We start from the raw sequence: 139,217 nt of genomic DNA, 5'->3' as shown, positions 1-139,217 counted from the left end.
ATGAGGCAGCCCCACACCACACCCCTTCAACAGCTAATGCAGGACCGGTCCCCTCTGAGCTCACAGAGGAACTGTGATTTAGAAATCTACTTACACTTGGCAAAAGGACAGTCCCCTCTGCCCAGGCACTGGCATTTGAAGCAGGATTAACTAATGAACAATACAATTCTAGCACATCTTAATGTTCCTCTATGAGTCAATAGTATGTGCTCTGAAAACATGAAAGGAAGCTTTCAATAAATACCAAAGCTGCATTAAAGTAACTTCTCTTATAAGTGCTCAGTGTTACCACGACTTTCTTAGCTTGAGGGCCCCTAAATACTGCTACTGCTGCTGCTCTGCCATTTCAGCTGCTCTCAACCAGCAGAAAATTAAAGCAACGTTTTTTTTCCTTAATGTGGGTTTTATAAAATAAAAACAGTTCTTCAGCCTGAAACCAAAGGAGAATTTTACACCCCCATCACTCCTGTTTCAGATCAGCACAGGACTCCTTTGGACTCCTTCAGGACTCCTTTGTGCAGCAGAGCTCAAAGCACAACCCAACAGCAAATGTTTGCCCTGCAGGAAGATGTTGGGAGCCCAAATGCCGACAGACCAAATGTACTTTGGACTCCCTAAAACACAGCAAGTCCTGCTGCTTTCAGCTCCCAGATCTGTGGCTGCATTGCACTGCACATGCTGATCCTGCAAGTGCTCAGAGAGAACCCAAATTGATTCCTCTGGGAATTTGTGATGAAGATAATTTTCAAAACCAGACGCAGTTTACTGAAATTCAAGATAAAACCTGTAATGACTTCAGCCAGTACATTGTGGTGCTGCAACTGAGCTTTTTAATGTGCCATTCACACTGCTACCAGCAACCAAAAGTTCCCCAGTTGTTTCAGGGTGCAGCAGAGTTCAGTTTATTCTGGGTTTGAATCACTATATCCAGTGCCCTGCATCCATGTCTGTGGTCCCTGCTCACACACATCTGTTATCAAACTAATATCCCAGTTAAATCTACCCAACAGTTGCTTTAAAGGTCAACTGCAAAGGACAAATTTTATTTGGCTTGGATCCTGACACTGTACTCTCAGGAAGCAGCCTCCCCTTTTATCCAAAAGAAAGAGATTTTGATTATCATGTCAGAGGATTATCTGCTTCTGACTTTATTGATTTGATAAAAGGTCTTTTGGACAAATCATTGGAAGCTTTCTCAAAAGGACGGGAACAGTAAATCTTTCAGAGATTTTTTTTCCCTCCTTGGTATGAATTTAATTCTAAGACATTTTTATTAAAAAGAACAAAAAAACACAACCAAAACCCAACACTACTACCAAACCACAACAACTCAACACAAAAAACGACCAGGTTTTAAAACATCAGCACTAATTGCTCTGTCCCTTGTCAAACTGCTGTGGTTCCCATCTCCCACATCACTGCAAATCCCACCAGGCTCCTACCACTCCTCCAGCATGAAGAACAAAGTCAAGATAGGATTTATCCAATGTTAAGAGGCACTTAGGGAAAATGCACTTTCTAAAAGTTTCTGAAGATCCTCTCTGCATCATGAGCAGCAGTACCTTTTTCCTGCTTTGTAGATTCCCTGCATCCTTGCAAGCACAACTCTACAGCACATTTCTCCAGAAATAAATGCCCTGCAATTAAGCACCAGGATCCAAATTGTAACCACTTCCCAAGCGCAGAGAGAAATATTATTTATGCCCAAGGCATCGAGGCAAAAACCAACTACTCAGCACACAGAACACTCTGGCTTTTTCACACACCACCTAATTACAGGAGACATCTCAAGAGCTGCAGAGACACATCTCCAGCTGCACAGCTACCTCTGCCAGAAATCAGGTCAGGCTGTGGGCAGTTTTGTTCTTAGGGAATCAGGCAGGGAGATGCAGCAGGAGTGGGCATGCACAGTGCAGTTTGGAATTCTCTGCACTGTAAAAGTGAATCAGCAGGAAAGTCACAGGAGAGGGGGAGGGAGATCAGAGAACGGGAATCTGCTGTCAGAATAATGCTTCAGGCCTGAGGACTGAGAAATCAAGGGGTAAATAAACAGAGGGAGGGAGGGAATCCTGTTAAGGGCAATAAGCTGTGGATACCAGAGGGTTAACAGGAGTCCTTCCCCTCCCTGATAAAGGGTCTTGGGTCTAACTTCCAGCTTAGTCAGCTGTGGCACACGCACAGCAAACAGAAGAGCACTGCCTAGGAGAGGGAAGAAATAAAGATGTCTCCCAGTAAGCACTCCAGAGGAAGAGTGCTCTGGCATTCCTGCATCCCGGGAGAGCAGAACAGGGAACAGGTAACTCACCTCCTCCACAGTCCATTTGGCAACTTGTTTGGCTGTCAGGCCCGAGACCTCCGGCAAGAGCCTGCAGTGCTGCTCCCAGAAGAGATGGAGGCGGTGGGTCGGGTTAGAGGCCAGGGAAGGCATGAAGATAGACTGGTGGAGGGCCTGCTGGAGATCCAAATCAGTGCCTGAAAAAGGAAACAAGACAAGTCAGAGCCAGGCTTCAAGTAGGAGCAACTACAACAACGCAGGAAGAAGGGTCACAGCCTGGAGGGGAAAGCAAGGCAGGGTGAGCAGAGCCAGGCACGGCTACTGTGTGGCACACGGAGCTCTCAGGACGTTCTCCCCCTCCCAAGCAGGAGAAAGGGGGAAAAAAGGACAAGATTGCCAGGCTGGAGGCTTTATCGTTAGCTTCTTCCCTGGAAAATGATGTCATGCTGCTAACAGAGAAGATGTTTGCAGCGTTTTATTGACAAGGTGGAGGAATTCTGGTAACAGCATCCTCAGCTGGGAACTGATGGCACCGTTCCAGCCCCAGCTGTAGCCAGAGCTCTGTGCTGCCAGCATGGCCTGCGCTCACTCCCCAGGAAACTCCCAGGCCAGGAGTGCTCAAGGTACCTCCAGACATCAACTCCCTCCTCATGTGTCAAGTGAAGCTCTGAAAACCAAGGCAAAAAAAGGAGGAAGGAATCACCCCTCCCTAATGAGATCACTGGAGCAGTGCAGAGTCACGGTCCTGCAGGGATGTGCTGGTTATACAACAGGAAGGCAGGCAGAGGATGGGAGCAGGCTGGGAAGCACTCCTCTGATTTACAGCAGCACGGGGGGCTACCCCCGACCCCCGCCACCGCAGGCTGCCCAGCGCCATCCCGTGGGATCCCCGAGCATTCCCACTGTATCCCAGCCCTCGGGAAGGCTCCGTGTGCCTGGAGCAGCCGCTGCTCTGCCCCTGCTGCTCTGCTGCCTCTGCTGCCTCTGCTGCCCCTGCTGCTCTGCTGCCCCTGCTGCCTCTGACCCTCCTCATGTGTCAAGTGAAGCTCTGAAAACCAAGGCAAAAAAAGGAGGAAGGAATCACCCCTCCCTAATGAGATCACTGGAGCAGTGCAGAGTCACGGTCCTGCAGGGATGTGCTGGTTATACAACAGGAAGGCAGGCAGAGGATGGGAGCAGGCTGGGAAGCACTCCTCTGATTTACAGCAGCACGGGGGGCTACCCCCGACCCCCCCCACCGCAGGCTGCCCAGCGCCATCCCGTGGGATCCCCGAGCATTCCCACTGTATCCCAGCCCTCGGGAAGGCTCCGTGTGCCTGGAGCAGCCGCTGCTCTGCCCCTGCTGCACTGCTGCCTCTGCTGCTCTGCTGCCCCTGCTGCTCCTACTGCATTGCTGCCCCTGCTGCACTGTTGCCCCTACTGCATTGCTGCCCCGGCTGCACTGCTGCTCTGCTGCCCCTGCTGCTCTGCTGAGTGGCTCTCACTGGGCTTGGGTGTAAGATGCAGGGGGTAAGCAGTCACTATGTGGAATGCACAAAGGAAAATGGCAGAAATACAAAGAAAAAGCAGATTCCCAGGGTTTGCCAGCTGCCCCCCGAGCTGAAGGGGAAGCAGCTCTGGAGGTAAAGCCTCTCCTAGTGAACAGTCACTCCCCTGGCCCCAGGGCCCGCTCAGCTCATCTCCACATCCCCAATGGTCATAAGACAGCACCAAATAACATTAAATTTCTAATAATGAAACCAAGGGAGGTTAAATAAAGCCTGAGTAAGAACTGCTCAGTTCAGGAGCTCTTGGTGGAGAGAGGGCACAGGACCTGCTCCTGAGAGGGCTGTCACCCCCTCCTTCCCTGCTGCACTGCTGCAGTGGTGGGGACAGACAGCACCTGGTCTTGTCCCCACCTCCTGCTCCAGGAGGTCCCACTCGTGCCTAAGGTCTCCCCCACTGCCACATTCCTGCTGGGTGGGCATTGCTTCCATCTCAGACCAATTCCTTTTCTCCACTAAGCACAAATCCTTGGACTAAGCACCCAAACCATGACCTAGACAAGTGACTTTCCCTCTGACGAAGAAGCAGTGATCTCATAGTTTAAACACAGCTGGGAGGAAAGCTCTGGGTAATTGTGAAATTACAGGTCATTGGATGATTGCATTTCCCTCCCCTGATTTCCACCACTCCCTGGAAGGTGAATGTCAAGTGAAAGTGGGCAGCTTTCCCTGCCAGCTGCAACTGCAGCTTGGAGCTAGCAGACCCCTCAGTTCTGACTGCAGAACTAGGTAAAAATGAGTATTATAAAAAAACCAAACCAAAAAAACCCCCAATATCCAGGCACCTGTCCCAGTTTGTGCCTGCTTAGCTATTTTTGATTGGAGACTTATTACCATCTTAAATCCTCCTAAAAGCCTGGTCAGCTCTGTTCTCCGAAATGGCTTTTTATAGTAAATCTGAAAGTTAAGCATATGGTTTTCTAAAGTGATAGCAGAAAGCTGCTCTGAAAACTTAACCTGTCATGTACCAGGAAAAAAAACATTCTGTTTTTCCATTTAGCTTTTCGTTTTCCTTTTAATCCTTCAGAGAACCTTTAAAAAGTCCTCCAATGATTCAGAATATGTTTCTGAATAACTATGAGGGTCTAAAAAAGGGGGTTGATGGAACCTAAACTATCTGCCAGGTTTTGAGCAAGTCTCCCTTGAGCCCTGTGCTGACTCTGTCACAGCCTGACACAGGTCACAGACTGTTTAGGAACCCCTTGTCACTACAGAGGAGTTTGCAGTGGCACAAAAACCAGTGCACACTTGTCTTCTCAGTTAATAAATACAAAGCTCCACTCTATAAAGTATTGAACCTTTCACTTTTAAGTAATTTTATCCTTTCTCCTCATTTTAAAGGAATTGCCAACATCTCCAGCATGTGCTTTCTCTTGACTGTGGAATCAAAGACAAAAAAATCTGTGATTTCTCAATGATCCTCGTGACTGTGGGGATATTGCAGAGATAGGCACACACACAGAAAGAAGGAATAAAACTTAACCAACCTTTCCCATTGCTTTCCTGTTTCACTAGCTGAAACTTGATATAGGCATGTGAGCACCCGAGCCTGAAAGCAACAATTACAAAACATTTCAGAAGATACAGAAATGAATGTAATTTCTTCTCCATACAAAGATACATGAGATTTATAGAAACTAAAAACTTTTTCCTCTTAAAACAAGCAATAGCTCCATCCCTGACATCTCTCAGAGCTAAGGGCTGTTCTATTAAATTCATGGCCAGAACTCAGATCTGAGTTTACTGCAGAAAAGAGCAAAACAACAGGAGGAAGGGAAGAGATTTACCATGTCATTCTAAAGTTCTCTGCTGCCAAACTTCAATCAAATTGGGCTGTTTGTTATTTACATCTTCATTTCAGATACAGCAGCAGCATCAAGAAACACAACTGTTAATGCATGAAACAAAAGTCTTGTTTACGTTTTTGGTGTGGTTTTGATGTCTGCAGAGGAATCCTCCTCTCCCCAGCCTCTCTCCCGACTGTCTTCCGATTGCTCTGATGGAGTGTGGATGCTGCTTTGACACCACTTTTCACTGTCTGGTGCAGATTTTCTGGAAAGACAGATAAATGACAGTAGCTGAGCTGACATCCTCTGTTCCCTTTTCCCACAGGAGAGCAAAGCTGGCTGCTCCTGGCAAGTGAGAGCAACAACCACCACCTTGTGGCAGAACTCTCCTCTTCCCTCCATGAATACAAAGTGCCTTGTTCCTCTTCTGCAAGGATTGAGAGAGTTTAAGTGAAATAAATCAGCCTCTGTAGACTCAGGCTCTGATCCCAGCAGCTACAGGAAACCACTATGTTATGGTGAAAGCAAGAGATTTAAGATTTCTGAAACTTGATACCTCTGGATAACATTTAAGAGTTTCCATTACTAAGTTTGATGCATAAACTGAGCTACAGAGTTGGCCAAGGGAGGGCAAGCAGCAGGATGATACCAGACTTACAGGCTGAATTCGGACCTCCCACTACCAGGAAATGAAATACTTGGAAGAAAAGAAATATATTACAATTCTAAAATGCCACTTATTCTGTGAGAATTCAAAATCTCCCAAGAGCTTTATGGTAAAAGTGCCATTGAAATGCAATCAATTTTGGTGTGGAAATTAGGGAATGAAGATGCCTGCACAGTTGTAGCATGGGAGGAAGCAATTTGGCCGTGAAGGCTAGGGAGGAGAAAGAAGCATTCATTCCTTTTTTCTGGACAAATAGATCTTGAAAACGTTATAAATCTAAACAAACAGATGAACTTTAAAATATAGAGAAGCCTTCACATACAACAAAAAATCAGAGTATTGCCGGAGTTTGCCCTAGTGAGACTGGATTTGTGAAGACTAAAAATGATCTTAAAAATCCTTCACATCCCGGTCTGTCCCATGACAGGTTTAACTGACTCCTGCACTCCAAGAACCAAGGCACAGTTTCCACCAATGCTGCTCATTTGCAAGATTTTCTTGTGAGAAAACAAAGTATCTGAGAGTGCTCAGCTTGTTTGCTGCTAAGTGATACACACCCAGTGCTCAGCCGACCCAGGATGGATGACAGGTACTGTTTAATAGTGCAAAATAGCCTTGGCTTGACAGTTTTAGGACAGGAAACAAAGGACAAGAACATATTTCAAACTGAAACAGCAAAGAAAAACTTATGGAAACAGAATGCAATTTCTTTTGTTGGAATATGACCAGAGCACCAGGATTAAAGAATCAAGAAACTTATTAAGGCATATGAGGGTATAGAAGTGCACTGCTCTGTGTTTAGAGTGACTGGGGCACACGTCAATATTACAGACAGATTAACTCAGTGCTCCGCTGTGTTGCTGCCAATTCCAGTGTTTTTCATCCTTGTAAATGGTTTTGCTCCCTAGTACCTGGCCAAGAGTAAAATCCAGCTCACCTGGATTGTGAAGAGTCACCCTGAGAAGACTCCCCTGCTCCCAGCAATGGGCCAGGGGTCTCCAGCCTCCTGGCTTTCTGCATGATGTTCCCAGGGGAAGGTCTCTCCCCACTCAGCCGGTCCTGTAAGAGGTTTTCTCTGCTGAGGTTCACATCAGAGTATGGACAGCCAACCAAGCTGTGATGGAGAAACAAAAAGAGAAAAGACAATGAAAGCTTTACAGTCATACAGTCTTCCCTACCTCAGGAAGAGAAACCCATCACAAACCCAGAAAAAATGAGGCCACAAACACTCAGGAGGTGCCATTATCCAGCTCTAAGTGTGAGAAAGCAGGGGACTATATGGCAGAATTAAAACCCAAAGTCATGTTGTTGAAGAGTCATCGCAGAGGACAAGAAGAGCTCATCCTCTCTAACTTGCTTATCAGAACAACATTTCATGAATCAACAGAGTTCTGCAACTTTCAGTCTGAAAAATTCAAAGCCCTTTGCTGCATTATAAGCTACCAGGTCTTCTGACCTCCCACCTGAGATTGTTTTCTTGCTCTTAAAATAATTTACTTGAGAAAAAGCTTCCTCTTTCAGGAGCACACAAGAAATCAAAAGGCAGAGCACAAAACATGAGCAACCTCTCCTCACTTACACTTTAACATCCTACCCATGCCCTCTCCTCTTTAACTGTCTCCTTGTATGTTGTTCTTGGGTATATCATTTCACAAATATAACTCCTTCAGTACTGCTGGAATGTAGAAACTGGAGTGAATGAATCTGTTTGCATTGCAGCTATCATGACTATAGTGGTATAAACAAAATTTATGATCAAACAGCCTGCTTAGACACAAGAGGGAGCTGTGATTGCAGTTATAGCTATCTCCAGAGTAACTACCCTGAGATCATTTCAGTGCGCTGCAGTTGCTTGGTGCTGTATCATTATTATAATTGTTGTTGTTGTTGCAGCTGTTGTTATTGCCATTAACAGCACTCATCCACATACGTGTAATGTGTTCCGTATCGGGGGCCCCGCACGTGCCCGATCCCCTGGCAGCCCGGAGTAGGACACGTCTGTCCCACTGCTCCCTCTGGATCTTCAGCACCTGAGAGTAGTGAAAAACGGAAGATGGACAGATTTGCACATGAGGAGCAGGTTGCACTTAGGAAATTATCCAGCATAACAACAGCATGTGCTCTATTTACCTAGAGGGACCTGCAGAGCGTGTCCAGTTTTGTCACACCAGCCTACAGGATGGATGTCAGGGCTGTCTGCATCCACCCAGAAATCGTAGTGATGGTCCCAGCCATCAAAATGTATCTGAAAGAAGCAGAAGTGTCAGAGAAAGACACAGTTCAGGGCATGACTCAGTTCTTATGTTAACTTCCCCTTTTGTTTCACTTTGCTCAGCTTGGGGCTGATTAATTCTATCAGATCAATTTTTCAGTCAGGCAAAATCACCTCTGTGCTCAGTTAACTCTTTGTTTTCCTGCATCTGTGTTTCACAGAATAACCAGGTTCTGGTGACACAGTCTGTCACCGCACAGCCCGTGGGATGCTCTAACATGTGAAGTCCAAAGCTATGCACACACAATGCTTATTTGTTTTGTTTTCTGTGGATCCCAAAGCCCATAAAAGCCAACAATTCTGGTGAGTTTTGCAGTGAACAAGCTGCAATTTTCTGCTGGCTGAAGAGACTGGCAGTAGCTCAGATCCAGGTCAGGTTAACAGAGACTGAGGATCACTGGAGTTTAAAGACTACTGGGTTGTTCATGCAGGAAAGTTTCAATGTATGAACTGAGCAACATGCCATTATGGACTGGCAAAGCTTGGCTTTTGTTCACAGCAATGAGACTCAGAATTAACCAGCTAAGGGGGAGTGAACTCCACTCCTGCCCATGTAATCACCCTTTGGGAAGGAGATCCGTGGCCATGGAGTCTCCATCAGTGCAGCCTCCACTTTAGCTGGCTCATACTTAGCTTCTCAGAAGCCAAAGCACAACAGATTGTTTGGGCAATATATTTGCATGAAAAGACTAGGTTAAAATGCATTTATGTGACAAATTTGCACTGGAGAATGGTGCTGCTTCCCACATGTACCAGGGTTTAAATTGCATTGGGTTTTCTTTTCCTGGTAGGAAAAAAACACAGTCAGGCAGCTTCTCCAGCAGAACGCTCCTGCTGCCATCAGTCACAGAGATCACAGGGAATATGCCAAGACATGGGACATCACACTGTCAGGTGTTATGTTTTTGTTAGTTCAAAACAGTTACTTTAGAACAGTAACTTACACCACACCAATTCCATCAGATTTCAGCAAAACAAAGCAACAGGAACCATTTCCAGCTGGGCAGGCCTGGATGCCACAGCAGCTGCCAGGCTGTTGTTTGCTGTTCCTTGTTCCCAAGCGTTGTTTTCCCAGCACTGCCCATCCCAAGGCTCTCAGCACAGGCTCTGCACTTGGCAGCAAGGTCATACCTTAATGCGATGGTTGTCTTTGTCAATGATTGTTGCCACTCTTATCAAGATGGGATTTCGTCTGTCCACAGCCTCTAACTTCATATTAACCTGGAATCCGTGAGGAGGACGCTGGAAGAGAGGATTGTAGGCAGAATGCTAAAAAGCCTTGGAGTTCAGAGCTGGCACCTGCTCTGAATGAAATGTGCTTCAGTTTCCATCCATCCCTAGCTGCCTTTGGAGCTCTGGGTTATCTCACATGGCAGACTGTTCAGAGGCTAAAATCAGAGTTTCCAAGAGGTTAAAATCACTGTTTCCAAGAGGACTTAGTTGAGTGTTTGTCAGCAGCCCCAAACTGCTGGAGAGGCAGCCTAAGGTGGCTCAGCACAAAGAAGCTGTTCCAGCCAGAACAAAGACCCTTCCCTCACAGACCAAAGGCCAGGGACCATCACAAGTGGCTCCACAGCCTGAAAGAACACCTCCCACATGGCAGGGACAAGGTCTTCTCTAGAAAAGGAGACTGAGAGGGGAGAGATCCCAACAGTCCATATGAATATCTCCAGGGCAAGTGTCAGAGGATGATGCCAAACTCTCCAGGAGGGCCCAGTGACAGGAAAAGGAGCAATGGCCCTGGAATAAAACACTAAAACCTCAACACGAGGAAGAACTTTCCATGGAGGGTAGCAGAGCACTGGAACAGCTGGCCAGGGAGGGCGTGGAGTCTCCGTCTCTGGTGACATTCCAAACCCACCTGGATGCAGAATTCCAAACCCACCTGTGTCACCTGTTCCAGGTGACTCTGCCGTGGCAGGGGGTTGGAATGATCTCCAGCCTCTCTTCCAACTTGACTATTGTGTGATGTCACACCAGCAAGGACAGTGGCCAGTTCCCCACTTTTCACATCTGAACACGCCATTGGGTGAAGCCTCTCTTCACTACCCTACATCCTCCCTGGCATCAGCTACAGCTCCTGGCTATCAGAGTTACCCTCATTACACAGATTACTCCTTATGACAACACCTGTGCTGCTCATGAGCAACTGCTGCGAGCTGCTGTGCTGGGGCTCACAGCAGCTCTGGCCCCAGAGCCTCCCCTGCAGAGGGTTCACTCACCCTTTTCCTCAAACCCTGAAGATTTTGGGGAAACTCCAGAATGTCCTTTGACCTGATGTGTGCCCTTTGCAGTACACTATGTAACCTCTAAGCAACAGTTTTTACCAATTTTTCCATTTATCTGACTGCAAATTCCTCCTCTGACCTCCTCAGCAGGGGGTTATGATGGTCATTCAAAACATGTCCCTCTTCACTTCTGCACACAGAGGTGAGGGTTTTAGCAAGAAATTATAAATTGTCTATTTGAACATGACTAGGTTAATGAAATTATTAAAATCACTCTTCCCTCCCAGTCTTCCTTACCCTTGTTATTGCCAGTGGCTGGGGGCAGGAAGGAGATGCACTCTTGAGCTAAGGGGTTTAACTCCACACCTGAAGTTCCTCTTTGGCCATTTCACCTGGACACAGACATCTATCAATGGGCTGTCAGACACTGGACACACCACAAAACAGACAATCTAAACTGCTTTTATTTTCAAGAACATCTTATTAAACCAGCCAACCTTGTCTGTCCTCCCTGAGGAAGGAGCTGAGTGCTCAAGGTCCAAATCCTGCCCAGAAGAGGAGCCAGACTCTTTGCTTAAGCCTTGCTGAAGGGTTACTGCCCTTTTGGCAATAGCTTATGAATGTTTTGGAATTGCCAGCCCAAGAGGATGGGTGAAATAACAATGCTTACATTGGAGCTGTCTCCTGAGTTTTTGGGTGGAGAGGGCAGAAATCCAGACCCAGGACCTGCTATTTGTGCTGATGACCCATGTCTCCAGACTACATAAGACAGCTCTTTAAAATTGTTAAAAGCTAGTTCAGTGAGAAATGCCTGTTCTGGCTCTCAACCCACATTTTTATATACCGATTTCCTGTAATTGCTAGCTGAAATAATAATAATTATTTTTAAAAAATCAATACCTTTGCCATTTATTTGCACTTCAGTCCAACCAAGCCGAAAAAAAACCTGAGGTTTGATCTTGAAAGAGTCCTATTAACTGCTGATATATCAAATACCTTTTCTTTTCTGTCTCATTTTTGAAACACAATTTTAGATGCTAATTTGCACTCTGGAGTTTCATGAGGGCCAGAATTGGTCTTTCTACTCTTCTCTCAAAGCCTTATACCTGAAGGAGCAGAACAATGGCTGCAGAAATGTCTGGAAAACAGGAAAGAAGACAGACAAGGCAGCTGCATCCCCCTTGGGAAGACACTTCACTTTGGAAGACTACAAAGAAGGGAGTTCTCAGTACTGAACAGGCTCCCTGTACTGAGCAAAGCCCTCTTATGTTCAGATGACATCTCTCACCACACTTTATACCCTGAAAATCTGAGGGAAGAAGCCACAACGGCAAATCTTATAGAGGACTTGGGCTGGGAGTTTTAAGTTCACATTTTCCAGCTCTATTGGGATTTCAAAAGAGCTTAGTCCACCCTTGGGGCAACAGCTGTGTCCCACTGACAGGCTCCACTCCTCATCCTGCCTGCCCCTGGCTCCAAGGTGCTTCCCAGCTATGGGAAACCTCAGTCTCAGGGATGTTTTGGATGTGCTGCAGAAAACTCCAGTTAAAGCCCTACAGTTCTCTGAAGAGGCAAAAACCTCTTCCACCTCCCTGACACCACTTTGCAGCCTGCACCAACCTCATGTGGACACCTGCTGAAATCTGGCAATTATCAAATCTGTCTGGCCAGATTTCTGCCTGTCTTATCTGAGGCCTCCCTGATTGCTTTTCCTCCTCAGTCCCAAAGACCTTTCCACAAAAATACACAGGAGGGCAGCAGGTATTAACCTGCAACTCCCACTTCAGAAAAAGGAACCAAGGCAAGTGTCATGATGGCAAAGGAGAGTTTTTAAACATAATGCGAAGTTTAGCAAGGTGAGCCAGCAGCGTGGAATGGAAAAAATCAAATTAAAAGTACAGTCATTTTAGAGGCTTTTGGTTTGTTTCTGCTCACAGTGAGATTCCAGATAAACACACTGAACTGCAATGAAAGAAACAAAAGCTCACTATCTCAAGGTTGAGAGAAGCACCTTCACACTGAGTCTGCAGGATGGGCTTAGGGGCTTGGTAGAGATGCTCTTTCATCTGTTAATACATTTATTCCTGTGGAGGGCACAGCTGGCTCCTCCCCAGAAGGACTACGATCTGTATCAGCACACGTAAATCCTTGATATGAACTTCTCTACCTTAATTCCAGCCTCACCAGCCAGGGAAGTACGGATTTGCACAACTGCAAGGTGAATTTTAGAAAGGTTTTTAAAACTTCATGTAGAGGGGACACCAGATAACTGCACTCTTTCTCCTCTCTGTGCTCTCTGCCAGGCACTTCCCACATACCTTTGGAAGCTTCTGGACTGAAGGCTCTGCCCTTAAATCTGCTAATAGAGCCACTGAAGATACTTAGTCAAAAACCCTTTCCAAGCCAGCCTTCTACAGTATTAAAAACCAAAAAAATCTTGTATTTTGCTGTGTGTTTTTGTTTTAGCAGCACTGAGATGATCTTAAACTCCAAGTAAACTACAGTTTCACCTTCCTCGCACAGACAAGGTGAACCATGCTCAAATAAAGCCTCCAGCAAAAAAGGGTGGATAACAGCACCTGAGCAAGAGCAATCAAAGACATTCACATACCAGTTTAAAGGCTCTTGCTGGGGCTGCTTGGGAATTAGTTTCTTCCAAGTATTTCTCCCATGAGAAGGCTTTGGAATCCCTGTATCCTGAAAAAACAGCGAATAAACACTTTTGTAAGAAAAACCCCACATTTACTGTTACAGACAGCAAAAAGGCAGCTCTGTGACACTGTAATGAGCACTTCCAATGGATGGTGCTGGAAAGTGGCCTGTTTGCTCCTACCCACCACCTCCAAAACCCAGAGCAGCTCTGCCAGTTACCCAGTTTTACACTGGGCTTGAATCCTGGTGAGTTCACTTCTGCACAGCTTAATCAATTATTATTCTCTAAAGAAAACTCCAATTGTGAGCTAGTCAGAGGATTCTGTGATGTGTAATGGCATCACTACATTAATTTCCTGTTTTATTAACTGCTCTATGTGTGAGCACCTGTAAGACTGTAGAACTTTCTCCTCTCCTGCTGCCTGCTCACCCAGGCTGAGTAAACCCAGCAGCCTGGAGAGAAAAGAAAAGGCTCCACGGGTGTGCTGCTCTAACAACAGTGAGATGTCTCCCTGGCAATTGCATTTAAGAAACTGCTCTACGTTTTTCCTATTTCAGTAATGTTTACCCCCAGGACAGGTTCCTTTTGGCAGGAGGGTGCAGTGACTAAATGCAGAGCACAGTCTGCAAAATGCTGCATTTAAATCCTTCAGGAGAGAGACCAGAACTGGCTGCAGGTGTTGTGGGAGCACAAGAAATCCTGATATGAGCAGAGAACTGCAGAGTCCAGCCCTGCTGAACCTTCCAGGAGCAGGGACAGATGTGGTGCTGCTGTGAGGGAATGTTCATGACCCCTTCTACATCTACAGTGAAGACACCGAGGCCAATTCCCCCCATGCAGAGGGACTGGGCAGTGATTCCTGCTCCACTGAACCTGGAACAGAGCAACTACAGGAATTCTTGCTCCAGGGCTGTCAATCTGACAAATGTCAGGCTTAATTTTTTCAGGTTTGCTATTTTTAAGGTGAATGTGCACTTCCAAGGCCTGAAAACAACACTGGTTTCCCTGTACATTCTGTCCTCTCTTATTTGCCAACATTCTCTTCATTTACCAAATTCCAGTACAGCAGAAAGAGATGTGGATTCAGTTACTCTTTGATTTCCAGAAATTCCATCTAGGAAATCATTAGAGCATGGTGCTAACAGTGCCAAGGCTGTAGTTCAATCCCTGTATAGCCCATTCATTTAAGGGTTGGACATAATGATTCTTGTGGGTCCTTCCAACCCAGAGTATTCTGTGATTTCCAGAAATTCCATCTAGGAAATCATAGTACAGATCCCTTTTTCTCCCAGCTCACCTTGAAGGAAATGCTGGAAATCCTTCTCCCTTTCTCCCTTCTAAATTCAAATTCAATTATAAATTACCAAACCCTGTTCCCTATCCTAGCTTTCAAGATGTGTCTGGGGTGTGTGCTCTGTCCCCACCTGTCAGAGCTGGGCAGTTCTCTGTTGTTCTCTGGGCAGGTTTCTTTATCTCTCCCACAGCCAATCCTCCCTCCAGCAGATCTCTGCTGTTCATGGCCACTGAGTGTCCCTGCATGGCTGAGCAAATTCCAGCATCCCACTGGGAGATGCTCCGCCCAGGGCAGGAGCCAAGCATTCCTACCTGAATACAATCTGAGCCTGGAACAGCACAGCAGCCTTTGCCCACTGCATTCCCAGAGGAGCAGCTTTCTCCTGCCCTGCATTCCCAGAGGAAGAGCAGGCCCATCCACAGCAGCCCTGGAGCTTCAGAGGAAAACTCCAGCCTTGTGCAGGATCCCTGCTCCAGCAGAAGCACAGCTGGCACTGCAGGAGAGCTGAGCCCCCATGGGATGGGACTGTGCCACCGCCCTGACCCACAGGGCTCAGCGCCTGCTCTGACTCTGGCAGGGTTGGTTTGTATTACTGCATTTTCAGTTTTATATTTTCTTTTAATTTTTATTTTTTGTCTAATAAAGAAAATTCCCAAATCTTTGCCTGAGAGTCCCTTAATTTCAAAATTATAATAATTTGGAGGGGGGTGGTTTACATTTTCCATTTCAAGAGAGGCTCCTGCCCTCCTTAACAGACACCTGTCTTTTCAAACTGAGACAGATTTCTTCAATGAACTATGAAACAACATAAATTGCAGTGGCAAAAAGCAGGAACAACAATATTGTTCAGGCAGTAAAGAGTTCAGAAGCGAACATGGAACCTGCAAGTATGTAATTATGTGGAAGATATAGTTTGCAGGTTTTTTGGCTAAGGCAGGAAGTAAGTCTCACTTGCAACCTACCAGGTGGTGTTGTCAGTGGGGTTCCAGTTTCTTGGCAGTAGCCGACAGGATGGATATATGGGCTGCTCGTTTCACACCTGAATCAAAGAGGGAAAGTTGGCACCAGTCAGATGGAAAGCAGAAAGAAAAGCAGGATTTCAAATGCTGTCTGATAGGCCTTTGCTGGGTGAGCAGATGCTTTCAGTGGGTGTGATCACGGTGTAGAAGACAAGCACTGCCTTGTTAGAATGTGTAACACTGGATTTTCAAGGCATTCAAGCTGTCCCAAAAGAAAGGGAAATACAAAGTAAATCTTGCAATGGTTTGGGTTGGAAGGGACCTTAAAGCCCATCCCATTCCACCCCTGCCATGGCAGGGACACCTCCCACTGTCCCCAGGGGCTCCAAGCTCTGTCCACCCTGGCCTTGGGCACTGCCAGGGATCCAGGGGCAGCCACAGCTGCTCTGGGCACCCTGTGCCAGAGCCTGCCCACCCTCCCAGGGAACAATTCCTTCCCAATATCCCATCTAACCCTGCCCTCTGGCAGTGGGAAGCCATTCCCCTTGTCCTGTCCCTCCGTCTATTGTCCAAAGACCATCTCCAGCCCTCCTGGAGCCCCTTCAGGCACCACAAGTTTTCTTGCTTCCAATGCTTCCCAGACAGCTCAGGCAACCCCCAGTGGCTCTGCACTGACCTGCCCAGCACCCAAACAGGAAGGGAACTACCGGGCAACTTTGTGAAAACCCCAAGTAATTATTCAGATGCCTGAAAACTGATACAAGATCCCAACTTTAGGGCCTGCATTTAACAGAAAGCCAGTCTACCTTCAGACATGTATCAGAAATAGAGTCTTTTACCAGTAGTCGTAGCTCTCATCCCAGTTATCAAAATGGATCAGCAGCCGGTTCTCCACCATGTCTGTGATGGTGGCGACACAAACCAGTGACGGGTTCTTCTTGTCCACTGCCTCCAGTTTCATTCCCAGACGAAACCCAGAAGGTGTGACAGGCTGAGGAACAGGACACCAGGAAAGAGAAATCAGCCACATTCTTGATCAAGCCATTGAAATCCCCCTTATAAACTCCTTTGACCCCAAAACCCACAGACCAAAACACACTACAGTGACTATCAAGAGGTTTGCAGACATGATTTTCCGTGAGTCCTGGCCGTGACTATTACTGAAAATAACTAATGTGGCTCAAAAAACCAGCATTTCCAGGTACATTGACCATTGCAGCCTCCCAGGCTGAGACACCCTGCAGTGATTTGCTGAGGATAATGGGCATTGCACATCCTCATTTACTGGTGGAAAAGTTAGGAGAGTCTTCAAGAAGATGAAGTGACTGAGTGGAAAGTAGGGCAGAGCTGGGCCCTGATCCTACTGGAGTCAGTGACTGTTCATGTGCAGCCTCCAATCCACCAGCCCGTGGGCTTCATGTCATCCCAGTAACATGAATGGGAATGGGATGGAGGATTTCACAGGAACTGAGGTTAACAGCCACTGAGAGAGCACCAGTGGGGAAGGATGACAAATGCTCAAGATCCACAGCTCCATAATGAATCCCACGGCACACATGAGCATGCTGCTGGAATCCACAAATTATTTTGGAAATGATTAAACTAGATGAAAGTGACACAAATATCTTGACTGTAGGGGCACAGTAAAACAGACAGCTGTAATATATTTAATAAATGGTTCAGTAAATCTCTTCCTCCAGCATTAAGGAGGAAGGGAAATACAAATTCTTTCTCTGGAAAGTCAGTGACTGGGGAAAGAAAGAAAAATTGTACGAGTTTTCCTTCTTAAAAATAAAACACAGCAGGAAGTAGTTTGCATCTGATTGTACTATGGTTGTACCTCTGACATAAGCATATTAAAACCACATACTTATTCTGGTCAAAACTCACTTAGCACCAGACCTATTGAAACCCCTTCTATTCCATATCACCACTTACACTGCTGAGGGTCTTAAAAAGGCTTTTTGGAGCTGCTTGAGCTTTGCAGTTCTTCAGATAAGTAGTCCAATTAAATTCTCCCTCCTTGAAACCTAGGAAGAGAAAAAAAAGATTGTTTTACATGGCCCTGGTACATTCTGGTGGGTTTTTCAGAAATGGAAATTACCTGTAAAGGATATGAACTCTGCATGATAACTGCCCTGCTATGATCTCCAGGGGCTGGGCATTTCAACTAAACCAGCTCTCTCTTTTTCACCATAATGTCCAATCATTAATCTCAACCTTCAAATGTTTCTAGGAAATTGAATGCAGGAAATAACTGAACACAGAAAAGAAGCAAGTTCTGAAGCACAGAGAGACATTCAATCCAGAGTTTCTACTGTAACTAATAATGTCAGTCTTTGGGAATATCACAGAGAAGATATTTTGCTCTTTTGTGAGTCACTGTGTTAGTTAAACCTCTACCCTTTAGCCTCTCAGATCGAGTTCCACGATGAAATCACACTAAAAATGAAATATGCAGAGACAGGATATCTTAGTAGAATTTATGGTTTCTTGTAAACTGCTCTATTTTTTGTCATACCTTTAGGAGGGAGCAGCTTATGGCTTGTTTTTTCACACCAGCCCACAGGGTGGATGTCTGAGGAATCAGCATTAGCCCAGAAGTCGTAGCACTCTGGGTAACCATCAAAGTGCAGCCGCATCCTGTACCCCTGCACCTACGGTGAGAGAAGCTCAGATTATCACCAAGGGTCACAAAGGAGAAAAATAATCACTAATAAAACACTCCCTCATATTTGCACTTACAGAGAAAGTAACTTAGGATCGCATTTATTTCTCAGAAACTCTAATTGTATTTTAACTAATTTGCTCTCCCAGTTTCCATGCTCCCTCTTTCCCCACTTCAAAGAGCTGGAAATAGAACTGGTCAGTGGAACCTCCCTGAGCCCCTGCCCTATCCACGAACACATTTCTGGAGTACAAAAGCAGCCACAGAACTTAAATGTCTATACCAGATCAACCCAGATTTCACATAACTGAAGCTGCATAAAAGCATTCTGACTTGTTTCTATTTACTAAGCCATAGGGCCTCATGGCATTGTTCTTTTTCATATCTGTTCACTACAGGCAATTAACAGGTTTGCTATTCTTAGTTACAAATGCAAAAATATGCCAGTAGGATTTCAGGCAAAGATCCTTAATTACATAACACCTTTCTTTCAGTGTCACCTTGAACTCCTACCATTAATTAACTAACTGAAGTACTATTACTCTCATGTTTCTAGTTTTTATTGAAAAAAAATTATAGATGTACATGGGACTTTTGGAATCAAAAACAAGAAAAGCAACTACCTCAGCAACTGTGAGAACACAGAAGCGAGAGGGGTGTTCAGGATCCACCCCTTCCAATTTCATTCCAACTTTAAATCCATTTCGGCCTTGTGGGAATGACTGATACTGTGAGGGGGGAAGAAACATTTGTTTTTAATTCCTAAAGACAAAATCTATTGCAGAGCAGTCATAACATACTTAAGGCTTCAATTTTTATATTTCAGGCTTCAAACGCTCAACTCAGAGAAGAAAATCCCACCCCAAGTGACTGTGGCTCCAACAGACAGGTACAGGCTCAGGGATCAGTAATGGCACCATCACCATAATTCACATTTACTCGTTATTCTAATTTATCTCTCAAAACCACTGCACTGTTGCAATTAGCTACAAACACACCTTTGAGCAGATGCAGAAATGAGCTCTTCTCAAACACGAAAGAATCCCCTTCCCAGCTCAATGCAGAATCTAAGAGCTGGGAAAGCTACAATCAATCACTTTGTATCAGTCCAGACTCTCACCAAAAGGTAACTGGTCATCTTCAAATGGTGAAAGGGACATGGCAGGCTTGATCTGCAGCCTAGTTTTACAGTTATTCTAGAAAACATTTGTGTCTTTCATTTATCTGCAGTCTTAATCCAAGTGAAACAGTTGAAATACAGTAGAAGTTTAAAAGCACCCTGAACTGGGATTGCAAATGATCCAGTGCAGGACTGGACCTTCCTTTTAAGCTCCTTCTAGCAGGACCAACAGCTCTGGGCTCTGGAGAGCCCACTGGGAGCTGCACATTTAGCTGAGGTGCAGAGGCAGCTTCACCAAGCTGAACTCAGCCTCTGGCACTGCCATGTGACTGGCACAAGCCCACCCTCCCTCCTGGCACTCCCCACCGTGCCCACACCATTCCCTGAGCCAGCAGACTCATGGCTTCCCACAGGGACAGGCTGGGAGGGCTGTACAGTCCCACAGGATATGTGACAGACAGCAGGCTGTCCCTCCCCAGCCATCCTTGGAAGCTGCCTAACTGGTCCAGAGCAGAGCAGATCAGATCCAAACAGCTGCTGCTTATTTGTGAGATTCAACCAGCATTTTTTACACTCTGGTTTGGGATGAGACACCCAGGGTAAATGCCTGTTTCCCTGGCCTACTTGTACCAAAGCAACTCAGAAAGACAAGTGCTAGCTTAAGGGTGGTCTTCAGTCCCACCTCCACCGAGCTGGTAATCCTGTGACTGCCAGTAATCCTGTGATGTTGCCCAAGAAAAACAGCAAGAGTGTGAAAAAACCTGCCAACCTCTCTGAACAGCTTTTGGGGAGCAGCTGGCATCTGTTCCTCTTCCAAGTAGGAAGACCAGTTCCATACCTTCTTCTTTCCAGGAAGCACTAATTAATCAAAAACAACAAGAAAATTAACGCCTCTCTCTGATGCCTCCTGCTCTGCTTCTGCTCCTCTTTTTTCCTTCTCCTCCCATGTTTGCTGTGGCACCCCAGAAGAGGCAGTGTTACTCAACTTCTGAGGAAAGGTTTTGCTTCCCCTCTTTGCTTTTGCTTGCTTTTGGAAATTTCAGCAATAGGAAAACCGTGCTCATTCCTCAGGAAATGAAAATTTATTGTATCACAGGTCAAATGAACTGTGGCATCTGGACTGCTGGCAAGCTGCCCAGGGAAAAGTGCCAAGGGAAAGTCCGGACAAGACAGAAAAACTTAAAATTATGGGAATTAATTCCTCCTCCTGACATTTCACAGAGGAATAAGGGGTTAAATATAAACTAACAGGCAGCAAAGAGAGGCATATAATTGCAGCTAAAATAAGCCTAAAATAAAATAAGTGATTTTTTTGCTAAATTCACAATATTTTTTATATACACACATATATTTATAACCTCCTAATAACACAATGAATCTACTAGAGAGGCAGCTCCCAGATGATGACAACAACTTGGATTCATTCTAGTAGAACCACAGTCATACACACAGAAAATTACATTCTAAATGTATATTAAAACTCTCCCGCCCAGTTACATATATTAAGGTATTTAATACATTTAACTCATAATCTACAATCAATCATGTTGTTTACAATTTATTTTCTACTTAGCACTGTAGGCTGTGGCTGAAGCTCTCCAAAGTTAATGAAAAAAAGATTCTTATTGTCTTCAGAGAGCTCTGGATGAAGCTGGCTCCTTCCAGATCCTTACCCTGTATCCATCATGCAGGCAAATCCAGGATACTCCTGCTAATACACCTCCGAAGCTGACAGTGGTAAAAGGGTTATGTACCTAATAAGCTGTTCTGAATGTGAAATGAGCTCTCCTGTCCTTTATTCTTCTGTTTATTATTATTCACTTTATAATAGCTACTAAAAAAATCTATAAACATTAAAGAAAAGAGACTATGAGCTTAGCTCACCTTGTTTTATTGGTTTAGTGTTTCTGCGGCTTTTCATATTATTTGATTTATTCTTCTCCTAGACACAGATATGTTAAAAAGAAGTTTAGCGAGATTGTTTTTCCCTCCCTCTGATCATCTCATAATGCAGGTACAACACGGATGTAACAGGTATCTAAAAGGACTACTAGCCAGCATTGCTGTCTCTTGAACAACCCTGAAAGACCATCAGGAGGGAATGTTACACAGATAATGCTGATCTTGGTATCCCAAAGTGCTTTACAAGTTATTTAATATATGCTACTGAAGTTCATTTAAATGTGGCTGTTAAAGAGCAGCACAGGACCAAAATCTCCATTACAATACAGAGGATCTGCTCTCTGCAATGCAGAATTTGCTGCTCACATCAGCAGCCTTACTGGAACACTCCTTTTTCCTTCCCCTTTCTTACATCCATCTATGCAAGGGAATGGATACGGGGGAAAAAAGGAAGTGATGAAGCCCTGAAGGAAGCAGAAGCTTCAAGTAACTCCTGTCACAGATGAGCACCCCAGACAATGTGGTCTCTCTGTGTCACACTCCATGCCCCACCATCATTCCCATTTCTTCTGTGTGTTTGCAAACTCGGGCTTGCTTCCTCCCAGGCTGTCATTTCTCAGAAAAAACCAAAACCAGGCAAAATGTGCCATACAAAGCTGCCTGCCAAACACTCCCCAGAAGGGACAGGGGCACAGTTTCTAATGAGAACGAGGAGAAGGGGGAAGAGACAGACTGCAAGGACTTCTGAAAACATCCATCCCTTAAAACATCTCACCCACATCCCAGAGAAAAGCTGAGCAAGACAATGAGTTAAACTGCCCATAACAGCAAAGGCTGCAGCTTTATTGCCCCTGTTCTGCCATAGAGAACCCTGCATTATGTGAATAAACATAAAATGGCTCAGAGAGGCACTGATGGGCAGGAGCAGAGCACGGGGCCCCAGGAGGGAGTTAGGGGCTGCAGGAAACTGAAGGAAAGATCAGATCAGGACTGAGGTACTGCTGTTTATACACCACTAATACAGGTTTCTGGTGGTGCAGTGAGAGTACATGTAAGTATGCAATAAAACCCAAACAAACCCTGTGGTCTGACACTGATCTACACACACCAGTATTCGAGTGTGGCTATTCTGGAGACACGTGGTGTTATTACTGTGAACTCCTGACTTTCACTTCACCTGAGCTATTTTCACCCCTGTGACTCCTCAGAACAGATATCCCCATCACTGATGTAAATCAGGATCAGACTCAGACCATTCCCTGGGTACAGAACAAGCTCCCTCAGCCCAGTTGTCACTGCACAAGGAACTCTGAGACAACTGCCCCTGCTTTTCACAGCTCTCCTTAAAGGAAGTACATGCAGCCTCATTTACCTCATCCTCATATGCATTTTCCTCCTCATCCTCCGAATCCAGAGGCAATCTTCTCTTCCTCCGGAGACGTCTGACAGGTCTGCCAGCCTCAGCCACTTGACAGCCACTGCTGGTAGTAAGATTTCCATTATTTCCCATTTCTGCAATCATCTGGAATGTCTTTGATATCATTAAACATCCAAAATTAAAAACAATATAAAATTAAAACATTATTCCTGCACTGTTTCCAGTGTCTCTGAACATCTTGGAATGAGGAGGCCTGGGCTAAGGACCTGAAGAAATGAAAGGTGTCTGCAGGATTTCCTGGATATAGAACTGTAACACTTGGTCTGACAGGTTCATTCTACTCACAGCAACACCTTTAAGTGTTTTCAAACAAAAAATGGGAAAAATCTGGGATTTCTGTACCTCTCCCTGTGCTGCTGGGAGCATGTTTGATTGCAAATCTTTCCATTCTCAAAGCAATCCATTTGCTCACAGGTTTGGGAATCAGAGCAGGGCACGGCTTGTCTTGGCACTGCAGAAGTAAAGAAAAAGACAACTATCAAATTAAAATGTTAAAACACCTTTCAGGCAATGAGTTCTGTCAAAGTCCTTTATAAACTTTCATTAACTGACACTCAAATCCCATTGTGAGGGAAGTAACCATCACCAGTGTGCTGCCACACCAGCTAGGCAGAGAAAACCCCCTTTTATTTGTAATGTTTTTGTTTTGGAGCACTGGTCTCCAATAGTACTCTCAGGCACATTTTGGTTGACTTGATGATCTTAAAGGTCTTTTCCAACGTTCATGACTCCTTGATACTATTGTGAGGGAGCTCTGCTGAAACAGTGAGTAATTTCATCAAAGGAAACTGGTGATTTACAAAGTAAGTGATGCTGAACAGCCTGAAGAGCTGACCCCGGGAAAGAATGACCCACGTTGCAGCAGTTTGTGGAGAACTGTTGCCCATGGGATGGACTCACTTTGAGAAGTTCATGAAAAACTGTCTCCCACAAGAGGAACTCCCTGCTGGAGCAGGGAAGGACTCTGACTCCTCTCCCTGAGCAGCAACAGAAACAACCTCGTGATGAACTGACCACAACCCCCATTACTATCTCCCTGTGCCGCTAAGGGGAGGACAGAGCTGGGAAGGAGGGAGGGGTCTGACACTCACCCCTGCTCCAGCACAGCCCTGCACACACTCAGCCTGTCCTGCCAAGGACATCACAGAAATTCTAGATGCAGAACCAGAAAACCCATCCAGACACACATAGGGCAGCTTTGGAAAAGGCATGATACGTGGCAGACTTCAGAGATTCATCCTTGGAGCTTAAAACACAGGCCATGCAGGAACACTTTACTGGTCCAGATAAAATTATTAAAGTGTGTTAAATAGTGTCACTATGCATCTTTTATTACTCCTGACCTGTAAATGCAACCAAGCATAAAAAAATTAAACTAAAAAAACCACCTTTCTGATGAGCCAATAGCTGCAAAGATTACCCATTCCTTGATCTTCCTTATTGTGTGCATTATGGAGCTACTGAACTCCAGAATGAAAGAGGCAAGTCAAAGGTGGTTGCATTTGCAAGCTCTGCTCCAAAGCTTTTATTCCAAGCACTTCATTAGTCTGAGACCTTTTCTCAGCCATCTGCACTTCACTGAAAGTTCAGTCTGAAAGCATTTGCTTGACTCTGAAACAGGGCTCCTTTGTTGAATGGAGAAGCCCCACCTTCTACTCCTGTGTGCTTCCTGGCCTCAGGATCCTGCCTCCAGCACCCTATCAAAGCTTCATCCCAAATGTTCTTCCCTCTCTTTATCTAAAGCTTGTATTTCTTAAAGCTTCAAAGATGCTGGACTTGCTTCTGGAAGGCTCACATTCTTCTTTGCAGACCAAGGAGACAGAACATCATTTCATTTCAACACAAAGAGAAATGTCCCATTCTGAAGAAATGATAATTCTAAGTGGACTCAGCTTCCTGCAGGATTCCATCCTGTTCATCTCCCTCAAACACTTCAGGAGCAGTAGCATCCTGGTGCAGATTCCAGGGGCAGAGGCTGATGGGACAGCTCAGTGCCATGGCAGAAGGACAGTGGAAGGAGATGCCCAAGCTCCACATGCTGTTCCAGACAGAGTTCCTGTGCCCAGGAGCTGGGAAGGTGCCCATGGTACTGCAGGAGCAGAGGTCTCCAGGGCAGTGATGCCCCTGCACAAACCGGTGCAGACGGAGCCTGGGGCTCCCTCCTGCCAAAATCTCACAGTGCACCTGTGGCCAGGTGAGCTGGGGAAGCCCAACCCAAATCCCAGAACACAAAAATTTGTATTAGAAAAACAATGAGCATCTTTACTAACAGTCTCTGATCAGAGGGTGAGGCCTGGCCGATCACGGGGAAAACCTCCAGTTTCATCACACAGCTCTATTCTTCATTCCTAAGTTCTGGAAATGCAGACTTTACTATCAGGGCTGAATCTTCCTTTACACAACAGAGCTCAGTGGAGAAGGTTTGCTAATATGAAATCCACACAAACCCTCCAGAAATAATCTGTCCTTCCAGAGATGTTCCTGAATGGTATTAAGGAAAAATGCATTTTGCGCATGCAAGAACTGGAATATAGCAGGGAGAGGAGGAAAAAGGATTAAACAGGAAAAAAAATTATATCTGGCACCTTAAGGATAAAGCAGCTCTCTGGGCAGCCAGTTATTGTGTTCCAGCTGAACATTCCAACCAGATCCACTAACCAAGGTACTGAGGGTTCTTACACTTGATCATCTAATATAAAACAACACATTATTATTTGGTGTCTTTCAGTCTAATAAATAACGTGGTGCTTTGTTGATTCTCTGCTATTAGGAGGAATCAATAAAAGTGAAGCTGTTTCTGCAATGGAATGTTACTGCTGGGTAAGAAGCAGAAGTGTAATGACTTGGATTGAACACAGGGAAAAAGTCACACCACTGCAAAATAACCCAAAGGAGTCAATGGACCAATTCCATGTTTTATGGGAGTGTAGACCACTGATCTCAGAACACTCCAAACATGAAAGTTTATTCACATCTGCTGGCAGAATTGTTTCCTCATAGCTTAAGGTCCTTCATAGCCCTTCCCCACTGCTCAAAGGGAGGAGGAGGAAGAAAAGGAAGATTATGAACACAGGTTGAACGATGGGGGCCCGATTCTGAATGCCTGATGCGGTAAAAACAACCTGATTTTTCAGAGCTCTCAAGTTCCTTCAGCTCAAATTTATCTCACTGGAAATTGATATTTTCCTTCCCAAGACTCAGAACTTGCAGCCTTGAAGGCAATTGTGTGTATTTGTTTTCAGCACAAAGGAACAGAACAGCAGAATACCTTCATTTGCAAATGAAGGTCAACAGCCACTCCCCCTCCTGTAACACAGAACCCCAGGTTTGTCACCATCAGACCTTGGTTCTGATTCATGACAGCCCTGTTTGCCCCTGAACTCCATTCTTGACCTGAAGCCTTCCAGGTGCTCAACTTCCTACCTACAGGCTCAGTGTGAGCATAATTCAGCCAAAGGCAGACCCACAGACCTGATGCAGGCCAACACAGGACACTTCAGCATTCCTGCAGCTCCAATGCCAGCACCACCACAGCTCTTTATGATTATTTTAGTTGGGCCAAAAGCAGGACAGATGTTTGAAAATGGCAGTAGCAAATATCTCTGGGACAACCTCTGCAGGAGTTCCCCAGCTTCCACTGGTTTATTGGAACTGCAGGTGTGGAACATCTGCGGCCGGTGTCCGTGTTCAGGGTCACAGAACACATCCACATCCCCCCGGCTGCAGGGAGAGGCAGGAACTGGACTCAATGAGCTTGTGTTGGGTGGTGTTTAATATATTAATATTTGATGTAGCCTTGTACATCTATGAACATTTGTCTGTAGCAAATGTTTGGTTGCCAGTTTCAACAAAGGCAAGCCCATCCCTTTTTAGATTTTATTCTTTGCATTCAGGCTTTAAAAATAAAGAAGCTCAAGCGTCAAGATTATTTACAAAGCTCCCTCTGGGAGAAGGAGTTTGAAAGTTACTTGGACAGAAGTAATTAACTTGGAGAATTTACTTCAAACTGGGCCAGGAAAACTGTCAAAAATCACAATGCAGAAAATAATCTTGAACTTAACCAGAGAAGTCCTGATAAAATAATTGGTCTTTCTCATCTCTGCATTTTATAAATCCAGTAAAACCAACACAAAAATATAATAAAGAAATTGCTTTTCTTATAACGCTCCCTTATCAGTAAAATCTGCAATAAAATCAAGACAATCCAATAAAAGGCAGCAAATGGGGCAATTAAAAGGAGAGCAGAAACTAACATGAAACATTTTGAAGAACCATAGTCAGGCCCAAACATTCCTTGTTTGTCCCAGTTTGTGATTTCTATTCATCTTTAGCATTTTAAGTCTCAGAAACATTAAGGCAAAAGAAGATACTGCAAAACTGAGATGAGTCATTCAGTTCCAAGTTGCAGATTCAGATTTATGAAATTATAAATGATTGCCAGGCTGGCAGAGAGAATGAAGCCTAATTAATATGCTTCCACCCAGACCTCTATGCTTTATCTTTAGACAGGGAATCCATAGGAAGAGGTCAGAAATACTCAGGGTTTGATCTCATTTCTGCCCCTGAACCAGTGCAGGCTTAGGAAACCACCTCATTGTTACTGTAGAAAACCAGCTTTGGCTTTTAACATACATCTTACCTTTGTCAGGAGATGAAAAATTAAAAAAAAAAAAAAAATACAAGAAGCAAAAAGGGTAAAAGTTCACTTTTAAAAACATCTTACCTTTGCCAGGGGATAAAAAATTTAAAAAAAAAAAAAAAAAAAACCAAAAAAACAAACAAGAAGCACTCACTCAAAGTGAGTGTGAAGGCTAAATGGGTGGATGGGGGTTCACTCTACTTCTATAAACACCATCAGACTTGATGGGAAGAGAAACATTTCAACAGAAATCCCATTTCAGGTGCTGCCAGGATAATTTCCAATGACATGAGGATTTCAGTGTCTCTCTCTGGTGAGGAATGAAATGGTGCAATAAACCCAAAGACTGTAAATCAAGTATTAACATGAAGTTTACAGTATTTCTGGCTAAGTTTCCATGGACCAGGAGGTAAAATCCTATTCAACAAGCACCTGGCATCAAGGGAACCATCTAATACTGTGCTGTTCTGGGAATAACTGATTTACAAATCACCTTTCTGCCCTGAAACAGGGCAGGAGCTGAGCAGAGCTGCTCCTCTCATTCAGTGCAAACTGGCTCTGAGACCTCCCATCTCCTGGGAGCTCTGCAGCGGTGTCTGACACCTGACATGTGACATCTGCCAGGCTCTCCTGTGCCATCAGTGAGGAACAGAGCTGCACTTTAAACACAAACACACAAAACCCATCATGACTCCTTGCAGCACAACTAAAGTCAGAACTGCTCAGAACACTCAGGAGCTCAGACACAGCCACCTCGCCTGTACTTGATTGTGATGATGACAGATGATGCTTTACTCACCCATCAAAACCTGTTACTCACCTCAGGCAAGCAATATTTTGCAAGGCTGAACTAACAGCATTACCAACTAAAACCCCAGCCTCATCAGTTAGGGACTGAAATGAACCTTCAGAGCCTGCAATGGAACTGTACCAATGCCTCAAAAGAAAGTGCCAGTAGCCACCAGCAAGCATTTAATGCCGTGAAGAGACTGTCTATGTCAGTGAAGGGAAAAAAAGACAAAATTCAGAACTGAAAAATTCCGAGCTGCCCATTACACTTCTTACTAATTTTTGTTTCCCATTAAGAGGGAAAAATTTTAACAACAAATCAAGGAAAAGATTGCTCTGAAAGATTAGAGTGGGAAAAGGATCTAGGAAAGGAGAGGGATGCTTTGGCTGATACAGAGGAAAAGCAAACACTTTTTGTCTAGGTTCTGCCACAGGACCACAAGATGAAGTACTTGGGTTTTCAGGAGTTTGTCCTGCTCATTTGTACAACAGAGCCCTTCCAAGTTTCCCCTAAGCACATGATAACATATGGATTATGGTATGGTATTGCACTGGGAGACAAATAAACAGCACCATGGCAATGTGACCTCAATCAGCTCATAGGATCAGACAGCAAAATTGTGAATTTACTCTAAACCAGCAGCTCATCCTAGAATGAAGCCCAAAGCACTGCAGGAGTCTTTGAGCTGCTCATCTTGGTCTGCTGACACGGCTGTGTCAAAAACACACTCACGTATCTATGTCAGCCGTCAGAAGAAAAGCACTGGCACAGGCTGTGGCTGCTGAATGTGTGCCCGTTCCACTCCCAGCGCCTCCCTGCCGATGCCAGCCGGCATTCCAGCGTTCCCACGGAGCACACGGATCACACACCTGACAGTGCTGCCTCGTCGAGTCTGACAGTCCCCCTTTGCCACCACACCCACCTTGCTGCCTGTCTCTGTAGGTTTGGGTGACACCGTGACAGCCATGTGGCAGCAGCTCCTCTCTCCTGTACTTACAGGCACTCGGTGCCATGCTGGACATCCTGACCTGTTCCAAACAGACTGGGAGGGATGCAAAAGAAGGCACAAAACCTTTATGGAAAGAGAGGAGCAGAAACAGAGTGTACTTCCAGTTTTATGGCTTTCACTAGGAGTCTTTGGAGCTGAGCTGCTTTCCCAACTCTCATCTCCTCCTGCTTGGGAAGGGCAGTGGCTCTGGGGAGGGCTGCATGAGCCATGCACAAACGTCCATGGGGTTCAGCTGGGAGCCCCAGGAATGTCTCCTCCAGGCCTGAAACCAGAGAGCTGCTAATCCCAGTCCCTGGGAATCACTCGTAATCACTACAACGCTTAAACACACTTCTGAACATCACCTGAAGCCACACAGGAATTACACACCTTAAAAACCTTCATGCTCTGCAGGAGTGACCCAAAGTAGAATCACAGAATCCTAGAATGGATTGGGATTGGAAGAGACCTTAAATTCCATCCAGTCTCACCCCCTGCCATGGGCCGGGACACCTTCCACTATCCCAGGTGGCTCCAAGCCCTTTCCAGCCTGACCTTGGACACTTCCAGGGATCCAGAAGCAACCACAGCTACCCTGGGTAAGCTGTGCCAGGGCCTCCCCACCCTCACACAGAAGAATTCCTTCCCAATATCTGACCTAAACCTGCCTCTGTCAGTGTGAAACCATTCTTGTTTCCCCTGTTGTTCCAGGCCCTTGTCAATAGTCTCTCTCCAGCATTCTTGTAGGTTCCTTTTAGGCACTGGAAAGCTGCAATTAGGTCACCTTGAAGCCTTCTCTTCTCCAGGCTGAACAAACCCAATTCTCTCAGCCGAGTTAAAAAGCTACAGCATAAATAGTGTTGTCAAAACAAATCCCGTGTGATTCATGAATACAACCTCTACCTGTTTGCTTAGCTCTACCATGCATTTATCCCATCACTTTGCTGGATTCAATCAGAAATTTAAAAAACAAACCAAAACAAACAGGAGGTGAGCCAAAAGACGCTAAACCTAGCAATAAAACATCCTTTCCTTGGGGGTAAAGTATTTTACCAGTAAATTAAACCATTCTCTGGAAAATAATCTGCCAAATTCAGCAAAGCACGTCTGCCCTCACACCTCACCTGTGGAGAACAGTGAGTGATGCTAATTAGGAGAAAGAGGGTTTGGTCAGATCTCTGTTGGCTTTGGTTGGTAATTGATTCCACGTGCAGGAGTGTGCAGCTGCCAGACTTCCTTAACAAGGACTCACTTGGTCATTTTTCCCCCAAGTCTCCAATCTGATTCTTCATCCTACTGTGTCTCCTTCTTCCTGCTCTTGTGCCCATGCAGCACTATTGGAGGGCTTGAGGAAAGGCTGAAATAGATTAAAAATTACAGAAAATATGGGACAGAGAGAACAGCGTGTGGGGAAGAAGAACTGACAATGCAACTCATTAATCACCTTGTTATTTCACAGAGAGACTGTAAATGCCCAGAGTAATCACTGCTGTGGGTCAATCTGGTTTTGATCCAGTTTATCTACATTTCCTTGATATTCAAACTGTGCAATTCTGAGAATGGGATTTAGGCCTCCAGAACACTTTCCTGCCCAGAGGTGAGGCATGGACTGGCACACGGACACCCCACACCTTATAGTCTGATAACACTCACAGAGGGATTGTTGGGGTGTCCTGTGCCAGGACTTGGACTCAATGATCCCTGTGGGTCCCTTCCAACTCAGGGTATTCCATGATTTTATGATCTCCACTGTCATCCCGAGAGAATCTGATTCCATGTCCTAGTGTCAGGCTTGCAGCACGTCATCTCTCAAAAACTACCAGCACTCATGGAAAAGGACAAGGGGGTTACACTGAAGCTTCACCCTCAACACCAATGGAATATATTGTCATACCCAGAGGTATCTGCACTAAACACTTTGCATGAAGATGGAAGTGAGATAAGGGCTAGCCAGTCCTTCTGCAGATAAACCAACACAATTTTAAGCGCATTTAAAGCAAGACTGCAGACACTGCTTTAAATAAATTCACAATGCTACTTTTAAAAATCAGTGTGAAGCCTTAAAATTTCAGTAAATAAAAAACTGGTGATAAAATTGCTGCCAAAGCATGGCTGATGCAATAAAACACACCCTGGGTCCTGAGGAGCCAGTGGGGCTGCAGTGGTCTGTAGAGTACATCTGGCTGTGTACCCACTCACCTCCTGCAATTTGCTCATCACGGCAATGAAATCCTGAAGACAGAATAAATCACCTCTGGCCAAGACAAACGGAGCTGGCCCTGTACAACCTGCCCAGCAGTTGTACCCAGCTGTCCTCAGCAGCTCAAACTGGGCTCTGATTCCACCCCAGCACTCACCAGGAATTACAATTCATTTCACACACGTTCAGCTTTAATGGGATTACTTGCAGTATAAGGTGCAATCAATTTTAGGGCAAAACCAGTGCACAGAGGCCAAAAACATCCTCTGTTTTAATTGCATCTGTAATTACTTTGTAAGACTGCAATCCAGCAGACTACCCTGGGGACTCCTATTAATCATTATTACATATCTCCCATGGCCAAGCAGGAATACTCACTCAGGAAAAGACTGTTCCCATCCTCAAAAAGGTATAATCTGAGTAGATTATAGATCATAAACTGAGGAAGCAAAACGCTGATTAGACCACGCCAGACTGCTCTTAATTGCTGTGTAGGGAAGGAAAGCTTGAAGCACCAAGTCCCTGTTCTCCCTCTTTTTTACTTTTGTTTTACTATATAATAAAACACAGACCAGAAAGGTCTGTTACAACTTGGCACAAAATATCAGAGCTCTTTATCCCTTAATCCCAGTTACAGGCTATTTTTTAAAATTTATCTGGGCAGTAATTGAATAAATTAAATGTTTTCATAGTATAAATCTAATCCAATTTCTTGCAGCACCAGGAGCCCACAAAACTGTTCTAATCCCTTTCTCCTGACACCAAACATCGCTCAGACTGTCCCACACCGACCCCCACCCGCACCGATCGATACTTTTGAATGATTATATTTATCCCTCTATTTATTCAGCGCGGTCTTCCCCTCCCAAAATCCCCGTTCCATTAGTTCTGCACTTTGAATTTGCTGCCAGAAAGTTTGATGGTTTTTTGCTTTTTCCGTCATGTAGAATCTGTTTTCAAACTTCAATCTTTCTGGTTTTCGGGAGGTCTCCAAGAACGGCTTCCACTGCACTGGATTTATACTGGATTTGTTAGTATTTTTGAGTTGTCACAGTCCCGAGGAGTTTCACCGGAGCGGCGCCCAGGCGGGATAACCTCGATTTTCTCCTCAACTTCTTGGGTCAAAATCGGGCAACCACCACCTCAGAAAGTGTAAATACTTCATGACCGTGCAAAGAACTTAAGCCCGCGTTCTACCGGCGCCCATGGGCGGGTTCGCGGTGGGTTTGCCCCTTTGGGGGTTTAAACGCACTTTCCGCCCCGCGGGGCCCCGGCAGCCCCGGCCCCGCGGCGCCATTTGCGCTCCGGGTCCCCCACCCCCCAAGATGGCGGCGCCCCCGCCCGGCCCCGACCCCCGCCCTCCCTCACTCACNCGCCGCCGCTCCGGGGCCTCGCGATGGAGCCCAGGCAGCGCTGCGAGCCCCGCGGGCCCCCGAGCGCATGCGCGGCCCCGGCCCGGGGGAGGCGGCGCTGGCTGGGGATGGGGACCGGGCGCGGGGCGGTACTGGATGTGGAGTACTGGGATATGGAAAACTGCGCGTGTGGTACTGGGACAGGGGGCTCTGGGTATGGGGTACTGGGTTTGGGGTACGGGGACGACCTGGGACAGAGCTGGCAGTGGCGTGGAGATGCACTGGAGTAGGGATGGCACTGGAATGGGGTGGTACCGGGACATGGAAGCGTGGGGTGGGAATGAACTGGGATAGGGCTGGCACTGGGACAGGACTGCCACTGGGATAGGCGTGAACTGGGGCAGAGCTGGCGCTGGGACGGGGCAGACGGGGGGCACTGGGAGGGGGCGCGTGGGTGTGAGGGGCACAGCCCCGCTCCCGGGCCGGCCGGGGAAAGCCTGGGCACGGCCCTGGGCCTTGGGGCACGGTCACGGCTGAGACGGGGTTTGGGAAGGGGAGGTTTGGGACGGGGGCTGTACATCGCCATTGCCGCCGGCATCCAGCAAATCGTGACCACGGCGTCCCGCTGGAGTAACAGAGGATATTGCCCCGTCTTCTCTGCATTTGTTAAACTTGTTTGTCTTCTCATCTGGGACTATTATTTTCCTTTGTATTTTGGAACAATAAAAGAGGTGGGGGTAGGATATTTTAATGATGCGTCGGGGGTTTCCACCAAGAGCACAAGCGGGCCCCAAGCTGTGACAGCTTAAATGGAATGGGATTTCGGGAAAATAATAGATGAGATTTGCAATGGCTCATTTGAAATACACATCACAATATTCTTCATCCCTCGAGTGAGGCACATAAAATACCCTTTAGAATCTTTAAATTTAGTCAGAAAACAAATACATTTCTTACCTCATCTGTGGCAGCAAGTTCCAGTTAAAACGCTTACAGCCAGTGTTGAAGCATTCAGTGGGTCCAGGTTTACAGGGCTGTTGGAGCTAAAAAATTTTACAAGTAGTTGAGCCATCCATATTTATTTAGACTCTTAATTTGATTTTAATTGTTGTAAGCTTTGTTGAGAGATCCCTGGTTTGGGGCTTCTTGCCCTTTTGTCTTGCTGCTCTACTGATTGTTTTGTCAGAGCCTGCCCGGTGCCACCACATGCATTCCTGCCTTCCCTCCTCAGAGCTCACCTCCAAGGTGCCCCATAAGACAATTACCTCAACCCTAAATCAGATTTGGGGCTGTTTTTCAGTGCGTGTAGGTACTTCCAGCCTAAAGCTGAGTTCTCACTTTGTATATATTATTCACACAGAAATGTTACTTGGGAATATTGTGGAATTATTGCAATAGACATTCCACTAATCTTCCTCTCTGGCTATGCAATATAATTATTATTGTTAATATTTTATATTACCATTGCCCTGGTTTCACACCTGCTGCCAGGCAGATCTCTGCAGTTTCAGGAGATCAAGACTGTAGCAAGTCCAGCCTGGGAAAGGCAAAGTGCCCACACCAGGGAGCCATATGAGCTGGAGGTTTTGATGCAAATCCCACACTTTAATGCAAAATTAATGGGTGAGACTCACTCAGTGAAGTTTGTGAGACAGAAGTGAACACTGAATGATGCAGCAGCGCTCAGCTGAGGCATGTGCCTGGCACTGCCCATGGAATCACTGTTCTGGGGACACTCCCAATGCTTCACACTAATTATCAGCAGTTAAGATGTCTCAAAATGTCCATTCCCTGGAAATTCCTGCTCCAATACTCCAACCCACACATGTGTGGCTGGGGAGGATGAGCCCATCCCAAGGTCTGTCCCTGCTCTGGGCAGTACAGCACAGGTGCTCCTGCAATGGGTGGTGTGTCCAAACCCTGCACTGCACACCCAGGAACCACCATCACTCCAGGCGCTCACACATGAAGGATTTTTGGCTTTCTGCACAACTTCCACCTCAGACAAGTTTCCCACATATCTCCCTTAGGTATGTGGGAGGTCTGTCCTCGGGTATTTAAGGAATAGATGCTTCTCCCAAAGGGCTCACTAAAATCTGGCTTGGTCATTTGGAACACAGTTGCCAGGCAGCAGAAACTGGAGTCACTTTTTAGTCTTTACCTAGACTATAATTTGCAGATTTTCTTATTTTTGTTAATTATCCCTTACTAGAAAACATCTTGCCTTGTCTGGTTTGCTTCTGTATTAAGCACCAAAAAGGATTTAAAAGGTAATTTTGAGAGTATAAGATGTTAAAGCACTAAATATCTATATAACTGGAAAAGGCTTTTCCTTCTGAAGGTATCTCTTCCACAGAGATGTCTCATGCTGCCATGGCAATATGACATTTGATAAAGTCTGAGCCACTTGCCAAGCCCTGACCCCTCTCAAAGTGTGGGGAGATATTTTGTGTTGCAAGCAACTCTGATGATCTATTACCTCTTAATCTTTTTAATATAGCAGGACAAGTTCCAAATGATCAAATTACATGCAATTACTGCACCTATGAAGTGACTCTCGCTGGAGAGCCGCTGCCATCAAGTTGTGAGCAGTTTGGAATTGGCTAAAGGACAATACTAGAGGAAGCTGTAACTAACCTTTTTATTGTAGACCAAGAACTCACAAAATACATTTTGTGTTCTATTTTTCAGAATGTTTCTTGCAGGCAGAACAGGTGCTGGGAATGCCACTTCTTCATTCAAAGCTGATTGTGCAGGAGAAGAGATTGTGGGAAGTTCAGTCTGAGAAATTTGCAAATGGCCCAAGTCTAAATTTGGGATATTATTCAGAAACACCTACACACCTACAAAACTCTTGCTAGAAGCTGCCCTCCCATCTCCCCAGGTCCCCGGGGATGCTGGGGCCATACCACAGAACAGCCCCACCACCCTCTGTGCTTCCAAGCCCAGAAGCACATCCTGAGCTTTTTCTTTTATGAAGGCTCTTCTCAAGCACAGGTGTTTTAGTAGGAGGAGAAACTCCTGAAAAATATGCTGGAGAAATAAGTTCTTTATCTGGACTGTACTCAAGTGTTGTGCCTACAGTGAATGTGAAGCGACTTTCTGAATTAGGAACCTTTTTTCTGTGACTCTCTACAAATTCAGGCTTACCTTGATCAATAGAAAATGCTGACAATCACAACACAGCACCACGTAACCAAATATCATCAAGCAAAAATAGTCTTTATTCAAATTTCATGGAAACGGGGATCACTGTACTTTGCAAGACAGGGAAAAATAAAATAAAAAAATTTAATATAAAACAAGGATATTGTCACAATACCAGAATATGGAACTATAGTTATTTTCCCTATAGATTACTGCAAGTACCTCTATTTTTTTTCCTTTTGACTGTGCTATTCACAACTTTGTAAGTCCAAAAAATATGGAACAAAAGTAGTATGAAACTTAAGACTTAGCACTTCCACTAAATGGCAGACATCAAAGGGCATCAATCGAGGGCAAAGTCTGTTGAATCCGTCATACCTACCTATCAGTCATCATTGTAATCCCATAAACCCACCAGGGCACAGTGCTCATTCCCTGGGCTCATTCCCTGCAAGGTTCTCCTTGGAAAACAGGGTAATCTGGGGGCTCGAGGAAGAGCTGCGTGTGAAGAGAACCTTTCTATTGGATAGAAAGTGAGTGGAGCAGCCTCACACCAGAGAGCGCTGCAGGGAGAGAGCGCTGCAGTTAATGACAGACAGACCATCAGCTTGTTAAAAATACACAGCATCGACAGGGTTTCTACTTCAATCACTTGTTACAGCTACTAAACATGTACAAAAGACTTCTCCAACCATTCCAAGTGGTGTGGAAGCAAGGTTAGGATCTGGAGCGGGACCTTGACCGCGACCGGGAGTGTGACCGAGAGGCAGACCTAGACCTGGACTTGGACCGGGATCTTGGCTTTGAATCAGATTTAGACCTGGAACGAGAATCTGATTTGATATTTGGTTTGAACTTGGAAATGGACCTAGACCTGGAGCGGGACACCGCATCCTCGCCCTCGCCTTTGGCCTCTTTCTTGTCCGACTCGGATTTGAGCTGCTCCTTTTCTTTGGAGCCTGACCTGGACCGCTCGTGGCTGTCCTTTCTTCTCTTCTTGCTGCTGCCTTTGCTGTCTCGCTTGCTGCGCCTCTTGCTCTTCTCACTCTTGCTGTGGCTCCGGCTTCTACTTCTGCTGTCATCCCTGCTCCTTTTCCTACTTTTCCTTTTATCCTTGCTGTGGCTCCTGCTCCTGCTCTCATCCCTGCTTTTGCTCCTGCTTCTACCCTTGCTAATGCTCTTCTCCCTGTCTTTGCTTCTACTCTTCTCCTTGCTTCTGCTCCTCACGCTCTCCTTCGCCTCTCTCCTCTCCTTACTCCCACTCCTGCTCCTGCTCTTTTCCTTGCTGTGGCTCCTGCTCTTGGCTTTCTCATCGCTGTTATGGAGAATGCCCTCAGATTTATCCTTGCTTTTGTTTCGTGATTTCTCTGCACTCCTGCTGCGGCTCCTACTTTTATCCTCTTTACTTGGAGTCCTGCTTTTATCTTTCTGGCCTCTGCTACGGCTCTTGCTTCGACTACGGCTCTTGCTTCTGGAACGGGACACAGACCTGAAAGTGCAAAAGCAACAGAAAGCTCTGCTTTAGAGCGGCAAGAGCTTGAGCAGAGCTTGCAGAGAATGGGAGGGAAAAGAAAAACAAAGTGTTCCTGCTGCAAATTTAACATGATGCTTCTCCCAAGACAAAGACATACCTGGATCTAGATCTGCTCTTGGAGCGGCTGCTACTCGCACTGCGGCTCCTGCTCTTATGGGAGTGTCTGCTTCGAGAGCGAGACCTGCAAGACAAGGAACCACCTTCACATTAGCACGTGTCCATGGGGAGCTTGTGACCCCCGTGGGGAGAACCCCATGGGGCTAAAGCACCTTTCAGCAGTCAAATGTTCAGGGTTACACAACACAGTACAAACTCAGAGCGCCCTCTCCCCACCTCTCATCCCTGCTGCCACGTCTGGCTGCAAGCAGGGTGCTAATCTGGGAGAAAAGATGCCAGTTTATTTAAGGGATAATCACTTTCCCAATCAAATCACGGTTTGAATATGGTGAGACACTGGCATTAAGCTTTGATTTCAGATTTTTGTTTCATAAGCAAGTTCTTCTAGGAACAGTAAAGATTTACCTGAGTTTTCTTGCAACAAGTTCTACCCCAGAATGGAAAGGGGAGAACACTTGGTGCTGCTGAAGCAGCTCTTGGTCAGTCAAGGAAAGCAAAAAATCTCTGAGAAACAGGGAACAGGTGGAGGTTTCCAAGCTGAGAAAGAACTGTTAGTCCTGGTGCTTGGAGCAGAACACAGTGTTCACAGCTGAAGTGTTAGAAGCACCTTCTGTTTCATTCCATGAGCATGGCTCCACCGGCCACACAGCTGCTCCCACAAAGAGCAAGGGCTGAGTTATCAGGGAAGAACAGTGACAAGTGTTCAGGGAGCAGGTCCACACATCCACCAAGGGAGACACCTCAGAACACAGCCCTCATTTGCTCTGGATATTAATACGTGCTCAAAAAACTAGACCTGTTGAGAACTCCAAACATTTTGAGTGTTTTGGAACCCAAAAGTCTCAATCCGCTCTATGTTCCTTAAGTGCAGCCTGAGATACGTTACAGACATACCTTGAATGGCTTCGGCTTCTGGAGTAAGAGCGGCGCCGTCGCGATCCAGGTCTGTCTTCCATTAATCTAATCTTTCTGCCATTTACTTCTGTCCCGTCCAGCTTTTCAAGGGCTCTTTTCATGTCAGAATAGGATTTGAACTCAATCACACCTTCATTTTTCCTTCCTTTGTGTGCATCTGCATATGTCACTTCCCCTGCCTGACGCATATAATCCTAGGGGAAGAGGACAGAATCACCATCGCCTTGAATCCAGAGCCAGGCTTCCAGCTGATCCTGCTCACTTCTGACACAATGCTCCCTGAGCATCTTTTATTCACAGGGATGTCAGCAAGCGTTTGACCTAAGCAGCATCTGTAGTGCCAAATAACACACTGTGACTTCACACAGTTGGTGTGATTAGAACCGGTTGATAGTTTTGAGCCAAATTATAACTTAAGGTCTCCCACTTCAAGTCTTAGATCAAATATGCTCTGGGCTCTTAAAAGTTTCAAATTACAGAAGTGAAAAGAAGTAAAATGCTTGCTCTCCAAATCATGTTTCCAAAAATAATTAGGAAAGGTGATAAAGATTGAATATGAAGAGGCGAGAAGCCCACAGAGAAGCAGACCTCCCTTCATCCTCCACCTTGTCAACATAGCTCGTTCTGCAGAAAAAACCCCACAGAACTCCAAGCTCAATTATTTTTCCCACTTCATGCTTCCTGGCTTCTCCATTTCAATTCCTAAACCCCTCTGTTTATCAGGGGTCTGTTCTGCCCTGCTTTGAGCAAGGCAGAACAGGGCCTTTGCCAGGCCAGGGCATCTTTCAGCCCCTGTGGAAATTGGCTGCAGCGGAAACAGGGCACAGAGCTCTGATTTGGTTTGTTTTCAACCCAGCTACTCCCACTTAAAGTACACTGAAATGAAAGGTATTCCCAAAAAAGCAGTAATGCATCCACTGGAGGATTAATCATGCCATGCTCTACTTAGGATTTTAATACCAGAAGCAAAGACAAGCTATTGATAGTGTGAAGCATTAACAACAAAGACACTAGAAGCATCTCTGTACGTACCTGAACTAGTGTAAAATTCACTTACAGACCAGTTTCTACTACGTCAAAGTTTGTCTAGAACAAATTTTACCCTTAAAAGAGAACCATAAGAGAAAGTGTTCCAGTAAGAACAAGTGGGTTTACCGTTGCTGCTCAGTTTGATAAGGAAGCACTAATCTTTTTGCATCCACTATTGAAATCCTGCCCCCTGAATCCATGATGTGGATAATCACGAGCCAACACGTCACCTCTAGAGTACTCAGAGGTACCGTGGGCTCCACAGTGTCACTCAACACCTCCACTACTGAGAATCACCTGCCACTCCTTTGGACTTCAAAAATAAGTTTTTGGCAGAGATTTTTCATGTTTATTCATTCTGGAAGCATCCTTTCCCTGAAATTCTCCTTAAACCAGCTTCAGATGATGTGGAAATTCCTAATAGAGACTTTGCAGGAACAATGCTTTGTTTCAAACAGCTGTAGCACCTTACAAGTTGATGGGTTAAATCCAAACTGACAAGGGCAAACTCCTTCATCTCTAGTGCATCCTACCCCTGGCATGATTTGAGTCTCTTTTGACAGGGTTTAAGAGAAGATAAAACACACCTGTACATGATGTTAGCTGGTGCTAAGGATAAAATTATTCTCCCACTGTCCAGTGCCACCAGTTCTGCAGGTGCAACTCCCAACCTCTCATAAATGATTTCATATATGCATGCTCCTGTATTAAGGTGTTTGTAACTTCCAAAAACTACTCCCCATGGAGTTGCTCAGTTGGAGCAAAGCAGAGCTGCTCATCACTTTGCCTTGCTGAAGATGTCTTTTACCCTTTGTGCTCTGTAACAGAGAGAGGGTAAGGAAAGGGGCCCCATACCTTCAGATCCTGCCAACTGCAGCGGCTTGACAAATTTTCCACAATCAATCTGTATTCTGTACGGGTTGGGGGACCGTACTTATCTCTTCCGCTTCTTCTATAACCATATCCACCTTTAGGAGGTGACAAGCAGACAGCAGAGCTTCAGCCAGGGAAATGGAGCCTCGCTCTCGGCCCCGATGGAACTGCTCTGCCCCGGGTGTTCCCAAAGACATCACAGAGCTCCCCTCAGGGCTAAATCCAACCCCCTTTATGTAACACCTTACAAAGACCCAAAGCATTAAAACAGTTTTACTACAAGCTCGTAATTAAACAAGGCACAGAACTATAATTATGCTAGAATTAACATGCAATTATATTTAATATTATTTTTTAAACAGTTTGAAAGAAGAAACTGAATAAAGCCAGTTGACTAATATTACTTACATTGCTCAAAAGCTTTCTGAATATCTGACATGAATACAGCTTTTCAGGCACCTATTTCAGATTAATCTCATCTGTCTCTAACCCTTGGGATCCTCACCACCCAGGTCTAATGGGAAAAGCTTGAGGTCGTCACATGGCTTCTTTTTTTTTTTGGACAGCCAAGGGCCACAAAGGTCAAAGAGCCACTCATGGAAAGGTACCCCAAGGTCAGCAAATGGAACAGGCAGTCATCTTAGCCTCAAAGGACGCTTTCAATTAAAACATTGAGGTCTTTGTTAAATCTATGTTAAACATCACATCATAAATAAACGATTCACATAGTTAAATGAAATGATAATAATAAAAATGGTACAAGAAACTGTGTTTATTAATGTATCAATTAAAAGAGTTTAATACAACAAACAAATTAATAAATATTCAGATTAACAATTACATTTACAGTTACAGAACACTAGTCACAACTTTGTATTGCTTTCCTTTTCTATTACTTTCATCAAAGAGTAAACCAATGTTTTATTTAAAGTAAGCCATGGATACAAATGCACAGGTGCTTACTGCGTCCAGAACCGTAACTGCTGTCCCGGCGTGGGCCCCGGGCGTGCTCCACGATCACTCTCTCCCCACACAGATCCTTCCCGTTCAGCTCATAAACAGCATCGTCAGCGTCTCGCAGGTCATCGAACTCCACAAAGCCGTACCTAGGGACAGGGAGGGAACAGGGATCACTGGGAAGGAACTGAACTGGAGAAATCTGTGTTCAAAAGCAACTCATGGGTTCCTGCAGAGGCTTGTGTGTGCTGTCCTGCAGATGAGCCTCCCGAGCATACTTGAGGGTTCAAGGTTTGGAGCCTTGAAAAAAACCTAAAAAAATGAAAACCCTTCCAAAAACAGGGACAGAAATAGGAAGGCACGAAAACACATTTGCTGATTCACTGAATTGAACCTAAAGTAATTCTTCATCAACAAAATGATAAATCATGTGAGTGTAATGGCTGAATTAATTTGTTAGCAAGAGATTACTATCATGGCATACCCTCTGATGAAACCAAGGGTGTTATCTGTCTTTTTAAAGGTAGAAGTTAACCCCCACCCACTAAAAGTAAGTACTATCCCACACACCAAATAAACATAGAATCACAGAACTGTTCAGATTGGAAAAGCCCTCCAAGATCAGGGAGTCTGACCATGACCTTAGAGATGGCCTTCACCATCCGTGGAAGTGCCCAAGGCCAGCCTGGATGGGGCTTGGAGCAACCTGGGACAGTGGAAGAGGTCCCTGCCCATGGCAGAGGGTGGAGTGGGATGGGCTTTAAGGTCCCCTCCCACCCAAACCACTTCTCTTTGGAAAGCAACACTGGTTTTGAATGGAGGTAGATGGAAGAATGGAAGTTTGAAGCTTTGACCTGTGTTCCTCAATCCACTGTAGAAGTTACATCCCTCTGTCCTGCAGGTGTTATATTAGGATGAAGCCTTGAATTCTTCAGAGCTGCCCAGAGTAATGCAGGCAGGTAAGCAGAGGAGTAGAACTAGTTTGGTTTTTTTCTTAGAGGCATCACAAGCAGATTTTAGTGTGTTCACAGAAAATAAAAAGCAGGCTGAAATGTTCCATTTTCTGGTCACTTCATACATTCACTACACACACAGAGCTGTGACTGTCAGTGCAGCTCTGAGCACAAAGGAATGTGAAAACTAAGATCACACAATTAAAAATTACAATTTGAAATGGAGAATCCTATATGACCCACATTTTCATTTCCCCGTCCTTCCCTCAGGTAATAATCGCTTTAAGCCATTGAATTTCAAGCTCAAAGTACAAGTAGTGAGCCCCAGCTAAGCTTTTAGAGCTCTGTGGTATCACTTTGCATTCCATTGCCTTGCAGTTTAGCTGCTGAAACACCCAATGGAGGATCCACCAAGGAGAACCCCCCCATTTCCAGAAACAACTCCAAGAATCTCTCCAGTCAAACACCATGCAGGAGGTTTGAATTGTTTCCTAAGCAATACCAGAAATAAGCCATGCAGGAAGGCTCAGGAGAGCACAGCTCAGCCCAGGGGCTTCCCAAGCACAGACACAAACCTGACTGGCTCAAGTTGCATTTTTGACAAAGAATTTAACTTCAAATCTGTCAAAAGACTTCAGAATACAAAACTTAAAAAACCAATTAAATTGACTTAAAAGCAGAAAGACAAGTCCCTTTACCACATCAGCCACATAACAGCAGTTCCACATCTGTAAAGAAAGTTTAGTTGGCTTCCCTTCCCCCTCACCTCCAACATGTGTGAAGCAGAAATACTGCATTTGGGTCTTACTCAGCAACAGGACTCCTTCCCATCCCCTTCCCTCACCCCCCCCCCCCCCCCCCCAACATTTCTAAGGATACACAGCGGGACTGGAAAACAGCAGCCTCAGGTATTTCAGCTAATCTTCAACAACACCTGAGGCTGTGTGGGTTAAGATACTGACACATGAACACTTGTTTCCTTTAATAATGGAATTTATTCATCTTATAAATCTGTTCAACGTCCACCTGCCAGCACAAGCAGCATTAAAACTTAATGAACCTCTTTCACTTTAATGCTCAAGGAGCAACTTGTACAAGAAATTCCTCTTCTCCACTATAATTAATACCTGCCTCTCCTGGCTATATAATGATAAATCCATATTCCATTCAGTCTTTCTAAGGAAGGCTTCAAGCTGAGTTTCTTGGAAACAGCAAAGGCACTCATAAGGCTTTGGGTGTTTGGAAATCCCCACCAAAAATGGCAATTGGCTTTTTCTTCAAAAATTCATACTTGAAGGTCTTGACCTGGTGGAGCAGGATCCAACCCCTGGAGCTGCAGTGAGGGCTCAGTTGCTGGAACAGCACAGGTAAGAACACAGAGGTATGGTGGGTTTGGGCGGGGCAGAACACACCCCCGGACAGCCTGCGGGCTCTGGGAGCAGCTCTGCCCCCATACCCAACACAATGGGGTTCCTTTTGGGGAGGTATTGTCCTGGGGTGCAGAGGGGCCTGGGGGGGCCCGCAGGGTGCCCTCCCTGCAGAAGGCAGGGCAGCACACAGATGAGCTGGCCCTAAGAACTGAAGTGGGACTGAGCTGTCCTACCCCCCAGTTGTCACAGCAACCCAGGTGTCCTGCCCTCCAAAAAGGAGAAGCCCACCCACCCGAGCCGTCCCCAGAAGGTGAACCCAGGTGTCCTGCATCCACTCGAAAAAAAGGGGAACCCAACCGTCCAGCCTCCCTCACCCCTGCCCAAAGGAGAGTCCAGGCATCTGCATCCCCCCCAAGAGAGCCGCAGCCATCCTGCGCCCCAAAAAAGGCCCAGACAGCATGGCCCCCCTTGGCAAGAAGGGGAACCCAGGCATCCTGCTCCCCACCCCAAAAGGGAACCCGAGCATCCTGCTTCCCCAAGGGGAGAGCCCAGGTGTGTTGCTACTCCCTCGCAAGGAGGTCCCAGGCAACCTGTCACCCTCCCCAGAATGGCAAACCCTGGCGCCCTGCCCCCCCCCAGAAAAGGGGGAACCAACGCATCCTGGCCCCCTCCAGTAGGGGCCCAGCCACCCTGGCCCCTCCCCCACAAAAAAAAGGAGAAACCCAAACGTTCCGTCCCCCCCAAAAAAGGAACCAAGCAGACTGCCCTCCCACAAAACCAGCCCGGCCATCCTCTCCCCCGCAGAAAGGGCGGACCCAGCCGCCCTGTCCCTCCGCCACTGGAAGTTCAAGCATTCTGCCCACCCCCTAAAACAGAGAACCCAACACGCCGCCCCAGTAAAGAGCCAGGCTTCGCGTCCCCCACCAAGGGGGAGCCCAAGCTTCCTGCTCGTCACCGCACCCAAAGGAGGCGACCCAGCCGCCTTGCCCCCACTATTGCCCAGAGCGCCCCGGCGGCCTCTTCCCCCGCGGCCCCTCCAACAGCCTCAGGCGCCCGGGCCCTCCCCTCGCGGCAGCCGGGCCGAGCCCGCGCTCACCCGTTCTTGAGATCCACCTCGAGGATCTTGCCGTAGCCCTTGAAGAAGCGCTCCACGTCGCGCTCCCGGGCCTGGTAGCTGAGGCGGCCGATGTAGACCCGCGGCATCGCGGGGCCGGGGCTGGGCCCGCGGGGCGTGAGGGGCCCGGGGGCCGCGCGGCCGCCTGACGTCACGGCGGCGCGCGGGCAGCGACGCGGGGCAACGTCACGGCGGGCCACGCCCCTCGCGCGGGTTGGCTCTTAAAGCGGCCATGCCTCCGTGTGGGCCCCACGGCACCGAGATGGGGGTCCCGTTTCCCATGGGAGAGCATGGCTCGACCCCCCCTTTCCTGCGCGCGGGCCCCAGATGGGCGTTCCACGTGTCTGATGTGCAGGGCAAGGTGGGGCCACCCTTCCCATGGGTCACGGGGCTTGTGGGGTCCCCTCTCCCCATACACCGCGTGTGTCGGGGTCTGCCTTCCCATGGGAGTCCCGTTCCCCATGGAGGGGATGGATCGCTCCCCCCTTCCCACGTGCAGGGCGCTAATGAGGGTGCCGAGGTGCTTATGGGGTCCTCTCCTTGCCCCATTCCCCAAATGCTGGATCCTGATGGGACCCCAAAGGCAGGCAGGGATGGGGGTCCCCCATCCCCACACTCGGGCTGCCCAGGCATCCTCCCATGGCATTCCCCACCCGTGACCAGACTTGGCTTTTCCTCATTCTCTCTAGTGAGCAACAACATCCCGCTTGCTGAACTCTAAATATCAGACTTGGGGAATTATTTTTATCCTTTCAATTGAGACGTCAGATGCCTAAATCACACCAAATCGTAGCAGAGGCTCTTGGAACATTCCAACATTAGCAGCCACCCCCCTAAAAAACCCCACAATCACCTCCAAAATGATTAATATTGTGTAGGTGCAACACCAGCAGCTGGATTTCCAGCCATGATATTTCTCATTTGACAAGGAGAATTAAATTTATTTATTTCTTCCTTTGTGCCCTGGTGCAGGAGTGAGAGGTCAGAACATTTTGTGAAAGAGTTCTCTAAAGCATGTTGGGTTTTATCACTGAGCCCAATAAACAATGAGGGATAAAAGCTATGCATTAATTTTTTTGGTTTATGCCATGCTTAATAGTGCTCGTAACGATCTCTTGGTTCTTTTTTTGCCTTTTTTTTTCCCAATTTATCCATCGATGAGGAAGCACTGAGGCACAGGATGGGGCTCTGCCTCCAGTGCTGGCAGGGGGAAGGAAAATGCAAAATATTGGGGGATTTATTAGGCATGGAGGAGCAGAAGGAAGACGCTGGTGCAGAGTCTATCCTGGGGCACATCTGCTCTCTGCTTAGAGAGGTCTCAGTGTGAGGGGTTTTAGGGGGTGAAATGGCTTTGACACATCCATTTAGTTGCCAGCATGACAGTGGGGTTTAATTTCAGAGAGTTCTGCTCTTCCAAGCACACATGCAGTTGTCCAGTGCTCCCTCCAGTCCTGAGCAACATTCCTGCCCTGCTCTTCTCCTCACCCCACGGGACCCAGAAAATCCCCCAAATGAAGGTACACCTTCCTGGGCTGTCCCCCACACCCTCTCTGTGCATGGGAATGACACTGCCAGCTCCCAGTGAGGAGCCACCTCCCTGGGCCCCCCAGGCCTTTGGTAGATCCAGAGAGGCCCTGCCATAACCCCACCAACTCATCCAGGACTCCAGGATGAATCCTGGAAGAGCCTTCAGTTGACACAACCAGTCCCTCACAATTCCTCTGTCCATGCACAATTCCACACAATTCCGCAGTCCTCCCACTCGGAGCATGTTGGGAACTGGGCACAAGGTGGGAGAATGCCAGTGAGGTCCCTGGGCTGGGTTCTGAAGGTTCTGAGACAAAGAAAGTTCGAGGAACCCAACCCAAGGGTGGTTATTTCCATTGCAAGATGTGTTTGAGGAACATTTCCTCTATAGTTCATCCTATGGAGCAGCATGGAGAGCCTGCTGGGATCCAAGAACATCACCCAGGAACAGGGACAGTCAGAGCAGAAGCAGCCCTGTGGACACCACACACCTGGGTCATTCCAGAGCAATTCCATAGAGGCATTTCTGCATGGGGCAGAAGGTGCCAAGTGAAAAATCTGAGGTCTGGGGCATTTGGATGCCCAATGCTGTCCCCTTCCCCATCCCTCCCTGGGCACTGCTCCCAGGAGCACTGGGACACAGCACTGCCCTGGCAGGACATTCCACATGGAAATACAGCTGGAATCAGCTCTGGGCTCAAACAGATCTCTGGAAAATCAGAGTTTTGAGGTTATTTCTGTATCTCCCACCTCCTGCTGCGACAGGTGTCGCGTTGTGATGTCGCTGGGATGGAACACAGGCTGGAAAACTTCCCAGGCAGCTGGAGCCATAGGATTCCATACTGCTGACTATCAGGACCAAGAAGCTTGTTGGAGGCAGCCAAGCTGTGGAAAAATAAGTCTAAATGGAGCTGTCGTCACAGGAGACATCCTGTGCTTCTGTCCTAGAGGATCCTGCTTGGTGTGTGGCTTCAGCAGCTCCTGACCATCCTAGAGATGATATAGGACCATATTGAGATGCTGCTGTGGGACCCCCTGCAGACAAAAATGCCCTTGAAGGTTGCCCTGATGAATCCTGGGACCACAACATGAAATTTTTCTCCTTAGAGAGCTCTGCTAGCACCAAATCTTTGGCTGACTCTTTCCTCAGGAAGCTATGGGAGATCCTGAGCAGCCAGAGTTTTGAGTCAGTCTGGTGGGGCAACAATGGGAACTGCCTTGTGATTGGAGAAAAGCTCTTCAGGAAGGAAGTGCTGGGCAGGAGAGGGCCCCAGAAGATCTTTGAAACTGAGTCCATGAGAAGCTTCCTTCTCCAGCTAATGTTCCATGGATTCCGCAGAATGGAAGGGGATTCTCCCCTGCTGACCTCCATGGAGGAGCTCAGAGCAGTAGCAGCAGCTGGGTCTGCACTGGGAAAAGTACATCAGCTCCTCCCAACAGAGGTTCCTTGGGACACTCACAGGGAGGTTCAAGTTCAGCTAAAATAAGCCTTGACAAGGCTGGAGACTGGATGGGAACAAACACAGCTTTATTTTGTCCTGGAGTGAGTTACTCTGGACATGCTGAGGGGCCTGGAAACTAGCGGGCTTTGGTTTTCCTCAGCAGTTTTCTGGCTTTTGAAAACCCTACACTTCTCTGCTCCCAAATGCTCAAAACATGAGGGTGGATGTGACTTTACAAAGCTCTGTCCTAACTTTAGTCAACCAAAGCCTTAGGTGTGAAATGCCAGAGTCCTTTAACACCCTTTTGTCCTTGCTTGTGCCAACTCCCGGCTCTCCCTTGATTTTCTCCCTCCTCCTTGCATCAAACAACTCCTTCCCTTTGCCTTTTGCAGCTGCTGTTCTGCTCCAACCCCTTTCTCACCAGGGATGACCTGCCCTGTGTCCGGAGGGGTCTGCAGGTGCTGGGGAAAGCACAAACCCCCTGGCTGTGCCCCCCACCGGGCACTGAGATCCTGGCAAAGCACCCAAGGAAAAGGTGGGATGCTCAGCCGGCGGCAGGAGGAGGAGCAGGAGCAGGAGGAGGATGAGGACGCGCAGACACCTACGAGCAGCAGCTGCACGGTGCCCGAGGCACGGGCAGACACAACGGCCCGGGCGGGCAGCGCCGGGCCCGCCTCACGCAAACGGCCCCGCAGACACGGCCCCGCAGGCCGCGCCCCGCAGGCCGCTCCTGCCCCAGCCGCGGCCGCTCGGCCCCACGCCGCCCCTCCTACCCCACACGGGCCCCGCACACTCGCACTGCCCACACTCTGCTCCCCTCCGTGGTTCGGGATGGCCACGCTGGGGCCAGGGCCAGCGCCGGCCACACTGCGGCCCGCGGCCACTGCCCCCCCTGCAGCTGCACAGCCAACGCGGCCGGACCTCGGCAGAGCTGGACTGGCAAGAGCAGGGGCCATAGGGAGCTTTGGGGTCATAGAGTAGAAGAGCAGCACAGGAGGAAGCAAGAACACATTGTTGGTTGTTGTCAATAATAAATCTTTTCACATTGCTCTGCAGTGTCACAGGCACTGTTCCACACCCGGCCAGGAGGGCCTTCAGGGACACTGAGGGTCTGGCCCCAGCCCTTGCAGTGCCCTTGGCCAAACCCAGCCAGGGGTGACCCAGGGCTCCTCCAGGAGCGGCAGCAGCACCTAGGGCCACTGCAACCACAGCATCCCTCATCCTTTGGGGCAGTCCATGTCCCTTCCTCCTCCTACTTGGAGGCAGCAGGGCTGCAGGGAGATGACTTGGGCTTCCCTGCCCATCCCACATTCCAGATGGGATAACTACAGCCCTGCCAGACCCAAAAAGCACATCTGAGGGGGAACTGCTGCTCTTTTCACACTCTGAGCTGAGCGAGCCATCATTTGGGATCCCAAACTCACCCCAGCCACAGTGAGGTGCAGCCTCCCTCCCGCGGCACTTCCACACAAAGCTGCGGAGGCTTTTAAAGCTTTCAGTGGGCACCCACAATGTGATAAACAAAGGAAAAAAAGAAATTCAATGGATGTGGAGGGTCTTTTCACCACTCAAGTCTGTAGACAAGCATGTGGAACAGGACAGGGCTCCAGGAGCTGCAGGTCAGAGGAGGAGGATCTGCTTGGAGGACACAAAGGGCTTCATGGAGGCCTCCAGCGCTGCCCTGTAGTCCTGAAGCGGGACCTCGGTGCAGGCTGGTGCTGTGAGCTGGCCCCTGCGGATGAGCTGGCACAGGGCATCCATCATCGCAGCCACGCTCTCCTGGTCTGCACAGGAAGGAGGGAGTTCTCACTGTGCCATCCACCACCCCTGGGAACACCCGCCCGCGGCCATACGGGGTCCCTGGGTGTGACATCCCTCAGCTCAGGCATGTGGGATGAGCAAAGAGCTCATGGTCCCTGCCTGAGGCCAGCACCACTCTCTCAGCACCCTGGTGACGCCTTAAGTTTTAGCTTTCATATTTTCCAGATTCTGTCCTGCATTAGTGTGTAATTCTGAACTTCATATGAAGTGTCAGCAAGTTCTCCTCACAGTTCAGTCAGACAGAACAATCCTTTTCCAGCCCCAGAACCAAGGACACCGCTGCAGCTTCAGGCCCAAAAAGTGCAAACAACAGTGAACTGAGGAGAGCAAACTGGGAGGATGGGACTGTAACTGGACAATTAACCCCAATATGGAAATGGACCAAAACTTACAGAAGTGTGAAAACTCGACCCACTGTCCATCTTGGGTGTACCCTCGGCTGGGCTTTGTACTGCCCAAGGTGTGTTAAGTTTTAGCTTTCATATTTTCCAGATTCTGTCCTGCATTAGTGTGTAATTCTGAACTTCATATGAAGTGTCAGCAAGTTCTCCTCACAGTTCAGTCAGACAGAACAATCCTTTTCCCGCCCCAGAACCAAGGACACCGCTGCAGCTTCAGGCCCAAAAAGTGCAAACAACAGTGAACTGAGGAGAGCAAACTGGGAGGGTGGGACTGTAACTGGACAATTAACCCCAATATGGAAATGGACCAAAACTTATAGAAGTGTGAAAACTCGACCCACTGTCCATCTTGGGTGTACCCTCGGCTGGGCTTTGTACTGCCCAAGGTGTGTCCTTTGAAAGAAGCCTTTTAATAAATCCCTACTTTATTCCTTTAACACTGTCCAGCCTCTGTTCTAGGCAGCTTCTCAAGGCATCACTGGGACAAGAGAGATGGCTCCATGAGTGGGAGTGAGGGTGTGCTGGGTGGGGTTTGTCCCCGCTCCCATGCCCAGCAGGGGAACAGACCCTCAGCTCCCCCAGCTCAGGTCCCTCACCCCCCCAGCTCAGGGCCCTCACCCCCCCAGCTCAGGTCCCTCAGCCCTCCTGGCTCACCCTGTGCGTGGTCCTTCCGCCACTGCGTCATCCAGAACCCACGGAACCGCATGTCACGGAAGATGAAGGCGCTCTGTGGAATGTATGACACCTATGTGTCCTCCTGGTACCCAGCAACACTCCTATGTCCCCTTGTGCAAATGACACTGGCATCCCCTTGTGCATCCAGTGACTCCCATGTCCCCTCACACAGGCAGTGACACGTGTGTGTCCCCTCTCAGCGTGACAGTGGTGGAAAGTAGCAGTAAGGCCCCTTGTTAGAGCTCCCATTTGTGAGCCAGGGATGTGGAGAGGTGACTCCAGGGATGTGGAGAGGTGTGGAGTCAGGGCAGGTGTGATGCTCAGCACCTGCGGGATCATTTACCCCCTGGAATTTTTCGGCAGCCCAAATTCTCCATATAAAAGCCAAGAGCCCAGCAGTGGATGCAGCTTGTCCTGTGACAGACCCCATCAGGCAAAAAAAAGGCTGGAGGGTCTCAATCTGCACCTGGGGAGAGCCAGGGGCTCACAGTACTGAGGGGATGGGGACATGCAGTGGAGCACAGGAGACTAAGGAGGGACATCCCCAGTACTCACCACAGGCACCATCACAGGCTGCTTTGCCATCCCCCCGTAGGTGACCATGGTCCCCTTGGGCCTGGAGTAGGAAAGGGGTATTGGGTTAGGTGGTCCCAAAAGTGCAACTCTGAGTTGCCACCTCCTCCTCTGCTGTCCCCAACCCCACTGGGGCTGTCCTTGCACCCAGGGCTCCCCAGTTACCCCTCAGATCCCACTTTCCAGGCTCTCTTCTTGCTGAATTTGCAGCTCAGCACCCCAGTTACACTTGGCCAGGACTTGGGGGACCTTCACAACTGGACCCCAACTACCCCCAGCAGCATGAGACTTCAAATCACTGTTGTTACCCAAAACCACTTTTCCATTCATCTTTCCTCTCCAAAAAGTTCAACAGACTCCAGAGCAGGTCCCTCTATTGCCAGTTTCTGTCCCCAGGCTTGTGCCCAAGCCACCACCCAGCCAAACTTACTGCAGGTGCCGCAGCATCTCTGTGGTACTTTTGCCTCCAACGCAGTTCAGGGCGAGCCGGGGCCTCGGGATGCTCTGCAAGGGTTTATGACAAAGGTTCCCAAACGTTATTGTTGTGATAAGGCACGAAATGATGACACACACACTGCTGCTCTCGAGGGGAACAAAAAAGAAGAAGAAGCTTTATTTTCTGACTCCAACATTTATAGTTTTCCAAAGGTGACAGTGGATTGGAGGGTGACAGTGCCACCTCTCCAATGCCACTGGACAGACCAAGGGTCTATCAATTCTCTCCACCTCCATGAAAAAATGCGAAACATAGGTTATTTACAGAACTGTGTGTGAGAAAGTTTGTTGAAAGAATGTAAACATCAGAAGGCTTAACAAAGTCTTACAAAATCAGGGCGACACGTTATGGCTTCTTTAGGGGATGGGACCATGGTTCTTGATAAACCAAGCATTAACCTCAACATTTACCTGAGGGCTGCTGAGAGTAAGAGCTAAAATCTGTCAGAATCAAGGAACAGCTGGGGTTGGAAGGGACTCATTCCAATCCCCTGCCATGTGCAGAAGACACCTTCAGCTAGACCAGGCTGCTTCAAGCCCAGTCTGATTGGAACCAAAATCTGCGATCCTTCCCTTGTGGCAGCAGCAAAATCCCTCCACTACCAGGGCTAAATCCTGGTCTAGAAAGAAATTTGTCCTTCCCACCATCCCTGCCCTTCTCCCCAGTGCTGAACAGCAGCGACAGCCCTGGACCATCTCTCAGTGGGATAAGCATTGAGATACCTTAAATATATCTTTCATCTCTGGCTTTCTCAGCATCTCCTCTGTGACGACATGGTCAGCACCCAGGGCCATCAGCCTCTCCACCAGTTTTGGGAGATCAGGTCTGGGGAGGGAAAAAGGAGATAAAAAAAGAGGACTAAATGAGCCAGGAAGCAGAGTACCCCCTTCTCCTTCCTTCTGCTCCGACGTTGCATGGGGACAACAGGGAAGAGGCTGGAGAACAACTTAGAGGAAGAAACGGGAGAAAATCCTGGGTTTGATGGGCAGGATAAGCAAATCCAGCTCCCAAACTTGCTCCTCCCCAGAGGACCCACCTGTCCCTCACCACATTGATGGTCTTGACACCGGAGGCCCTGGCGATCTGGATGACGGCCTGGCCCACACCACTGTTGGCGGCGTTCTGGATGACAGAGTCACCTGGATGTGAATAAACCCAGATTCCCACTGCAGAGGCAGCCAGGAAATCCGTGTGGAATTGCTCCCTCATGGCAGGGCCATACCGGGGGCCAGGCTTTCGAAGTCAGCCAGCAGACGGAACGCCGTGCAGGGGTTGACGCTCAGAGTGGCAGCACAGAGCACAGGGATGTCACTGGGCACCTTCAGCAGCATCTCCTCAGGGAACACTCCCCGCGTCCGCCACGTCCCTGGGAACAGCAGCACCATGGGCACAGCCACAGCAGGGGGGAAAGCAAAGGAAAACCATCAGCTCACACTGTAGCCTTGGCTCCAGCAGCATTGCATGCTGGGAACCAGCCACCCTGGAGAGAGAATTATAGAATGGGTTCCCATATGGGTAGAGTCAAAATGCTCCAAGAGGCAAGGAATGGATTCCTCACTGCCTGCCAAGATTTATCACCCAGCAAAGCCTAATCATTTCCTAGAGGGATAATGGGACTAGGATTCCCCGGGTATGTGTGCAGAGATAATGGAAATACTCTCCATCCTATGGATGAGCCCATATATTCCAAGCCAATTTAGCGAGCTTTACTCCCTCTATGCTTATATCCAATTTAACCCTCTATCATCTATTTACAGCATTTTTATGCTTAAAAATACACCATTTGGCTCTTAACTCTATAGTTTTCCTTCTCTCATTTAGCAAAAAGTCTTTTAAGAGGAAACAGGCAAAGAAAAAGTTGTGACACTAAACCACAACCAGCAAATATCAGGCCATTGGCATTTTGGAGGAGCATAGGAGACATTTGTTGGGAAATAAATTACCACACTTTCCCAGCAGAGCATTATTAAAGAGAAAACTGCAGTGAGAGGCCACCGTGACCTTGCCCGTGTGAAATGTTTCATCCCAGGTCTTTAGGGAAGCTCTAAGCTGATGGGACAAAACTTGGTTGTTTCCAGAGAAACACAGATTGCTGCAATGCTTTATAATGGCACAGACATCCCATAAAGGGTCTATGCTACAGAAAAGAAGATTATTGCTAAAATTAAGTTTGACATAAGGAATGGCCTTGCCACTACTCCTATTCCAGGTGTTCTAGGGTGCATGGTAAGTCCTGTGCACAGAAGCCCCTTCCCTGGGGACCCCCATCCTTCTTGAGAACCTTCCTGTGTTTGTGGAGGATGAGCAGCATCACTTGCTGGGGCTGGGCAGCTGAGTTTGCTTTAAAAAAATACACTAAAAGTAAAATAAAAATAAATTAATTAATTTAAAAGAAAAACAGGTGGTAAAAATAAACCAAGACATAAACAGGTAAGAAATAACCTCATTCAATTATCTCAACTGTCTCATTATGATTCGTCTCACATGGCACTAAACGGGCTCCAACTCCTGCTTCCCTCGCCCAGCATTCCCTAATGGAGTTTTGTTCCCCGTTTTGAGTCCCATCCCATCAGGTGTAATTGCTGTAAGTGCAGGGGCTCATGGCTCTACCCACACCCTGCAAAGACGGTGCTTTGGAGTGCTGTGCTTTTGCTTTGGAACCCCCAAAATCCTCACAGCAGTTCACACAGGAGCTGACCATGGGTTTGCTCTCTGGGCAAGCCTGGGCACCCCCCATGGGCTCCAGCACCCCAAAAATCCCCTGGGAAGATGCTTTGCTGGAGGGGTGAGCAAGGACCCAGCAGTGCCGAGGCTGAACTCACCGAGCCCGGCGTTCGCGGGGATGACCCAGTCCCCAGGTTTCAGAGCCGTCACACGGCGCCCAACCTCCAGCACCTCCCCGACACCTTCGTTCCCCCCCACGGCTGGCAGCGGCGACAGGAGGGCGTAGGTCCCTGCAGGGAAGCTGGAGGTGAGCTGGTGACCCCCTCAGACCCCAAAATCCCCGCGTCAGGAGCCATCTCTGAACCCTCCGAGACAGGAGTTGGGTTTGAAGATCCTCGTGGGTCCCTTCCAACTCGGAGCATCCTGCAAGAACCAATGTGCAAAGTATTAATCCAACACACTACCTTGGATCATGTTGATGTCGGCAGGATTGATGGGGGCTGCCAACATCTTGACGTGGACATCGCAGTCCCCCAGCTTAGGCACTTCCAGATCCTTCAGTCTAAACAGGGAGACACAAAAGAAAAGGGCATTAATACCAGTTTGTTGATGTCTTCTGTGCTGTGACTGAAGTTGGAGGGTGCCTGTATCACCTACACACCCTACTTAAATTAACAGCACCGTATGCCCCATCCCATCAAAAAAATCAGATTTCTGTTGGACAAAAGGACAGATTTTTGGAGGAGGCTGCCAAAAGCCAACCACCCGAAACAATCCCGTGTCACTAAGCCCAGTGATGCTCACTAATCTTAAGAAACTCAGCAGGTTGTGTAAAAGAGCTGCGGTTTTGGCTGGTGATTTTACGGCTCATCCCGCCCCACTCGAGCTTTATGGGAAGCTGGGGTATTTCTGGAAATCTGTGAAAAAGGAGAAGTCGCAAAGCAAGACCAGTCTTGCACAAGCAATGGGGTGATAACAGCAAATCTCAAGAAGTAGCAGTGGTGACAAGCAGCACTGCACAACTAAATGATCATTTGGAAAAGCAACACTCCTTCTCCAAAAAAACAGGGGATTGATGTCTGGATGCACCTGGATAATGTATCAGCATGAACTGAGCTGGTTCAAGAGGGGCAGCAAGAGCTCAAAGTCTCCTCCCTTGAAAAAAAAGGCCTAAACTCCACTAAACTACAACTTTCTCCTTTCCAGGATTTTTGTTGCTAAGCATCAGCAGTTGTCCCAAAAAATGCTTGTGATGCTGCTTTGGTTCCTAAATTGGGACCTCAAAGGGAAGACCCATCAATGGGATGCAACCCAGGGTGAAGCTGATGCACAGTGATGCTGAGGCTCGGACCTCCCTCCCTCCAAATTAAGCAAGAATGGGCTTTTTGAGAAAAACACGAGGTTTAAGGCCAATTGACAGAGCAGCAGCAGCTGGGTGGGGGGATATGGAGGCATCACCCCCAGCGTCCACCTGTGAGACCATGGCACCAGGAAAACACTGGGGCATCCCAGGGTCCTCCTGCGTGTTCAGGGGTCCCTCAGGGAGCTGCAACCCATCCCCACCCTCTACGCCTGGGGTGCGCAAGTCCTGACCCCCCAAAGCAGCCCTGCAGCACCCCAAAACCTCACCTGCACCCCCACTCCTCTCTGCACCCCCGCAGCCCCGCTCCAGATCTCTGTCCCACTGTGCCCCCCCAGCCCTGGCCCTACACCCGCACCCCCTCCCTGCAATGCCCCCCACATCCACACCCACCCCATTCCTGCACCCCGCTGCAATGCATCCCCGCGTCCCGCCCTTACTGCACGACGGCTGCGGGCTCCCCGTGCCGCTCATAGAGCAGCCCGAGCGGAGGCGTCCCCGCCGTGGCCGATCGCGCCCGCACCGGGGGGGTCCGAACCAGGGGGGTCAGCACTTGGGGGGTCCGAACCAGGGGGGTCAGCATTTGCGGGGTCCGCGCCCCGCGCAGCACCCACGCTGCCGCTCGCTGCATTCGCCGCCGCTCGGCTGAACTCGGCTCCGCTCGGCTGAACTCGACACTTCTCGGCGCTGCCCGGCTGAGCCCGGCGCTGCCGCCGCTGACGCTCGGGTTGGCCCCGCCCCCGGGCGGCCCCGCCCCCGGGCCTTAAGGCGGCCCGGCCGCTAGCCCCGCGCCCTCAGGGCCCGCTTCCCGCTGGTTTGTGCCCAGAACGCTCTGAAGTTATTAACCGGGTCCGCGTCCGCGCAGCCGAGCTCTCAGCCGAGCTCTCTGTGTCCATGGGCGCAGGAACATCTCGGTCCGCGTGGTCACCGGATCATGGAATCGTTCAGATTGAAAAGCACCTCCAGGATCGTCGTTGTGAGGCACCCCTGGACCCCTGGCAGTGCCCAAGGCAGGCTGGACACGGGCTTGGAGCAGCCTGGGACAGTGGGAGGTGGCCCTGCCATGGCAGGGGTGGGATGGGATGAGCTTTAAGATCTCTTTCCACCAAAACCATTCCATGGTTTTGTGATTTTGGGGAGAAAAATCCATTTTCTCTGCTTTATTACCCGGTGCTTTCCAGCTGCTCTGTCTGGGATAGGAACGCTCCCAGCAGGGAGAGCTGCAGGGAAGTGTTCGTCAGATGATTATTTAAAACAACAGATGCCTGACACAAGTGGTGAGAAAAAAATTCCCGATAGTACTTTAATTCAATGTTTCGTATAATTATCTTGAAGGAAAGGTCTCATTTAGTCTTCCAATTAAAACTGACTAGATCAGAGTGGGGGAAAGAGAAACAGAGCCTCCTGCTTCCCGATAGACCTGTGACAGAGACTTGCTTTGCAAAGGATTGATATCCAAGAGAGGATCAGCCCCACAGATTCCTGCTGGATCACCACCGATCGTCCCGAGGCTGTCCCCTCTCCGGTGATCCAGCACAGACAGACACTGGTGGGTACTAAAACAAGGCCAGGTGCTCAGGGTAGGATTTTTCAGTCTCAGCTGACCCAGCTTGTCATGATCCTAAATGGAAGATTTAGTCAAGCTTGATAGTTCACATCATTTTTTTAACAAAAAAGGAAAGCAACATATTCTTTGGGGTGTGAATTCAGATTCAAGATGAAGGAAAAGTTCAGGTTTGGAAAAAACTCTCTTCCAGAGTGCTGGTGACAGGTTTTCTGCCTTTTCTGGGGTATGATTTGCTTTTGGGGGTGCCTCAGAGGGCTCAGGGTTGTTCCCACCAGAACCTCTGTAACAGCACAGGGGAGAGAGAGAGAGAGAGAAAAAGAACTTTTTTCACCGACTTCTTCAGTTTATAAGGAGCCTTGAGGTCACTTGTAGGTGGATGTAAAAGTCTCCCATGTGATGGTACTGCAAGGACAGCAGAGTCAGAGGACAAAACAGCCTTTTCCCACCTGGTTGGGGTCCTGAGCACATCCAGGTCCTGGCAGCACCTCCACCTCCAGGCAGGAAGGGGCCTCCCCAGCTGCCTCCAGCATGGCTGGGTATTTCAGTCATTTAATCATTTTAATCTAATCACAGCAATAAAATAATGGGATTTTAATAACCTCAAAACCTACAGCTTTCCAAGGATGCCAGGAATGCCTCAAATGTTTTGTGTTTAGGGGGGATGCACGAGCAATCTGTGGTGGAGGAATTGTGTCCATGCTCTGCCCCACGTAGCAAAGGGTTAATCACTAATTACAGAAGCCAAATGAGAGGCCTCTCCATCCCCTTGCAAACGTGTGCGCCCGCAAATCAGAGCTGGCAGACGATTTATGATTATTTTGTTAATGTTTCTCCTGTAACAAGCGCAATTTCCGCATGATTAATGACTACTTCATATCCTGGAATTGCACTTTTTTATAGGAGTGTTGCATGAAAATCCACTTTGCAGTTGAGGGTTTAGGAGTGGGTGGGCAGAGGAGGAAGAGGAGATGATTTCCCAGCACCTGGTGGGGGGAAGGAGTGCTGTCCTCTGCTCCTCTCTGCTTTAACCCCTGTTATTGTTCATGAGCTCTGATTTATCATAGTATCATGATTTATACAGCCATCAATTAATTGGAGTTGTTCACATTTGGGCATGGCTGGAAAGCAAAAGTGCTGATGATAAGTTGGATTTGTTCCTGCAGGCGTGAGGGGATGCAGGGTGGGAACAAGCACCTTTGTGACACCAGGGTGGCATTTGCTGGGATTTCTCTGTCCTGTTGAGGACAGAGATTTTATCTCCTGGTTTAGGAGGAGTTGAGCCCAGCAGGTTCAGCCTGACCCCAGGAGCCTCATGTGGACTGTGCTGCCTCCAGCTCTCCCAGTGCTTAATTAAGTTAATGTGAAATTATTAATTAACTGCTTATAAAGACTGACACCCCTTTTAATTAAAGGGAATAATAATTTATTGCCTTTTCCCTTTTTGGTGGAGAAATGGAAGGTGTGTCTGCTTTGCTTAGGGAAAAAAAATAAGAAAGCTGAGGCTGGAGAGATTTCTGGGAAGGGCTTCTGAGTGGGGATTTTGATGTTGCATCTCAGTGGCTGTCCCAGGGCAGCCAGATGTGGTCCAAGCCCTGCTGGATCCCCTGGACATCAGGTCAGGAGGCTGGGCTGGGATTTCAGGACTGGGATGCACCAAAAGGACAAGTCTTGTGAAACAAGCTGCAAAATAACTTCCCTGTCCAGGCAGAGAAGGGGATGCTCAGAATCCCCCAGGGGGGAAGGCGGTGGAGGGGCTGCCCCGGCCCTCGAGCACTGAGCTCCTGTGTCCCCAGACCCTTCTCCTTCTTCCCAATCACTGCAGCCACCTGTGTCCATTGCAGGCTCCTGGGGGCTCCTGGGACCAGTCCCTCCCCATCTCCTGCATTTTTTAATGCTTAAGAACAGCTCAGCTGGTTATTTTCCCATATTGAGCCTCATTCCCCCCAAACCCAGCGCTACTGGCAGAGCCCCCTTGCTCTGACATCAATCGCTTTTTATTAGACTTGCCTGAATCTTTGAATGGAAAACATATTGTCCTTAAAGCTCTGCTTTGCATAATCCTTGGTTTATCCCTGAATCCCTCATTTAACATCTCTGATGGAGCTGGACAATCCCATAAACTATTGAATTCTTAACACCTCAAAACGTGTGCCCGATGCTCCCAGCTCCACATGGAGATGAGGTCAGTGGGATGGGATGCCCACAGAGGTTTTGTTTTTTTAAGCACACTGATGGCTGTTTCTTGCCTCTCTGATTTTTTATTAATCCCCCTTTAAGTTGTTTCATTGTCAGATAATTAAGGAAAAACGTCTAGGAAGAAACAGGACGCTCAGTGGCGAATGGAGAATTGATGAGTTCTGATCCTCTGCCAAGGAGATGAACAAGGAGGATTCAGCTCCAGCCATAAATAAGGAAGGAGAGGGAGATGCTGAGAGGATCCAGCTGTGCTGGGACATCGTCCTTGCTTGCTCCTTGCTTTTCCCATCACGGCTTTTTCCCATGCCGCCAGTATTTGGGTTGTGCAGTGGAGCTGGTCCATCCCTGGACTTTCAGGGTGATAGATGCAAAAATCTTCCTGTTCAGGCATTTTTCCAGCTTGGAACAGTGCAGGAACTGGTCTCGAGGGTTGGTGTTTAGGAGGTGACTCAGAACTGAGGTGTGATGTCCACAGGACATCATCCAGCTGGATGAGGAAGAGCACGGCTGAGGTGGGCAGGGGAGATGCTTCTTTGGGCCCCATGTTGCCACAATGGCACCCAGAGGCATCAACCCAAGTGATTTGGCAGGGAAGATCTCTTGGAACAGTTTGAAAAGCTGCCCAGGTGAAGAAAGGGACCAAATTGGTGTCTTTTATCCTTTCTTAACTGCATTTTAACTTCTCATTTTCCTTCTCTTCTCTGTAGACCTGAAATTTCCCCATCATTGCAGGAAATTGTTAGCATGAACAATGATTTGGGAAAAGAACTGATGGATTTCAGTTCTGGGTTCTGTCCATTCCTGAGCCAGTTGGTTTTGTTTGTTCCCATGAAATGCCCAATGAACTCTTTTTGTCACAAACTGCCAAGTGCATCCTTTCCCCAACGGGCTTTGGAAAGGCACCAAAGCAGAGCTGCTGATGCTCAGAGGAGGGCAAACGAGAGAGGACAGCTAACACTTCCCCTGTACGTAAAACTGAACAAAATAAACCCAAACAAGATGTAAAACCAAATGTAAAATGATAATAAATAAATGTTGGATGTGATATTGTTCCCTCGTTTCCTTGCAGTTGGATTTTAAAAGGAGCTGGTTGCACAGCCAGCTCTGTGCTCAGGCTCCAGCCTGTCAGCACTGAGACATGATTATGAAAAATTTGAGCAATAGCCAAACCTCAGGTCTGAAAATAAATGACATTTGTGATTTTGGATGTGATCAGAGACACAAAATACCTTAGCTGATTTACATCTCCTCTCAAGAAAACCTCCATCCTGAGGCAATACCGAAGGAGCAGCACAAAGAGCTTTGGTGTAGAACTGCTTGGGTTCAATGCCTTGGTTCTGGATGGTTTTTAATCAAGGTCATTTTCCTGCGAGGTTTAGGGATGGGCAAATCCATGCAGCTGGAATGGCAGCTGGGCTGGGTGAAGTGCTGAGCAGATGGACAGACGGATGGTGCACGGTACCATTATACCATGGTGGTATATTTTGGGGTTAAAAGCAGTCTGCAAAAATTCCAGGAGCATTTATGATGCTCCCAAACAGCTCCAAAAGCAGGGAAGGGGATGCACCAACTGGACTGAAATGGACACTTGTGTCCCTGGTAATGTGATTTTTAACTGTTTATGTGGCAGTTCCAGGGTAAGGACCACATGGTGATGCAGAATTATTCCTGCATTTCTACCCCACACTCACAGAGGTCTTTCCAGGAATAATTAAAAAAAAAAAAAAAAAGACAAAAATGACCTGAAGGGAGATAAATAAGCCCACAACAAGGTGACATGGAGGAAACATTTGGGCTTTTCCTGTGCAGGTGGCCAGGAAGCAGCTGTGGCTCCAGGTGCCATGGGTGCAGCCCCAGGAGCATCACAGTGTACCCAGAGGTGACACTGGTGGTGCCGGTGTCTGCATGTCTGTCACACTCAAGAGAGGACAGAAATGGGAGGGTTTAGGGGGGTAGCAGAGGGGGAAGAAGCAGAGTCCTAGTAAGTGTTGGGGTTTTAAATTCTGCAGTGGAGCTGCTGCCTTGGGCTGTTCCTCGCCAGCCCAGGAGGGAGGCCCTGGGGGTTTGCATCCCTCTAAGGGAGTCCTTGTAAAACCCCACTGGGAGAGTTGGTGGCACAGGAAGGTCAGTCAGGGCTGGCCAGGACAGTGGTGGCCTGCAGGGCCCACCCAAGGCTCCCGGCTGGCTCCGGAGCATCTCCCACAGGGGCTGGGATGCTGCTGTATGCAGGGGCTGCAGGGGATGCTGTTCCACCTGCAGATCTGGGGACATTGCATAGAGCTCTTGGGAAATGCAGGGACAGCTTGAGGCATCTATTTCTGAGATGAAAAGCAAAGTTTCTCCTTGGAATTAGTACCCAGGTGAGAAAACATGAGTTTGCTGGATGCAAGTGGTCCGAGGATTCAGCACATGTGGGACGTTCATGAGGTTGTGCCACCGAGCACTCAAAAAAAGTTGGAGCAGCACCCGGGTGAGGATTTAGCTCTATGTGTTGGCACTGATCCTTGGGCTTCCCAATTCCCCATGGAGAAACCCCCATGCCCTTTGAGCCCAGACCAAGAGGTGGCTTGGTGAAGGGTTGAGTCTTAAATAATGTCTTCTAACACCTTGTAACATCTTCTAACATTTTCCTGGCTATTTCCCCTGGGAACTCGTGTTCATTTGTTGCATTGAACAGGAATAGGGAGTTTTATTTGGATGAAAGCACAGAAGTTATTTCATCCTTTCAGGCTGTGATAACTCATCTAATAGCCCTATTACATCCGGCCACAGCACCGCGGCAGGCGTCTGACCACTTGGGGCTGGACAGACAGGGAGGAGAACAGCAGGATGAGATAATCTATTTTGTCTGTTAGGAAAGAAAAAGGGTTTTTGGCATTAGCAAAAGGCAGGTGATTTAAGAAAATAGCAGAGAGTTGTTAGAAAGAGCTGGATGGGGGTGTGATAGGTGGAGGTATAGAAAAAGAAATGGGGGAATATGGGAGGAAGAGGGAGAGAGACTGGAGTAAAGGGAAAAGGAAGATAAAAACCAGAAAGGCAAAATTTTTTGGGGGTGAAATTGCTTAAAATTTAGTGTGGGGTGTTGGGTCCCAGCAGCTCTGCAAGAGCCATTTGCTGCGGGGAAGGCACTGCTGGGAGCAATGCCGGGGAGGGAGTGATGGGCTCTGGGTCCTGTGGGTTTAATGGGGAAAAATGAGGAATTACTGTCCTGGCAGCAAAAGATGGTGTTCTGAAATAAGTCAAAATTTAAAGGGTTTTGGTGTGGTCAATATGGAGATGCTCACCCAGCGTTTGGGGAGGACCAGTGGGTGCTGCAGATCCATCCTTGGGCTCTGGGATAAGGGCTCAGGGCAGTCCCCCGCCCTCAACCTGCCATTTTAGAGAGATATCTGAGAGCAGAAGAATCCTCCTGAAAGTACTGCTGTCTCCAAAGAGATTCAAATCCCATCTCTTTACTCTCAACCTGGGAGAAGCCATAAGATGTGATATAGCCACACTGGCTCTGCTCGAGGCTGCTGTCACTGAGCACCCCGGAGCTGAAAACATTTCTCTCTCAAGTGGGAGGGATGGTTGCAGTGGAGACCATTTGCAATCTCAGCAAGGCCTATATTTTTCCTGCAAATGACTGTACTTGAAGAGTGATTACTTCATTTTAACTCGATTGCTCCTGCAAGACCCTCGGGGGCTGATGGCACAGGGGCAGGGACTGCAGGCTCATCCTGCCAGTGCTCAGGGTGGGAGGAGATGCTTGGGAAGGGTTAGGGGAAAGGATTTGCACCCTGGGAATGGAATGGAGCTTGGTCCTGATGGGTTGTCACTGGCTCCATCCCTGCAGATGCATGGGGCAGTGCTGTCTGCCCATCTGTCCTTCCTTCCTCACTGTTTCCCTTTGTCCCTCCTTTCTTCCCTCGGTGCAGGGTTAGTCCCAGACCACGCATGATGGGTGCCGTGTCCCTTCCAAACCCTGTCTGCACCCCTGGCCCTGTCAGTGCCAGGCAGGTCCCCCCCTCCTGCTCGGGGAAGCAGTGATGGGTCCTTGGCCAAGCTTTCCTGTGGGCCAAGCCCTGAGGGACAGGTGGGATTGGATATGCTGGAGGGGCAATTGTCAGTAACTGTCCTCATGCAGAGCCCTGGGGACCGTTCCTGCTTGTCCCCAAACCTGGTCACAGCATCAATGCACACCGTCCACGAATTCCTCCCTGCATCCCTCCCCACACCCAGCTCCATCATTCCGGGAGGGTCCCCCAAGCCCCTTCCCCAGGGGAGGAGCCCCCGGGAGGGGCCGCCCGCCTGCCCCGCCGTGCCCTGGGCCAGTGGCAGCCCTTCGCGGGGACAAGGAGCCTTTGTGGAGCCCCCGTGTCCGTCCTGCTCCGCTCATGCGAAATTTGTGCCGTGCCCCCAGTGCATGAATGATCCCCGTGGAGAAGCACGGGAGTGGCACCAGATGGACCCCAGGCTCACCCGAGGAGGTGGCACGGATGGGCTGTGGGGCTGTTGGAGCAGGACGGTGACCCACAGGGAATGGGGAGCAGTTCTGTTGTGATATGCTGGCTGTAACAAAACCCCTTTTTATTGTTTTTTGCAGTGATTGGTTTGGAAGTACAATTCAGGGTTTAAAAGGTGGTGGAAAGCACAGCACAGTGCTCGCAACAGGCTTGTGCAGCTTAAAAACTCCATGCTTCCTGGTTGATTTCCCCAGAATCCTGAGAATATCCTACTTCTGCTTACCCTTGGCTGCATTTCCTCCCTGAACATTTTCAGTTCAGCTGCTGGGTCAAGACACCCCGAGATTCCTCCCCAGTCTGGGCAGAGACTATCCTCAGCTATCCCTTGGCTGCTGCATCACTCAGCTCCTCTTCCCAGAAGGATTTGGGGGATTTTTCTCAAAAAAACTCTAGGGGGACCCTGAAAAGTGCCACTCTCTGCACTGTGCCAGCCTGCACCATGCCAGCCCTCTCCTGCCTTCACTGCCACATATCTAAGCAGCTTAATTCCCTTATTCGGCATTATTTTAACAAGCTTTTAGTGTCACTGGGGAGAGGATTTGTCAGGATCACTCCATGCTCAGCATGGGGCAACTTGGAGAGGAATGTCCATCACCCTCTGCCCTCAGCCCAGGTGTGCTGTCCTGGCTGGGGGACACATGGTACTGGTCTGGTTTGTCCCCAGATTCATGCATCCCTGCAAGAAGTGTCACCATGGTGCTAACCTGCTGGGGGTGCTGCTGGGAGCAACTGGGGGCAACTGGGAATGGAAGATAAACGTTTTGTACCCCCATGGCACAGGCAGGGGTGACACCGAGGACACTGCTGAGTATTTGGGACTGGCAGCTCTGAGGTGACCCCAGATGTGCTGAACCCCTGTCTCAGGGAGGAGGGGTCCAGGCAGGGGCTCTGCAGTGTCTCCAGGTCAGTGCAGTGTCCCCAAGGCTGTGCAGTGTCCCCAGATAATGAAGCCAGCCCAACACGGAGAAGCAGCACAGCAGCATCCCCACGGAAGAGCTGAACTTGGATGAAGCTGGCGGGCAGTGTTGTCCTACTTCTGGGGCTGGGAGCTTCCCAGGGGGTCACCAGGCTCAGCAATACACAGGTACCATCCCCTGTCCCTCTGTCACCCTGCTGGATGCTGGCAACTGGGTGCTGTCTTTCAGGACAAGGCTGAATCATTGCAGGGTGATGCCAATGCCAGGGACTCTCCCTGTGTGATTTGGGATAAGAAGTCCCAATATTTCCAGCGTTGTTCCCTCTGCTTTCCAAGTTTTCCTGTGCCCAGGCAGTTTCCCACCCTGGAGCCAGAGCTGGGGCTAGGTAACCTAAGCACGGATCACGCCAGAAAGCTGATGCAAAGCTCCCCTCCGCCTCACCCCAAACCTTTGGGAAAACATTTTCCTCCAGAAGTAGGGCTGGAGAGGATGTCAACAAACAAGGAGCCTTTCATCCCTGCTGGCAGTGCTGGCAGGGACACCAGGGCTGCCAGTGCTTTGTGCCTGATCCTGTGCAGTCGGCTGGGAAAGGGACAGAGATTTTCCTCCTTTTACATCCTTCCAGGTTTTTCTCCTTTCTGCTCGCTCTGAGTTGGATCCTGCACCTCCCTCTGTCACCCCCTTCCCACCCCGGGGGATGGTGGCTTTGCTGGGTGTCTCCGGGGTCTCAGGTGCCGCTGCCACTCCCATACAGCCTTGTCCGGCTTTCCCTGTCGCCATCCTGCAGAGCTAAGCATCCTGTCCCTGTCCCTCAAGGACATCCAGCCTGTGGTGGAGGACCGGGGGGGGGGGGGTTTCAGGGTCCGAGGACACCCCGGATGGGCAGGAGGCTCAGTCCCCAGTGTCCAGCCCATAGGGTCTTGTCTCTGCCCCACAGCCTCGGGCACAGCCCAGGGGTGATGGGGGCACGCGAGGGCTGGGGGAACCCACCCCGGAGTGGGTGTCACCATCACCTTCCTCTGTCCCAGGCTCCTCCCAGCACCTGTCCTGCAACTGGAAACCCTGCAGGATCCACTCCAGCTCGGTGGGGGCCCTATGACTGGGACCCCTGAGGACACCCCCTGCATTTAGAGGGTCGTGGGGACCCCTCTGGAGGCAGGCCCCCCCCAAGCTGGGGACTATCCCTTCATCCCTGCACACCTGGAAAACCAGGGACCCCCCACCTCCCAGAGCCTGGCAGCCTCCTGCCCGCAGGGAACCCCTCTTTCCCCCCGCAGCCGGGTCCCCCCTGCTGCAACAGGAGACACCGCAGCAACAGGGACCCTCCGCGCAACGGGACCTCCCTGCAGCCGGGGACCCCCGGGCTTTCTCCCGCATCCTTGCGGGGTCCTCCCCTGCACCAGCCCGCAAGCAAGAGGCACTCCCGGGCAGCCCAAGCCGCTCTCCCCCGGCACCGGAGACCTCCCGTCCCTTAACCCTGCACCTCCCTCAGCCCGTAATTCCCGGGACCCCCATGCCCCGCCTCTCCTGTGACTTCCTCCCCCTCTCTCCCAGCACCGGATATTCCCCTCCTCCCACACCCCGGTACAGGAGGCCCCTCCGCCCCTTACCCCCGTACCGCCCCCCCCTCCCCTTAACTCACGGGACCGCCCCTCTCCCCGCACGCCCCAGTACGAGAGAACCTCCTCCCTTAACCGAGCGCCGCCCGTCGCCCTCAGCTCCCGGGACCTCTCCCGGCGGCCACGGCCCCGCCGCCCCCCGCTCGGTCCCCGGCACCGGCCGCACCATGCGGAGCGCCCGGGCGCTGTTGCTCGCCCTCGCCCTGCGGGTCTACGCGCTGGACACCGAGACGCCCGCCGGTAGGAACGGAGCGCGGTGTGTGCGCCGGGGAGAGGGTCCTGCTCGCTCGGTGCGGTTCCGGGGCTCCACCGACCACGGTGCGCGGAGGGTCCTGCCCGTCCCACCGCCACCTGTTCCCACCGGAGGGTGTCCGAACCGTCTCGGGACCCCCGTCCTCCGTGAAACCACCGGGATCACGCGTCCCTCCCTTCCGGGCACCGGTATGGGGGCTCCTTTCGCCTGCCCCCGCCCGCCCCCCCCTGCCGCCACCGGGGGAAGTTTTTCCTGCCGGGGGGGCTCGGTGGCGCCCGCCACCCCGAGGATGCTCCGCTGAGCGCGGCCCCACGGTTCCCCTCGCTCCCGGTACCGGGGCCTCCGTCCAAACTCTCCCCTCCGCCGGCCCCCGCCGCACCCCGGCAGGGAAACTTCCCCCGGTGGTGGCGGGGGTAGCGCGGGCGAGAGGAGCCCTCAGGCCGGTGCCCGGGGGGCGGCGGGATCCCGGTTGTTTCACTGGCGGCCCTGGCGGGAAGCTGGGGACCCTCCGGTAGGAACAGGTGGCGGCCGCGGCGGCTCCGATCGCAGCCTCCTGGCTCTCGTTTGCTGGGGGGTCCTGGGGGAGTTGTACGGAGATACGATCGATCGATTAATTTGATTAGTTTACATATTTTAAATTTTCCCCTCCTCCCCCTGAGCACCCCGGCGCTGAGCCCTGCGCCCCCCGGGACCCCCAGGCAGGGACTCGGGAAGAGCCGATGCGGCGTGCGGGACTACAGCGACTCGCTGCCAGTCCCTTCGGGAAGCTGGAATGGGGAATGCTGCGGGGAATGGGAATTTGGGGTTCCCGAGGTGCTACCGAGGGCTGCGAGCGCTTTTTTAGGAAACAGAGCCACGGGAGTTGGTGCTTCACTCCAAGGGGTCTCTGCGCTATCGCCCCCAGCTCCTGGGTGATGCTAATCGCATTAAAGTGTATTTTTGCCTAGTTCTTTGGTTTTTTACCTTTAAATCCAAGCTATTCACCTGCACGCAGTCCCTATGGTGGTGCATTGATTTTGGTTTTTTGTGGGTAGTGGCATTTCTCCAAAGATTATAAATAGTGACGCCTATCAGCAGAAAACAAGCGGCGGCTGACCCGTGCATGGGGGTTGGAGAGACGATGGGTGGGGGGGGGATGTGAAGGCTCCCCCGGCTCATGCAGGGTGGAGGGAATGAGTGTGTATTTTGGGGGGAGAGGTCGTGTGCTGCAGGGGGTGATGGGGAAACTGAGGCATGGAGCTGGTGGGAGGCTCAGTGCTCTGGTGGAGTAAGGGGCCTCTGCCCTCCCCCGGTTTCAGAGGGGGATTTGGGGTTTGCTGCTCCCCAGCCTTTGTGGTCTCTTCTGGCTCTCAGGGCTGAGCTGCTGCAGCCCGTGAGGGGCTGGAGGGGCGGTGGTGGGGATGCACTGGGACTGGGGCAGCTTTTTGGGGAGGGTCCCCTCCTAAGCAAACCCTTTTCCCTCGGTGGGGTTCCTTCCTTGCGGGGCGTCATTGGCGAAGGGCAGGATCGAGCCTGCTCCTGGTGTAAATCAGGAGTATGTTTGCTCCATTTCCCTGGCAGATGCAGAGCAGGCTCAGCTCCGCAGTGGAGCTGAAGGGACTGGATCCAGCTGGAGGTGAGGGGTCTGCTGCCAGCCCCCACGCTCCACTGCAGGCTGCTTTTCACCCGGATCTGCTGTTTGATCCTGCTGATGTGGCTTGGCCAGCTGTGGGGAGGTTGCCGGGCTCATCCCTGGGGCTGCACAGTGGGCAGGGCTGGGGAAAAAAATATTTAAGCCATTTGCACGTGCTCTGGGCTGCTGGGGAGGACACACTGCTTGTCTCGGTGGATATTTTCAGAAGATGGAGGTTTTTTAGCTGTGCCTTTGTGAAGAAGGGACGTAGGTGGTCCCTTCTAAAGGTGGGGAAAGTGAGGCACAGGGAGGAAGTGGGGTGCCCTGGTCACAGCCTACCATGGCCTTAGGGTGTTCTTTGCTCCTTCCTGCAGCCCTCAGACTTGTAGTTAATGGAGGTTTTGCAGTCCCTGAGCTGTCATTGCCGGCCTGTTGTGCTTGTCACAGAGGGGACCTGGGTGGTGTTGGGAGGCACCGGCTGACCTCCCAAACTGAGGGATGCAGGGGCTCGTGTGGTGTCAGCAGGCTGGGATGGGGACCTGTGCTTGGCACCAGCGGCCTTTGGCAGTCCCACGTCTCCTCCCTGGGCTCTTTGCAGCAGGAGCCTTTCCCTGCTGGAAGCCCGTGGCCAGAAGCCGCCTGGGCCCGGGGGCAGGAGGTGTGCAGGCTCAGGTGTTTCCCTCTGCTTTTTGCCTTCCCTGCCTGGAAGGGTGGATGTGGCACTTGGGGACGTGTTGCGGGCATGGCTGGACTCAGCGATGTTTCCCAACCCAAATGATTCCACGGTAAGGCGCACCTCTGCTCAGGGTCCCAGCCGTGCTCCCGGGCTGTTTTCCGGCGGTGGGGACCCGCGATGGGGACACACAGCCGCACTGCTGCGCGGCACTCCTGCCGGAATTATGCGGAAGCTACTTGCGCTCGGCTCCGACTTCGTTAGCAGCAATTAAGCAAATAAAATATTTGGGTTTGCAGCTTCCACTTGGGAGGTTGGGACTGCCAGGGAGCTCTGGACTGGGGTTGGTGGCGTCTCCGGAGGCACTCACACTGCTTGGGGCGGGCTGGGGGAGGTGGCTGCCGGCTGTGGTGACCAGCTGGGGCCAGGCAGGGGGGACCGGCCCCCCAAGCGTCCCTGTCCCCGCGCGACAGCGCTGGCAGGCGATGGCACGGGTGACCCTGACCCCGACGCGGCGGTGCTGTCTCGGTCGAGTGAATGGGAACAGCCGAGCAGACGCCGTTCCCGGGGCGGGGATTGGGGTCGGGAGCGGGGCAGCCCCCGCCCGTTAACGGCCACGGGGGCTCGGGAGGTGCTGGGAGAAGGGAAGAGCAGGGGATGCTCGGGGAAGGGGGGTCAGCAGCAGAGATGGCCCCGGCTGCTGCTGGGGGACAGGGTCAGTGTTCCGTGCCCTCCGGGTGCTCAGGTGCCTGATGCTGCTCTTCGAGCGCTTTTCCCGGTGTTTGTTTTCCTCCGCCTGGCTGTTCGTGGGCTCTCCCATGCCAAGGCATTTTTATTCTCCCCACCCCGCCTTCACCAAGCACATAAAATGTGCGAGAACATTACATTTTCCTTGTCAGCTTGTTTCAGGCTTCGTGGGGGTTTTTTGTTTTTTTTTTTTTTTTTTTTTTTTTTTCCCTCTTGCCTGTTCTGTCGTGCCAGGGAAGAAGCTCTTTCTCTTGTTTGCTCCTACGTGTGTTTTTAATGCCCTGAGAATGCCATGCCCTTTCCCAGAGCGCCCAGACAGTGCAAACACCCTTGAGGCTTCTGCATCGAGACACTCCGGAAAATCCTGTTGACATGCCCAAGTGTGCCCTGGGCAGAGGTTTCTGGCTCCCGAGCCCTTGGCTCTCCAGTGTGGGCAGAGGGACACTGGAGTGTGGTGGATTTTTACCATCCATGAGAGAGAAGCTGAATTTAGGGAGGCTCAGAGTGATGCTGATGTTCCTGGTTGGATCTGTCCCTCTGGCTCTGTATCTGCAGCTCCATGGTACAACCTGGCAATGTCTGGGTTTTTTCCTTCTCCATCAAGACTTGCAGTTGCATTTGTTTAGTTTTTTCACTTTTCTTGTTCCAAAACTCCTGTTTTTCCTCTGGGTGCTTGGACCTGCCCTGGCCCCTGGAACAGGGTTGCTGGTGAATCACCTCCTGGCCCAAACTGCACATTCTTCCCGTTGTTATCCAAACTAAGACAAACCAGCCCTATTCCAGCTTCCCTGGGAGCTTTTCCAGAATAAAGTCTATCAGGATCAGGGCCCTGGGGGAGGAGGGACACCCCCTGGGAAACCAAGGCAGGTGTTTGTTGGTGGCTTTAACCCCTGTCCTGACCATGACCACCTCCTTGCTGCCTGCTGATGTTGGTTTTTCTCTTGACTGCATGTGAGGTGGAACTTTTCCATCACTTCATCACCCAGTCCTTGCTCTGCAGAGAGGCTGGGAGCTCTGAGCACCCCAAAATGCCCCATAAGAATATTCTCCTGGCTGCAGTCCCTCTGCAGGGATTTGCTGCTTTGCTTTGGGCGGTCGTGGGAGGGTTAAGCATAGGGGGCTGGAGGCAAGGAAGGTAAATCCCTGCTGCATCCCTGGGAGCTGGGAGGTAGCACAGGCTCTGGAGAGCCTTATCACCATGGCCCTACCATCTGCCTGCTTAAACCTCCATAAATAAGCTTTTTAATAATCTATTATTAACATGCACTATAATTGTCTTATTAGACATGTCTGAGAACCTTTAGTTACTGCATGATTAAATGTCAAGATTCCCAAACCTCTTCTCCCCCATGGCAGCTTGGGATTTGCTTTGCAGCTTTCCTTGGATCCTGCTCTCTCATGCCAGCCTGGAGATCCCTCCTTGTACTTGGTGAAGCTGAGGCTTTCCCCTCTGGACAAGAAGGATTCCCAACAATTAATCCCCTGAAGCTAATTGCTTCCTCGTTGGCAGCCTCAAAATAAATAGGTCCTGGAGATGGAGCTTTTCCTTTCTGCTGCAGGTGGCCTGGCAGGAGCTGCTGCTGCTTTTACCCGTGCTGGGGTGGGTGGATGATGGGTGGGGAGGAGGTGCCAGCCTGCGTCTGCCTGCCTGGAGTGGTCCTGGGGACACAGGATCTGCTCCTCTTTGCCGGGTGAAGGGTGTCTCTGGGGAGTGGCTGTGGAGCTGGCAGGTGTCAGAGGGACTTTCCTGGGTGTTCCTGAGCTATTGCTTTCCTGGCCCTGGGAGCGGCAGGTTCTGCACCCTCTGCCGGGATCAAAAGCCAAAGTCCAGCTCTCTCAGCTGCTGGAAGGCAAAGGCAGAAGAGCTTTTGCCTGTGGAGGAGCCCTTTCCCCCTCCCTGCTGCCAGCACTGAGGGCTCACATGTCAGCTGCCCTTTGTGGCTGTTATTTTGTGTATTTTTTTTTTTAAAGAACGGCATTGTTGTTTCCGCTTGCTGGATGGTTGCTGGCTGCAGCTCATTCCCAGCTGCTTGTGTGCTGTTCCAGGTCTTGCCTGGGTGTCACAGCCCAGGTCTGCAGCTCCTGCCTGGGCACTTGTTGGGGAATATGCTTACTGCATGTTTAAGGGGGCCAGGCTTTGCACCCCAGTTTCTCCCACCTGGAGAGTGAATCCAAGCGTGGATTATGGCGAGCCAGGCTGGGGCTGTCCCTGTTTCCTGTCCCTGGATGCCAGTGCCAGACCCCAAATCTGGGTGCTGGTTCTATGCTCGCTGCAGGAGCAGGACAGCAGAGCTGCCATTGTGCCAGGGGGTACCGAGGGGTGCAGGGACTGTTCCTGTGGGTGCCTGGCCACTGGGATGCTGCTCGCTCCGAAGAGGAAGCTGGGCTGCAGTGGAAATGCCAGGAATGTGATGCTCCTGCAGTTTGGGGCCCACTGGGGTCGCCGTGTGTCACCTTGGCTCTGGTGACAGATTCACAGCTGGAAGGAGCCTCTTGACTGGCTTTGGCCATAAATTCATTATTTCCTGACCTTCCTGCCTCCAAAGTGCTGAAGATGTTGAGGAAGAGGATGGGGGGTCAGGGAGGGTGCTTAGCCCCCCTTTGGCACCTGGCTGACCCCAGTGTCCTGCAGCAGGGATGGTGGGCCCAGCTTGGGGGGCTCTGGGCAGCCCTGTTGCTGAAGGGGGGGGGCAGGGATGTTCCTGCCATGCCCCTGTTACCTGGGGACTCCGCTGCCCACCCAGGGTGGGCCCTGAGTGGAAGCTGGGAAAGCCCCTATCCTTGACAGGGATGCAGTGGAGCGGAGCATTGCACTGCAGCTGAGGAGTGGGAGTATGTTGCAGCTGGAGCAACTTCCTGATTATTTTTGTCATACATAATTTTCTGATGCCTTTTCTTAAAATTGGGCTTGGAAGATACTATCAAATCACCCATGACAGGGTGGCTCTGCTGGCACAGCACCCCCAGCTCCCTCCAGCCTTCCTGGACTGCCAGAGGCTCCATCCTTGCCCATTCCAGGGCTGTGCTGGTGCTGGGGAGCCCTAAATGGACCAATAACCACTCTGTCTCTCTGGACTCTCCATGTGGATCCAACCCTTCCTGACATCGTTAAGTTAATCAGGATTGTGGCTAGGATGGGGAGGCAGGAGATGCTCTGAGGATGAGGGATGGGGACATCGATGACCTGATGAGTCTTAATGAGGCCACCGTCCCCATGGCCCTGCTCCGGGGACAAGCCCTGGTGACCCCTGGGCGTTTGAGCCTGTGTGCTGCTTTATGCTAATTGGCCCAGTTAGCCGAGCCAAGGAGCGCGTGTGGCTCCGGACCCTCAGCTGCTGGACACGCCAGCTGGGACAGCTCCCCCAGAGCAGCATGGCCCCCGAGGCGAGTGGTGGCTGGTCTGGAAGAGAACATGAATCACTTGCTGTGGCCCAGCTGCTCCCCCAGAGCTTGAGGCTTGGCTTCAGGGTGCTGCCTGAGGGGTCTTGCTGCTGTGTCCTGACAGGAGATGTGGGAATGGCTTTTCTCCAGAGAAGATGGAACGTTGCGGCCACTTGCTTACGGATGTGAGAGCAGGTAGAGAGATGGACAACGGCAAACTGCATTCCCTTGCTTGGATGGATTTGGAGGTGTCTGTGGAGGTTTTGGGGGTGCTCTGTAGGGCTCCTCAGGGTGCAGCCCCCTTTCTGTCCTGTGCTTTTTGATCCTGGAGCCTTGGGTTCCTCCAAAAGCTGTGATGGGGGAAGGTTCAACAGCAGCAATTTTCAGGGCTGGTCAGGGAGTCCAGGCAGATCCATGCAAAGATGGTGTCTCTTCCAAAGTCCTTCCCTGCTGCTGGCAGCCCATACATGGAGACAAGGACCTGTCACAGCCCCACACACCCCTGGGTGCCAAGTCCTCATTCCCTGCCAGCACATCCTGCCTGTTAGCAGAGGTATGCTGACCCCCTGGGTAATTAGCTGCATAAATGCTCTTTCCTTAATTACCAGGTGCTTCAATGTGGTTAGTTGAATTGGCACAGGTGGATGATCCTGGGCACCACTTGGCACCTCAAAGTCCTCACTGGGACATCTGGTTCTGTGGTTTTGGTGTCATGGGGCACCTGCCTCTGCACCCTGTGGAGGTGGGTGCTGGAGCTTTCCGGTGTGTTTTGGGGAGGGAGCAGCTTGGGAGTGACTTTGGAAGCCTCTCAATGCCAGGGCAGACTCTGAACTCTTCCTGTGGTGCAGGTTCAGCCATTGCCCTTCTGGGGCTCTTCCCAAGGACTCTCTTATTTCTGTTATTATTTCTTCTTATTTTTACTGTCTTTTCATCTGTCTGCTGAGTGATAATGTCTCATTGATTTTCTGCAGCCAGCAACCAGCCTGCTTTCCCTGGATTACAACAATATTAAACTAAAGCACTGCATCTCCTCATTGGGCTATTTCTCTTTAGATCAGCTGAACTTTTTATTTAGTCTCTTGCCCAGGCTCCTGTCTGGGGACCTCCTGGCTCTGAATGATATTTCTCTGTCTGAGAGGCTGTGTTCTGCCTTCCTTCCCTTGGAATGGTGGCTGCAGCTGGTTGGGGATGGGAGCTGGGATCTGTCTGGGGCAGGATGTGTGCAGGTGGAAGGTGTTGGGTATTGGGGTTTCATGGTTCTCCCATGGGGTTGCAGGGTGTTGTGTGCACTTCTGGCACTGCAGGGACTCTTCAGTTATTCCTGCACACTTAGTGCAATCCCAGAGTTTTTGCTGGAATGAGTTGAGGGTCCTGCAGGTCAGGATGGATGGATGCCCAAGCCAGCGCTGACTGGGATGACTGAGCCAAATTCATGGACTGGTAAAAACAAACCTGTTTTTTCTGGGCTTGATTTGCCACTTCCTTACTTTTGCCTGGCTGAAGGGTGCCTGGCATGGTCCAGTGTGTTCCCCAGAGCTGTGACAGACCTGCTGGGCACACGGCTCCTTGTAATTCCTCCCCTGAGGGCTCCTGCCTTTACCCTCCCATTCCACAGCAGAGGTTCAGCCAAGCCCTGGCGCTGGGGATGGATGTGCCCATGCCACGCGTTGTCACCTTCCAGCCCCGCGTCAGTCAGCTGACTCTGCTGTTCCTGGCTCTGCTGGTGGCACGGAAGGAGGAGGAGGACAGTGACCTGGATTTTGCATGGCACGGAGCCTTATTCCTGTTCTCCCCACCTTTATCCCACCCAGGGCTGGCTGGGATGCTGGGCACGGTGGGGATGCTGCGGCCTCATCGCTGGATGGGGGCCGAGGGCTCCCGACTCCATTCTCTGCCCTGAAATGCCATCAGTGACCCTCGGAGCTGCCTCCCACGGCCCTCCCAGTGCTAGCACATGCTCCATCCCAGGAGGATAAGCCTCCCAGTACCGTGCTCCTGCATCCAGCACTGCAGGGATGTGGGACCTGCTGTGGGAGGGGAGGCTGAGGATTGCCCCCTTTTTATCACCTGCAGAATGGGGTTGGTTTGGGAAACTTGCTCTTACCTATGATTTCTGCAGCTGATGTTGGAGTCCCCCAGGGCTTTGGTGTACTGATGTGTCCTAGGGCAGCTGCTTTTCCTGCCTGAATTCCTGCCAAGGGAGCATCTCTGTGTCCTCAGGCAGGCCCTGAAAGCAGCGTGTGCCCCTTGGGGCTCATGGTCCTGGTCTCTCAGGGTCCCTGGGCATGTGGAGTAGATGGTCCTCAGCAGAGGCCTGGGGGACCTGGTAGTAATAAAGAAGTGAGGGGGAGAAAAGAGCTTTATTCCCCCTGCCTTTTCCAGTTTATTTTAATTTGTTCCCATTTTTTTCCCCGAGGTGTCTCACAGCTCTACAGCCTGTGAGCTGTAATTGCACACGGTGCAATCGATAACGGCAGGATGGAGGTTTCCAAAGGTTTCCTGCCTTTTTTCCCATGGAGTCCACCAGACAGCAATGACGATGTTAATTAAGTGATGGTTCATTATTAAAGCACTTGTGCAGTGGGTTAGTGGCCTCCTGGCTGTGCAGCTCGAGGGTGTTTTTGTGCTGCAGGACCTCTCTTGAGCAGGGTTTGAGTAACAGAGTGATGCTTGTCCTTCCTTGGGAACAGCACTGGCTAGATCTGGGTGCTGGGCACCAACAGCCTCTGGATGGGATGTTAAATCCCCACATCCCCTCTGTGCATGGAGCTAAAGCCTCCTGGTCTGTGTCCCCCAGCATCTCCAGAGCAGCCAGGGGGGTATACTCCAGGGAGAAATTCCTGGTGCTTGCCTGCAGCAGGGTGATGCAGCACCTTGTCCCAGGAGTGCTGATCCCTCTGGAGCTAAGAGCATGTGGAGCTGCAGCTGGATTTGCCCCAAGGAATGATTCTGGCAAGATTAATTATTCCCCCTTTGTTTTTAAATGCATTTTTGCCATGCAGTGATGTATGGCACACTTGGTCCTTGCTGTCCCCATGGCATTGCAAAGTCTTCAGAGTTGTATTTTCCCAATTGTATTTACTTCAAAATGCCTGTAATGAATCCAGATTTTGCCAATTCTCTCCCATCCCTGGGGTTCCTTGCAGGCTGCTGGAACTGGGTACTTGCTGTGGGAAGTTTGACAACTCCTTGGGGGCCTGCAGGTAAAAACCATAAAGAGTCTTTACCAGTCAAGAAGGGGGAAAAAAAAAAAAAAAGGAAAAAAGGAGATTTATGTCTTCTGTAGTTGCTGGCAGATGGATATTGTTCTCTAGTCCTGCGTGTTCCAAACACTGAGGTTATCAGGCATAAGTGACTTATTATGCAAATCCTCCCTCTTAATATCTGGCTGCTCTCTCCCTGGAATTGCATTGGCCAAACCCCACACGTTCCTGGAGCTGCTAATGTTTACATATTAGCTTCTCTGGCTAATATACAAGGCTTCAAGTTGCAAATTGATGTTTCTTACAGCTGAGCAAATTATTTTTCTATTAAATACAATATTTAAAATGATTTGGAGAACCAAAACAAACTACTGGTGAGAATTCTAATGGTGCTGCTTTCCATATTCTTCCAATCAGCTTTTATCGCGTCTGAGAAATCAGTGATATTTCTCTTAGAAGTTTCTCTTTGGCAGAAGTGGGGAGCAGAGGAGCAGGGAGGGGGTTTGTTGTCATCTCTGGAGTGTGATGCACAGAAACACTTTCAATGTTGTGCTGGTTCCCCAGGCCTTCTGCATGTGCCAAGTGCAGCTACGGAGGGATTCAGCTCCCCTTTGCCTGGGCTGGAAGAGGTTTTCCCGGCGAAATTCTGGGCTGTTTGGGCTTGGCCATGGAGCTGTTGGTGTACCCAGTGTGGCAGGGGTCCCAGTCAGTGTGAGATGTTGGGGTGCTGGCACACAGGACCTCTCCCTGTCTGGATTTTCCCACTGAGCTGGATTCCTCTGTGCCAAACAGCCTCTGTAACATCCCACCCCCGGGAATTTGAGCCCCCTGCAGAGGGAAATGTTCCTGAATCCCTTAACCTCACCCGGGAGCCTGTGGGGTGCTGTGTACAGGATCTCACTGGCTGAGAAGTGCATCTAATTTTAGATGAGTTGCAGAATGTGCTCCCTGTCCCCCGTGTCTGCTGGCACCCGGAGGGAAGCAACTCCCAGCGTTTCCTTCCCGGGGCACGTTCCCGTAGGAGTGTGCCAAGGAAAGCACCTTTAAATAGCAGCTGGGATCTGGGAGGTGGAAGGCTGGCTCTGCTCCGGGGTGCTGGGAAGGAATGGCACCTTGGTGGGATCTGCTGGAGCTGTGGTTCTGTATCCCAGCACACCCAGCTCCCTGGCTTTCTGCCATCCCTGGGGTGATCCCGGGCTGCTGGTGTTCTGGGACTTCACCACATCCCCTCTGTGCCTCTGTTTCCCCATTTGCAGCAGCTCATTGACCATTTATCCTGTGTAAAGAGCTTCATCCTTTGGTGCAGACAAAGAGCATCTTCCTCATGTGTGTTTAAGAGGAGAGGTCTTGGGTGTGTTAATTTGGGGGTGTGCAACTGCGGAGCCTCCACCTTCATCCCTTCTCCTGGGTGGCAATGAAAACTTTGGATTTGATGGCAGAAAAGCTCTGTTCACCCCCTGCCACATCTTGCTGTGGTCAGATGATGGTTTCACTCTGCAGGGTGTTTGCACTTGGCTGCTAGGGCAGCGTGTGATGTGTCCAATGGGTACCTGAATCCTCCCCATTTCCTGCTGAGAATTACTTTGGGTGGAGGACTGGAGCTGCTGGATAAGGCCAGGGATAAAAAATTTATTTTGACTCTAAAAGATGACCACTGTTATCTCCCCTGGCTGGTGCCTGTGACATGGGGTGCTGTGGCTTGTGCTCCCAGGATGCTGTACCCCAGAGATGACCACGGGGCTGATCCAGTCCTGGCTAAGCCACGGTAGGAGCACAATGGGCTTTTTCCCATCAAGACTAGGTGATCTGGGTGGCTGCACCATATTTTGTAGCTTTGGGGAAGCAGCACTTGCTGAAGTTTTGCTATAAGCCCATTTTTCATAAAGCCTGTCCCCATTTTGGTGTTTTGTTCCAATCAGATGATACCCCTGAGGGTCTTGGGTGGGGGAGAGCACAATCCTGCCATCCCAGATGGTGCCGAGCTGTGATCCCCGTCCTGGATGGTGCTGAGCTGCCCTTTGGCACAGGAGCCTTCTCAAGGCTGCTTGATAAAAGGCAAGAGAAGGCACGGATCGTGTCCCATGGTGCAGGAGGTTAAACAGGAAAGGTTTAAGTGTGTAATTAACTTGGAAGCGAGAGCAGTGTAGGCTGTGTGGATGAAAGAGCGCGGGGTGGGCTGTAGGCAGGCGGCCACGTTCCTCGGTGGCCACGGAGAATTAATTAGATGCTGTCCTTTGTACTTGGTTGTTTGGTCTTTCTTTTTCTTCCTTTTCTTTGTGAATCACTAGTCCCTCCCCTCCCCAGATTTCCTCTTCTTCATCCCTGTAGAGGGAGATGCTGGGTGGCAGTGGTTCCCAAGGGATGCTGAGTGGCAGTGGTGTCCTTCTCCCTGGTGAATCCATTAAGCCACCTCCTTTTCTTTTTTTTATAGAAATTTTAGTTCATCTGGTGTTTAACCCTCACGTGATGCCTATGCCTCTGCTCTCTCAGCATGCCCTGGTGCTGCAGTGGTACCTGGGGGGATGCTGAGCCTGCTACCAGGCTCCCTGACAAACCCCTCCAGCTGCCTTTTTTTGCTTTCTTTCAAACAATTTTGCTTCATCTGGTGTTTAACCTCTACATTGGTGCCTGTCCCTCTCCTCCCTTCAACCTGGGCACCTGGTGGATCCATAGAGGTGGCAGCAGTACTTTAAGGAGGCTGGGCAGCACTGGTCTCCATCTCCATAGCAAATCTCTCAAACCACCTCTTTTTTTTTTTTTTTTTTTTTTTTAAAATACTTGTCCATCTGGTGTTAAACCCCCGTGTTGGTGCTCATCCCTCTCTCCCCTCTGCCCAGGAATGCTGTGATGTTCTGGGGGTTTTGTGTGGAGTGTTTAATGGAGCACATCTCGTCCTTGGCACAGGCTGTCTGTTATGCATGAGGCAGGCTCTGTGCTGGGGGTGATTTAGGCAGCTTTGGGGTGTTCAGGCTGTGTCTCGGACACGTCCCAACCCCGGGGGCAGACCCCCAGCTCCCTGCAGTATTTTTAGCTGCTGTTGCGTTGGGATCACACCTCCTGCGCTCGCTGCCTTCACCTCCGCGCTTGGAGCTGCTGTCACCCTGGCCTGGAGCCAGCTCAGGGGACCTGGGGCTCCTTGGTTCATTTTTAGGGTGTGTCCATACCTGCAGCAGTCTCAACCGGCTCCCACAGTCCTTGTCCTGCTGCCCTTGGGATGGAATAACCCTCACACTGCTGCAGGTGGATGTTTTGGGTTGCAGCCTCCCTGCCCTCCTTGCAAACATTGTGATGAAACACTAATTTTTTTGCGAGTCGTTCTGGGTTTCCCCTCTCTGACTTTCCACAGCTGCTGGAGCACCTCCAGCCACCCCCTGTGGAGTTGGGTTGTTGGCATTTAATTGCTCAGGTGTTAATTTTTATGCCCTTAATCTTGTGATGAGGAGGGAGAATCTGCTGGAGGTCGAGTTCTCCCAGCCCCGTCCTTGGCTGGGGAGAGATGGTGCCAGAAGCATCCCATAACTCATGGAAACCAAGATTCTATGAAGCCCCTTTGGCTTTTTTCCCTGTATGTACAAATCACGGACAAATTAGTCAGGGAAATGGAGTGGCCAGGCCAACTGCCTTTGTTTTGTGCCGTGGATGGGAGGGAAGGCTCGTGCCGGGAAAAGCCTTGGCAGTAAACCTGTCCAGGAGGGAGATGGATCAGCTGGGCCAGCACATATCTGCTCTGTAATTGCATTTTAAACTTCTGGAGCCCAGACATTGTCTCGTGGGTGGCTGAGGATGCAGGTGTGGGGTGATGGAGCCGTGGGTTGGTGGCAGTGGCTGTGCTGGGGATGGCAGCAGGATTTGAGTGTGGGGCTGCAGTCCAGGGGGAGGAGGAGGAGTAGAGTACATATCTCATTATCTTTTCAGTGGCTGGGAATAATTTACTGGGGGGGAAGAAGTCACTTTTGCCTGGGAAATGGGGCTCTGCCAGCCTGAAACGTTGTTTGACTCTGCTCTGGTTTCTCAGGCCAAAAAAAATCCCTCAAGAACAAATTTCTGCCTCCCAGAATATCCCGCTCAACAGATCTTGGAAAGAAACACTTAGGCCTTTTTTTCTTTTAAATCACTTGGCACTTAGTCTCTGACACTGTTTTATTTTGAAATTTATTTTATTTCCCTTCCTTCCTGGAAAATTTTGACAGATTTGTGCTTTTCCTCCCGTTAGGAAGTGCAGCCAAGTTCCAGACTCTAAAATCCGACACGTCTCGTGGTGAGAGCTGAGGACCAGGGGCTGCAGTGCGGGGGCACATCCGCACGTGGGCTGGGCAGACGCTCCATTTCGGGAAGGGCTTTAAGAAAGCTGTGATGTCTCAGTGCCTCCAGACATATGAATAGGAGAGAATTTGCTTACAGTTTTTTAAAAAGAAGTTTCTTATGGCTGTGAGAGGAAAAAACATTTGGTGACGGAGCTGGAATGTGCCCTTGTGCTTTAAAAAATGAGTGCAAAGGGGCGAAAAAAGCCACAAATGTCTTCTTATGTATGAAAGAGTTGGGAATTGAAATTTCCTGAGCATCTTATGGGCTTTTTTCCCAATGTTTGGACTCTTGTTTGACTAAATGTTGCATCCAACATCCCTGAGCACAGGGAGGCACAACCCGTGCCAGCAGTGAGGCCATTAACTGCCAAATCCCCAGGTGGCAGGGGGAATTACCGATGTAATTTGGGATAAAATAGGAAGAAAACAGCAGAAATAATCCCTTGGCCCAGCTCTGTTTTCCTGTGGTGCATTAGGGGATGTTTGCCGTTGTTCATTCCGCTTGCTCAGGGCTTCCTGGGGCCCCTCGTGAGCCCAGGCCCCGTTAATTAGCGCTGTGCCCTGGTCCCTGTAATCGTGGCTTTAATGGGACAATGGGGCAGTGTGAACCAACAGCCCCTGGTGGCCCCACAGCAAAGCTGACCTGGGCTCCAGGGTTGGATGGATGTGGGATGATGGGGGAGCTGGGTACAGGATGGGGGAGCTGGAAAATGAGGGTGGACTGGAATGTGGGATGACAGGAGGGGGCTGGATGCGGGATGGGGGGCTCTCTCTGTTTCACCTCCCCTGGGAAGAAGTGGCCTTTTGGCATTTGCTGTACTCCTCTGTGCTCAGCTGAGCACGCTGTGGACCAGGGAAGTACCGTGTAAACACCCTCAGACCTCCAAGGGATAAATCTGTAATAAAATATGACTGCCAAAAGGACTCAGCAGTGCCAAGGAGGGGGGCTCAGGGCTCCGTTCAGGGTTGAAGGTCCTGGCTCAGAACTGCCACACTCACATCAGGCCATGCAGAGAACCCCAGGAGCCCAAGCCACAGGTGGAGGGTTGGGGTCAAATCCACCACAGCCAAATGCTGTTTCCTGGGGAAAATCCTTTGTGCTACTGACCCCCAAGAAGGGAAGCTGGGAGCTGCATCCTGCTCCTTCTTCCCTCCCTGGGACCTGAGACCTGCCAACTTGTGTCATTGGTGAAGATACACAGGAGCTGTGGGTAGCAACAGGACCAGACCCCTGCTCACGGTGCCCTTGGGGAGTGGCTGGAGTCCCTCAGCATTCCAGGGGCATCACGCCATCCTGGTGGGCTTTAGGGGAGGGAGCAGCCACTCTGGGAGCTCAGGGGCTGATGGGTCTGTCCCCACAGCTGGCTGCACCTTTGAGGAGGACAGTGAGCCCAACCAGTGCGAGTACAGCCAGGGCGAGGACGATGACTTCGACTGGGAGCTCATCCGCAGTTACCTGGTGCCTCACCTGACGCCTGACCTGCCTCACGGTGAGTGCCAGCGTCCCCCGTGTCCCTGGGGCCCTCTGTCCCTACCCTGCCTCTGTGTCCTGTACCCAGGGCTGGGCTGTGTGGCTCCTCCTCCTTTAATTCCTGCAGTGTTTTAGACTTGGCTTCTCCCTGCTTATGTGGGAAATGGGGAAAAAACCCCGTTTCTGGCTTTTTCAAGTGTGGGGAAGGGCTTGTGAGTTGGAGGCATCTCCAAAGTCTTGGGAATTATAAGAAGAAAATGAAAATGGACTTTAAAAAAATCTCATTGGTTTAAAACTGTTTTTTTTTGTTATTTTCTGGGTCCATGTCCTCTCTGGTGGCCAGGCTGGGGGAGCTCCCCTCTCCAGGGTGGTGTGGGCACCATGCCTGGATGCATCCAGGCGCTTTGCTTGCTCCCTGCTCCCAACTATGTCCTGCTGTGACCCCCTTGAGTTGTCTCTGAGCCCATTTGCTCAGTGAGGTGCACTGGACTTGGGATGCTCCTTGTTTTTGGGACTGCTGGCTCCTACCTGATCCTGAAGGGCCAGTCCTGTGCTGAGGATGGGCAGAAAAACAGGAGAGCTGGTTTAGAGCTCAACAGTAAAAAGAGCCGTTTCTGTTTGTCAAAATGTTACCTGCTTTATAGGAAACTCTTTACTGTTCCATCAACCTGCCTCCAGCTGCTTATCTTGTGCCTTGTTCATGCCAGGACTTAATTTGGCTTTTCCCCTCCACTAACTCTGCTCTGCCATTACCTTTCCCCATCACCTTCTCCTTCCATCCTGTCTCTCCTGGCATGTCCTGGGTGCTGGGCGATGGCGGGGATCTGCTGGCAGATCCCTGCTCCTCCCTTGATGATTTTTCCAAGTAATTGCTTTAAACTGAGCTATCCTAATTGGTATGTGTCCAGGGGATTTTCTGGGGAAAGCAGAGCTGGGGGTTGAGGTGGCTTGTGATGCAGTGTCTGAAACTTGTAATTAGTTGAGTTTTCTGCTCAACACTGAGCTGTAATTTAAAATCTGCAGTGAGCTACCTGAGCTTAAAGCCTGGGGCTTGCAGGGGGCTGGAGGGTTGGGTGGAATAGGGCTTCTCTCCTTACTTGAGGAAAAAACTGTGGCTCAGCAGGAGATGGGGTCTTAAAGGAACACAAAGAGTTTAAGGAATAAACTCCAGGATTGATGGGGAGGTGGGTGTGACATCTCACGTTGGATGGTGTGAGCATTGCAGTGTCACCCCAGGAAGAGGACACTTGTCCCTGCAGCTCCCCTAAGACCAGGTAATGCTGTTGGCTCATTATCATGGGGCACCAGGGGGGTTGCAGGGACCCCGTATTTGGGTGGTTTTGTCCCGTTTTGGGTGGGGACCTGAGGCTTCTGCAGCCCCATCACCCCCTTGGTCCTTACAGCAGCTCAGGGGATCAAAGGGATTTCACAGTGCCAGGGCCTCTCCAGGGAGCACTTTCCAAAGGAGTCTCGTGGTCTCAGATTAAAATTAGTTTTTATTGGAGATCAGCCAGTTTCAAGGAGTGTAGGATTTATTGGAGTGGGTGCTGGCTGCTGGCCACCTACTGCTGCCTTTCCATCTGACTCTCTTCTTGCTTTCTTGTTTAGTTTAGGGGTCCCCCCCCCCCCCTTTTCTTGACTTGTCTCTCACCTAAAGATGATGGATGGGTCTCTCCCATGTTGCAGTTGTGGGTTTTGGGGTTTTTTTTTGTCTCTTTATTGTTCCTTTTTTGAAGGAGCAGTTGCAGGGTGAGGCAGATGTGAACTTGTAATTCCAGACTGGTTTGGGCTGGGAGGGACCTTAAAGCTCATCCCATCCCACCCCTGCCCTGGCAGGGACACCTCCCACTGTCCCAGGGGCTCCAGCCTGGCCTTGGGCACTGCCAGGGATCCAGGGGCAGCCACAGCTGCTCTGGCAATTCCAGCCCAGCCCCTCCCCAGCCTGCCAGGGAACAATTCCCAATTGCCAAGATCCCATCCAGCCCTGCCCTCTGGCAGTGGGAGCCATTCCCTGTGTCCTGTCCCTCCATCCTTGTCCCCGGTCCCTCTGCAGCTCTCCTGGAGCCCCTTCAGGCACTGAAAGGGGCTCTAAGGTCCCTCACTCAAAATATTAAAACAACATATTTGTGGGTGTTTTTTTTCCTCAAATGTGCTTTTTCCTAGATTTTCCTTCCAAATTCACTGACATTAGGAAACCCCCTATGCACCGGAGCTTCTCAGTGCATGGAGCTGCTGTGTCCCTGCACAACCCTGTCCCTGTGCTGGGGGGGCTGAGCTGTTGTCCCCACCCTGAAGCACTCTGATGCCTCCCAATCCCATCCAAGGAGCTGCTTTTTCAGCTCTCAGCTGCAGCACCACTTCCCAATCAGCTCCTGCTGCAGTCCATAAAACCCTTGAACAATGAAGCCTGATTGTTTGCTCCCATGGGAATTGCTGCAGTTTGTCCATGGACCCTGTGGTGGTGGGAGATCAGCCCTTGGTGCTGGGGGTGCTTTGGGAGATGTTCAGCACAGAAGTGAGGAGTGGTTCCCTGGTTCCTGTGCTGGCTGTGACACGGAGAAGGATCTGGCACACATCAGCTTCATCTTCCAGCGGGATTTCCTGGAGACAGATGCTGCAGTGCTCAGACCTGCTCCCCTGGCACCTCTTGTCTGGCAGTGCCGCCCTCTCCCTGTCATCCTGCTTGCCTTCCCTGCCTTCTAATAGCTCTTGGAAGTTATTTTTTATTTATTTTTATCTCTCAGTGATTTTGTAGGAGGAGAAACTCATCGAGACAGAGAAGTGGGGGGAGTGGGTTCTTCCCTCCTCTTCTTGCAGGGCTGTTTGGGTTTTTCCTGGAGGGATGCAGTGGCAGGCAGAACCCTTGGGATGGGCTGCATGATGGGAAGAGCTGCCCCTTCCCTGTGGGCAAGCAGGGCTTCAACTGGCCTTGGGCACTTCCAGGGATCCAGGGGTAGCCAAGGCTGCTCTGGCCACCTTGTGCCAGCCCCTCCTCCCCCTCACAGGGAACAATCCCTTCCCAATATCCCATCCAATCCTGCCCTCTGGGAGTTTGAAGTACCTTTGCTTCTCTTATATTTATAAAAGAAACCCAACCCACACCCTGGGCTTCAGGTTAATGCCAGATATTTACAGCAGAGGAGGATAAAATTAGCACAAAAGCGAGTGGTTGGAACCTGCTTTTTCCAATGCTGCAACACCAGGAAGAAAAATAAGAGGGGAAAATAGCATGTGTGGGAAGCCCTGCCTGATGAGGGATGCTCAGGTGCATCCCTGCTCCCAGGTGACCTTATGGGCATTCTCTGTCTTTTAAAATAACTCATCAGTGGTTTAATTTTAGTCTTGGCCTCTTTATTTTGGTCCTATGGCTTTTTGTTTGTAAAGGGAGGGCAGAGGAAGGGCCTGTTTGTTAACGAGAGCCTATTCATTAATGAGGTGGCTTTTGGGAGATGTCCCCTGGCATGAGGTGGGTCAGTGGTCTCTCTCCGCTCTGCTGTTGCCTGGACCAAATGGGGCTGATCTCATTAGAGCAGAAGTAATGTTGCTGGGGGAAATGAGAAGAGAAAAAAGAGAAGCATGGACGTAGTGCCTTCCCCTTGGTGGGTGAAACGAGCTGTGCTGGACTCCGAGGAAATAAATTGTCATCGTTTTATTTCACCCTGAGTAGCCACCCCAAGGGGCTGGCAGGGCCAGGCAGCCATGCAGGTCAGTGGTGTGGGGAAAATTTCCCTTTTAGGGATTTCTTTCCCTTGCTCCAGCTCCCATCCCTGAAGGATGCACTGGGAGATGCATCTGGTACTGGCACTGTGTCACCCCAGCTGGTGCTGTGACCCCCGGGTGTTTTGGGGTCCCCCCAGGTGCAGGTCCCAAACTCTGGGGTAGTAGATGGGTCTCCCCTGCGATCCCAAATGCTGCATGGGCATAGATGGGTGCCCCTTGCAATTCCCCTTCACCTTCCTTTGGCTTTTCTTGGAGCTGCTCAGTGGGAGTCAAGGGGAGGAAAGTGCCCGAGCTTAGAATTAATTGATAACGAAACACTGACTGTCAGGAAAACAATGGTAGCCTTGAATAAATGGCCCAGCTTTGTTACTTACAGCTTCTGCTGGTATTAAAATGGAGATTAATAATCCCCTTGCCTTTGGTGAGGGGGAGGATTTCGTGGGGCAGCTTCCCATCCATCCTGTATGCCAGCCCCGTGGCTGTGATGGACAGCTCTGGGAGCTGTCACGAAGGGCTGGGACTCCTGCATCCCCCTCCTGCCTTCAGACTGCCTGGCTTGGAGCGTGCAGGACAGGGAGTGATGCTGCCTTTGGGATCCCATTTGGGACTGTCATCCTGAGTGCTCTATAAGGATGGCTTCAAGGCTGTGCTGGGGCTCTTGGTTTTGCTGCTGGTGGTGTTGGGTGGTGGGAGGTGGAATCCCAGCGGCTGCTGGTGGTGGGGCATCTCTGGGAATGACATTCCAGGCACCCCTGAGAGCTGGGATGCTACTGCTGCTCCTTAAGCCAACGAGGATTTCCCTCTGTGAGTGCCTGCTGAGCACAGTTTAAATGTGGTGACAACTGTGTGGTAAATGATGGAGGTAAACAGCTGGGCCCGGCTGGGGAGGGGGACTGGTGCAGCCAAAGCTGTGAGAGTTAAAGAAGAGCAACATTGGAGCCTTTCCTGGCCCTGGGGAGGCAGCAGCTCTGATCCTCCCCTCCTCATCCAGCAGCCAGGTCCCATTGCAGTGTCCTGCTGCTGCCCAGAAGGCATCTACCCCTGACTCCATCCCAAGTCCCTCCTGTCCTGCATATCCTCATGGGCTGCCATGGACCAGTGCCCTGGGACACGTGGGCATCTTTGTGGTTCCGTATCCTCCACCTTCTCTATCCCTGCTGGCAAAGCTCAGGAGAGGTGGAAATGGGAGATTAGAATGATAGAATCTCCTTAGTTGGGAGGGGCTCACAGGGATCATCCAGTCCAACCCCAGACTCCCCAACAACCCCACCCTGGGCATCCCTGGAGCTCTGGCAGCCTCGGGGCCGTGCCCATTCCCTGGGGAGCCTGGGCAGTGCCAGCATCCTCTGGGGGAAGAATCTTGCCCTGATCTCCATCCTGAGCTGCCCTGGCCCAGCTCCAGCCATGCCCTGGCTGCTGTCCCTGTCCCAGACCAGAGATGGGAGCTGCAGATCCCTGAGCTTTGTCCTCAGTGTCCTCTGCTCCAGCTGCACACACCAAGTGCCCTCAGCCACCCCCTCTATGGCCCCTCCAGACCCTTCACCATCCTTGTAATTAACTCCAGTCTCTCCCCCTTCTCCCTGGCTGCTGCAGGCTCCTACCTGATGGTGAACTCCTCTCAGCACAGCCCGGGCCAGAAAGCTCACCTACTCTTCCAGGCACTGAGTGAGAATGACACTCACTGCCTCCAGTTCAGCTACTTCATGTTCAGCCGGGATGGGCACAGCCCTGGCACCCTCAGCGCCTACGTCTGGGTCACCGGGGGCCTGGTGGGCAGCGCCGTGTGGAACGCGTCCGGCTCGCACGGCCGCCAGTGGCACCAGGCAGAGCTGGCAGTCAGCCTGTTCTGGCCCAGCGAGTACCAGGTGAGGCCCAGCAGCCCCCCGGCCCCAGCCTGGACCCCTGGCCACGGGTGACCCCTGTTTGGTGCCGCAGGTGCTCTTCGAGGCGGTGGTTTCCAGCGAGCGCAGGGGGTACCTGGGCCTGGATGACATTTTGCTCCTGAATTATCCATGCTGTGAGTGCCGTGGGATGGGATCTGAGGGGGGGTTGCTGCTGGGCTCGGCTGGGCAGCAGGGCTTGAAGCTGGTGTCCATTGGGATGGTTCTGGGGAGAGCAGAGGGCCTAATGCTGGGGTGCAGCCTGGTGGCACTTGGGTGTCCTGATGTTACCTACGCTGGTGGAGCTCCATCTCCTGGGCACCTCTGAGGCTCCTTTTTGCATCTCCGTCCCTATCCCCACCAAAAAAGCTGCAACATTGCTTTTAGTTTTTATAAAACCTTAGAAAAGCACAGACTGAACACAAGGCATGAGTGTGCCCATCAAGAGGGGCCACCCAGGCTGGTGGGGGGTCCAAAATCCCAGACTGTTCCAACACACTGGCTCTTGGGGTCACCTCCTATTTCTTGCAGGCTGGGCAGGAGACCTGCCCCCTCTGTCAATCCCATACCCTGCATCTGGCAGCAGCACTGTGGGGTGCTGAAGAGAAAGGCTTATCCCTCCCTGGAACACTGGCTGGTTCTGCTGGAACGTGTGCCTCAGTCGGAGCCAGGCTCTGAGGGTGGGCATCAAGCCTGTCCGGAGCTCGGCTCAGCTGTGACATCCTGGGTGGATTTTTGGGTGGGGAGAGATTTTTGTGGCAGTGCTGCTGTGGGTCTCCTTGGACCTCAGGTCCTTCCTCACCTCTTGCTTTGTCCCTTGGCAGCGAAAGCGCCTCATTTCTCCCGCCTGGGTGATGTGGAGGTGAATGCAGGACAAAACGCCACCTTCCAGTGCGTGGCCGCTGGCAAGGCTGCCGAGGCTGAACGCTTCCTCATGCAGGTGAGGAATGGTGGTGGTGAATCGGCTGCAGGCAGCCCCACACATGGCTTTCCTGTGGGAGAAAACCCCGCTGGATATGGCAGGACAAGGGCGATCCCCCTGCTTTTAAGCAGACATCATGTGGGGACACCCCTGGTGGCTCTGGAGGTGCCGTGTGCCCCCTGTGACTCTGTGTGTGTCCCGTGGGCAGAGGCAGAGTGGCGAGGTGGTCCCTGCTGCCTCAGTGAAGCACATCAGCCACCGGCGCTTCCTGGCCACGTTCCAGCTGGACGCGGTGTCCAAGGCGGAGCAGGACCTGTACCGCTGTGTCACCCAGTCCGCCCGCGGCGCCGGCGTCTCCAACTTCGCCGAGCTCATCGTCAAAGGTGGGTGAGCTGCCCTTGCCCGCTTCGGGGCCGTGGCGGGCCACTCCTGCTCTGCTGTGTGCAGAGGAAGGTGGGATGCCTGGAACACGAGGATTGCAGTTTCTCACTGTGGAAGAGTTGCTAAGCATGGACTGTGCAGCATAAAACCAGAAACTCCCTTTCCTGTTGGCCTTAGATCATTTATTTTTGATTGCGGTAGGTGGGAATTAATTAATTATGGTGAAACTGTGCGGCACCATGCTGGGCTGTGTGACTTACAAAGACAATTAAGGTTTGATCAGATGAAACCCTATTGCAGCTGTTAAAGCCTTCTGAAAGTGATGGAGGGCACAGGCACAGACTGAAGACTAGATGGTGTTGTCCTGTACTTGGGTGACTCCCATGTCCTCGGGGTGGGGAATCTGAATTTGTTCTGTGCTCTGCAGCACAAATGCCAGAATGGTTTGGGTTGGAAGGGACCTTAAAGCTTATCCAGTGCCACCCTCTGCCATGGGCAGGGACACCTTCCACTCAACCAGGTTGCTCAGAGCCTGGCCTTGGACACTTCCAGGGATGGGGCCAGCCACAGCTTCTCTGGGCAGCCTGTGCCATGGCCTCCCCACCCTCACAGGGAAGAATCTTTTCCTAATATCTCATCTAAACCTACTCTCTGTCAGTGTGAGGCCATTTTCCCTTGTACTGTCACTACATGCTCTTGTAAAAAGTCCTCTGCATCTCTTTTGTAGCCCCTTTCAGATACTGGAAGGCCACAGTTAGGTTCCCTTCAAACCACAGTTAGGTGACCCCAAATGTTCCCTTCTCCAGCCTAGGTGTGGTGGGTTGGTGTGGGAAGAGACACTGGAAATGTGTCTGACTGCGGGCTGTAAACAATAAAATAAACCCGTGGTACCTGTGGTTGTGCTGGCACGGGCCTGGCTCTGGGGATGCTCCAGCTGCCCCTTCTGTGCTCTTTTCCAGAGCCCCCCACCCCCATTGCCCCCCCCCAGCTGCTCCGGGCTGGCTCCACCTACCTCATCATCCAGCTCAACACCAACTCCATCATCGGAGACGGCCCCATCGTGCGCAAGGAGATCGAGTACCGCATGACCTCGGGGCCCTGGTCGGAGGTCCACGCTGTCAACATGCAGACCTACAAGCTCTGGCACCTGGACCCTGACACGGAGTACGAGATCAGTGTCCTGCTCACCCGGCCGGGTGAGGGGGGCACCGGCAAACCGGGGCCGCCCCTCATCAGCCGCACCAAGTGCGCAGGTGGGCCCCACGGCGTCCCTCGGGACAGCTCTCCAGGCACCCTGGGCCCTGCCCCTGCCAGCTTACCAAGGCACCTGTGTGTGTCTGTGTGTGTGCTGTTGGCAGAGGTGCCCCCTCATTAACTTCTCCCATTCACTCCAATTAGAGCTGATTAAACTCCCTCCCACTGATGGCACTTGGTCGCTCTTGTCTCGAGAGCCTGACTTGGGTGTGATGACACCACAAGGGCTCTCATGGGGCAGGCACCTTTCTCTGGGTAGCTGGGGCTGCTTGTGGGGCTGGCACCCTGCTTCACCTCTACAGGGAAGGATGAGCGTGGGGCAGCTGCTGTCCCTGCAGAGTTGGTGACTGAGAGATATCCCCAGTGGTGTCCCCAGCCCTGTCTGCAGGGCAGCAGCATTCTGTGCTGGGGCTGGTCCCACTTTTGCAGTCAGGGTTGCTCTCTGCACTTACCCCTTTTGTCCCTATGGACAAAAGTGTTTTCCCTGATAAGACACATAAATCCATGAGATGTTTGCCTCCTCGCTCACCTCTCCCAGTCTCTCTTCCCCACAGAGCCCATGCGAGCCCCCAAAGGCCTGGCTTTCTCCGAAATCCAGTCCAGACAGCTGACGTTGCAGTGGGAGCCATTGGGCTACAACCTGACTCGCTGCCACACCTACACCATGTCCCTGTGCTACCGCTACTTCGTGGGCAGTGGCCACAACCAGACCTTCCAGGAGTGTGTGAAGATGGAGCGGAACGCCAACCGCTACACCATCAAAAATCTGCTGCCCTACAAGAACATCCACGTCAAGCTCATCCTCTCCAACCCCGAGGGCCGCAAGGAGGGCAAGGAGGTGATATTCCAGACAGATGAGGATGGTGAGTCTGCTCGGGGAGGTGCATCATCCTCAAAATTGGAACTCTGTAGCTGGTGAGCTCCTGGGGTTTCTCCTGTGGCATGGTGTGCATCCCTGGCTCCTGGCCCATGGGCATGATGGGACTATCTCCTGAGCCAAGGGGGAGGTGAAAAGGATCTCGCAGCCCCAGAGGTGTGCAACAGGAGGCAAGGGAAAGGGCAGTGCTGGTGTTTGGGGAAGGGAGATGCCTGGGGGGCTGAGAGGCTCAGGGCTTGGATGGGGGTGTCACCGTGGACACACTGCCCTCATCCTTGGAGTGGAATTTTACCCCTGGCTGGCCCAATGGAGGGTGTGGGAGTTGGCTTATACACAGCTTCTCGAGCACAAGTCATCCTCACTCACACGTTATTGGGAACCAAGGCCTGGCAGCTATAATAACAGCAATTAAAACAATTAATACTTTGCACTTAGGTAACATCTTTTATCTGCTTGGTTTCTGGTGGATTGGGCACTGCTGCATTTCTGGGAAAGTGCTGTTCACCAGGGTGCATGTAGCTTTTTTTGGCTTCCCTGATGCTCTTCCCTGGTGAAGTTTGCTCTCGAGTGGGTTTGGGTTTGTGCACAGACTTCTGCAGTGATACGGCCCCAGTTTCTGGCAGCAGCTTTGCTCCTGTTTTCCCCCTGTTCTGGCCGTGCCCTGTTCTGGGTTCCCTGTCACCTGAGTGGGAGGACATCCTTGATGGACACTCCAGCATTGCTCCAGGACTTCCTGGTTTTGGAATCTATTGCTCTGGTGAGCCCTTCCCTGAGGATCTGCTCAAGCTGAGGCTGCTGGAGAGGTCTCCCAGGTCTGGCTTTACCTGCCCCTCACCCTGACTGCTCGCCATCAGCAGTGCCTGAGTCACTCTGGGCTTTGGAGATCCGGGGGATATGGCAGGAGGTACAGGACAGAGCTGGCTCCATGTGTCCAGTGCCACCCATCAGTGACAGGCCACAACGAGGGCTGGCCTCTCCCACTGCTGAATGTGGCTGGAGCATCCCTGGCACTCACGGAGTCATTTCTAAGGAAGAACAGAATTAATCCCCAAACCACTTTTTAAGCATAAAAAATCAGCAATTAAAGGGACTGAACTGGTAATTGCAAGGGACTGAGCTGCCTCCAGAGCCCCGGAGGACCCCTGAGGAGAAGGCTGCTCATGGAATTCCCCTGCACAGGATTTGCCATTACGTGTGCAAAGCTCACTCCTGTCTCCCAGGCTGGAAGGCAAAACCTGAAGAGCTGGAGAGGAGCTGAAAGCATCTCCAGGTCCTTTTTCGTCTTCAAATCCTAAATCCAGCACCTTCCTCTGTACACCAACACTTTACACATCCCCAACCCTCAGCCTGCCCCAGAGGGGACACCCAGCTCTGCCCTGCCAGTGGTTTATTTTCCAGCTATAATTGCTCCAGTTGTTCTCACTGGGCTGTGACTGCTCCAGCTGTTTGCTTATGGAATATTAATACACGAGCTCCAGATGTCTTTTTGCTATACTATAATCACTCCAGCTGCTTTTTCCTGTGCCTCAATTAACTGGGGCTGCTAGCTTCCCCCTTGGATTGAACTTCAGGCTGTGTATACATTCGGTCTCGTGGCGATGGATCTATGGATATCCTCCTACGGATATATGGCAGATACTCCTCACATGTCTGGCCCAGCCTGCCTGGGAGGATGATGAGTTCACCCTAGAACTGCAGGATGAACAGCTGCCCCACAAGTAAACCAAGTTGCCAAAAGCTTGTTAATGATAGAACCCTTAATTGTGGTTTATTCTGGCCCAAGGCCAGTTTTGGCAGCAGCATCCCCTGGGGCTACTGTTGGTGGGCTGCAAAGAAGCACCTCCCCATCCTGAGTGGTAAATCCTGGTTTGGGGCTGGAAAATCCAAGTAACTGGGCCAAACCAAGGCTGTTGTTCACAGCATCCTTCTTGGGCCCCAGGCTGTGCTGGGCGTGTGGGCAGGACACTGAGGGAAGTGTGCTGCATCCATAGGTTGTCCAGCTGGTGTTTCAGTGCCCCCCATGGATCCAGGTGACCCACAGCTCGAGACTTCATTCTGTGTGTGCATGGAATGATGAAACTCAATCCCAGGGACCTGTGGAAATATCCTTGCAGTGTGATGGTGCTGCAGGGAGCCGCTTGTCCTGGGAGCAGGCAGGGTGCATGCAATGCGAGTCAGGATAAATATATATAATTCCATAAATATATGTGTGCAAATATGGATAGCAGAGAGGTATGTGCACACCTGGGAGCTGTTGTGTGCATCCTCTGCCTTTCCCAGCCTAGGATGGAACCTTCCCAATATTACTTGAATGTGTGTGTGTGTGTGTGTGTGTATATATATATATGTGTGTGTGTATATATATGTGAATATATAGGTATTATAATATTAATATAATATATAAATTATCCTATAGACAATAGCAATGATACAACATATAATAATAGAAAATAAGATGTAATTGTCTATATCATGCAGGCTATATATAATAATAGAAAATAACATATAATTATATATAGTGTAGGTTCTGTATATTAAAACCCAATCTCTGTAGGTACACACTTTACTGCCCTACAGGTTTCCGTAATTCTTCCTGAATTTAATAAGTGCCTGTGTACACGTGTAGGACACAGTGCCACTGATTAAATTAACTTGTAAATCAGGTGGAAACGGCTCGTTTGCACGGTGGGAAGCGCGGGAGGTGATCCCTCTCTCCCAGTCCCGTAATTACACCTGAACAAAAGCTGTGAAAAAAACCAATCAGAGAGAAGAGCTGCTGTCCCCCGCAAGGTTTGGGAGTGGGGGATGCTTCTGGTGCCTTCCCGAGCCATTGCCTTTCCTCGCTGACCGCCTCGGGTGGAGAAATCCATCATAAAGGAGCGGATATTGATCCTGGCGCCGCTGATTGCCGTCAGTGATTACAGTTATTATTGTGGTGGTGTTAATTAGAGGGGAGGCCGGGCCACGTTGAGCCCGTCTGCATGTGAGGATGTTGCTGCTTGTTGGCACTGTCTCCACAGGATGCTAATGGCTCCAGGGGGAAATTGGGTTGTGGGGGAAAAGAGAATTTATTTCTTTTCCTCATGCTGGAAAGCTCGGGCACCCTGTGCTGCTGCCAGTGCCTGGGCTGAGGTGCTGGAAATGGTGCCTGCGGGGTTTGTACTGGTGTGGGGACCTCCCCTTCCCACGGCAAAGTGTCACCAGTGGGTCCAGGAGCATCAACGCCTTGGGTGTCTTCCTGAGGAGCCACCAGTCCTGTCTGGTGGCACTAGCTGGAGGTGGGTGACACGGCAAAGGGAGTGTGGTGGCTTGGTCACAGGGCTCAACTGCCACAGCCACCCAGAGGGGTTTCCTGGAGGATTTCTCCTTACCGACTGGTTTCCAGCTGCATCCAAGTACATCTCCTTTCCTTCCCCAGTGCCTGGCGGCATTGCCTCTGAGTCCCTCACCTTCACCCCACTGGAGGACATGATATTCCTGAAGTGGGAGGAACCGGTGGAGCCCAATGGCCTCATCACGCAGTATGAGGTACATCCTGGCTGGTGTGGCGCCTGGGGTACTGGGGATATGAGAAGGTCCTGCTTGGAGGGGTCTGGGACAACCTCTGCTGTTGGCCATGAGGATTAGAGGCAGCTGCTGCTACTCCTGAGCCCTTTGGCTTTTCCAGTAAACCTCTGCTTTTGTTTCATGTCAAAGTCCCTGGCTGCCTCCAGGCTGCCCCATGACCATCCTCTCCTCTGAATTTGTTGTTTTAATCCCTTCTCCACCTGAATCTGGGCTCTGTCCCCTCTCCCACGGCCACGTGTGATGCTGTGCCCTGTCTCTGCAGATCAGCTACCAGAGCATCGAGTCCTCAGACCCTGCAGTGAATGTTCCGGGCCCGCGGCGCACGGTGTCCAAGCTGCGCAATGAGACCTACCACGTGTTCTCCAACCTCCACCCCGGCACCACCTACCTGTTCTCCGTGCGGGCCCGCACCGGCAAGGGCTTCGGCCAGACGGCGCTCACCGAGATCACCACCAACATCTCCGGTAGGTTCCCCACTCCATTCCTGTTCCTGGGGCTTCTCCTCTGCTCAGGTGTCCTACGGTGGTGTGGAGCCTCTGGCTCACTCATGTGGTTTTGGTGACTGGCAGTGTTTTGGTGGCTGGATACTGCCATAGAAAGATGGTCTTGGTGGTGGCAGCTGTGCTGTGAGCCCCGGGCAGTCCCCAGACTGGTGGGTCCCTGTCTGGGGAGCCTGGCCAGCCCAGTGCTGGTGGCTGGTGCTGTATGAGTGAGGGATTAATTGGACTTTGTTAATGAGCTGTGCAGTACTCAGGGCTCTTTGCTTCTGTCCATGGTATCACATTAACTGCAGCAAATTAGCTGAACAGAGTGTGAATGGGGGCACTGGGACAAAGCAGCTCAAGCTGGACCCCCTTGGCTGCCAGTGATGGTTTGGGGACCACAAGACTATGCCAGGCATGAGGGGGGTCCCCCACCTTGGTCTGGGGGTGCTGCTGGGCTGGCTCAGATATGCTTCTGCCCTGGGGTGGGGGAAGCGCACACTGCCAGTGATTCCGAGTGGTGCTGTTCTTGGGCACATCTCATGACTGGAGTATTTGGGTCCTGCTGAGGTTGGATCCCACTCTTGGTTTTCTCCCTTGTGCCGGACTCATGTTGGTAAACCTCCCTTGTGCACACCCAGGGGTTGTCTCTCAACTCTTGTTCAAGACATGGAGAGGCTTTTTACTTTATTTGAAATAATTCATATGACACCAGTGGGTGATGCCTTGCCCTGGGCAAAGCTGCTCGTGCCTCAGTTCCCCCCTAAGCCGGGGGAGCCCCAGGACTCACCCCAGCTCCTGTTGCAGCTCCCACCTTCGACTACGGGGACATGCCATCGCCGCTGAGCGAGTCAGAGAGCACCATCACGGTGCTGCTGCGGCCGGCACAGGGCAGAGGGGCTCCCATCAGGTAGGTCAGGGTGCAGGAGGGTGAGACCCCAAAATGGGGTCCAAGGAAGGGCAGGACCATTCTTCCCAAAACTAACCTGTGCCTGGCCCTCACCAGCACCTATCAGGTAATTGTGGAGGAGGACCGGCCCAAGAAGCTGAAGCGGGAGCTGGGCGGGCAGGAGTGCTTCCCGGTGCCGCTCACCTTCGATGATGCCATGTCCCGCGGCTCCGTGCACTACTTCGGGGCAGAGCTGCCCGCCAGCAGCCTCACCGAGGCCAAGCCCTTCACCGTGGGGGACAACCAGACCTACAGTGGCTACTGGAACCCACCTCTGGAGCCCAAGAAGGCCTATCTCATCTACTTCCAGGCCATGAGCAACCTCAAAGGGGTGAGTAGCCCTGGCACCTGGTAAGGGCAGGCTGGGGTGTGGGGGTTGGTAAAAATGGGACTACTTTTAAATTGCCCTCCCCTGGGTCACCCTCTGGGTTCATTCCTGATGTCCTGCTAGGGGGCAGTTGGTGCTCCAGACCACCCTTATGGCATGTTGAGATGATGGGTGGGTGTCCTGCTCCAGCACCCCTGGGTGGTGCCTGTCCCCATCCCCGTGCCGATGTGGGGGGGTGGAGTAGCCGAATTTCCCCCACCCATTGCAGTACCAGCCAGGACACCAACAAGCACCAGTGCAGGGGAGCCCCTATTCCTGGGGCTGCTCCTGGGTTGGAGAAGGACTGTTTGGGCAGCCAGAACTGCGTGTCATTGCTGGAATCCAGCACTGGCAGGATGGCCAGTCCCAGCTCCAGAGAACTCCTGGGACCTCGCGGGCTGCCCTTCCCTCCCTGCTGCTGCCAGTTCCCTCTGCGGAGCTGCACCCTTTGCACCCACTGGGCTGATTCCTCCAAGTCTCCAGCAGGACCACCTGAACCCTGCTGGGATCCTTCTTGGCATCACCTGCTCCAGCAGCTCCTGTCCAACCTGCCGGAGCATCCTCATCCTGCACATTTCTGTCCTACTGCAAAGTGGTTACTGAGTCCTTTTCTTTGCTCCGGTGTCGTTCACTCCTCGCTTCATTGTTGTAATTAGAGCCGAGAGGGACAGGGAGGGTCCTGGCTCTGGCTCGCTTGGCACTGCTGGTTAATAACTGGTGGCTGATGCTGTGTTGCATCTTTCCTGCTGAGAGGTAATGGATTTATCCCAGCTGCCATCAGATGTTGGAAAAACGCTGGATCGTAGCTGGGGTTTTTCATGGGTCTTGTGCCCAATGAAGCAAGAAGCAGGAGAAGGAAAAGCTGGAGATCCCAGGGAGTGCAGTGCTGTAGTTGGCCCTGCCCTGGGCATGTGGCATGGGCAGGTCTTGGGCCGAGGGTGGATGGAGCACATCGGTGCCCGGTGTCTTGAGAGACTGGAGGATGCTTGGAGAAGACAACACTGCCAAAGTGGTGCTTTTTATTTTGCAACAGAAGTTGGATGCATGGAAAGATGGAATATTTTATCTGAACCCATCCCTAAATTGCAAATGTTAAAGCTATTGGAGACTTAAGCTGGAACCTCGTGGCAACCTTGGCAGCAGGTGCAGAGCACCAGGTCTGGGGCTTGAAACTTAAGTGGAAGACAAACCCGTGAAGCTCTGGATGACAACCTGGTAGTGTTTCAGCTGTAGCTGGTGGCACATTGGTGACATGTGGATTGGCTGCGTCTCCTGGGTTCTCCATGCTCTGGAGCTTCACCATCCCCTCTGTGCCAGGAGCAGTGGCTCCAGCTAAACCTGGGAATGCTGGGGACAGATCATTCAGCAGCATCTCTTGCGATGTGGGTCCCCAGGAGCTCTTTGAGTGCAGCACAAACCACCCATGGACTCCCTCAGTTTGGGGGCCAAAGCACCAATGGACCAGCCCTGTGCCCACCCAGCCTCGCTTAGGTGAGAGTGGGGAGCGGAGCCGCTGGGATGCTCGTCCAGCACTGACCCCCCTTTTTACCTCCATAGGAAACTCGGCTGAACTGTGTCCGGATCGCTCGCAAAGGTGAGCTCTCCCTTTCCCCTAATCCCAGTGAGGCTGCAGCTCTGGCCGCTCTGGCGGTCAGGGCTCTGCCAGTGGGTTTGGACCAGCACTGGTGGTGATTGGGCTGCATGTGATGGGTTATTCCAGCTCCACCCCACACTCTTTTGTTTTCCACTCTCTTTGGCATCTGGGGTTTTTCCCTTGGTTGAATTTTCCTTCCTAATGCTGTTAACATGGTGGAGGTGGGGCTGGAATGGTGGTGCTGGATGCCAAATCCAGGGATGGATGATCTTATGTGGGGTGTGATGAAATATGCACAAAAGGACTGTCCCACCCCACTGGAACTGAGAGAGGGACTTGTCCACAGTCGTAGTGTGGTGCTGCAGAGCCCTGTAGTGTCTTGTTTGGATAACTTGTGTTCATGGAGAAGCGAGCATCCCATGGGACAAATCCCAGTGTTTTCATGCCTGATGTTGCCAATCCCCCTGGAGTGGAGTGTGGTGGGTGCTCACAAGCACCCTTGTCCACCCACCCCTCTGCCTGTCCCTGTCCCCTGGCAGCTGCCTGCAAAGAGAGCAAGCGTCCCCTGGAGGTGTCCCAGCACTCGGAGGAGATGGGCCTAATCCTGGGGATCTGTGCTGGAGGGCTCATCATCCTGATTATCCTGCTGGGAGCCATCATCGTCGCCATTCGGAAAGGGTAAGGAGACCTGGGCTGGTGGCTGGTCCTCCCTCCCTCCCAGCTCAGCTCTTCTCCACCACCCCAGCACTGTCTGGAGTTACTGGTGGGGATTCAACTGCCCTGGGCAGGCTCCAGATGCTCCCTCGGGCTACGTGCCCATGCATCCCACTGGGCACAGAGCCCCCATGCTCTGTGACACCAGGCAGGGCAGGGGACACTGGGGACCGAGCAGCAAAGTCCTGGGGATGTCCCTACCCCCTCTGCAGCTTTGTTCCACTGTCGCTCTCCCTCATAATTTTTGGTCTTTTGCTTCTTTTCCTCCTGGTTCTTGGCTTTGTGTGGCTCTGGCAATCCTGCATGGATGGAAACGCTTCTGGCCCGAGCCCTGCACTGGTGCTGAGCCCAGCTGTCCCCATCCCACCAGCTCTTCCCTGCCAACAGCAGCCACGGGACTGCAGGGTGTGCAGCCCTGCACCTCCAGCCCAAAATTACAAAAACTAGCTTAATGTACACTGAGATGTTGCCTCTGGGCTTCCCTGTTGCCTTGGCCAGGCCAGCAGGAGCGCATCTAGCATGGATGTGGCCGTGGCTGTTGTGGTGGGCTTGCACTAGGGGAGCTCATGGTGGGGGGAGGGTGAGGGCTTTTCGGGACACTCATCCCTGGGAGCGCTGGGGATGCGGCCACTGCTTTTCACGTGGATGCAACGCCCTGGAAAAGTGGCTTCTTCTGTGCAGGGCTCGAGGCAGTGCCAGGCGGGGGGGCTCTCAGAGCTGGGATAAAGGACAGCAATTAAACACTGGGCTTGGGAGGATGGAGCAAAGTACACGAACAGCCACAGGGAGAGAAAAGCATCAGGGCAGAGCCTTGGCCCCCGTAAATCTGCAAAGCTCTTTATGGCTCCGTGCACCCTGGAAGGATCCTTGCAGATTTACATTGCTGGAAGAGTGGGGCTGTAGCATCCCTGCAGACTTTGAGGTGCGGGACTGGCTCGTGGCTCCATTGGCTCCTCCCCTGATGGAGCAGATGCCAGCAGTGCTGATGTGTTTTGGGGAGTGATGCTGTGGGTGGGAAGCTGTGAGTGTGGCTGCTGCATTCCCATTCCCATTGCCAGTGCTGCCAGGCAGGAGGAGGAGGAGGAGCAGCTCTGCTTCAGCATCCCAGGATGAACCTGTTGAAGGATAAACCAGAGCCACAAATTAGATCTGGTGCTGAGAAGCCTGAATTTGGGGCTGTTGGGAAGCTGGGATGAGCTGATAAATGTTCTCCAGAGTGCTTTGCCATTGGAGAAACACTGATGTGGTGGAATGGAAAAGCAGCCTTGGAATATGTCTGTCTGTGGTAAATGGTGGACTGTGAATGTGACATCCCAATGCCATCTACCTGTCTGGGTCCCTAACCAACAGCCTGGGGGAAATTCCTACATTTGGGACATCTTTGTTTTTCACTCTTAAAAATTATGGAATGACCCCTTGGAGAAGGTTGCTGTGGACACCCACCACAAGTGTGATCACACTGAGAGCCGGTGCTTGTGCACTCCTGCCAGGATGCTGGCTCCTGCCTGGAGTAAATAACCTGTGGGTGCCACAGGGGAGCCTGATTCCTTTATGGTGCATTGAATTTTCTGGCAGCTGACTTGCCCTGTAACCTCCCTTCCCAATGCTGGAGAAAAGCTGTTTATGCAATTTCTGCTGTTCTCTTTGCACGCTTGCCAGGAGGAACTACTATTCTTACTCCTATTACCCGTAAGTAATTGTCATTCTCCTGCTTTACCCCCCTCCCGGCCACCCCCCTCACCCCGCTGCTCCAGCACCTCCTTATCTCTGCCAAGTGCATTTTAAGGGTCTCTTTGGATCAGGGAAAATAATGCTGCCGAGCTTGTTAGAGACAGAAGGCAGTGTAAAGGTGAAGGGTCAGCAACTCTGAGTTGAATTCTGGATTTTAGCAGTGCCTTGCAGTGTTCCAGCCCCACCACAATGCTGACATGGGCTCAGATCTGTTCATCCTTCTGGCTTAATCACTGCTCTGGCTCTGGAGCCTGATGCTGCCTCAAAAATGTTCATTCAGGTTTCTTTGCCTGAATGACTTGAATTTGGGGTGGGAGGTTCTGTCCCAGTGAGAACTCCTGGGATTTTCCAGCATCTTTGTTAGGTGCCTAAAGAGACCCTGTGTGGGGGAAAAGCCTCCTCAGTGGGTGCTGAGCATGGGTTTACACAGGGGGTCCAGCCCATCCCTTGGGATGGATTTGGCCCCTGACATGGCTTTAAAATCACAGAATGATTTGGCTTGGAAAGGGCTTAAAGCTCATCTCATTCCAACCCTTGCCATGGGTAGGGACACCTTCCACTAGTCCAGGGTGTCATACCTGGAGAACTGGGGCTGGGCAGGGCTGGGGCAGATCAGTGTGATGGGAGGTGGCTGGAGAGAGCATTTGACTGCACAGGGAGCACACCTGGCTGTCCAAGGACAGGGGACAGGAGGGGACATACTGAGGTTGAGCAGCTGGAGTTGCTGCAGCCAGCAAGGGATGTTGCACGTGTGGCTGTGACTGGCTTGGGACAGCAGAGCACCGAAGCATGATGACCACACTACTGCAAATAATCCATTCTGCTCCTGGAATAATTTGAGCCCAGGAGCTTTGAGGGGACCTTAGAGCACCTGAGGGTGAGCCCTGCTCACTTCTGCTGCTCCCCACTGCAGGAAACCCGTGAACATGACCAAAGCCACCATAAACTACCGGCACGAGAAGACACACATGATGAGTGCCATCGACAGGAGCTTCACCGACCAGAGCACCCTGCAGGAGGACGAGCGCCTGGGGCTGTCCTTCATGGACACCCACGGCTATGCAAACAGAGGTGAGGTGAGGGTGGGAGCCTGGCATCCCCTGTTCTCCTTCCACAACTGTGGAAACAGAGGTGAGGTTGGTAACCCAGCATCCCCCTGCTCCCATTGCACAGCTGTGGGGAACCAAGGTAAGGATGGGGACCCTGACATCCTCCTGCTTCCTTCCAGCCACAAAGGTGCCCAGTAACTCCAAAGTATCACAGAAACAGACTGCCAGGGCTCAAGGAGTGTTTGGACTATGCTCTCAGGCACAGGGTGGGGTTGTTGGAGTGTCTGTGCAGGGCCAGGAGTTGGACTTGGGGGTCTCTGTGGGTCCCTTTCACCTCAGGATATTCTGTGATTCTCTTGAAGGCTTGGTGTTACATCTATTTTAGACTGATGTGTGTGGCATAGCAGGCTCTTCCCTGCCCTGTGTAAATCTCCGAGGGCATGGATTTCATCGGTGTTGGAGCTTTTGCCACCATCCAGGCTGTGCTGAAGGGGAAGCTGTTGTGGGGAGCTGGATCTCTGTCTTCTCATGGAGATCTGAGCTTGTGGCTGGGCCGGTTGAGGCCATCTGTGGGCTTGGGATTGGGCTGCAGCCCCCTGGAACTGGGTGAATCCTACCTCCTGGCTTACGCTGAGGTTGGAAGCTTTCCCCCAGCCTTCCCTGCACAGCCTGGGCGTTGAAGGGTTAAAGAGCCCCTGTGCTCCCATCAGAGAGAGACTGATAACTTCACACCCACTGGAGGATGTGTCTCCATGCTGATTTAGTTGTAAAATAACTCTTTGGCTGCCCCAGTTTCAGCCATATGCTAATAACATCTGTTACAGTAGCTGCAAGATGCCGCCTGCACGCGGCTCTTCCGCACGGCCTGCGGGACTGATGCGCTCCCTGCCATTGTCTCATGGATCATTAAAGCCCAGAGGGCAAACTTTTCCTCCTCTGAATACATCGAGCTAGGTTGGGGTTTTTTTTTTCTTTGGTTGCTGTCCTTGAAACTCTCAAAGGCTGGTGGGGCTGAGCTGGGGAGCTTGGGCTGCCTGCCATGGCTGGGAGAGTCTCCATTGCCTGTAAACATCCTTAATTAACGAAGGGAAATTAATGACTTGGTGACTGGTTGGAGGCTGTTCCCCCCCACACACCCCTTCAGTTTCTGTGCATTTAAAAGAAAGTCACTAATCCTCATGGAAACCCCAGTGGTTCTTCAGCATGTGGCTATGGCAGCACCTTGCAAATGCCAGCAATTAATTCCTCTTTAATCCCAGCAGCTGATGAGCCCATTTGTCAGGTCATGGGATGTGGAGGCACTCTCCTGGGTTTTCCTGTTGTCTCCCACTGCCAGAGGGGATAGATGGGATATTGGGAAGGAATTCTTCCCTCTGAGGGTGGTGAAACCCTGGCACAGGGTGCCCAGAGCAGCTGTGGCTGCCCGTGGATCCCTGGCAGTGCCCAAGGCCAGGCTGGACAGGGCTGGGAGCAGCCTGGGACAGTGGGAGGTGTCCCTGCCCATGGCAGGGGTGGCACTGGATGGGCTTTAAGGTTCCTTCCAACCCCAGCCATTCCATAGGTCCCTGCTTGCCCATCTCTGGGAGTAGCGCAGAGCATCAGGTTTTGTGCAAACCCAGATTTTGGGATCTGGTGTGGGAAATTGCCCTGACAAACACAGGTGAGGTCTTAGCCTGGCTCTGCTGGTAATGACACAGCAAAGACATAAACCAGGTAAACACTTCACAAGCTCTCCATCAAACAGCAGTGAGCTCCATTTGTGACTGCGTGAGGAAGCCAGTGCTGGTCTCTAGCAGTGAGGGAAATGAACTGTTAAGCTGTGCTGGAGACTTTGGCAAGGGGACATTTCAACTGAGGATCTTGTGTGAATATTTGGGCATGGAGCTCTTGCTTGTCTGCATGGGAGCTCATTGTTCCAGCCGTGGGGAAATGAGGTTATTATCCCCTTATGGCCTTGCCTACTGATTTCTAATAGACCTGCTGAGGTCTTAAGAGGCTGTACTGGGCATTCTTGGCTTTGTGGTGTAGGAAAAGCTGCAGAGAACACGAGGGGATGGGAGTGGGATTGAGGGCTGGTGGACCCCAGAGAGGGCCTGCAGCAGCTGCATTTTGTGGGTATGCCTTCCCCACCCCTCTGTGGGTGTGAGGAGGTGATGGGGCTGCAGCCCAACGTTTGGCTGCCCCGATAGCCCCTCCTTGTCCCTCCCTTGTGCAGGTGACCAGCGCAGCAGTGTGGTCAATGAGTCCAGCAGCCTCCTGGGGGGCTCCCCGCGGCGGCAGTGCGGCCGCAAGGGCTCCCCGTACCACACGGGGCAGCTGCACCCGGCCGTGCGCGTGGCCGACCTCCTGCAGCACATCAACCAGATGAAGACGGCCGAGGGCTACGGCTTCAAGCAGGAGTATGAGGTGGGGACACCTCGTGCCAGCGTCTCAGGGGGGAGCGGGAGGTGGGATGGACGGGGGACATGGATGGGATCCATGTGCAAGGAGACAATGCTCTAGGTCTGGAGCTCTGGATGGAGCTGGAGCTCACAGCTCTGGGCTGGCACTGTCAGCATGGGGGTGTCCCCGAGTCGGGACTGAATGGCTGATGCTGGCAGCTCTGGATTATTTCTCAGCTTGAGCAGGTCCCTGAGATGAGCCAAACCAGCTCGGCCAGCCCTGTCTGCAGTGTGTCATCCCAGCTCTCCTGCAAGGGCCAGGCCTGCTCCTTCCTTTCCCTTTCCTTTCCCTGGGCATCACCATGTCACCTTCTGCCCTCCAGCACACTTGGCCTGTGATAAGCATGGCCATAGCCTAAGAAGAAGCAAATCTTCTGCAATCTGGCAGCTCCAAGACCATGAAGACCCTAGGGAGAGGATGCTGGGGAGGGTGATGCCAGGGGAGGGATTTCTTTCCCAAGAATTGTTGGTGGTTGGTGGCATCATGTCCATCCCAGCTGGCCAGGTCAGAGCACTTGTAACAGAGCAGGTTATTTCACAAGTCTCTGCCTCAGCACAGCAGCGGGGTAGTTTCCTGAGTCCTTGGTGTCCCACAGGTCTGGAGATTGAAGTTTCCCAGTGAAATTACTGTTTAATGCTCAGCTGTTTCAGGAGCAGGAGCTCTCTTTCCCCCCACCCCTTCATGCATTGGACAAACCAGGGCTTGTGATAATCATTAGTGCTCCTTGAAAAGCTGCTGTATGTTCTTGGAACTAGTCATTTGAAAGCACTCAGATATTATGGGAGGGGAGAAAACATGTAATTTCCTTCCACTTTCCACCTCTTATGCCAATCTATGAATGTCACTGTTATTACACACAAACCTGTTCTGTGCTGGGGAGAGAAAGGAGCTGGGAAGGTTTAGGAATAAAAAAAACTACAACCAACCCTAGAAAAAAAAACCAAAACAGGCAGTCTGTAATTTGCTGGAAAATAGACTGTTTTGTGGATGTAACAGGAGTGTGTAGCTGGCAGAGTGTGCTGTGGAGGTGGAGATGAGGCTGCAAAGAGCCAGGTGTTGGGGTGGAGGTACTACCCTGTATGTCCTGCTCCCCAGGGAGTTTTTGGGGCTGGGGGGACCCCAGAGTCCTGCCCTCAGCTTGAAATGTCCATCCTTTCCTTACAGAGTTTCTTTGAAGGCTGGGATGCTTCAAAGAAGAAAGACAAGACCAAAGGGAGACAGGATCATGTGTCCACATGTGAGTGCCTTTAGCAAAGGCTTAGATACCCCAAACAGCTTCAGAATCCCATGTTCTGCGGATTTCTGGGCCAGAGTGATTGCTCAGAGTGCCCTGGTGGGTAGCAGGCACTGATGGCTCCTTGTCCCCTTCCCCCAGATGACCGTCACCGCGTGAAGCTGCACCCGCTGCTGGGTGACCCCAACTCCGACTACATCAATGCCAACTACATCGACGTAAGTGGGGACAGGGCCTGTGTCCCTGGGGCTCTGGGCTGCAGCACGAGCTTCCTGTGGCCTCTCAGGGTCTGTCCAGCAGCATTTGGAGGATTTCGGACAGCCCAGGGTGGGCTGGTCAGTGCATCTCTGGAACACATCATGAAGGACCTGCCTGATTTATTTGTGTTCATCAGCAGTTTCTGCTTGTTGCATCTCTCTCTGCTCTGCTCTGTCCCTCCTTCTCATTCCCTCTCTGCTTTTATATCCTCTTCCCCCCTCACCTGCTCATGTGGCCGTGGATCTCCCTCTCCCTGGGTGGGGGATGCAGAGGTTGAGAGGACCAAGGGACCATCTGGGGCTCACACTGGAGTATCCCTTGATCCTGCTGGTGTGTGTGAATCTGGGCAGAGTCCAGCCCTGGTGTCCTCTGAGAGCAGTGTCCCCAAGAGTGATGTCCCCTGCCACCTCCAGTAATGCTGAGACCAGAGCAGCTGCAGGAAGGCTCCAGCATCTCCTGGAAGCAGCAGCAAATCCCACTTTTCCCTCCTGCCCAGAGAGTGTTGTCTGTCAGTGGTGGCCTGATCCCAGTGCCCAAGCAGTGTCCCTCAACCTGTCCCCTGTGTCCATTCTGCCCTGTCTCTCCATGGCCTGCTCCAGGGCAGGTGCTCTAACCCCTCTCTGCTCTGTGCCTCACTAATATCTCTGATCTTTTTCTCTCAAATCTGTGTCCCAATGGGATCGTTAAGATTCGGATTAACCGAGAAGTAAGTAGACTCTTCCCCCTCTCCTCCCTTCTCTGCTCCCGTCTCCTATCAGGCCTCACCCTGGGCAGTGTGGACTAAATACCATCAGGGAGATGCAGGCTGGGAAAATGTGTCCATAAACCTGGGAACATCCAGGGAATGGGAAAGCAAGGTCTGTGTGGCACCGGGGCATGGGAAGCAGGGCCTGTATGCTCTGAGAAGGGGTTGAATTTGACCCACAAAAGTCCCCTGTGAAAAGACCCACAGGGGATGGAGAAGCCACTGTCACCTCCATGCGTGTGGTGTGGTTTAACTCTGCTGGACGTGTGGCCGGGGTGTGGGACACTGTGTTCACAGTCCCTCTGGCAGTAGTCTGGCTGGAATGTGCTCTTTGGCATGACCTTGTTAAGGGCGGAGCAGCTGGGATGGAGGAGGGGAGTGGGGCTGTCTCAGCACCAGGTGGCTGCTGTGCAGTGGGGGGGTCACTAGTGGGGCTCTTCTGGCAGCCGTGTGGTGTCAGAAGGAGCTGCAGTGGAGCTTGTGGATCCCTCAAGGTGCTGATAAAGGATTTTGCAGACCAGGGGTGTGGGTTGGGCATTACGTGAGCCTCTTGTGGGATGCAGGAGATGCACCATCCCAGGACAGGGTGTGCTGTGTGTGGGATGGCTGCTGAACCTTCTCTTCCTGCAGTGGACTTGCAGGACCTGGCCCAGTGGCTGTGGGGAATTTCTACCAGTTGGGTGTCTGGGAAGTGTCTAAAGGTCTGTGCCCCAGCTTGGGAATGATGTCTCTTCTTCCCTTGCAGGGCTACCACAGGTCCAACCACTTCATAGCCACACAAGGTGAGTCAGGCCCTGCCCTCAGCCAGTGGCTCCTCAGCTCCTGTGTAGCAGCCAGGTTTTATTCCTGGTGGGATTAAACCTTGCAGGAGCAGGAAGGGAAGGGAGGGGGCCAATGTGGAGGTGCTCCCACCCCTCCTGCCTCCCCTTGGCACTGCACAGCCCTGGGGAAAAGGGCTCTGAGGTGCTGTGGAGCTGTTTGTGCCTCACAGGCAGGAGGGGATGACATGGTGGCATTGGGCCACTGCCAGGGCTGGGTTCTGCTGGTCGTGCCCATCCCTCTGTGGGGGCTTTTACTGTGTCCCACAGGGCCCAAGCAGGAGATGGTGTACGACTTCTGGCGCATGGTGTGGCAGGAGCACTGTTCCAGCATCGTGATGATCACCAAGCTGGTGGAAGTGGGCCGGGTAAGCGTCCCTGTTCCCATGCCATGCCATCCCATCCCTGCTGGAAGCCATCTCCACAGAGCCTAGCCCCCATCCTGTGCTCTTGTTGCAGGTGAAATGCTCCAAGTACTGGCCAGATGACACAGAGATGTACGGGGACATCAAGATCACGCTGGTGGAGTCAGAGACATTGGCTGAGTACGCTGTGCGCACCTTCGCCCTTGAGAGGGTACGGCCCTGTCCCTGCCCGACCCTGCCTCGGGGACAGACCCCCCCTCGGGCACCTCTCACGCTCCACAGCTTGGCATTTATGAGTATCCTGTTTATTTAACCCAATATGGGGTCACCAGTCGCTCCTTCCTTTGCCTATTCCCTGGCTCTGCACCCTGTGCCGGGTGAGCGGCTCAAGTTCCACCTTCATTTGGACAGTGAGTGAGTGTTTAATTTTTGTGTGAGTGTGGTGGGGGAGAAAGATGCATTCCTCTCCTTTGGGCTGGAGGTGATGTAGCCATCACTCTGCAGCATGGTAATTGGAGATGGAGCCAGTGCAATTTACCCCTTAATCTACAGGGATGTCAAATTACGGTCTGGTTATTGGGCAGGGACACCTGAGGCTGCTGCCACCTCCTCCTTTTTCTCCTTGGTGATTTTTAACCCTCTTGCAGCCAAGAGGAAAGAGCTGTGGGGCTGCCCAAGCATGTGACTGCTGTGTGGTCCCATCTGCCTGGGTGCTGAGCTGGCAAAATCATGGATTCCTGAGAAAATCAAGCGTTTGAGTGACCTTGCCCTCTCACCCTTCCCTTGCAGCGGGGTTACTCGGCCCGGCACGAGGTGAAGCAGTTCCACTTCATGTCGTGGCCCGAGCACGGTGTCCCCTACCACGCCACGGGGCTGCTGGCCTTCATCCGCAGGGTGAAGGCGTCCACACCGCCCGACGCCGGCCCCATCGTCATCCACTGCAGGTGAGGGCAGGGCATGTGTGACAGGTGGGGTGGAGGGGACCTTAAAGCTCATTCCCCCACCACGGGCTGGGACACCTTCCACTAGTCCAGATTCCTCCAACCCCTGTCCAACCTGGCCTTGACGTCCCTCTGTGATGGCACCTGTCTGAAATGTCACTGCTGGGCTGGTGGCAGCAGGGGCTGGTCCAGGAGGACAAGCAGGGAGCAGCACTGTTTTGGGGCTGCCCCAGCCTGTTACTGGTGACAGCTCTGTCCCGGTTGGCAAAGGTAAAACAGCAATGAGCAGCTTGACCACTTCTGATGGTCCGGACTTGGGGTCTGGCTGAAGGGAGAGGCAGGGGGCAGCAGGACAGTCCTGTTCCCAGGGTTTCCCACAGGGCTGTCCCTGCAGGGCTCAGCCACTGGAGCTGGCAGGACACGAGTGATACATCTGAGCAGCTTTGGTGGCTCTCTGTGCCCTGAGCAGGCTTTCCCACATGATGGGCTAATAGCTTTTCCTCCACTGGGCAAACCAGGAGGAGCTGATGAGTGGGAGGGATTTTTTATTTTTTATTTGATTTCTCCCTGTCAACTGCCTCATCAGCGTTCATTCACCAGCCAGTGTGATTAGTGCCCATAGCCTGTAATCACTGATAATCATGACGAGTGATTCATCAGCCCCAGAAATTAGTATTTCATTGGAAAAGACTCTGTAGGAGAGGAACGGGGGGGTGGTTCTGTTCCTGACACATCATTGGAGGGGGTGTCAGACAGTAGGTCTTTGACTGTGACACCAGCCATGCCAGGGCCTGGATGTCACCACTGCTGGACTCGCTCTGGGTACCCTGCTGGCCTTAGCCTTACCCTGAGGGTCTCACCTGGTGCATCCAGACCTGTTCATGCCAGGGGAGCCTCACTGCTCTGCCAGGGCTCACAGCTGAGCCCTCCTTGGTGCTTTTGGGCTGGGGTCCCACGGGACTGTTGGCACTTAGATGGTTTAGTTGTCGGTTTTATTGCAAAAACCATGTGTTGTGCTGCCTTAAATTAAAAATGAACTTTAGATATGGGTGCCTATCTGGCCTTCACACACCCTTGGGGCTGCAGCAGGTGTGTTTGGGCAGGTTTAAGGCTAAACCAGCCTCTGGAGCTGTGTGAGGTCCTGGCAGCCCTGTAGGGTTGCTGGGTACAGGATCTGTGTGTTGAGCCCTCGTCCACAGAGGCATTGCTCGGTGGCCAGCAGCCTTTCAGGCTGTGTGTGGATGCCAGCACAGACTGGGAATGTGTTTGCTGTTTCCCCCTCCATCTCCAGTGCTGGCACAGGGAGGACTGGCTGTTACATCGTCCTGGATGTGATGTTGGACATGGCTGAGTGCGAGGGCGTTGTGGACATCTACAACTGTGTGAAGACCCTCTGCTCGCGGAGGATCAACATGATCCAGACGGAGGTGAGCTGGCATCGGGGACAGCTGGAGACACCTGGGGTTGCTGTCACCAGCCGGCTCTGGAGGCTCAGCCCTGTCCCCTCTCCTCCCCAAAGGAGCAGTACATCTTCATCCATGACGCCATCCTGGAGGCCTGTCTGTGTGGGGAGACCAGCATCCCTGCCAGCGAGTTCAAGCCCACCTACAAGGAGATGGTGAGGATAGAGCCGCAGAGCAACTCCTCGCAGCTGCGGGAGGAGTTCCAGGTGAGCATCCCAAAACGTCTGCAGCTCCCCCTTGTCCTCACCCTCCCGGTGCCCACCCCTGCTGGGACTAGGCAGGGCTTTGAGGGGGACCCGTGTACCCGCAGACCCTGAACTCGGTGACCCCACACCTGGACGTGGAGGAGTGCAGCATCGCGCTCCTGCCTCGCAACCGGGAGCGCAACCGCAGCATGGACGTCCTGCCGCCCGACCGATGCCTTCCCTTCCTCATCTCCGTGGATGGAGACAGCAACAACTACATCAATGCGGCCTTAACTGACGTGAGTGTTCCCTGGGGAGGGAAGAGGCTGCTTCCTGTGGGCTCAGGCAACTTTTCATAGCAGAACTTTGTTTGGTTTGAATTTATGGCCTTGTTTTGCACATGGGTAGGAAGGCTCATGGTAGCTGTGTGTAGGGAGGGAAGGGTTGGGATGGCATAATGGGGTCCTGCCACCCCTTCTTTTGTGTAGTAGCACCCTGCAAGAGGTTTTCTCCTGCTCTCATGAGCCAGGCACTGAGGGACTCCAGGATTTTGCAGTGACAGTGGAGCAGCGTAGGGAGAGGAAGCTTTTGGGGGGGGTTGGTAGCATTAAGCCCCCCATGTGCTGCCAGCCCCTGCAGTGATCCTCCTGCCACTGGTGATGTAACTGGGAGGGCTCTGAACTGCTCCCAGAGCCACCATGCCTCCCCCTGATGCAGTCAGAAAGGACCCGGTGGTGACAAAGCTGTCTCCTAATGGCTGATGATCACAAAGCAGAGCAGAGGATGCTGCAGGCTCCAAGCCCACACTGAGGGATGGTGTCATTCATCACCAGCCCTACTTCCTTTCCTTGAAATGCTTTCCATGGGCAGCACAGGGACCCCCACACCTCAGGCATCTTCCCCAGACCCTCCTGGTCATGGCTGAGTGCTGGCACCAGGCTGAGCCTTATGTTTTCATGCTGTGGGTGATTTATCCTGCTGGATCTCTGTGCAGATCCCATCTCCCTGATTCCTGCTCCCACAGCAAAAGCAGTTTGTAAAGCAGAGTGAGCTGCTGGTGGTGGGGAGTGGCTCTCATAGTGCTGCAGTGGGATGGGAGTTTTGTTTCCAGCTTGCTTGCTGTTTGCATATCCATTTTATCTTTATGCATCACTGAGCTTCCCTTAATCTCTGCTGAAGGGTCAGTGAATGAAATATTTTTTATAGACAGACAAAGCCCTTTGGATGAAATTCTTGCTGAAGGGATAAAACCTATTTCCCTCTTAGGGTAAAAAAAAAAGTCTCATTCTCTTTAAGTGCCAAAGTGGTTTGCTCAGTCAGTCTGTCCATCTGTCAGATCAGCTTGGCCTGTGCCACCCATCAGGGGTGCTGGTGCCAGTGGAGCCGTGCCCTGCCCCACACCCTGCTGTCACTTACACCTGTGCCAAGGCAAGCCCGGGCAATACATGGTAAAATCTCTTTCCCCCTGCTGCTCTCATGCCCCTCCTTGAAGGTGGAAAGCTCTTGCTGAGTGCTGGGGTCTCACTGCTGCCCACAGACATGGCCACGGGAATGGTTCAATAAGGTAATTTCTGTGAGCTCAATCAGGAGGTCCTGCAGCAGGCAGAGGACCCCCATTAGCAGAGAGCTGTGCTGATTCTGTGTCTGAAGAGGCTTGAGCCAAACTGTGTTAAGTGTGCCTGATGCAGTGCTGAGCTCAGCTGTCCCTTGGCAAACCAGCAGCAGGATGACCAAGTGGGGATGTATCTTGTTCAAAGCACAAACCAGAGATACAGTAATTTCCTTTCCTCCCACTTCCTTCTTGCAATCTCTAAGATCTTTTTTTGGGGGGTTTTCTTCCCCACAAAAAAAAAAAAAATTTGAACCCAGGTCAGTGGTTGTCTCTGCTGCTCCCAGTGCCTGGTGGTGGGGTGCTGTGGGTGGGGATGATGCTGTGGGTGATACTTCCAGTCAGGGCCAGGGTGCTGAGCTGGGGTTTGGGGTCTTCTGGGAGCCACAGCTTCTGCTTGTTCTTTGCTCAAAGGTAGCATCTTTTCTGTCGTTATTTATGCAAAATACTCTTTCCTGTGAGAGCAAAATGTGGGTGTTTTCATCCTGACCAGGCAGGGATCACTTGGATCTCCCCATCACCAGGGCATGGAGGAACTGAGGCTGTGCCAGGGAGATCAGTTCTGCTCAGTCTTGGAGAAGAGGGTTTTGGTCCCACTCATCTGGTTGCACTGATTCTTTGGGGTGTGACAAAAGTGGCTCCAGTGTCACCACCGTGTCCTTACTGGTGCTCATCTTTCCTCTCTGCAGAGCTACACCAAGAGCGCTGCCTTCATCGTCACGCTGCACCCGCTGCAGAACACCACCACCGACTTCTGGCGGCTGGTGTACGACTATGGCTGCACCTCCATCGTCATGCTCAACCAGCTCAACCAGTCCAACTCCGCCTGGGTGAGTGCTGCTGCCTGCACTGTGCTGGCTCATGGGTGGCTTTGTCCTGCTGCGTCCCCGCGACTGGCTTTGTCCTGCTCTGTCCCCATTGCCCTGACAGCGCTGCAGCCCCTTGCCTTGCTCACTCAGCAATTTCTCCTCTGGAAGAGGACACAGGCCTGTATGCAGCACTCAGGATTTGTCCCCTGTAAGCACAGGGATAGCCAGTTGGAGGCAAAGAGGTGTTGAGCAGCAGCCCAGCCTGGGTGCATGGTGTTTGTGTTTCACTAACATTGAGTTGGCATAGTGTTGGAGTTGGTGTAGTGCTGGCTTTGAGTTGGCGTTGGCATTCCCTTGGTGTTGACATTGCTCCAACAGGTCCATGTTCCCCGAGCTGGAGGCAGCTCTGCAGGTGGGGTCTCACCTGAGCAGGGCACAGGGACAGAATCCCTTCCTGCTGCAACTTTTCCTCTTTACTCAGCCCTGCCTCTCTCTTGCCGTCTGTTCTTCAGGGGTGTCTGGGTTACAATATTTAGCTGGATCATAAATGTTTACTGGTATAAGACCAACAGGTAATAAATCAACCTTGCCAGCAGGCAGCTCTGAAAGGTGACTTTGAGGGTACAGCCCTCACTTGAACTACGCCTTGCCAAGGGAAGTTTTAATATCCAAATTATAGTTCTGAGTCTGGAAGGCTCAGAGATCTCAGAGATTTATAGCCCCTATTAATAACCAATTATTCCTGAGACACATTTGCCGTGCAGTTGGGCCCAGGCCGTGGCTGACCTGCATTGCTAAATGTCCTGTGAAAGTGTGGTGACAAACATCATATATTTTGTCTTGGTGCTGGTTTCCCAGCTGTCACACTGTGAAAACAATCTCACCCATGCTCCAGGGACCGAGCAATCCATCAGTGCCATGATGGACACAGGGAGGGGGAGTTGCTCCCCAGAGGTGCAGGCTGGGATTGCTTTGGCTTGGTGGGATGTCCTGGCCATGGGATGAGGAGCACTGACATCCCACGTTGCTGTCACTGCTGGTGGCAGAGTGGCTCCTAAAGCCAGCAGGGCTTCAGAGCCAGTTGGGAGCAGCCCAGCCCTGCTCTGTTGTTGTGTGGGATCAGGTCTGTGCTGGAACTGGGACACAGCCCATCCTGCATCCTCCTGGAACAGCAGTGTCCAGGCAGTGTCAGCTGTTGTGTCCGTGCAGTGTGAGGGGGCTGTGTGGGTGCTGGGGGTGCACCTGACCTTTCATCTCTGATCGCTCAGTAAGCTGGGAGATCCTCCAGCCATTGGTGTTCTGAGTGAGAAATGGCATTGTGGTCCAGCACCCACCCTGGGGCCACCATCCCACCCTGGGATGCCAGCAGCCCCCCCAGGTCCAGCGCCAGCCACTCCCTTCAGGGGCGTCTCCTGATGCCCTTCCCTGTGTCCCAGCCTGCATTTCCAGTCATGATGAGCTGTGCTTCTCTCCACAGCCCTGCCTGCAGTACTGGCCCGAGCCAGGGCTCCAGCACTATGGCCCCATGGAGGTGGAATACATCTCGGGAGTGGCGGATGAGGACATCGTGTCCCGGCTCTTCCGAGTCCAGAACATCACACGGGTGAGCTGCTTTATATGAATTACAGAATCCCAGGATGGTTTAGGTTGGAAGGGAACTTCAAAGTCATGTTATTCCTACCATGGACAGGGACACCTTCCAGTATCCCAGATTGCTCCAAGCCCCATCTAATCTGGCCTTGGACACTTCCAGGGATCCAGAGGCAGCCACAGCTTCTCTGGGCACCCTGTGCCAGGGCTTGACAACTCTTTTGGTGGAGAAATTTTCCCCTAATACCCCATCTAAACTTCCCATGATGCAGCTTGAGGCTGTTTTCTCTTTTTTAATCACTTTTTACCTTGGAGAAGAGACTGACCCCACCTGGCTTCAACATTTCAGGGAGTTGTTGAGAGCAGTAGGATCCTTCCTGACTGCTGGGGTCTCCAGCCTAACTCAGCTCCTGCAGAGGAGACAGCCCCAGCTCTCCTCCTGCCAGAGAGGAATTTGTAACATTGCCATTGCTTCATCCAACCTTTCTGGAGTTCACAGCTCCTTGAAAAGTGTTAGAAAACTGCCAGAAGACCTTTCTCCTCCTGCCTGAAGCTCCATCTCTGTCCTGCCACACACATAGCACAGGATGGAGACTCTCCATGTGGGCACAGCAGCTCCCCTGGCTTAAGCAGAGCCCTTTCCCTGCAGGATCAGAAGATCCACACAGATTTTTACCCTTTGTCAGTGTTGCATGGCTGGTTAAGCTTGCCTTGAATGAAGAGAAATGCAGGGCAGCAGGGAAAGGATGTGGTGATGCTGAGCTGTACTTGGAAAGAAGCAGCTGATTTACCTACAAATGCCAGCTGGGAGGAGATGGCATCCCCGATGTCTTTAAACTCGTAATGGTTGCCAAGAGGCTGAGGCCAGTGCCCCAGTGAAGGTCATTGGGCAGATGGGAATTAGGGAGCTTGGAAGGGAATGTGTGGCTTGGCTGACGGCCCGGCTGGGAAGGTGCTTCAGCGGGGTGGCCGGGGCCAGAGGAGATAAATCCTGATTATCTGAACTCTTAACACAAAGAGGGTTTTGGTTCATGCTCCCCGAGGCAGCATCTGGCATTTCCTGGGTGTCAGCACAAAATCCTACACCAAATATGCTCATCTCTCAGGTGGTAGGATATACTCTGGGCTAAATTAAAATGCAGCGTGATGGAAATCTCTGGATTGACGAGGAGATTCCTCCAGGGAGCAGATTGCTGGAGCAGGGCTGGGAAATGCATGGAGTCACTTTGTGCCAAGCCTTGCTGGAATGGAGATGGGCATTTGGGGTGTCACAAGTGCTCCAGAGCTTTCACCTCACTTCAAAACAGATCCCAAAACTTTCTTTCCCAGGCTGTCAAAGGAGTTTTCTTCTTTTTCAACTCCATTTATTTGTTTCCTCTTCCTCCTCTGCTTTCCACTTTTCCTCTTTCTTCCCATGTCCTCCTCTGCTTTCCTGGCTTGCAGCTGGAAGCAAAAACTGGAGCCTAGGGTGGTCAGGCCATCACAGGCACATCACCAGCTCACTCAGAGCTCCTGAAAAGGTTCAGAAAAGCCCCTGTTTGAAATCTGCAGGTTAGAGTGGGCACCAAATGCCCTCAGCTCTCAGTCCCCAGGAATATCATCTCCCCCACAGGAATGTCTGGTCCTGCTGAGTGGAGAAGGTCTGCTGCTCATCCCACTCAGGAGGCACCTGAAACTGCATTGATGGAGCCCTTCAGAGCTGAGTGTCCCCCATCTGGCCCTGGCCCCCCTTTCTCCTCCATGTGCTCCCCACACATGAGCTGTGAGCCCCAGGTTGTGTCTGGGGGGGTGACCGTGGTCTCATCCCATCCTGTACTTGGGATGCTCCGAGTGCTCCAGAGCAGGAGTCCCACATCTGCCCAGCTAAAGCCTGCTGAGCTCTGTGGATGTAATCCTCCTCCTGGATCCAACTAACCAGATTAGGTTTCTAAACTAACCAGATTACCAGGTATTAAGCTCCTGCTTCCGTGGCAGCCTCTCAGCAGCCTCCTGGTTTACAGTGAGCACAACAGAACCACATCCCATGAATCTTGGCCATGCAAAGAGGAAGGTGTGATGGAGAAGCCTTGGGGAGGCTCAGGAGCCTGGGAGCAGGTTTTGGGAGATACAGAGAGCCCAAGATGCTGTGAGGTCGGATAAACCATGTCAGTGGAGTTGTCCTGGGTGGGATGGGGTGGTGGAACCAGTGTTAGCTGGAGACCAGGGCTGAACTACCCATGTTAAAGCAGCAGGAAAGGGTTTTCCTCTCTGCCTCTGCTGTCCATGTGTGACAATCCCCTCCTTCCCTCCATCAAACCTCTCCTGCCCTCTGTCAGATCTCTAGTGGAGGCAAATGAGGGCAGCCCATGGGTTCCAGCTGATGAGTTTTGCTTTTCCAGTTGCAGGAGGGGCACCTAATGGTCCGGCATTTCCAGTACCTGCGCTGGTCAGCCTATCGAGACACCCCGGACTCCAAGAAGTCTTTCCTGCACCTCCTGGCCCAGGTGGAGAGGTGGCAGAAGGAAAGTGGTGATGGCAGGACTGTGGTGCACTGCTTGTGAGTGTCAGCTGGGGAGGAGCAGGCTCTGCACAGCACTGGAGATCCTCACAAAGCCCTCACTGGGGTGACTTTGTCTCCAGATGGGGATGCCTCTGCCACAACACGAGTTTTGGGTCACCTCATCCATGAGATGGCTGCTCAGCAGGGTGACACCAACCTGCCCTTTGTGCTGGTCCCCCACCCTGGGCGGAGGTCCCAGCCCTGTCCCCGCATCCCGTGTGTGTAACAGGCTCAGAAGGGACGTGGCAGAAGCTGTGCCACTCCCACCACTTGCTGCTCATTGCTGGGGGGGGACAGAGAATCATGGAGTGATTTGGCTGGGAAAGGACCTTAAAGCTTATCTTGTTCCAGTGGGAGAGACACCTCAGGTTGCTCTGAGCCCTGTCCACCCCTGTCCTTCCAGTGGGATTGGCTCATGCACACCGTGTGTGTTCCCCTCAGATGGGACCCAGCACATTCACAGATGGGGAGAGACAGCAGGCGAGCCTTTAATCAAAAACTAATTACAGCCTTGTCCATCTTCGTTAGCTGAAGGATAATTTGAGAACATGCTTTATAAAGCTCTGGCATCGTGTTCTCTCCCTCTCCCATGTCCCCATTGCTGTTAGGCTTCAGGTGTGGTGGTGTGGGAACGGGGGTTCAGCCCAGGATGTGGGGAGGTTCCCAGTGCCCCATGTGGATTGTGGGGCAGTTCCTCCAGGCAGCAGCACCACCGTGTCACCAGCCCAAGGTCACTCTGTGCAGGGCAGGAGGGACATGGTAGCTTCCCCAAGGTCACAAGGAGTTGATCCATGGGAGGGCTGGGACCTGAGCCCAAATGTCCGAGATCCAGCCTTGGTAATCCAAAAGGATGCTTTCATGCTCTTGGGAGGAGGGTTGGAGGGCAGGATCATTGCCCTGCCACCCCATGGGGCAGGTTCAGGTCCCCTGGTACAGATACAAGCCCCTGCTGTGGGACATCCCCTGGGATGCAGGGTTGGATAGAGAAAGCGAGACTTGGAGGGAGCAGGAAGGTGCTCTGATGCCACCTTGTCACCCCTGACATGTGTGTTTGTCCCACCAGGAACGGAGGTGGCCGGAGCGGCACCTTCTGTGCCTCCACCATGATCCTGGAGATGATCAAGTGTCACAACATGGCAGATGTTTTCTTTGCTGCCAAGACCCTCCGCAACTACAAACCAAATATGGTGGAGACCTTGGTAAGCACCAGACCCTCCCTGTCCACCCTGACTTCTGGTCCTGGCACAAAGGAGAGGTGCTGGAGATGCTCACCTCCCAAAACACTGCCTTTTCCACTCCAAATCCTGATCAGCACCATGGGCGTCCTCAGGCCAGCCCTGTGCTGGGGTGGGCTGGGAAGTGAGGCAGCTCCTCAAAGCAACCTTGGGCCTGTCTTCATCCTGCTGTGCCAGCACAGCCTTGGAGTCAGTGCTGGGATTGTTGGAAATCCTCCCAGGAGTTGTAAGGCAGAGTCACATTAACCCATGGGATGCAACTGTGGTTCTTTGGAAGGTTTGTGGCGTTGGGAGCAGTGCTGGTGTGGAGCGAGATACATTCCTGTCAGAAATATGCAAGGGAATGACAGCACTTGGAGTGAAATGAATGGGTGCACAAGCTGCTGGGAGCAGCAATGGAGTGCTGTGTCCTCAGGAGGAGGCTGGAGCTGGCAGCAGGTCAGGGCAAAAAGCCTCTGCCCTAATTCAGGCCCCTGATGATGGAACAGGGGAGGGAGCGGGCACTTGTTTGTCCCTGTGGTGGAGGGATCCAGGTGCCTCATGATGTTTTAAAAGCAAGCCAGCTGAAAATGTTTACCATGTTTAGATTATAAAATCCCTAAGTTGCAAAATGAAATGGTTTTGAGGAGGGGATGTGATTTGCATTAGGAATTAAAAGCAGAGGAGAAGGAGAGGGAGGGGATGGGGGAGCAGGGGGAGGGATGCAGATAATGGAAAGATGATGTGACAAGCATGAAGCCACCAGACCCATTGGGCTAAATTGCAAGGGTATTAAAAAAAGGTAACACATTTCCCATCAGGACACAAGCCTCCTCCCGCCTCAAATGAACCTGAACTGGCTATTCTGGGAATCTCAATCTCCCAGAGTCACCGGGAGGCCGGATCCATGCCTGGTGTAAGGAGCTCAGCCCAGCAGAGAGCACTTCCTGCTGCCTGCGCCTCTTCCCCCTCTGTTTGCCCCGGGGGTTATTTTTATATGATGATAAATGGAAACAATCCCTTTCCTTAATCCAAAAAGCATTATGTGCTTTTAATCTGGGCTGCTGCAGCCTCCTCACTTTGAAGTCCTTCTCCCCCTCTGCCTGCTCCCACCTGGGATGCTGTGGCCACCCACCCGTGTGGGATAACAGGATTTTCGTGCCAGAGCTCAGGCTCCAATCCCCATCCTGCGGCCAGGATCTGGGGAGATGAGCTCTCTCCTCTCCCTCCCTGCTGTCACACCTGGAGCGCTCCCACCTGAGTCCCAGTGCCTGCAGCAGCAACAAAATCCTGATTTGTTTGGGGTTTTGCTCTCCTGGGATGGGCACTGCCACAGTCGGAGCTCTCCTGAGGATTTTGTGCTGTGAGTTGTACTGAGGGTGGGAGAGCACAGGAACAGGTTGTGGAAAGGAGGACAGGGATGGATGAGCCTGCCCTCACAAGCCCCAGTTCAGGGATTTTTGTAACAAAACCAGGAGTCAGCCACTCTGGGATTTCCCTTTGTGCAGCTGATGGGGAGTGAAGGGTGGGTGGATGCTGACAGCAACCCTGGATGTCTCACGAAAAGATGGGAGAGGGAGTCCTGCTGGGCAAGAGAATTTATGATAAAGGAATGTCCTGGCAGCCAGGGTAGGGCATCTCCATCCACTCCAACCATGGATATTTGCCTGGGTGCTCTGCCCTTTTCCAGCCTCTGCTGAATTCAGAAACAAAAACTCCTTGATCTCCTGCCTAAAGTTTTATTGTGGACACCTCTAACCCCAGACTGTTGTTCCCACGTCTCTTCCACCATTTGATTGACACATGTCAGTCACTGAGGTGATTAAGTTGCTGAGCCTCCAGTGCTGGTTGTATCTGGGGTGGTGAATAAAGGTATTTTCACAGGAAGGGGATGTTGCAGTCCTGGTCCCTTCCTTCGGGCAGGTGAAGGTGCTGTGTGTTCCCAAATGCTGGAATTCAGTGCGTGTGGAGCTGTGGGATCTGGGGCACCATGCCCCTGCCCCAGCAGTGGGTGTTGTTTGCCAAGAGTGGAGTTTTTCCTGGCTGTGGCTTCAGCAGAACTGTCAGGGGGCCCCAACAGGCTGACAGCTGTTTCCTTAGGGCTGTTGATGTGTGTTTTTCCTCACATTCACTTTGGGCAACAGTTCCCTCAGGATCGTAACACCCTCCCTTCTCTCTCTGAACAGGAGCAGTACCATTTCTGCTACGACATAGCACTGGAATACCTGGAGTCCCTGGAGACCAGATAGCACCTGGCCACGAGAGGGGCAGCAAGGGCTTGTGTAGGGGCCGTGCCAACCGCGCTCCCCAGCTGGGCACTGTGTCCCTGCTCGGGGTGAGCAGGGAAACAGCCAAGGAAAGAAAACAGCAAAACCCACCAGGAAACTTGAGATCCAGAAAACAAAAGGACGTGGAGATGTGTTGGCCACTCTTCATCTTCATCCTCCAGTCTCCATCCTTCCTCCCTGGCCTGGGCATGTCCGAGTGGGTGGATCCCACAGCTCGTCCTGGGGTTGGTGTGTGTGGGATGTGGCCCTGCAGTGCTGCTGGGTCTCTGGAGCTGCTGGAGAGGAGGCCAGGGAGGGGAGGAAGAGGAGGCCAGAAGGAGCTGAGGCTGTTTCCCATCAGAGGAGGATGGACACTGGGAGATGTTGTTCTTTGGTGTGCAGAATTGAAGCTGCTCCTCGAGGAGCCCGGAGGCTGCCGGAGGTTTTGCCTCGGTGGAACTCGCTCTGAGCCCGAGCAGAGGCCCCCCAGGAGCTCCTGAGTTTCTGCCCGTTGGCACCATGAGTTTGATCCTGTTTTAGTTCTGTGAGTTCTGACCCTTTGTGTATCCAGCCCTGGACAGCCAGGGGTGAGGGATGGGGGGCACTGGCCATGCAATGTCCTTCTGCAAGCACTGATCTGGACCCTCCTGGTGCTTTTGCAAAGTGTTGGCGGGGATGGTTCCCCAGTGTCTCCACACTTTCCTCTCCATCCGTAGCAGTGAATTCTTCCTGATGTCCCACAGGCAGTGGTCCATGGGTCTGTTTTTAACCCTTCCTTTGTGCATCACTGCATTTGAAGCAAAATCCTCAAAATTTGGGTCCATCCCAAATACTTCCTGGATGCCACCCCTGGGGAGTTGCCCATTGATGCTTTTGGCTTGCTGGGCCTGGTGGGGCAGGAGGATCGATTTTGGGGTGGTGTTGGCTTGGGCTGAGCTGTGCCAAAGCTGTGGCCAAAGCTGTGCACTGGGGCTGGACAGGGGAAGGTCCCCACACTTCTGTGCCACCAGGGCTGGTGGCTGAAGGTACCTGAGGCGTTTTAGCTCCATCCTGCTGCAGGTGGGTGTGAGATGGCATTTTTTCCATTGATGTAATTACAGGGATTCTGCTCTCAGGCTGGTTGTAATAAAATAAATGGCCTTGGGAAGGTGCATCCAGAGGGATCCGGGTCTGGGAACTATGGGGAGGTTGGTTCTGTCCTGAGGGCCAGGCAGAACCCTTCCCCATCACTTTTGGGGGGGATGGAGCAGAGCAGATGAGAAACTGTCCTCCAGATGCTGAGGTTTCGTGTGGGCAGCCTTGTCCTTCATCCATCTGCCCCCTTCACGCCCCATCCCTGTCCCCCTGTCCCCCAGCCATGCCTCCCCAGGGCAGGGGCAGCTTCCCCGCCCTGCCTGCCTGGGGCTGCCACTCCATCGCCCAGGGAATTCTATCCAGGGAATCATAAAGGCTGCACAGCTGAAATGGCTGGAGGAGCAAACCCAGGAGAGGTTTCCACCCACCTTCCAAAGGTGAAAGAGAGCAGGAAGAGCCATCCCTGCCCTCTGTGCCCTTGGACAATGTGCCACTGCTGTGGTGATGGGGATTTCAGCACCATCCCAGACCCTTGGTTCTGCCACCTCCTCCCTGAGGAATTCACAGTCTGACAATAACTTATTCCAAGGGCTATATGACATTATTCCTTCCTTCTTCCCATCCCTGCTGTCTCACCTGCAGTGTGCCCATTCTGTCTGTCACCAAAAGGTCTTTTTTACTCCCAAATGGTCCAGTAACACCAGTACCTGGCTACACTAGTACTTACACTGGGATAAATTTGTGTCCTTTTCCCAGTCCCCATCTCTCCATAGACCTGCCTGTGCTGTCCTAGGGAAGGTGCTGCATGCTGGGTGCAGAAGTTGTTTGGTTTTGGATAAAACGGCTGAGCTGAGCCTCCAAAATCCCTGGGAATGGGATGGGATGCTCTGGGGGCTGTCCAGCCCGGGGAGCTGGAGGAATGCTGCTGCCTGGGCCACCCACATCCTCCCTGCAGTCCAGAGGGAGGGAGCATCCCACAGGGCTCTGCAGGTAAAGTATTGCCAGAAAGAGGAAAAGGAGGAGAGAAACCCCACTTAGTCCTACAGAGACTGGAGGAGTTGTATATATGTTTTAAAATCAAGATTTTTTTCCTTTTTTTTTTCTTTTGATACCTCCTTGCTGGGTGTCTGTGGGTTTTTAGGGCATCTCTGGTGAAAGGCAGATTTTGAAATCCAAGTGCTATAAAACCCAACCCATCTCCAGCTTCTACTGACGTGCTCCTCTGACACGAGGCAAGGACATCCTGTACATAGAAATATATATGTAGAAATCTATATATAAAAATATAAATACTGTTCTTAAGATGGATAATGTTTATTGGTATTACAGACTGGAGTGGTGCTTTTTTTTTTTAATAAAAAACAAAACAAAACAAAAAAAAAATTAAAACCCAAGAAAAACACCAAATTGGAAAAATTTTGTCTATATGCAAAGTGCTCCTAAAAGATGGCAGCATCCCAGAGCTGGTGCCAAAGGGACTTGGGACCGTGAGGCAGCTCCACCATGGACGAGGATGGAGCAGTGGGACCGAGGGAGGGACATGTCTGATGTGGATTGTACCACACACCTCCAGCAGTTGTTAATGGTTTTTTTATTATTTTGTTATTATTTTTGGCTTTCTTTCCTTTAAAAAAAAAATCAGTTGCATAAATAAATGTTCCAAATTTGTGATGGCCTCTGGAGTTCTTTCCTGGCTCTGAGCTGGGAGGTGTGATGTGGGGAGCCCTGAGGTGCAGAAAAGGGCTCTGAGGCTATCTTTTAAAGGGTATTTTTGGGAATAGATTTGCAGGGCCAGGTTCCTACAAATCCCCGTGGCACAGAGGAGATGGGGTTGCTTTGTGCTTCCAGAGCTTTGCTGTTGGTGCCTTCCTGGAGATCTCGGCTGGGGCATGGTTACCAGCCACCCTGACTGCCCACGGCTTCTGGTGGGGCTTCCCCCTTGCTGGAAGAGGTGGTGTGGAAGAAAAAGAGTGCCAGAGCATTTCCCAGCTGGGAAATGAAGTCCTGCTGTAAGGAGAGCCTTCAGGAAAAGTTCCTGCATGGTCTTCAGTGATTTATTTATTACAAAGCAGCCTTCAGTTAAATGTGTTGTGATACGAAACACTTCCACTAACACTTGAGTCTTAATTTAATGGAGACCAAGGAAAAAAAAATCTAATTGACTTGTCAGGATTGTTTTTCATCTTTAATTAAGGCTCATGAAGGAAGCAGTAATTACACTTTACTTGTAAATAATAAAAATGGGGATCATGCAAATTAAAACCAAGTCCTGCCCTTGGGAAGGGCTCTGGGTGTGTGGGTTCAGCCCTGGCAGGGTGTCCCTGGGGCTCAGCTCTGTGTCCCCAGGGCTGTTTGGAGGGCAGGGTGGGCTCAGACTGGTCTGAAGAGTGACAGCAGCTGCTCCCAGCAGGAACCAAGAGTTGTGGCTGTTAAGGTAAAAACGGGAGCAGTTCTGTGGGGAGAAGGCTGGTGGCCACTGGGTTTGGTGCTTCTCCGAGGCCCTGGGACCTCAGGGGCAGTGGCATCAGTGTCCTTCCTTACTTCATTCCTGCATCTTCTGGAAGAGTCATGGCCAGCCCAGAGAGCCAACAGGGCCTCAGAGCCAGGACAGCAGCAGAAGTTCAGGTGCTCATCCTGTGGAGATGTCCTTCTGTCCCACCTTGGATGCATCAGCATGTCCTGGTGAGTAACCTGTTGGGGGCAGCTGGGGATGGGATGGGATGGGATGGGACCCTTCTCCCTGTTTTGCAGAGCCAGGAGAGCTTGGCATGGGCATGGCTTGAGGCATTTGGGTCCTGCTGCTGCTCTGCCAGGCCTGGACAGATCAGGGCCCCTTAAAGGGAGCACTTTGCATGTCAATAACCAATCCAAATACGAGTCCAGTGCCTAACTCTTGGCTCTTGGCAATTGCTTGCCAGCTCAACACCTCCTTTGTGCTGTTACCTGCAGCACACATGCCCGGTAGAGCTGGTAAGAATTTCCCTAAGCCAATGTCATGGTATTGTTGGAGGTGACCTGGGTGCTCTCATTCCATCCACAGGCTCGTTCCCTAATCCTGGCTGACAGACAGCACTGGAAGTGTTGGACAGTTCAGCTCCAGCCCAGGAGGCATCCAGCAGCTGCTACAGAGGTGGCAGGTGGGGACCCCTGTCCCACCCCTCTCCACCTGCCCAGCGGAGCCGGTGTTCCCGGTGGATGCTCAGCTTTGTCCTCACTGGCCCCTCTGTGGCCATCCTGCCCCTGGAGAGCCCACAGCCCCAAAACCCCTGCAGGACACAGGGAGTGTTGTCAGGAGGGTGCCCAGATCTCACCCACCCCGGTATGGAGAGCCATGACCAAGGCTGCCAAAGGAATGGTGGGTAGGGTTTCCTCTTCCTCTCTTCCTTCAGGGGAAGCCAGACCCTTCCCAGGGTGGGGGTCCCACCTGCAGCCCCCATCCCTGTCCCTCCCAGCAGCTTGTGGCACTTCAGCCCTCTGAAGTTTGGGCTTGTTCCTTTTGATGTGGCGTTTTGGAAGCTGCCTTGAGCCAAAGGGCAGAGGCAGGGCTGAGAGAGGCTGTGCTAAACCCTCCTGATTAACCTTGGCAGATTAATTCATTAAAACAAAACCAAATTCAATTAATTCCGGTGGCCCATTTATCACCTGGGATGTCCCTGCAAGGCCAAGATCTGCCGTGGCTCAGGCTGGGCTCATCCTCATCCCCCCTCTGACCCCTGTCCTGCCTGCGGGGCTGGACCGGGACAGACCCAGCCCACTGCTGGCCCCGGGGCTGGGCCACAAGCGTGGGGAAGGCTGGCTGGGGGGGATGACCCTGTTCCCATGGACAGCCCGGGGCTCTTCATCCAAGCGGGCACAGGAAGCAGAGGCTGAAGAGCCCCGTGCAGGGATGTGCCCGTCTCCCCAAGCCACGATCCGGTGGCACGGACACTGTGCTCTCCACTGGCCTCTCCAATGCTCCGAGTCCTGCAGGAGAATTTGTTTAAGCAGCCTTAACTGGGCTGTAATCTCTATGCTGCTCATGTCACCTCTAAATGTTCCATCCAAAGGCTCAATGGGAAGAATTTGTATTTTGAAATAAATATTTCCTCACGGTGTGCAAAATATCTAATCATGTATTTATCCTTAAGTACTTCCAAAAGTCAACATAATTATTCCAGTCCCATTAAGTTTAATTTGCAGTAAATTATGCATTTAGCTTTAAGTTGAGGTTGTTGGTTAGAGTCAAGATAAAGCTCTTGCTATTTATAAAGCAGTATTTCAGCACGGATACAAAACACAAATGCTTGGACAAGAAAATCCTGCTCTGGAAGTTTGGGGAGAATTTCAAATAGGGAGGTTAACAAAAATATCTGTAGAGTGTCTAATCACAGATCTGTGAGCACACTCAGTCAACTAAAATGAACTCCAAAACAGCTCCTGGAGAGCTGGGCTGCCAAAACAACTTTCCTCTGGCTAAAAAATTTGATTTTTTTTTCAGGATATGGTTTGGAAAAACAACTTAATCATTTAACTTTCCTCCTAGTGTCATGTCTTTGAGGTTCACAGGACAGGGAAGGCATTCCCACTGAAGGTGGTGGAACAGTTTTAACCTATGATTTACCTGTGGTCTTAGGTGTCTCTGCAGATTAACAGCAGCAGGGAATTGTCTCCCCCTTCCTGAGCAGACTGGGGTCCTTGGGGTCCATGGGGGATCTCTGACAGACATGATGGGGGCTCAGTCAGAGCGTTAATGGCTCTGCACCCAGGTCTCCATGTGCCAGGCCCTCTGCATTTCAGGGTCAATGGCCAAGTGACAATTTTTTCCCGTCCCAGGAGGTGAAGGAAGTGATGGGAGGACCTTCAATCCCAGAGAAACTGTGTTGGTGCAGCCAGTGGACTGAGAAATGCCCGTTGGAGTTTTTTGGCATCTCTGACCCACTGGTAGGCTGGAGGATGGTCCTTCAGGTAAGGCAAGAGTGGAGTTTGCCAGCAGTCTGTTGTGCACGGTCTAGAGAAGATCTCTCAGTGCTTCACCTCTCCCTTCCTAAACCCAGCCTGCCTTTATGTGAGCCGCAGTGCTTGGGCTGCTGCCCTGCGTGTGGCATCCTGGGGAGGGCTGGGGCAGCCCCTGTGCCGGGCAGAGCACCTCCCAGCACTCCCTGCCACTTGGGGACGATGGTGCTGCGTCCCCCTGCCCTGCCCTGACCTGCTGGGCTCTGCCAGAGCTCCTGGGCAGGGACAGTGCTGTGCCAGCACGGCAGGGCACCTGGGCTGCTGCTGCTGCCCGGCACAGGGCTCAGCTGGGTGCTGGAGCTGCCAGAACTCTAAAGAGGAGGCACAGAGCCTGGCTCTGGAGATGGCTGCTGTCCCCCCTGGTGACAGTGGCCGCAGTGGTGCCAGGTGCTGGCAGAGCCTCCATCCACTGACGGCCCAGCATGAACACCTCGGTGCCCGGTTGATCCAGCCCCTGCCATTCCTGAATGGAAGGTGTTTAAACAGCAGCACAAAGGGAATATGGAGCAGCTCATCTCTCCCCGCTCCATGGGACACTCAAGGAGCTTTCAAGAGGGATTGGCTGACTTGGTGTCTCCAGGATTTCTGTTTTTACAAAATCAGATTCATTAGAAATGTCTGGCTGGGAACTAGATCCCATAGTCTGATTTTTTCCTCAGGATTTATGCCAAGAAGTGTGTAGGTCACGGCAGGGAGGCTGGATGGCTGTGGGAAGGGCTGGGATGGGGAACGCTGTCCCTGAGGCTGTGCTGGTGGCTCTGCAGACCCCTGGGAATTCAAGGGTTCTGGCAATGGAGACTGTTGGGGTGGGATTCAGAAAGCTTTTGCTCCTAGGAAGGATTAGAAAGTGTAAGAACTTTTCCTATGTAGGCCTGGACTGACATCCTGCTGTGCACCCACTCCAGATTCCCTGGATCTCATTTCTACCTCCCCTGCATCTCACTCTGTGGAGGTGGAAGAGCATCAGGGGGTCAGGCAGAAGCCTCCTCTGAAACAGGGACTTAAGCACTGAAATGTAGAAACTTTTCCAGAATCATTTCACAGCAAATTTCACACCTTGATTTGGTTTGGGTTTGGTTTGTACTTTTATTCCTCTTTTATTTTATTATAATTTTTTTTTAAAGGAGGACATATTTTACCCTGTCAGAATTTTCTCCTGACTTGCCACTAGAGACCAAACCCTTCTGAGCATCTCTCTAAGCACTCTTCCTGAGCCAGCCCCTGGGTCCTGTCTCTAGAGCAGTCATGGGGATCTCCCACCTGAGCCCCTGAGCCCAGTAATCCATGTGCTGCCCCTGCCAGAGCAAATGGGGACTCTGGGAATGTGCTCGTGCAGGAGAGCAGGGCCATGGCCCCTTCCAGGGATGTGGTTTAGTGGTGGATTTGGCAGTGCCAGGTTCATGGCTGGACTTGATGATCTTAGAATCCTAAATCATGGAATGGTTTGGGCTGGAAGGATCTTAAATCCCATCCAGTGCCACCCTGCCATGGCAGGGACACCTCCCACTGTCCCAGGTGCTCCCAGCCCCAATGTTCAGCCTGGCCTTGGGCACTGCCAGGGATCCAGGGGCAGCCACAGCTGCTCCGGGCACCCTGTTCCACCTTTTCTTACAGGTCTTTTCCAGCCTGAATGACTCTGTGGTTCCATGGCTGTGATTCCCAGCTCCCCAGGGCTGTTTGCAGGCACAGCCCAGCCCCTGCCCCAAGGTGCTGCAGGGAACCAGGGCCAGGAGGGGAGGCTGGGGAAGCCGAGAGGAAATGCTGCATCCAAGGCCACGAAACATCCAGGAGTTCCACAGCGAGGGGTGCAGGTGATCTCCAGAGCGGGGCAGTGCCAAGGTATGAACTCCCCCTCAAATCATGTTCCCCATTTTGCTTTCTCTTTCCTGGGAGCTCTCAGCAGCCATTAAGGGAAGCAGGAGATGTTTGCAAGGTTAAGAGACTCGGTGTCTCAACTCACCAGAAGGTTTGCAGTAATTTACAGCTGCAGGCAGCCAGTGCTCTTCATGGGGGGAAGGGAAATGCAATTTAAGAGAACACAAATAAATAAGAAGCCGCAGCAGCCAACACTCTCTGATTTAATCCCAGCCCACGAGAAAGATTTATTCTGTTATCTGACAGTTTGATCACTCCAGGAATCCCATAGGTCAACCCATAGCTACTGTTATTATCTCTGGGCTGTTTCCACCAAGATGCACAGGGAAGATTTGTTAAAGAAATGAACTGAGAAGGGCATTGATAGGAGTGTAATGGATGGACCCCCAGGGACCCTTGTCCTGGAGGGAACTCCAGCAATGCTGCTCCATGGCCTGGGTGGGCTGGGGATGGATGGGACCCCCCCGGGCTCCCTCAGAACTGCAGAGCTGGAGATCCCAGTTGGTCATGCCAGTCAGGACTGCAGAGCTGCTATCCCAGTTGGTCATCTTGGAGGCTGCTGTGTGGAGTTGCTCTGGGAGGAACTGGAAGACCTTTCCATTGGGAGAAGCCTTGTGGGACAGCAGTGTCAAGGGCATGGAATTCCTGGGAGCCATGCAGGTGCTGGCAGGAGGGTTTGCTGCTCTTGATGCCTCTTTCCTCAATGCCAGAAAAGGTTCAGTGGGAAGAATCCCTTTAAAACCCCAGGGAATAAAATGCTCAGGCTGGAAGCTTGTGTGGTGCCTGCCCCGTGATTCCCACCCTGTCATTCCCTCCCTTTCACCCTTCCCAAACCCCCTGTCCCCTCTCTTCCACCTGTCTGGGAGGAGCCACCAAAAACACCCTCTGGGGCACTTCTTTGCCCATTTGGATTATTTTCTGCAAATTAACCCTTTCTCAGCTCTTCCCCACTTCTTCCCTCACTAATAATTTCCCACTGCAGAGTGTGCCTTTTGCTGTTGGAGCTGCCTGGGAATGGCACCAAAAAGCCACGGGAAGCTCTCCCACGCAGTCAGGCACGTAGCCACAGAGACATATGCAGGGGGAAGTGCAGCCTGTTCCAACACACAGCCGGAGTGCAGAGACACAAGCGCACACAAATAAACAGGTTCACACCCCCAGTGCACCTGAAACGCGTCCACACAGGCAGATGCTTTAGTGGGCCTGGCTGGAGTCACTCAGAGTCACAAAAATGCAGGTGGAAGTAGAGAATTCCCCCTTCCCTGCTCCCAGAGCAGGAGAAAATGCAAGGCTGGGACACAAATACCTTGAATTCCCTGCATTGGCTGCCCTGATGGCAGACCATTTGGCAAAGGTCCCTCTTGGTTTGAGTTTCTCCGGCTGAAATCAAATCTTGCCAAGCTCCAGAAGCTGAGGCTGTTTGCAAACCTGTCCTTGCCCAGTGCCATGCCTTTCACAGGCTTTTTCATTTGGAGAAAGGCTGGCCTAAGGCAGCACAAGGGTGGGCAGGAAACTGCTGGCCCAGGAGAGGGTGTGGGATGGGTAGATGGAAGCCTAATTAGTGGCGTTGCTTTAATTGAGCACAGCAAGGGGTTGGAAATTGCATTTTCTGTGGGAAAATGTTGTTTTCCTTTTGATCCAAGGTTTCTCCAGCATTAACTAAATAACTGCTGATAGCCTGACTGGACTCTGTGCACCATGCCAAGAGGGGAAGGTGTTTGACTTGGCTCCAAAATGAGAGATTGTGCATGGAAAAGCCAGCCAGGGTCATTCCCCTGGGATGATACCCATGGGTGGGAGCAGAGGGGTTTGGACACTGCCCACCTGGGAGCTGGGCTTTGCTTCAGCTGTGGGTGCTGTGGGACCCCAAAATGTCAGTGTTTCGTAAGGAAAAGAGAAAAAATTCTGAATGTGCCTGCAAAGGAAGGAGCAAAGCTCGGAAAAGATCAGGCTGGTGCTTTTAATTTTTGTTTTTTCATTCTGTAATTCTAAACGTTTCCCCCGATGAGCTCACAGAGCTCTGTGTTGACATTGGCTCTTTGGGCAAGAGGGAGGTTTGTGTCAGACCTCAAAGCATTTTTTAATCAAAATAAAAAGAAACATCAAAAGGACAATAACACAACCCTGTGAGTGTTGAAACCTGATGTTTCCTGGTCCTTCCCCCACCTCACAAACCCAAACAGGTTTTGCAGAGTTTGGAGTGCATTTCCAAAGGAGCTCTGTGGGCTGACCCCAGTGCAGGGATCCTTACTGAGCCCAGCATTTCCCACCCGGTGCCAGGGATGCTGCTCATTGTGCAGCTCAGAGAGGTGCTGGAGCCACCATCCCAAGGGGAGTTGACACAGGTGTAGCTGCAGAAACCTGGGATAAAGTGAGAGCTTGGCTTGCCACTGCTGGCTTAATGGTTGGACTTAAAGACATTAAACACCATTTCCAGGCTAAATCCTCCTGTGCTCCTCTCCCTGGGCTGGACAAGCCGTGCTGGCACTGCCTCACCTCCTGCTTGTTTGCACCCAGAGGGGCTGGCTGTCCCAGGCTCTGCTGCTGTGGCTGTGGCTCTGGCTCTGGCTGCAGCTCTGGCTGTGGCTGTGGCTCTGGCTTGCCTCTGGCTGTGGCTGTGGCTGTGGTTCTGGCTGTGGCTCTGGCTCTGGCTGCGGCTCTGGCTGCGGCTCTGGCTGCGGCTCTGGCTGCGGCTCTGGCTGCGGCTCTGGCTGCGGCTCTGGCTGCGGCTCTGGCTGCGGCTCTGGCTGCGGCTCTGGCTGCGGCTCTGGCTGCGGCTCTGGCTGCGGCTCTGGCTGCGGCTCTGGCTGCGGCTCTGGCTGCGGCTCTGGCTGCGGCTCTGGCTGCGGCTCTGGCTGCGGCTCTGGCTGCGGCTGTGGCTGGGGCTCTGGCTCTGGCTGCAGCTCTGGCTGTGGCTGTGGCTCTCACTCTGGCTGTGGGTATCACTGTGGCTGTGGCTCTGGCTGTGGCTCTGGCTGTGGCTGTGGTTCTGGCTGTGGCTGTGGCTCTCACTCTGACTGTGGTTCTCACTCAGGCTGTGGCTGTGGCTCAGGCTCTCCCTCTGGCTGTGGCTGTGGCTCTCACTCTGACTCTGGCTCTCACTCTGGTTGTGCCTCAGGCTCTCACTCTGGCTGTGGCTGTGGCTCTGACTCTGGCTCTCACTCAGGCTCTGGCTCTGGCTCTGGCTCTGGCTCTGGTTCTGGCTCTCACTCTGGCTGTGGCTGTGGCTCTGACTGAGCTCACAGGGCCCTGGTCGGGAGCTGGCAGTGGTAGTGGTGGGGGGCTCAAATGGCCAGCACTGACCTGCAGCTCTTTCTCTTCTCCTTTTGTCACCTGCTCCGTGCAGGTGATGGAGGTGGCCACTGCAGCCCCTCTGCCAGGCCAGGCACGGGGTGGTGCTTCAGGGACATCCCCAGGGCAGGAAATGCTCCTGTGCTCCAGCCAAAGCCAGGCAGGGCTCAGGGAGGAGGAGTGCTGTGCTCAGGGCAGCGGGAGGGACGCTCGGCTTCGGGCTGAGCTGAGTTTCTCCATCTAATTTCCCCTCCTGATGTTTCCCTCCTCGCCTCTCAGGCTCTCTGTGGGGCACCTTGCTGCCTGTAAGCTGCACTTCACACAGTCCTGAGCACAGCAAAAGGAAAAGGACTGACTGCCCAAAGTTTTGAGTAAACATTGGCAGAGTTCAGCCTTTCCAGTGCCTGGAGCTGGCTGGGCTCCCCTGGGCTCCCAGCCTGGATGTGCCAAGGGATGCCACCCCCTAGCACAGAGTCTGAGGGCCCCAAACCCTGGTCAGGTGTTCCCAGACCCTCAGGATAAAGGGCAGGTGTCAGCTCAGGAGCAAAATCTGTCTGGAGCATGGGGCTGTGGTTTGGCTCTTTCCTCGGGGCTGTGTCCCAGCTCCCGAGGCACCACCTGGTGAAGGGACAGTTTCGGGCTGTGCCAGCAGCAGGGAAACAGCCCAGGCACTCACCCAGAGTCAGGACTTGGTGTCCAGCACTTAATGAGAGCCCAAGGAATTAAATTATTTCCAAAAATTGTGGTCAAGGCTCGGGCTGTTCCCATGTGAGAGCGTTCTGCTGATGCCAAGAACAGCTTGGCAGGGATGTACCTGTGTGCCCTGCCCAGGGTGGGCAGGACCAGCTCCCTCCAGGTCAGGCTCTGTCCTGCTGCACTTGGTGCTGCTCTGGCCAGGAAATGTCTCCAGTTCCACTTGCAAACGCTGTCCTGGGGCTTTTACAGAGGCAGCTGTGTCTTGAGGATGACCTGGACAGTGGAAAATCCAATCCCTCAGGCTTCCTTGGCCCTTCCATGCCTCTTGTGCCAGCAATGCCCACATCCACATGCCCAGCAGGAGCAGGGCTGAGGCAGAGTTAGAGCAGGGCTGGGGCAGAGTTAGAGCAGGGCTGGGGCAGAGTTAGAACAGGGCTGGAGCAGGGCAGGGGCAGAGTTAGAGCAGGGCTGGAGCAGGGCAGGGGCAGAGTTAGAGCAGGGCTGGGGCAGGTCTGTGTGTGCTGGCATCGGAACCGAGGCACGCGGGGGACGACAGAAGGGCTTAATGAGGGTTTGAAAGAAACATCTTGTAAACTTTGGAGCAAAGGAGCTGCAGTTTGATTTGAACATGTTTGCTTGGCAGGAGCTGCCCGGGCCCCTGCTGCTGCTGCTGCTTTTACTGGTGCTAATTAGGCATATTTCCATCCTGCCAGTCACAGGCAAGTGGCTCCTCTGGCGAGTCCCAGCAGGGCCAGCATCCCCCTGCCAGTGCTGAGGGGTCACTGTGTCCCCTGCCATCCTGGCTGGAGATGGCTCATGGCCTGAGGACAGCTCAGGTGGCAGCTGGGCCTCCAGGGATGGTGACAGGAGTCCTGTCTGGGTGTCTACCAGGGCAAAGCACAGAGGGTGCTGATGGATGGAGCTGCCAAACCCCTGGAACCACCCCCCCCAGGCAGCCACAGGACTTTGTCTTGCCCAGAGCCCCCAGGCTGGTGCAGAGCACCCTGAGGCTGTGACAATGATGTGGTGGCCCAGAACAGCAGCACTCAGAGACCTTTACAAGCTTGGGACTAATCCCACTCACACTGGACTCATCCCACAGGCACTTTCCCTTCCACTGCCACCATCTGCTTCTTCTAAAGCTTGATAGATATTTCCTCTCCCCTTCCCTCCTCCTCCTTTTAGGAAAAACCCTGCAATAACCCAAACATCTGCAATAACACCTCCTCTCACCCCAGAAGCACTTTCCATTTTCTTTTTTCCTGGCACAGCTCCACTCCCAGGGTGGCTGTTCGGGGACAAGCAGGGACAGTGGAGGGAAGTGATGCTGCCCTGCCTGTGCCCCACTGGTCCCAAAGCTGTTGTGGCTCTTTTCCAGGCTGTTTCCCTGGTGTCTCCACACCAGCTGTGCACAGGAGATCCCTCGCTGGGGTCGCCAGGGTAATCCATCCATTGCTTTAATGTTTGTGGGGAGACAGGTCCCTCTTAATCTATTAAGGTATCATTAAAAGGGGAAATGTTTGCTTCTAGGGCCTCGCTGGCCTTTCTGAACTACACAAAAATGTAATCAGCAGCTGCCTTAGGGTTTTAACCCTTTTTTGATGCACAGCTCTGTATCCACAGAAGTGGCAGCAGATCTACAGGGAAAGGCTGATAAAGAAATTGGGTAGGAATAGCCCAAATTTGGTTCTGTGTGGCTGTTGTGGATGTTCTGCTGCTGCTGTGATGGAGCAGGTGAGGGTCTCACAAGATGCTTTGGGATCTGCAGGCAAAATGTTGGTATTTAAGCCAACACTCCTCATGTCCAAAGCCTAGCGATGGCATGGCCTCCCCAGTTTGGGCTCCCCGCTCTCTGAGACACCTAGGTTTTCCAGGCTTCATCCAGGCTGGAAACAGCCCAGCCCACACTGGCAGATGGGATTTGGAGAGGCTCCATGCAAGCAGCCCCTGCAGCTCGGGGGTGCCAGCAGCCCCTGCCAGAGCCTGTGGACACATGGGGACAGGCCTGGGGACACATCCGTCCTACCCAGCCCGGGGATCCCTGGGGACTGTCCTCACTGCCTCCATTTGTCACCCTGGCATGCTGTGGGCAGCAGCAGGGCTGCCTCAGGGGCTTTGTTCCCATGGGCATGGCAAACTCCAGAAACACAGATGTCATCCCAGGGATACTGTATTTCCACGCTGCCTGATGCTCCTGCAGGCACAGTGCTCTGCTGTGGTGCTTTTCTTGTCTCTTGAGATCATGAGCTCTGCAGAACTCCTCTCTGTGGTGCAAAGGAAGCACTCAGCCACAGGGACCTGCTGCAGGAACAAAGTCCTGACAGTCTGTGAGGGTCTGACTGCCTGAAGCATCTTGTTTACATCCATACAGGCAGAGCAATCCCCCCCAGGGACCCCAAATAGGGGCTTGGTGCAGGTTGTGCACCTCTAGTGTGAGTTAAACTGGAATTAGAGAGCTGCAAGTCTGGGTCTGCTGGAATGACTGGGCAAGGTCTGGAGTCCAGGTTTGACAGTGAGGCTACAGCCAGACACAGAACCTGCAGTAAGAGCCACGACTTCACCGTGTTGTCACATTTCTCTTCACAGAGAAAAGCAAGGCACAATTCTTCCCAAGGATTGCTGAGATTCACATTCTCCGAACCTCAGAGAAAGGAAAAACACAATGCTTGTCTCATTTGCTGTGCCTGTGTTGTGCCAAAGTAGAATGCAATATGGAGATTATTTATCGAGAGTGATGGGGTTTTGTTTCCTTGGGCCAAGAGTAAGTGGTGCCCAGATGCTGGTTGTGGCCTGGACTGCAGAACCGGGACCCTGAATTCGGGCAGAGTTCGCAGCGAGGCTAAGCACAGAAGAATCTGCCAAATCCTCCCAGAAGCGGGTCTGGATCCTTCGTGGGACAGATTGGTTCGATATCACAGAATCTTTTAGGTTGGAAAATCCCTCTGAGATCGAGTCCAACACTTCCGAACCCACCGCTGGCCTTGTCCCCAAGTGCTACATCCGCATGGTTTTAAATCCCTCCCGAGTTCACTAACGCACAAGTTCTTCCCAAAGCACAGGTTTTTCCCAGGCAGACTCTTCTGGCAGGCAGACCGTGTCCATGGGAGCCCGGGGGCTGGCCCGGGCCGGCTCGAGGGCACCGGTCCCACGCAGGGCCGGGTGGGACACGGGCCGTGGCTCGGCTCCCCCGGCGCACGGCTCTGCTCTGCTCCCGGGCGCTGGCAGCTCTTGGAGCTCCACCTATTGTTGCTCAGTCGGATGTGGTTGGGAATCGTGGAAAACGGGCACTGATGGAGCTTCTCGCACGTTAAGCAGGAGCTCGGGGTAGATCAGGAGTTACTGGCTTTTGGGCACAGCTTTGGCTGCTCAGGCTGAACTCCCATTTGCAGGCCGTGTTTTTGCAGTCCCAGCAGCTGCTTCATTCCCCTCCCGGATCCTGTGCCCGCTCCGCTGTCACCGGTCCCATCCCGGGGACAGTCGGGCTGGGAGCTCCTCCCCGGGCTGCAGCTCTCCCTCAGCTCCTCGGAAACACCTTGTACAGCGGGAAGGATGTCCCAGAGGGGAGCACCAAAAGGCTTGAGCCTGCCTGGCCTCCAGGGCTGGCTCGTGGGTGGTCTGGGGGAGCCCCGACCCCGGCACAGCCTCAGCCCCTTCCAGGGCAGCTCCTCTGCCTGGCAGCTCTGCCGCATCCCCGAGCACCTCACTCCCCACCGAGAGCTTTTAATTTCCTTTAATTACCCCTGACTTGTCTTTAAGTGTTCCCCAATAACACATCCTGATTAGGGAAGGAGGAGCATATTCTGCTAGCACTGCAGCACCTTGAACTTTTCTTCCCTGGGTTCATTTTTCAGGCTGAATCTGGTGGGTTTGTGTCTGTCCTGCCAGCCCGTGGTCACTGGGAGCATCTCTTCAGTGCAGGCACAGCCTCAGCAGCTTGGGGGCAGCTACTCCAGAGACTGGGGAGGAGATGGAGATGGATTATCCAACATTCTGCAGCAGGCTGGGACAGCTGTCATGGGACCTGTCACTCCTTAGCTCCATCCTGCCCAGACCCCTTCTAGATCCTTCTGCCCTCTCTGTCACTCCTGTGGTTCTTCTCTTTTCTCTCTGTACGTTGATGTAACGGGGTGAAATTAAACTGCATCAGGAAGGAAAAAATAATTCTAATGGCAAAACCTGTTAGACCATGGAATAATCTTCCAGGGGAATTGGTGGGAGCTTTATTACTTAAGTAATTTACACCTGGGCTGGGCAGAAGCGCTAGGAAAGAAAATAGTGGGGGAAATGCTGTAGATGCAAGAGTGCCTGGGGATAACAGGGCTCTTGTACAGGGAGATGTCTGACCTTGAGCTGCTCCCTGTGTATCCTGAGATGCCAAGGCATGTTCAGAAGTGGGAAATCCACTTTTAATGAGGGGCTGCTCTGTGATAAGGAGGTGTGATTTCTCATACCCCCAGGTACCACAGTGTTTAAAGAAATCCCAGCTGCCTGGGTCTGCCAGCTCACCTGTGGGTTGCCCAGCTCGGTATTCAGACTTTGTTTTTATGGAAAATCGACAGTTAGGAATTGAAGGCTGATTTTAGCTGCTGACATTTATTGCTGATATAAAATACGATCTCTCCTCTCTTTGAGCCGTGCAAACACAGCTCCTGCAGGGCTCCCTGCGGGGTGATGGGTGGCAGAGGTGGGTTTGGCAGGGCTGGACCCTTTAGTTCTGCGCATTGTTAGGGGACATCAGAGATGAGTTCCTGCTCCCAGAACTACTCCAGTGCTGGCCACTTCCATCCCGCAGGAATCCCTCCTGCTCCTTCTCTCCCCCTGCGAGCTCAGGGGCTGACACAAGGGCTGCTTCCTCACGCAGATCCTTTGGGATTATCCGAGGTGGACATGCACAGGCAAACAAACCCTCAAGCCCCTCTGCAGAACCTTTCCCCTGTGGGTTGCCCAGCTCGGTATTCAGACTTTGTTTTTATGGAAAATCGACAGTTAGGAATTGAAGGCTGATTTTAGCTGCTGACATTTATTGCTGATATAAAATACGATCTCTCCTCTCTTTGAGCCGTGCAAACACAGCTCCTGCAGGGCTCCCTGCGGGGTGATGGGTGGCAGAGGTGGGTTTGGCAGGGCTGGACCCTTTAGTTCTGCGCATTGTTAGGGGACATCAGAGATGAGTTCCTGCTCCCAGAACTACTCCAGTGCTGGCCACTTCCATCCCGCAGGAATCCCTCCTGCTCCTTCCCTCCCCCTGCGAGCTCAGGGGCTGGCACAGGGGCTGCTTCCTCACGCAGATGCTTTGGGATTATCCGAGGTGGACGTGCACAGGCAGGCACAGGCAAACAAACCCTCGAGCCCCTCTGCAGAACCCTTCCGCTGGTTTTGTTGGCTCAAGGCAGCACAGGGGGGATTCAGACCACCTGAGCAATCTCGGGCTGGACCCCACGGGAAATATGATTATACTGTAAAAAGTTATTGGCTGGGAACTCTTTCCCAGGAGCTCTGGTGTGATGGCCAAAGGAGGGGAAATGTCTCATTCAGCCTCTCCTTTTGATTTTTTGGGGTGATTCTGTACATGGCAGCCTGAGGCAGCCCCATTTCCCTCCCAATTCTCTGTGCACAGGGCAGGGACTGCGACTGGGACTGGGACTGGGACTGACTCCTCTCTGCTCCTCCCAGAGCGGCTGGAAAGGCAATTGCTGCTCTTGAGTGGAGGAAACCAGAGAAAATAATTTGAAATATTCCTGTGCCACAAATGTTTTATTTTGAGGAGCAGCAGTAACCTGGCAGCCCCAAATGAAATATTGAATTTTAAGAGAGATGCAAACACATACAAATGAAAAATGTCTCTGATCATAAAGAAAGCATTTGCTAAAATTAAAATGGAATGCATTACTGTCCAGGCTGGAGACAGAAATGTCAGTAGAGCTGTGGAAGGGGAGGCTGACTCCTTAAGTGACCAGATGCAGCTATTGTTTTCTTTCCACTAATGCTAGTGGCAGTATTAGAGAGAAACAAAACAAAACAAAACAATCAAATTCTCTGACAACAGTTTAGAAGTGAATTAAGTCCACTCCTTGCAGAGGTCTCCTTAACTTCCACCTCCACAGGAATGGAGACTGGAACACATTCCCATCCACAGGGACGGGGTGGGCAAAGAGGAATTAATTTTGCTGAGCAGAAATAATGTAGAGAATGCCACCATAATCATTGAAAGGACAAGTGAGATTGGTCTGGCCCTCACAGCGATCAATAGGGCCCATTATGCAGTTGAACTGGCATTTGATAGGAATAGCTCAGGATTGCATTGGATCCATCTGTGTTTCACAGCACCATGCAGAGCTGGGGCTGTATTGACACCAGCGCACTGCGTCTGCAGGGAGTCTGTGGCAGGTTTGTGCTTAGGGAAGTGTCTCCTGGCTGGTCCTGGGCTGGATGGAGGGGGTGGTCCCAGTTAGGATGGAGGAGCAAAGGAATGGCTGGGAGAAGCAGCAGAGCTTGCAGCACCTCCTTATCACAGGCAGGGATGAACGCTCAGGAAGGGCTTTCCCAGCTCAGGAAGGGCTTTCCCAGCTTCCCAGGAGCCGGGTGTGGAATAAAGCCCTGGCTGGGCCTCCCCACTGCACTTTCCATCGGTCGCGATGGAGTTAATTCCCATTTTTCTCCAAGCAGGAAAGAGCACAGAGGTAAAAAAATCTTAGTGATTTCAGTTGATTAAACCAAAGCCTACTGGGTCTGCTGCTTTTGGATTTATTTATTTATTTATTTATTTTACATTTTTGTAAATGAGTCTTCCAGGGTCTTTGAGTGCTTCCCATGGGGAGTGACAATCACAATCCACTGCCTTGCCTCTCCCCACGCTGCCTCTCCACAGGAGCTCAAGAAATCTTAACATCCCATCAAAAGCTAATTACATTCTGACACAGCAACTGGGGGCCTCAAGAGCTGGGGGGAGAGAGCAGCTGACATAATGGCTTTAAAATTGCATGGAACATGTGGAATATTTGGTACTATGAAGTGACAATGGTTCAGAGCAGCAGAGGGAGAAAGAAAAAGGGTAATGGGAAAGAAGTTAGAATGGGATTTGTACTGGAAACCTGCTCCAGGCCATGGGTCCAAGACCTGATCCGGCACTTT

The 139,217-nt window shown here is 51.6% G+C and overlaps 4 protein-coding genes across 10 annotated transcripts in view; 1 reads left to right on the top strand and 3 right to left on the bottom strand.

Annotated features, from left to right (window-relative positions):
- LOC121333593 (lethal(3)malignant brain tumor-like protein 1) overlaps positions 1-31,821 on the bottom strand; it is a 41,377-nt gene extending 9,556 nt beyond the window's left edge. Inside the window, exons 1-19 of one of the 4 annotated variants that reach the window (XM_041400101.1) lie at positions 31,803-31,821; positions 30,349-30,581; positions 23,150-23,258; positions 22,742-22,850; positions 21,352-21,409; positions 20,150-20,325; positions 18,971-19,075; positions 18,201-18,336; positions 17,618-17,709; positions 16,519-16,670; positions 15,683-15,759; positions 13,385-13,470; positions 9,677-9,787; positions 8,404-8,518; positions 8,204-8,303; positions 7,211-7,387; positions 5,740-5,871; positions 5,307-5,368; positions 2,306-2,472 (exon numbers count right to left, since the gene is read on the bottom strand). In XM_041400101.1, coding sequence (XP_041256035.1) covers positions 2,306-2,472; positions 5,307-5,368; positions 5,740-5,871; positions 7,211-7,387; positions 8,204-8,303; positions 8,404-8,518; positions 9,677-9,787; positions 13,385-13,470; positions 15,683-15,759; positions 16,519-16,670; positions 17,618-17,709; positions 18,201-18,336; positions 18,971-19,075; positions 20,150-20,325; positions 21,352-21,409; positions 22,742-22,850; positions 23,150-23,211 — 1,917 coding nt within the window. In that variant the 5' untranslated portion in view covers positions 23,212-23,258; positions 30,349-30,581; positions 31,803-31,821. The remainder of the gene's footprint in view (positions 1-2,305; positions 2,473-5,306; positions 5,369-5,739; positions 5,872-7,210; positions 7,388-8,203; positions 8,304-8,403; positions 8,519-9,676; positions 9,788-13,384; positions 13,471-15,682; positions 15,760-16,518; positions 16,671-17,617; positions 17,710-18,200; positions 18,337-18,970; positions 19,076-20,149; positions 20,326-21,351; positions 21,410-22,741; positions 22,851-23,149; positions 23,259-30,348; positions 30,582-31,802) is intronic. The other 3 variants (XM_041400102.1, XM_041400103.1, XM_041400104.1) reach the window with 3 other exon arrangements.
- A 4,158-nt stretch (positions 31,822-35,979) lies between these two features.
- Positions 35,980-44,949, bottom strand: SRSF4 (serine and arginine rich splicing factor 4). Of its 2 annotated transcripts, XM_041400106.1 has the most exons (7): positions 44,768-44,906; positions 43,429-43,654; positions 41,355-41,497; positions 40,374-40,486; positions 38,469-38,683; positions 37,555-37,638; positions 35,980-37,412 (listed from the first exon to the last, which is right to left on the bottom strand). In XM_041400106.1, exons 2-7 carry the CDS (start codon positions 43,524-43,526, stop codon positions 36,641-36,643), a joined length of 1,425 nt encoding a protein of 474 aa, XP_041256040.1. In that variant the 5' UTR covers positions 43,527-43,654; positions 44,768-44,906; the 3' UTR covers positions 35,980-36,640. The 2 variants fall into 2 exon arrangements, with proteins under 2 accessions (XP_041256040.1, XP_041256039.1); XM_041400105.1 differs by lacking the exon at positions 43,429-43,654 and having other exon boundaries at positions 44,768-44,949.
- A 2,874-nt stretch (positions 44,950-47,823) lies between these two features.
- Positions 47,824-56,484, bottom strand: MECR (mitochondrial trans-2-enoyl-CoA reductase). 2 transcript variants are annotated; one of them, XM_041400113.1, is made up of 10 exons: positions 56,185-56,484; positions 54,849-54,946; positions 54,543-54,674; positions 52,943-53,086; positions 52,757-52,859; positions 52,443-52,545; positions 51,655-51,728; positions 51,207-51,267; positions 50,631-50,703; positions 47,824-49,538 (listed from the first exon to the last, which is right to left on the bottom strand). In XM_041400113.1, the coding sequence occupies exons 1-10, from the start codon at positions 56,373-56,375 to the stop codon at positions 49,375-49,377; spliced, it is 1,143 nt and encodes a 380-aa protein (XP_041256047.1). In that variant the 5' UTR covers positions 56,376-56,484; the 3' UTR covers positions 47,824-49,374. The 2 variants fall into 2 exon arrangements, with proteins under 2 accessions (XP_041256047.1, XP_041256048.1); XM_041400114.1 differs by lacking the exon at positions 54,543-54,674.
- Positions 56,485-66,664: 10,180 nt separating this feature from the next.
- On the top strand, positions 66,665-122,901 carry PTPRU (protein tyrosine phosphatase receptor type U). Of its 2 annotated transcripts, XM_041400097.1 has the most exons (31): positions 66,665-66,788; positions 82,083-82,211; positions 87,506-87,777; positions 87,848-87,929; positions 88,617-88,732; positions 88,923-89,097; positions 90,055-90,348; positions 90,904-91,212; positions 94,645-94,754; positions 95,056-95,257; positions 96,083-96,185; positions 96,282-96,555; positions 98,149-98,185; positions 98,725-98,863; positions 101,544-101,701; positions 103,895-104,085; positions 105,286-105,358; positions 105,497-105,573; positions 106,302-106,319; positions 107,104-107,140; positions 107,447-107,544; positions 107,636-107,752; positions 108,331-108,485; positions 109,774-109,909; positions 110,002-110,151; positions 110,256-110,429; positions 112,429-112,569; positions 114,026-114,151; positions 116,517-116,674; positions 117,741-117,876; positions 120,078-122,901. In XM_041400097.1, exons 1-31 carry the CDS (start codon positions 66,716-66,718, stop codon positions 120,138-120,140), a joined length of 4,323 nt encoding a protein of 1,440 aa, XP_041256031.1. In that variant the 5' UTR covers positions 66,665-66,715; the 3' UTR covers positions 120,141-122,901. The 2 variants fall into 2 exon arrangements, with proteins under 2 accessions (XP_041256031.1, XP_041256034.1); XM_041400100.1 differs by lacking the exon at positions 106,302-106,319.
- The last annotated feature ends 16,316 nt before the right edge of the window (positions 122,902-139,217 follow it).

This window comes from Onychostruthus taczanowskii, unplaced genomic scaffold (assembly GCF_017590055.1).
Source record: "Onychostruthus taczanowskii isolate IOZ18803 unplaced genomic scaffold, ASM1759005v1 scaffold171, whole genome shotgun sequence".
Classification (NCBI taxonomy): Eukaryota; Metazoa; Chordata; class Aves; order Passeriformes; family Passeridae; genus Onychostruthus; species Onychostruthus taczanowskii.
Note: the sequence above shows the minus strand (reverse complement) of the source record. Positions and strands in the feature narration are given on the sequence as shown.

Bases quoted from the DNA above. Each gene is read 5' to 3' on its own strand.
- SRSF4 (XM_041400105.1), bottom strand. From the start codon at position 44,874: ATGCCGCGGGTCTACATCGGCCGCCTCAGCTACCAGGCCCGGGAGCGC. The intron at 41,498-44,767 runs GTGAGCGCGGGC...CCCTGTCCCTAG, and splicing joins GAGGTGGATCTCAAGAACGG to GTACGGCTTTGTGGAGTTCG. The intron at 38,684-40,373 runs GTATGGGGCCCC...CTCTTCCCCTAG, and splicing joins GCAGTTGGCAGGATCTGAAG to GATTATATGCGTCAGGCAGG.
- MECR (XM_041400113.1), bottom strand. From the start codon at position 56,375: ATGCAGCGAGCGGCAGCGTGGGTGCTGCGCGGGGCGCGGACCCCGCAA. The intron at 51,729-52,442 runs GTATCTCAATGC...AAACCCTTGCAG, and splicing joins AGATGAAAGATATATTTAAG to AGCATCCCGAGGCCCCGGCT. The intron at 51,268-51,654 runs GTAAGTTTGGCT...TTCCTACTCCAG, and splicing joins GAGATGCTGCGGCACCTGCA to GCCCAAGGGGACCATGGTCA.
- PTPRU (XM_041400097.1), top strand. From the start codon at position 66,716: ATGCGGAGCGCCCGGGCGCTGTTGCTCGCCCTCGCCCTGCGGGTCTAC. The intron at 66,789-82,082 runs GTAGGAACGGAG...CTGTCCCCACAG, and splicing joins GGACACCGAGACGCCCGCCG to CTGGCTGCACCTTTGAGGAG. The intron at 104,086-105,285 runs GTGGGGACACCT...CTTTCCTTACAG, and splicing joins GCTTCAAGCAGGAGTATGAG to AGTTTCTTTGAAGGCTGGGA.